Source organism: Martes martes (assembly GCF_963455335.1).
Source record: "Martes martes genome assembly, chromosome: 1".
NCBI classification, from domain to species: domain Eukaryota; kingdom Metazoa; phylum Chordata; class Mammalia; order Carnivora; family Mustelidae; genus Martes; species Martes martes.
The window spans coordinates 197766008-197902909 of record NC_137888.1 but is presented as its reverse complement, the minus strand read 5'-3'; the positions used below and the strand labels follow the sequence as shown (position 1 = coordinate 197902909).

At 57.7% G+C, this 136902-nt stretch overlaps 5 protein-coding genes across 7 annotated transcripts in view; all 5 read left to right on the top strand.

The window, feature by feature from the left end:
• Positions 1-14870, top strand: part of RBM5 (RNA binding motif protein 5) — a 24815-nt gene extending 9945 nt beyond the window's left edge. The window contains exons 7-25 of one of the 2 annotated variants that reach the window (XM_080797456.1): positions 668-751; positions 2359-2419; positions 3088-3153; positions 3414-3574; positions 4009-4106; positions 4705-4792; positions 4967-5044; positions 5128-5200; positions 6017-6102; positions 6494-6578; positions 6797-6885; positions 9561-9722; positions 10155-10304; positions 10387-10458; positions 11046-11225; positions 11530-11604; positions 12585-12682; positions 12761-12890; positions 14231-14870. In XM_080797456.1, coding sequence (XP_080653582.1) covers positions 668-751; positions 2359-2419; positions 3088-3153; positions 3414-3574; positions 4009-4106; positions 4705-4792; positions 4967-5044; positions 5128-5200; positions 6017-6102; positions 6494-6578; positions 6797-6885; positions 9561-9722; positions 10155-10304; positions 10387-10458; positions 11046-11225; positions 11530-11604; positions 12585-12682; positions 12761-12890; positions 14231-14356 — 1962 coding nt within the window. In that variant the 3' untranslated portion in view covers positions 14357-14870. Of the gene's footprint in view, positions 1-667; positions 752-2358; positions 2420-3087; positions 3154-3413; positions 3575-4008; positions 4107-4704; positions 4793-4966; positions 5045-5127; positions 5201-6016; positions 6103-6493; positions 6579-6793; positions 6886-9560; positions 9723-10154; positions 10305-10386; positions 10459-11045; positions 11226-11529; positions 11605-12584; positions 12683-12760; positions 12891-14230 lie in introns of both variants that reach the window. The other variant, XM_080797455.1, reaches the window with a different exon arrangement.
• A 31931-nt stretch (positions 14871-46801) lies between these two features.
• Positions 46802-75305, top strand: SEMA3F (semaphorin 3F). 2 transcript variants are annotated; one of them, XM_080798124.1, is made up of 19 exons: positions 46802-46973; positions 50888-51047; positions 65162-65322; positions 65428-65490; positions 65620-65739; positions 66381-66473; positions 68035-68128; positions 69507-69626; positions 69849-69988; positions 70137-70251; positions 70406-70475; positions 70637-70781; positions 72084-72306; positions 72878-72966; positions 73105-73146; positions 73325-73482; positions 73678-73745; positions 74061-74194; positions 74856-75305. In XM_080798124.1, exons 2-19 carry the CDS (start codon positions 50936-50938, stop codon positions 75264-75266), a joined length of 2358 nt encoding a protein of 785 aa, XP_080654250.1. In that variant the 5' UTR covers positions 46802-46973; positions 50888-50935; the 3' UTR covers positions 75267-75305. The 2 variants fall into 2 exon arrangements, with proteins under 2 accessions (XP_080654250.1, XP_080654251.1); XM_080798125.1 differs by lacking the exon at positions 66381-66473.
• A 3357-nt stretch (positions 75306-78662) lies between these two features.
• GNAT1 (G protein subunit alpha transducin 1) lies at positions 78663-82064 on the top strand (the record flags this gene model as incomplete). The annotated part of the gene is made up of 8 exons (XM_080798147.1): positions 78663-78768; positions 79996-80038; positions 80144-80285; positions 80386-80543; positions 80632-80760; positions 80990-81119; positions 81396-81549; positions 81674-82064. The coding sequence occupies 8 exons, from the start codon at positions 78663-78665 to the stop codon at positions 81862-81864; spliced, it is 1053 nt and encodes a 350-aa protein (XP_080654273.1). The 3' UTR covers positions 81865-82064.
• Positions 82065-89082: 7018 nt separating this feature from the next.
• On the top strand, positions 89083-103363 carry SLC38A3 (solute carrier family 38 member 3). Its single transcript, XM_080815196.1, has 16 exons — positions 89083-89156; positions 96834-96983; positions 97078-97159; positions 97338-97453; positions 98025-98098; positions 98181-98273; positions 98377-98458; positions 99594-99676; positions 99768-99826; positions 100026-100190; positions 100272-100351; positions 100629-100729; positions 100964-101088; positions 101173-101317; positions 102244-102347; positions 102436-103363. The coding sequence occupies exons 2-16, from the start codon at positions 96883-96885 to the stop codon at positions 102538-102540; spliced, it is 1515 nt and encodes a 504-aa protein (XP_080671322.1). The 5' UTR covers positions 89083-89156; positions 96834-96882; the 3' UTR covers positions 102541-103363.
• A 12367-nt stretch (positions 103364-115730) lies between these two features.
• On the top strand, positions 115731-135758 carry GNAI2 (G protein subunit alpha i2). The gene is made up of 9 exons (XM_080829960.1): positions 115731-115909; positions 129634-129676; positions 129939-130080; positions 130257-130417; positions 132783-132911; positions 133279-133408; positions 133490-133643; positions 133966-134180; positions 134761-135758. The coding sequence occupies exons 1-8, from the start codon at positions 115792-115794 to the stop codon at positions 134154-134156; spliced, it is 1068 nt and encodes a 355-aa protein (XP_080686086.1). The 5' UTR covers positions 115731-115791; the 3' UTR covers positions 134157-134180; positions 134761-135758.
• The last annotated feature ends 1144 nt before the right edge of the window (positions 135759-136902 follow it).

Genomic DNA, 136902 nt, shown 5'->3' with positions numbered 1-136902 from the left:
TATTTCAGGGAAAAACACATCCGTCACCTAGGACATAACATGGTTTCAGTTGGCAGGAAGAAATCTCATTTAGCTGCTTTAGAGTCGATGGCATTCAGAATAGGCCCTCCAAAGAAAGAGTTGTAACCAGATTCCCTTTAAAGCTGAGCTCCCCTCCCCTCGTCCCCCAGAGGACACATCCTGACGCAGGAGTTGGGGAAAGGGAAAGTAGAAAAGCTTTTACTTTGCATAAAGACGGGGGACTGGGGGAAAAGTGAAGCGAAGCCCGAGGACACCATGCTGAGGCTAATAAAGTAGGAGGCAATCTCAGAACTGGGAGAGTTGTGTCTTCTGCTTTTTGAAATAGACTGTCACTCTCAGGCAGCCTGGCAATGCTGAATGTTAGGACTTCTGTCTCTGCTGGAGACACGGCCTGGTGCATGTCAGCGGTTAGAGTTTGGCAGCTTTCTCAGCACTCCCTGACTCCGTTTACCTTTACTCCGCATCCCATTCTCTTACTGCCTATCTGAAGGATTGGATGGGCAGAGTATAGGTGGCGGTGGTTGGTCTTCCCCGTATGTTGTCCATTTAATTCCAGAGCACTGATTTTTCCGAAGTGTGCTCTGCCCTGGGAAAATGGACACATGTTCCTCACAATGGGAATAACTAATTACTTCTTTTTTTACAGAAAAAGTTGGTGATTCAAGGAAAGCACATTGCGATGCATTATAGCAATCCCAGACCTAAGTTTGAAGATTGGCTTTGTAACAAGGTAAGCGTGTATTCTTAGCAAATAGACAAAAGTCCTTTGGGTTTTGTTGTTTTTTTCTTTGTCTGAACAAGGAAACTAGAAAGTATACAATAGCCAACTTTTATCATAGGGATATTTTCCTGTTTTGTGACTTTATTTGGGTCCTCCTATGTAGATACTGGAGATACTAGAGTCCCTAGAACACCAATAATTTTATTTATTCAGATCCAGGTTCTAAGCTCAGTATTTCAATTAGGATTTTAGGTTTCTTCCACTTTACTGTTTATTTGATTTCTAGAGGTCTCAACTTGTGGCATAGTCTCTTAATTACATTAACCAAGTCCTTCTGACCCTGCTCAAGTTATGAAAGATCTGTTGTAGTTAGTCATGTCAGGAACCTGGCTGGCTGAGTCGGTAGAGCATGCAACTCCTGACCACAGGGTTATGAGTTCTAGCCCCATGTTCAGCATAGAGCTTACTTTAAAAAGTAACAGAAATTTGGGGCACCTGGGTTCCTCGGTGGGTTAGACCTCTGCCTTCGGCTTGGGTCATGATCTCAGGGTCCTGGGATCGAGCGCCGCACCCGCCTCTCTGCTCAGCGGGGGTCTGCTTCCCCCCCCTTCTCTGCCTGCCTCTCTGCCTACTTGTGATCTCTCTCTGTCAAATAAGTAAAATCTTTAAAAAAAAAAAAAAAAGTAACAAATAAATAACATTATGGTCCTGTCACCAGTGCACTTTTTTTTTTTTCTTGGTAAAGGTTGATCACTAAGGGCACTTTGGTGGCTCAGTCAGTTGGGTGTCTGCCTTTGGCTCAGGTCTTGATCCCAGGGTCCTAGAATCGAGCCCCGCATTGGGCTCCCTGCTTCTCCCTCCCACTCTGCTGGTCCCCCTGCTTGTGCTCACTGTCTGTCAAATAAATAAATGATATAAAAAATAAAACACCAAGAAAATACATTTAAAAAAAAGATCGATTGATTTGAGAGACCACGTGTGTAAGTAGTAAGTGAGCGGGTGGGGCAGAATCTTAAGCAGACTCTGCACCAACTGGGGAGTCTGACATAGGGCTTGATCCCACAGCCCTGAGATCACAACCTGAGCAGAAACGGAGAGTCAAACGCTTAACCACCTGAGCCACCCACGCGCCGCACCAGTGCACCATTTTGAGCTTGGGTGTTGCCATTGACATTCTGAGAGTACTTGGATTCTTTGTCCTACATGTGGCGTGTGTCCCGGAGGGGACTAGACAGTACTCCATTTATGTCATGTCTGTGCATATAGAGTGGTCCATATAGTGATTGCTTTTCTGATACAAGAACAAGAACTTTGCCACTATAGGGTTTGCTGTAAGGTCTTGGGGTGAACTGAAGCTTTTCCCCAACTTGATAAAAATAGAATTGTACTTCAGAATCTGTCCAAATTTGTTTTTCTTGAGAGATTTCACAGTGAAACATTTTAAATTTTAAATTTTTAGGTGAATGCCCCTTTGTCTTGGTTACACGGTATCACTCTCTGCTTTTTTATTTGCTTACTGGGACTTGTCCATGGCCCTATTGCTCTGACCCACTTAATTAATAGTAAGCCTGGCGTACTATGAGAAATAATTACAGAGAAAACTTTTTTTCTTCCAGTGCTGCCTTAACAATTTCAGGAAAAGACTAAAATGCTTCCGATGTGGAGCGGACAAGTTTGGTAAGCCCAAAGTCAGCTGTTTGGAATAAGCATTAAAAACCTGACTAGTTGATGGGGCACCTGGGTGGCTCAGTGGGTTAAAGCCTCTGTCTTCGGCTCAGGTCATGGTCCCGGGGTTCTGGGATCGAGCCCCATATCGGGCTCTCTGCTCCGCGGGTAGCCTGCTTCCTCCTCTCTCTCTGCCTGCTTGTGATCTGTCGAATAAATAAATCTTTAAAAAAAAAAAAAAACAAAAAAAAACCTGACTAGTTGAAATGTCCGCGAACCTGAAGAAAAGTATAGATTGTAGGGCATTTCAACAAGTAATTCATTTATTTTCCTCACACTTTCTTACCTTACATTGGGTAGATGCTTCTGATGATTGTGGGTGCAGAGACTTCTTCTGTTTTCCAAATTTAAGCCTGCTCACCTGGTTTGCATTCTGCGTCTGCTTTTCTTTAGTACTGAGGTATTCTCAGTCCTCCACTGGCCCAGTTTCTGCATTCCACATTTATCATGTCAAAACTAATCATGTTTTATTATAGCCACAGATGGTTTTTTAAAAAATGAGTGCTACATTTACTTACAATTGGAACTTGGGGTTTGAATGTATTTCTTTACTAAAAATACACTGGTTTATTTTTTGTTCGTCTTAAGTTACTGAGTCTCCCTGTCTCCTTCCCTTATAGACTCTGAACAGGAAGTGCCCCCTGGAACCACAGAATCTGTTCAGTCTGTGGATTACTACTGTGATAGTAAGTCCCACTATGCCCTTTTGGCCTCTGTGGTAGAAGCTGACCTCAGTTGGAAGTTTTTGTTCTCTTACCCTTTTTTAATGAATAGCGATGGCTTCAGTTTGTCCCGTAAAAGATTGGTTTTTAGAGTCTTCTCCATGTCGAAGTGCAAAATATACTAGGAATCTCCCAAAATGAATTTGTGTTTGTCCTTGAGCCTGTCTTGGAAAGCACTGGTGGTGGGAATGCACATACATGCCATTTGTCTCTTTCACCACCAGCAATCATACTTCGAAACATAGCCCCGCACACTGTGGTGGATTCCATCATGACAGCACTGTCACCCTACGCGTCGTTAGCTGTCAATAACATTCGCCTCATAAAAGACAAACAGACCCAGCAGAACAGAGGCTTCGCGTTTGTGCAGCTGTCTTCTGCAATGGTGAGGTGCTCACTGAATCTTTCCTTTTAAAAGAAACTGGGCTTTCAGAGGCAGATGTGGTTCATCTAATTGTAATACTGTGTGGAAGGCTCCTGGAGCCCAGAGTTCAAGGCTGCATATGATAAGTGGTAAAAATAATAGCGTATACCTGTAGATAATTGGCAGAAGTGAAGTTTGAGCCACAGCTTTATTTTTTCTTCTTGCTTTGTTTTAGATTGGTTTAGCATTTACTACTTTAATAATACGGGGTACCTTCATGTGCTGGAAGAAAGAGGGCTATTTTTTTATTTCTTTAAGGTTTTATATGCATTAAAATAATTACTGTGTGGAGTTGTTTTTTTTTAATAGAAACCTGCACTACTTTGAATGGGGTAGGTGATAGGGAGAGATTTTTAATTACATGACACAACTGTCTTTGTTGACATTCTCCTCAGGATGCCTCTCAGCTGCTTCAGATACTGCAGAGTCTCCATCCGCCTTTGAAAATTGACGGCAAAACTATTGGGGTTGATTTTGCAAAAAGTGCCAGAAAGTGAGTGGCTTTATTGTCCTTATTTAAACTGCTGTACTTGCACACTTGCCCAGGGATGTTTTGCAGACCGAACCCTAAGCCCATGTTCTCGACCCTGAAGCACGATCCTCCCTGGTTGCTGAGGTCGGGAGGGAGACAGTTGTCTGTCTTTTCTTACAGCATATGCCCTCCTGTCCTGAAAAAACAGTTGCCAGAAAACTTCAGAGCAGGACAGAGGCATACATGGCAGATGGGTTGAGAATATGTGCTGTGCAAACAGCTTCAGGATAGTGCAAACCCATCTGGAAATAATCCTTTCCAGAACAGCGTGCTAACAGCTTTGTATAGAGTGAGCTTCGGTCTAGAGATGTAAATTTCCTGTTCGTAGTATGATTACTCATCCCACAGACACCTTACTAGATGGCAGGATACAGACTACAGCAGTGATGTTACAGAGGCATTTACCCAGTGAGGCATTGCCTGTGGGGACCACTTCTGCTCTGAAATGAGGCCTTTCTGGCACTTGAGAGCTCCCAACAAAGGCTAGAGTGAATTGCTCATCCCTAGCAGTGTCGGGGGACAGATTGGGAGCCACATGCTTGGGTTTTTGTGGTTTCAGAGACTTGGTGCTGCCAGATGGTAACCGGGTCAGCGCCTTCTCTGTGGCTAGTACAGCCATTGCTGCTGCTCAGTGGTCATCCACCCAGGTAAGGTGGAGGATTTTTTTTTTCCAAGTAGTGTGGTGGTGCCCAAAGTTGCAGAAGGGATCTTTCCTGTGGTGTCTTAGGAGCTCTCCAAGGGCAGTTTTAGGGAGCGCTTCCTGGCTTCTTTCTTTGATGTCCACTAACCTCACCTGTGTGTCCTCTTTCAACATTTTGTAGTCTCAGAGCGGCGAAGGAGGCGCTGTTGACTATGGTTACCTGCAGCCAGGCCAGGATGGCTACGCCCAGTATGCTCAGGTAGGCAGACTGAACCAGCCTCCAACGTCTGCTGTCCAGAGCATGTCTGAGAATAGCAGCTTTAACAGTGGACTTTTCTTCAGTACTCACAGGATTACCAACAGTTTTATCAGCAGCAAGCTGGAGGATTGGAATCTGATGCATCATCTGCATCAGGTAGTAAACTTCATCTCTGTTATAGCTTTTGTTTAAGTGGCTATGGTTTAGGAGATAGGGCGCGTCCGAGGGTACACATTCAGGGTTGTCACCATGTGCCGAATTTCTGGGCAAGATCAGGAATGGATAATAGCCTTTTAGAGACTGTGCTGTGATGAGTGTTTATTCTTAGAATTCAACTTGTATCTCCCTTGGCTGTGGCGTTTGGAATCGTGGGTGCCCACATAGGTTTATGTGAGCAGAGGTTATGGTCCTATAGTGTGGTACCCAGACATCAATCAGATGGCTCATTGTAAGAAGACTTTGCTTTGGTTTTTGTTTTAGAATTATTAAAGACTTATAGTTAAATCTTTTCTGAACCCCAGACCAGTTATGGATTCTTCTCTTCTTTCCATCATGCAGAATATTTAACTTTGTGTGTAGCATTCTAGTAGGATTATAAAAATGATAATGTTGTAAGTTCCAGGATGTTTAGTAGGAATTAGGTTACTAAGAACCAACTCATACATGGGGCGTCTGGGTGGCACAGTTAAGTGACTGGCTCTTGGTTTTGGCTCAGGTTATGATCTCAATCTCGTGAGATTGAGCCTGCTTCGGGCTCCACACATAGCTGGGCATATGCTTGAAACTCCTCCTCCCTCCCCTCCGCTCCTCCCCACCAAGTTCTCCCTCTCAAAATCAGTAAATCTTTTAAAAAAAACAAAACAAAACAAAAAAACTGACAAAGATGAAAGGCTAGGTTGGGCAGTACAGATAAAAATGTGTGGCTTGGAGTTCAGTGCCCTGGCCCTTGCTAACCCCTGTGTTTATCATCAGGCACAGCAGTGACCACCACCTCATCGGCCGTAGTGTCCCAGAGTCCCCAGCTGTACAATCAGACCTCCAATCCACCCAGCTCTCCGGTAATCCTGTCGTCCTAAATACAGAACTGGTGACTGTGGGGAAAACTTTGTTTTGCTGTCCAAGTATTATCCTTTCCTGCTGTGTGAGCCAGGATCGAATAGTACACAGACATTCCAACCGTACTTCTCTCTGTCTGGTATTATTAGATAATAAAATAATTTGGGGTATGTATTTAAAGCATAAGATTCCGAACAGGGTGTATGCTTTCTGCATGCTTCGACTTGACCTTCAGGAAGAAAGTTGTCAGCATGTGTTTTGTTCAAGGATTGCCTTAGATCATTGCTGCAGTGTGTCTGTCCGGGGAGCCCTTCCACCTGGATGATTGCAGTGATTTAGTTCTCTTAAGAGGCTTTACAGTTGAAATTATATTGAAGCTGCTGTTCTTTCCAGACTGAGGAAGCGCAGCCTAGCACTAGCACAAGTACACAGGCCCCAGCCGCTTCCCCCACTGGTGTAGTTCCTGGTACCAAATATGGTAAGCCAAACCTCATGGGGCTGTTGACAGTTGGAAGGTCCTAGTTGTTGTCTGTGTCTAGTAAGAGTTCCTCTCCCTTTGTGGGGGTCAAGAGGGACACTTGGGGATATGAGAGAAGACAACCATTAAGGCCTGCCACATCTCAGTGGCTTAGAGGTTGAAGGAAAGCGCGTTCCTCACCTGGAATGACCACGCACTGGGTTTTGTTTTTGCAGCAGTGCCTGACACATCCACCTACCAGTATGACGAGTCTTCAGGATATTACTACGATCCAACAACAGGGCTGTACTATGACCCCAACTCACAGGTAAGCGCATGCTCTCCTCCCCCATTTCACTAGAAATATCTTCGTTTCGCTCGGTCCATTTATGAGGCATGACAGGAAGTGTCTCCTGCAAAGGAGCAAGTGACCCACATTAGTTTTAAGTTCTTCAGAACCACCAAGATGTAATTTCTATTTTAGGATTTTAATGTTTAACTTTAAGGTTAAAAATGTACAGCGATCATGTAGAAAAATACACAAAGCTGAGGTTTGCATTTGTTTGAATGTTTCCGTGTAGGCACATTCATGTGTATACCAGCCCTGAGGTGAGCACTTGCTGGTCAGTACCAGCCCTCTTCAGTAACCTCTAGTCTGACTTCTGGTACCATTATTTTGTCAAGTTAAAATTTATGGGTGGTTGGGGCACCTGGGTGGCTCAGTGGGTTAAGCCGCTGCCTTGGGCTCAGGTCATGATTTCAGGGTCCTGGGATCGAGTCCCGCATTGGGCTCTCTGCTCAGCAGGGAGCCTGCTTCCCTCTCTCTCTCTCTGCCTGTCTCTCTGTCTACTTGTGCGCTCTCTCTCTCTCTCTCTGTCAAATAAATAAATAAAATCTTTAAAAAAAAAAAAATTTATGGGTGGCTGTTAGTGTTTATGTCAGGACCTAGATAGGAGTGTGAAAATGTGATTTCTCTTCTTGTGTATTTTTTTTTAATTGAGATAAAATTCACTGTTTGCTTGGTTGTTTGTTTTTGCCGGGGGGGGGGGTGTTTAAGTAGGCTCCACACCCAATGTGGACCCCAACACAGGGCTTGAACTCATGACCCTGAGATCAAGACCTGAGCTGAGATCAAGAGTCAGATGCCTAACCAACTGAGCCACCCAGGCACCCCCTTAAGATTTTTTTTTTTTTTAAGATATATTTATTTCAGTAAGAGAGTACGTGCACAAACACACACACGCACAGCAGGGAGGGACAGAGGGAGAGGAAGAGAGAAACCCAGGCCAACTCCCCACTGAGCATGGAGTCAAACATGGGGCTCAGTCCCACGACCCCAAGATCAGACCTGAGACGAAACTAAGAATTGGATGCCTAACTAACTGCACCACCCAGGCACCCTTAGGTTTTATTTTTAAGTAATTTCTACACCCAGCCTGGGGCTTGAACTTACAACCCTGAGATCAGGATCATGCTCTACCAACTGAGCCAGCCAGGCACCCCTTGCTGTTTGTTTGTAATCCAGAACATTTCATCACCCCAGAAAGAAACCCTGTACCATTAGCAGTCACTCCTTAGTCCCTCTTTACCCCAGCAACCACTGTTTCCTTTCTGTCTCTACAAATTTGCCTCTTCTGAGCATTTCATGTAAATAGAGTCAGATAACATGTGACCTCTGGTGTCCAGCCTTTTTTACTTAGCATCCTGATATATTCATGAGGGTAGAAATTAGCAGATCTCTGGGGTGATGTTTTATTTTGGGTAGTGGTACATTATTTTAAAGAGGAAAGGCAGCTTTAACACTCCATAAATAAACAATTACCTATGACCAGAAGCTATATATATAGAATAATAAAATAAGTGCTTTTAACAGGAACTTGGCATTGAGAGCTTGTGGTTTCTGAGAGTGAGGTGTGAAGCGGAGAGGGACCCACCTGAGCAAGCTAACCTTGCATGGTTCTGCCTCTCTTGTTTGTGAAGGCTGACCATTACCCAGGCATTTCTTAGTGGCCATAGCCATTATGACTCCCATGTCTGACCCATGCCACCTTCCCCAGAAGAGACATAACAGACCATCTCCCATGGGTCCCTGCCGAGCAGGTAGAGCAAATGACTAGGGAACAAGGAAGACGAGAGATAGGAGCTACCTATCCGCCATTGCAGTTCCGCCTACATATATCAGATTCGGTTCCTTCACTTACCACCTTTCAGGCTCCCGAGCTGGCTCTTTACAACCCTGTGTTTGGTTGCCTGGGTTTGAGTTTGGGGCGGTTGAACCCAGTGAAGAGCTATTAACAGGTGGTCATGGAGGATGTGTGATTAAAAGCTCCTGAACAAGGGGCACCTGGCTGGTCCAGTCAAAGGAGCATGGACTCTTGATCTCAGGGTTGTGAGTTCAAGTCCCATGCTGGATGTAGAGATTACTGAAAATAATAATTAAAAAAAAAAACTTTAAGAAATCCGAACCACCTGTTTTGGCCACCTATTTTGTATCAATGGTCTGTCATTGAAGAGGAGTCAGACACGTGGCTCTTTGGGTGCCCTTTAGGCCCAGGGATTAGATTAATGGAACTACACTCTTGAGAAACCATATTCTGCTTTTGCCCAAGAAGTTTCACACCTCTTCCGTGGCTGGTTCTCCATCCTTACCATACCAACACATACAGCAGCTTCTCTGGGCAGGAAAGACTACTGCTCTGCAACATGTTTTGTGTTTAAGTTTTTTTTGACAAAACAATCTTGACATAACCTTTTTTTTTTTTTTTTTTTTATTTATTTCTTTGACAGAGATCACAAGTAGGCAGAGAGGGAAAAGCATGCTCCCTGCTGAGCAGAGGGCCCTATGCAGGGCTCGATCCCAGGACCCTGGGATCATGACCTGAGCCGAATGCAGAGGCTTTAACCCACTGAGCCACCCAGGCACCCCTTGACATACCTTTTTAACAAAATAATCCTTTAATGGTACAAAGCAGAAAGTCTGTATTAATTGTGCTTTGTTTCTAGTACTACTACAATTCCTTGACCCAGCAGTACCTTTACTGGGATGGAGAGAAGGAGACGTATGTGCCAGCCGCAGACTCCAGCTCCCATCAGCAGACAGGTTTACCTCCTGCAAAAGAGGGGAAGGAAAAGAAGGAGAAACCCAAGAGCAAAACAGCCCAACAGGTGAAAGACCATGACCCCGTGACCTCAGTTCTCTCTGGGCGGTTGGGCTTAATTTTTGTTTTAGTTTTGGTTTGGTTTGGTTTTTTTGAGTTGCGGCATCTGTGTCGGTTTTATTTGGATGTTTTAAAAATGGGGCCACGCATCTTATTTATATTAAGTTCGCAGAGCATTTTGTAATTTGTTAATGTTACCATACGTTGTCAATTGCCTGTGTACATACTTAGAGGGAAGAATACCCTAGAAGATTCACAGGCTTTTGCTTAATATTCATTCATGACTGTGGTCATATGAAGAAATTTGTGGGTGGAAGTAAGGGCGCAGGGGGTTGGTTGCAGAGCATGTGATTGAGGTGAGACTCTTACTGGCTGCTCACTGTGGCACCAGACGCCATTCTCTAAAGTCCTGTATCGTTTTCTCCTGGTTCGGCATTAGATCGCCAAAGACATGGAACGCTGGGCTAAGAGTTTAAACAAGCAGAAAGAAAATTTTAAAAACAGCTTTCAACCTGTTAATTCCTTGAGGGAAGAAGAAAGGAGAGAGTCTGCTGCAGCAGATGCTGGCTTTGCTCTGTTTGAGAAAAAGGTAACAGTAGCAAGAATGGCTGCACTTCGAGCTGGGAACTGAAGTAAAACTTGAGGCTTATGACCGATTCTGTATTTCCCAGGGAGCCTTGGCCGAAAGGCAGCAGCTCATCCCAGAACTGGTGCGGAATGGAGATGAGGAGAATCCTCTCAAGGTAAGAGAGGACCGCCGGTGTGTTTGTGCTGTTTGTGCTCCGTGTCTCACTGGGAATCTCGGCTTCATCTGGGCTGTGATTCCTCCTCAGAACTGGATATGCTCCTGTCAGTGGTTATTGAGAGCAGCTCCTGCACATACAATCCGTGTCCAGGGCTTTGTTTTCTGGGTGAGAGCTGGTGAGCTGGAGCATTGAATGAAACCTGAATTCCTAAGTTGAGTTTTATTGCATTTGTAAATAGAGCATCTTAACGATCTGGAAAGAGAAAATTAAGACAATAAAACGTGTTACTTGATAGGTAGTGGTCTGTGTGGGCCATTACTCTGATCTGTTCTATTTGGGGTTCTCATTCATAGTTGTTTGGAAGCAACCATCCAAGAACTTTTCCTGGGTCCCAGGAGGCTGGCAGGCCCCGCCCTTAAGGACCTGACTGTTGTGCCCAATTGAATGAAATGCAGTTCACTGTTGAAGCATGGCAAGGGGCAGTGGGAGTTCTTGCACATCTGGAATTACACTGTTAATCTGTCTAGATATGTAGTCCTGGCTCCTCACTGTGTGTGTCTAATGACCCACCCTCTTGTCCCCAGAGGGGTCTGGTTGCTGCTTACAGTGGTGACAGTGACAATGAAGAGGAGCTGGTGGAGAGACTCGAGAGCGAGGAGGAGAAGCTGGCCGACTGGAAGAAGATGGCCTGCCTGCTCTGCCGGCGCCAGTTCCCCAACAGAGACGCCCTGGTCAGGCACCAGCAGCTCTCAGACCTTCACAAGGTGGCCGTGCTTCTCTGAGCCGATTGGAGGCAGGGAGGGGAGGTGACATGGGTGCTTGACTGTGGTGAAGGTTCAGCAGGTCCTGCCTGGAGTGATTGCCTTTAAAAGGCTGTTCTTACTATGGTCTGTTCCAGATCAAAGGGTGGCAAGGAGCATGGCGGGTCCATATACACCAGGCTCTGGTTTTCCTGCCATGGTATACTGAATGGGCTTTGACTCTCAGAATAAATATAGATATTGATAGAAATAGACATTGCAGATCAGTATGGTCTGAATTACTATGTCTGTCAAATCTCTTGTACAGCAAAACATGGATATCTACCGACGATCCCGGTTGAGTGAGCAGGAGCTGGAAGCCTTGGAGCTGAGGGAGAGAGAGGTGAATGAGCGTCACTGTGCCACTGGAAAGGAGTGTCTTGTATCTCCCTTTAGCTTTTATTTGTAGCACATAGTTCCAGGTCCCAGGGGCAAGATAGGATTTGTCACATATTGTCACCTGGCCATTGTGGCTCATTGTAGCCTGTACCTGGGGGCTCTGTGTAGGTTGTGAGCTCTGCTCACAGCTCTGCTCAAGTCCTGAATGCCGGGTACTTGCCGGTGAGGTAGACTGGGTTTTAGTAAGGAGAACGCAATCTCATTTGGCCTGCAGTGAGGGAGGCTTCACATTAGGCCCAGGAGACATCAAGGCATAAGACTGCTGGAGGGATATGGAAGGAAGCAGCGGGCAGGGCAGGGTTTGGGGTGAAGGCAGCAAAAGTGAGGCCAATAATGGAAAGGCATTGGATCGTTTATGAGGCAGGTTGAGGGCCAGCTGGGTTTAAAATACAAATAGAGGCCAATGGGTTAGAAATGAGCCAGTGGGCAGAGTTACTTGAAATTTCTCACCCCACAGTCATTCTGTAATTCACACTATCAGTAGTTAGGGCTTCAGTTTTCCTGTTCTTTTCCACTGTTTATGGTGCCAGCTCCCCAGGGGCTGATGAGCAGGTCTCTGGACGCCTCCTTGGTGCCGTCTGTCCCTGGAGATCGGCCTGTCCCAAGTGGGGAGAGGAACGGCAGCTCTGCCCTCTTCTAGGCTGCAGTCATGGCCCAGCAGCCGTGTCCAAGGGCTTGACAAATGGTGGCTTATTAAGTAAAACTGCTTGGTGCAGGTGTAGCTCTGCCCCCAGGCCCCACACACAGTTGATCTGACTGAGTGCAGTGAGGGAAACAAGCGTGTTTGGTATCTCAGACGATCTTAAGAGGCCAAACTCCAGATGAGGAAAGTCCTTGAGGGTGGTGATCATGAAGTCCGAGTGCATTAGGCTGTTACAGATTCCAGTCTGAATGTCTCTAGCATCAGTTTTTTCTCCCACACAGATGAAATACCGAGATAGAGCTGCAGAAAGACGGGAGAAGTACGGCATTCCGGAACCTCCAGAGCCCAAGCGCAAGAAGCAGTTTGATGCTGGCACTGTGTACGTGTTGTGCACCTTTTCCACTTCATTAGCTGGGGCTCTGGCTGTTGTAAGTAACTGTGTGTTTGCCACTGGCAGGAATTACGAGCAGCCCACCAAAGATGGCATTGACCACAGTAACATTGGCAACAAGATGCTGCAGGCCATGGGTTGGCGGGAAGGCTCTGGTTTGGGACGAAAGTGTCAAGGCATCACAGCCCCCATCGAGGTAAGCAGTGAGAGTGGGCTTCATCGGTTTGCTGGCTTATTCTAGTGAGGAGACAGCTGGAAGCACCCAGATAGCCCAGGGCCCAGGGGAGGGTTCATGTCTCCTCGGGCCGCACCACCAGCCAGTGGGAGTCTTGCTCCCTGCAGGTTACCCTTAGGTCACCACCCCCCCTTTACGATGTCAGTTGAGAGGAATGGGAGTCGTACCCTACTTGATTTTTCTGGTCTTTTGGTATCTTTGGGTAAAAGCCATCTTCTGAGAAGTGTATGTCCTTTGTCAGAAATAGTCTCTCTTTTTTTTTTAAAGATTTTATTTATTTATTTGACAGACAAAGATCACAAGTAGGCAGAGAAGCAGGCAGAGAGAGAGGAAGGGAAGCACGCTCCCTGCCGAGCAGAGAGCCCGATGCGGGACTCGATACCAGGACCCTGGGATCATGACCTGAGCCAAAGGCAGAGGCTTTAACCCACTGAGCCACCCAGCTGCCCCCAGAAATAGTCTCTTAACACCAACTCAGATCCACGTAGCTTAGATTGGATTTTTTTAAAAGGTGTGCTGTGCTTTAATTTCTAAGTGATCTTGGTCATGTATAAAATAAACTATGAGGGAACGCCTGGGTGGCTCAGTTGGTTAAGTGGCTGCCTTCGGCTCAGGTCATGATCCCAGCTTCCTGGGATCGAGTCCCACATTGGGCTCCTTGCTCGGCGGGGAGCCTGCTTCTCCCTCTGCCTCTGCCTACCACTCTGCCTGTGCTCGCTTGCTCTCTAACAAATAAATAAATTAGAAAAAAAAATTTAAAAAAAAAACTATGATTTAGTAGGATTTTTATCCATGATAAGAAATTCTTTAGTTGGTCGGAGCTCAGATTGAGATACAGTCGCAGGGTCAGAGGTCCCCACCCACTGGGCTTCTAGACCAGAGCACCACCAGTGATCGATCCCTCTCGGACCTGGCAGCACAGCTTAGGTCAGACTGTTACAGCCAGAACATGTTGGTCTCGTGCAAGCAAGTTCTGACATCGGGCTGTCCTGCTATGATCTGTGCCCGTAATTACCAGGCCTTTCTAGGCTTCTGTGGAGTGCTCTGGGGCCCTCACTAGGCACAAAAGCTTGCTGAGGAGGCACTGGGAGACAAGGTTGGGGGATGCATCTCTCTCTCTGCCTGTCTTCCTTAGTGCATTTTTATTTCTTCAGTCCTTAAACCTACCCTGGGTCTCCCAAGCTTCCTTCCTCCTGTCCCTGGTGGGTGGTTCTGTTTGGTTGGGAGTCACCCGGATGAGCAGGTGTTAGAGCAGTCCACACCCTCCCTGCCAGCTGCTGACAGAAATTTTGTTCCCCTAGGCTCAAGTCCGGCTAAAAGGAGCTGGCCTGGGAGCCAAAGGCAGCGCATACGGACTGTCGGGTGCGGATTCCTACAAAGATGCTGTCCGGAAGGCCATGTTTGCTCGGTTCACTGAGATGGAGTGAGGCTCAGAGAAAGAGGGAGGGAGGGAAAGATGACAAGGAGCTCCTCGGAGCACAAGGAGTAGTCCATCCCCTGAATTCACTCTTAACACCTGTCTCTTTAAGGGCATGCCTTGTGCTGTTAATAGTTTTTAGGGCGAACCACTCCATTCCACAAGGTTCTCCCACTTACAGGAGTTCTCCTTATATGGACTGTCTGGCGAATGGCCTTCCTTCCTGCCAGAGGGCTTGTGAGCTGGCCAAGGGGACAGTGGGTCTTTTATACTTCAGTGTACATAGTGTAATGTAGTGTGTTTTATGTGTAGCCCATGTCATGGTCTGTCAGCCCCTCACACTCCAAGGGGGTGTTGAGATGCCCTAGGTGGTATGTGACACCAAAGCCCCCTCTGTCATTTGTTGTGCTGTCTTTTCTTGGCAAAAGCCTTGTGTATATTTGTATATTACACATTTGTACAGAATTTTGGAAGATTTTCAGTCTAGTTGCCAAATCTGGCTCCTTTACAAAAGAAATACCTTGAAAAATGAGTGTCTGTGTTTCTTTATTCTCGGGTGACCAGGTGTGCAGAGCATGTCTGAGCTAGTCAAGCCTGATGGTGAGATAAGTGTGTTAAAAGTTATTTATAAATAGTATTTTATGCTATTTTTCTTACCCCAGTCATGTTCAGATTCTTAAGTTCAAGAGTGTGTTAACATGTTTTAAAATTCTTCATGAAAACTCAGTCATAACTGAGTCAGCTTTTCCACTTCCATTTTCTAAAGAGCGAAGAGAGTGTGCGCACTTGTGAGCCTCCAGTTTCCACAGACTGTTCCAGCATGCAGCATCAGGCCGTTACAGCGCTGCTGAAGCACAGGGCCTGAGAGGGTCCCATCGCCCTCCGTGGCACTCCACTCACTTAATGTCTTCTCACCTCAGCTGCTGAGGAGCTGCTCCCGGGTGTTGCAGAGTTTGCCATTCTAAATGGGGTCATCCCGTCCTTGTCGTCATCTTGACAAGGGCAGGAAGTGTGTCTGAGGCTGCTCTGAGGCCTGGTGTGTTGGGGTGTCCATGGTGCCAATCTGACTGAACTGAGTGCTTGGGCTTCATGTTTGGCATATAGTCAGGGAGGGAGCTTACTCAGAAAGCTGGAATCCCACAGCTTTTTTGGGTGGTTACGTTTTCTTATCTTCAGGCACGCCTGGCCCTTCTAAAAGGATGGAAAGTACTCAGGAGGCACTTGCAAAGTGAGTGCTCTTGGGCTCTCACCCCAGCCTCCCAGGGGGGCCTTGGAAAATGAGGAGGTAAGTGCAGAAGCCCCACACCTGGGCTTCTATGGGGTAACTCCTCACAAGTAAGGATCCTGCTGACAGATTTCCTGCCTTCCAGGGTCAGCCCTGGGACGAGGAGACCACCCTGGTCTCCAGAGCTGTCATGCATCTCGGACATGCTGCTGTCTTCGAGCTTGCGCAGCAGTCACAACCTAGTTAAGTGGATCTGACAGCCAGCCTGGAAGGTTCTTCCAGGTAGAGACACATCCTGAGACCTGGGAAGCTCTTAATTACATGCAACCAGCTCATCAAAGCCTGACTAGAAGCCTCTGGGGGCCGAGGAGGGAAGCCCAGCTGAGCCCAGGCAGGGAGCCAGGCCCCCTTCAGCCATCTTGAGCCCCAGATGGGCTGCCCCACACCAGGAAGGGCACTTGGATCTGTCCTGTACTGCTTGGTGTGGACACCCACCGTTTTCAGCTGTTCAGGACTCCCACAAAGACTGCTTGGGGCCAAAGCATCTCAGAGGCTGGCATGGGCTTCCCTGTAAGCATGAAGTTTGTGTGTAGCCACTCAGAGAAGCTGGAGGGCCCCATCTCCCACTTCTAGGCTGCTGCACAGCCACTGCTGTCACCAGTATACCAAACCAGGTGACTACAGCCTTCACCTTGCATCTGAACCTATGAGCCCATTTCTTGAAGTTTGACAAGCTGTACCATTGGCTCTTGTCTCACGCAAGACCAAATTTGGGGCTTCTGGGTACTGGATGGCTGAAGCCCCAAGGGCCTGGCATCCCCTGCTCCAACCCCAAGCCTAGCAATGAGTGTCCTGTGTCCTGTGTCCTGCCTTGCCTCACCACAGAGCTGCCAGTCCTCCTCCCCATGCCTGATGGGGTGTTGTGAGGGCAGTGCAATCGCCCTAATCAGGGAAACCCGAATGCCAAATTTGGAAGGGACTCTGGCTGAACTGGAGGGATCTCCAGGGATCCCAAGTCCAGTCTGCCCTTGGCTGGGACAACTGCTGCAATATTCAGGCTTTGAGGGTGATCCAGGAACAGCTGTCATGGCCAAGCATCAAACAAGTTTCAAAACCCAGATGAGCAGCCAGGCCTGAGCTAAGCTTCCCAGGCATGCGGTCTGGCTGGGGGGTCTCAAGGGCACCCGGAGCCCAGCCACTAGACAACCTGATTCCCGAGGGATGAGTGTCCTCAGGGACAGGTGGGGTGTGAGGGGGAGATCACCCCGGAGAAGGAATTTGTGCTGCTGGTGGCCACCAGGTGGCAGCACGGCATCGACTATCGGGCCAGGCTGGTTTAGTGGGTGGGGAGTGGGGGTTCTCTGGCAAGTTCTGATGTGCTGGAGGGTCCCAGGGCCTCTTCCAGGTCTCTTGAGATTCAGGAGCACATGACTGGAACTCCGGCCTTGCTCTGTGTGGAGCCAGGCAAGCAACAAATTGGCAGAGCCTGCAGGTACCTGACGGGACCCTAACCAACCAGCCCCCAGCCCAGAATTCCCTCTGCTGGAAGGGGAATTGTTACCCTCTGTGAGGCATGAGCCAGGCTGGCCCCAGGCACAGTGAGTGCTTCAGTCTCTTAGCATTTCTTTCCAAAGCAGGTAAATAGTTTCTGTGGTCGATAAAATGCATTTCTGCCTCTCACACTCCCTTAACCCACCCGCCTGATTATTGACTCACAGAAATACTCTCTTGGCAGAGCCCACAACGGATCCACAGCCAGTCTCTGCAGTCAGGGGAGTTGGGCCAGGCTCACCCAGGGCTCTCAGCTGGAGGCAGGGGATGCCCACGTACCCTCACCCCACTTCCCAAAGATGGAAGGCAGAAGGGGAGCTTTCCACCTGGAGACACAAACCAGATGCAGGGCCCCCCTATCAGGCTTAGTCCCTGCACTGCTCTCATCTGGTTTAAAGAGGAAACTGAGGCTCAAAGCAGAACAGTTGCTAGAGGTTACCAAGCTGGCAAGTGAATTCAACGTAAGGGTTCCTGTCTAGCTGGCCCCTGAGCAGAAGGAACTCAGTGGAGAAGGGAGACCTTAGCTGCAGGCACAAGGTCAGGCTCAGGTTTGGGCAGTTTCAGCCCAAACTAGCTCCAGTTTCAGCTGAGGAGCTGGGGGTGGAGCGAGCTGGGCCTTGGGACGCACCCCCGCCCCCCACCACCATAATGCCCTGGGGAGAGAGAGAAGACAGACAGGGAGAGGCAGAGAAAAAAGACAACTGCAGACAAAGCAAGGCCTAGAGGATGCTGGGAAGAGGAGCAGGAAAGGTCCGTGGTGCTGCAAGGGGCGGGAGGAGGATGCGGGGGCAAGATAACGGAGATAGGGGCGGCTGGGTCTGGGGGAGTCAGTTCCGCTCCACCCCCTGGCCTCAGCCGCCCAGATAAGACAACTGAGCAGCAGTGGCGCAGATGGGGGAGGTGAAGCCACAGTAGGAGGGGAAGGGGGAGGGGCCAGGAGGCCTGGCCCAGACCCCCAGTCGCCCGCCTGCCAGACTGAAAGGGCCCCAAGAGCCTGGTGCACCCAGGCCAGCTCCCAGCTCCAGCTCCAGGCTCCCAGCCCCGAGCAGGCACCACCAACCCCTGAGACTGGCTGGACAGGAGCTATTTGAGAATGATTCATGGATGTAATTAAGTGTCCCCCCACTATCCTCTTGCGCCGGCCCTGGCGGGGGTGGGGCAGATGTGGGAGCCCGGCGCCTGCTGTGTGGGTGTTGGGTTCAGTGCCGAGTGCCCCAAGATGCCCATCTGTGGGGCATGGAGGAAGGCAGGGCTGGACACAAATCCTGGGGGCACCAGCTGGAGGGCTTCCTCCCCTTTTGCTTTCTGCCCAACTCCCCAGTCAAGGGTCAGCCCCCTGTACTCACAAGCACTCAGCAGGAGCATGCACACCCCGGATCCTCAACCAGCAGCAGCGGGCAGACTTTCCCAGGCCCCCATCCTCACCGTGAGGACACACAGATGCCTGCAGACCCCAACAGCCCCCTACACACGCGAGAAGCATACCAGCTCGCACATACCTCTCCCTGACCACCTGGACGCGGCAGGCCAGGTCCAGTCAGGGAAGCTCACCTCCGTGTGCATTTGCAGGCTGCTCTGGCCCAAGGGGGCGGAAGTCAGGCTCTCCTTATCACCTACCCAAGGAAGGAAGTCTGGCCTGGAGGCAGGTGGGAGCTGGGAAGGGGGAGGCCAGGCACAGCCTTGCACACGCATGTGCTCTCTCTGTGGCTCCCTCTTCCCCAGGTAAGAGGATTTGGGGGGCTTCCACCCTGCCTAGGCTCTTGAACTCACTTGACAGAGTCTGCCGCTCAGCCCTAGGGTTGAGAGAGCTGAAGGAGAAGGGGAGGCTATGGAAGGTGGCACAGTGCGCCTGAAATAGATCTGCTCAGGGCTTAGAACCTTCCCTTCTAGTACCTGCAGCCACACCTAGCTGGGAGGGGAGGAAGCAGCCTTCTCAAACTGATCCACTGAGGCTCAGAGATGGGGAGCAGCAACCCCTCATGGAAACAGCTCGTGGAAACCCAGGGCTCCTGCCCTTGCCCCTCGTCATTCCCATGGGTTGGTGTCTTAACCCACCCAAGACTGGGTTCTGTCATCTCCCCTCAGACTGGGAGAGCCTAGAGCCTGGTTGGCTCGGCTACCCCCACCCCCACCGCCCAGGCTTGGGGTCCCCAGAATCTGCAGGGCTCTGCCTCCTCCCTCAGACAGGAATCTCCTAAGGCTGGATGGACTCTGCCCACTCACCTTGGACTAGGCACCCCAGCACTAGCTCGACGGGGCCTCTCCTCTAAAACTTGGAGCCCCAGCCTGAGCCCCTTGGGCTCTACCAGACTCAGATGTAAAACGTGAGCAGCTACCACACGCCGTTGTGGCCCCCCCACCCAGATTTTTCTGGTTCTTATTAATGTAAATGAAATCTGCTCCGAGCAAGCGTCCTTAATGGAAAGCGTTCCTGGAATTTGTGCACACGTGGTGGGGGGGGGGGCACCGTGAGATTAACTCTTGTGCAGCCAGACCAGGACTCATTGGGCTGCCGTGACCCGGCGGCCTCAGGCTGGGGTGGGGCTTCGGGAAATGGGGACAGTCACTTAGCTCTTCCCAGGACTGTGTCCCTGCAAGAGCAGGGTGGCAGAGCACCTTACATATTCTGCCCTCCCCCCGGGGACGAGCTGGGCAGGTCCAGAGGTCTCAGAGCCTGAGGAAGGTGGCCTTGCCAGGAAATGGGGAGCCCCAGAGGGCATTTGATCAGGGAGGGACCCAGCCAAAAAGACTGGAGGGGCCAGGAGGCTGAGGAGGTGGGCAGCTGACACTTCCACTGTCTATCCTGCTCTCATCTGGCTCTCTGCTGAGTTGGGAAACTGGACCCAGGCAGCAGACACCTTCTCTTTGAACTGCCCTCCTTGTAGGGAGAAGACTTTCCCTCTGTGATGCACCCCCCCCCCAACCCTTCTTTGCCTCTTACTCCTGAGATAGATACGCCAAGACCATCGTCTTCCCGACCGGGGGTGGGGGACACAAGGGAGCTGGAGAGCTCAGAATGGGCCCCCAGAGACAATGGTCTGTGAGGCGGTGGGGGGGCGGGGGGGCACAGAGAAGGCCTGGCCTGGAGCCCACAGCAAGCCCTGCCTGACTCCCGCCCCCCAATCTGGATGCTTGTTCTGGCCCAGCCCTCAGCATGCCCCAGCGGAGCTGTGCTTTCCTGCCTTTAGGGCCAGGACAGGGATGTCTGCTTCATTGGCGGGGGTAGGGAAGAGTCTAAGATTTCAATTTCTCCCAGGTGTGGCTCAGTCTGAAGGATGCCTTGGGGAGGCTGGCTGAGGGGCCGGCACCTGGGGGAGGGGGTGGTAGGGGAGGGAGGGGAGGGGCTCAGGAGGGGTTTCAGGAAGGGGAGGAAGCCACAGAGAGAAGGGGTGTCAGAGAGGGAAAGGAAGGCTGGGGCTTCTTTGGGGAGGAGGGATTCAGAGGGGGACCCACTTTAACGGGGGACAATAGGCTGGCAGTCCTCCCTCCCACCCACACCTGTCAGGCGGGCTGGGGGAGGGAGACTGACCCACTTAGCTGCCTCCCCTCCCAGGCTTCCACTAATGAGCGCTCTGGGCTTTGGGAGGCAGCCTTCCCCCCCAAGGCTGTGCCTGAGGCTGTCCCTTCCCCCCAGCCCCTCATTATCTACTGGGGGTGCTCACTGGCTCAGGCTGCCCCCCTTATCTGCAGCTGTGCCTGCCTGCAGCAGCAGCAGTGAGAAGACTCTGGGCCCCAGAACGTGCCCTCTCTGCCCCGGGCTCCCTACACCCCCAGGGCTGGGGAGACAAAGGCTCCCAGCTCCCTGCTGTGCAGCTCGGGCGGGCTCAGGCTCCAGCTCCGAGCTGAGGGCTTTGATTCCACCTGTGGGTCCCACTAGCATGCCAATGAGGGAGGCGGGGGTTGGGGGGGGGAGGCTGGCTGCTAGACTCACAGGCAAGCTGGGACCTCCACCCCTGGGATGGCAAGTCTGCTCCACTCACCAGGTCCCCTGTGGTCAGAGTCCCACTTGGCCAGGAGAGAGGCTCATGATGGGGGCAGGGGGGGGGTTCCTGAATGTGTGAAGAGCACAGCTCTGGAGGGCAGAGGGGAGTAACCCCTTTTGGGGTCCCAGCTCTGCGAAGACTCTGTTCTAGGAGGTAGGCATGGGGTCAGAGGAGATGGTCAGGAGAGGTTTGTGTGGGGCATAGCTCCTTGGAGATGGGCAGTTCAGGCAGCACAGCTCTGGGAGCACAAATCTGGGAGGAGGATATTGGTGGGAGCACAGCTTCGAAGGATGCGATGTGGGAAGCACAGCTCTGGGAGGATTGTGGGTAGGATTGTGAGAGCAAGAGCACGCAGTCTGGGGGCTGATTGTGGGGAGCACGGTTCCCAAGAACATTCTGTGAGAGGACAGTCCAGGGAGCAGCCTCCCATGTCTTCCCTAGCTTTGGCCTCTTCTGACTCCTCCTCCCCAACATTCCTGGGGTGCATGGGGAGGTCTGGTTTCTGGAGCATGCCCAAGTCTCCCCAGGCTCCCCCTGACTCTGTCCCGCTGTCCATCTGTCCTCCCCCTCCCCAAGGATTCCAAGGCCCAGGTGGCACACTCCCCTCATGGTACCCTCATTAGGAAAGCTTTGAGATCCTTCTGAAGCATCTGCCCCCCCCGCCTCCCCCCTTTCCCCAGCCAGCTGCAGGCTCTGGCCCCTAGAGCCTGATAAATATTTATGACAAGATAAGCAGTATCTGCCAGGTCCCAGCCCAAACCTTTGTCCTAGGAACCACAGGGGGAGGCAGGGTCAAAACTTGAGTTTCTGGGGGCAGAGCTGGGCCTCCAGGCTCAGGGTAGGGGCAAGCCTGAACGGTAGGCCTCCTAGGCCAGTGAGGGGACTGGGATGGGACCTCGCCCAGGATTCAGAAGTGAGTGAGGAAGCTTCCTCCAGGTGCCACACTAGCCAAGACGATCCCCCCCAATCCCGCCAGGTCTCCTACAGGGACATGGGTACACGCTGTCCTTGAGACACATTGATTTCCTGCTCTAGTCTGGACAGGATGCTACCCTGTCCACCACTGTACCCAGGGGCCAGGAGATGCCACATTAGGGGTCAATCCTTAGTTCAGGTATCCAAAGCAGCCCCGAAATTAAAAAGAACATCGGTAATGGTGAGGCCAGTGAGACCCTGAGCATTCCTGACCCAGAGGGTGGGGCCCAGGTGATCCATGGGGTCACGCGTGGATTCTAAACCGGCCCGTAGAGCGCGATCCCTGAAGGCGGCCTACTTGGTTCTGCCAAGCTGGGTGAAACCCTGATGATGAAGTGAGAGAGGGAGTATGGGCTGCCTGAGGAGGCCTGGGGGAGGAGTCCCCACCTTTCTCAGTGTCTGGGTCCTGCCTAACGGGCCCCAGATCTGTGTCCTTCTGGCTTACTGTTGCTGGGAGTGGGTGTCACCCGGTGAGCCCCCTGAGGGAAAGGTCAGGCTCCTTTGGCTGGGAGCCAGAGGCCGAGGTGGACTAGCCCAGGCTGGGGTCCTCAGCTCCTGGCTTGGCCTCTTATGCGTGGCCCCAGGTGCTCCAGGCCTCAAATACCAGCCTGGGGCAGTGGCGGCTGTGCCCTACTTGGCATGGCGTGGACAGGGGGTTGGGGGGTGGAGGATGGAGACTGATGCAGGATGGAGACTGATGCAGGCTCAGCCTGGGGCAGCGTGAGGGTCCCCGCTCTGAAGAGGGCTCAGCCACCTTGAGGCAAGTGTCTGGAGGCTGGTGGTCCTGAGTCCCCACAGGCCGGCTCCACTGGGCCATCTGTCCCTGTGTGTACCCAGGGGTGTGCGTGAGAGGCGTGGCCTGGGTGCACCCCCACCCCATCAGCCATAACTCCAGCCACGCTTCAGACCTACCTTTGCCCCCAGTGATAAATGCTCCCTCTGAGCCAAACCTGGCCAAGCTGGGGTACATGAGGCCTTCACCAGGAGGTTTTTCTGTGCTGAGCAGAATTGCTATTGCCATACAAGTGAAATTTGTTAACCTAGAGCAAGTTGGACCAGTGGGGAAGGCAGGACCCCAAGGGGGCCACGCTGGGCTGGATCTCCCCTCCCAGAGCTCCGGGGAAGAGCTCTCTTCTCACCACTGCTAACCAGCCTCCTGGAAGAGCCAGCCAAGGCCACTGAGGGAGGGCAGGAGGCCTCAGAGTGGGTTCTTCCCTACTTCTCCAGAGTCAGGAGACATCTCTAACCTGCCCAAGGGCTGCTTTTCCCCTCCATTCTCTACCCACCCCAGATCTTCGGAGTGGGGGTGTTCCTAGCCTCCCTGATGCTCCCGTGTCTCCTCAACACTCTCATGCCCAGGGCACACTCTCTGTGGAAGGGTCTGGGAATCTAGATTGGAAAAATCCTGTTTGAGGCTAGCAGACTGGAAAGGTAAACCACCCCGCCCCCGCCCCCGCCCCCGCCCCTGCCCCCGCCGCCTTTGCAGACCGGCTGCTCACAGGGCCACGCCTGCGCATGGAGCCACATCTCCAAGGCCACGGGCAGCCCACATCATCTCTGAACCTTGGCTACACTAATGCATTAATGGAAAAGCCTGAGACTCCAGGAGCTCCCAGGTGAGCCTAACAAGCATCTTCTGGAGTCACTGGGATCCCCAGAGATGGCCTTGGCGGTAGGCTGTCGGGCCTTGGGGCCAGTGAGCCTGAATGCCCAGCCCCTTGCGTGGAGCCTGTGGGTGTGAGAGGGTCAGCCCTGGGGTTGGGGGGAGTGGTCAGTGGCTGCCCAAGTCAGCCCTGAGTCTCCACCAGGACCTGTTGAATGTGACCTGTGCTTCTGGCTCCCAGGCTGTCCTGGGCTTCCGAGAGTGTCCCCAGTAGTGATGGAACAGGAGCCTTTCTGCCTGTCCCTGGACCTTCGCACTCAACCAGGGTCCCAGAGACGTGGCTAGAGTCCCAGGGGCTGTGGCTCTTGGAGGACAGGATGGCCACCTTGAGGAGCCATCCTCCAGGGCCTGCAGACATACTCCAGGAGTGCACAGTGACAACCATCCAGGCATGCTTAACTGTCCTCAGGTGTCACACAGGGTCCTTCAAGCCTGGGAGAGCAGATTCCTGGCTGTGCGCTTCTCTTTCTCAGACCAATGATTATAATGGTGACTCCCAGACTGCCACTCCCTGAGGTCAGGAGCCGACTTGGATGGTCTCCAAACCCCAGTCTGCCCAGTTTGGAGCCCAGTTAAATGGACTCAGAGTTCCACTCAGGGCTCCTAGGGTGGAGACCTGTGAGATAGTGGTGGGCGGTGGGGGCTAGGGGATTTCTCGCAACGACCTGGTTCTCCTCTGCCCCCATACCTGGCCTTCTGGCCCCTGGAATGTTGGGACTGGGTGATCCCAGGCTGGATAGTAACCCCCTCTGCTCTAGCTCAAACCCAGCCTCCTCCATCCACCCCCTCCGGCCACATCCCAAATCCCCAATCCCAGCAGCAGACCTCGGTGTTTGCCTGTTGCCATGGCAATGGGATGCACCTTTCTGTTACCATGGCAACCAGCCAGGGGTTTTTAAAATTCAGTTGAGGTAATTTCCACCCCTCAATCCTCATCCTCAGACACCTCATTCTTCTTTTTTCTTCTCTGGATCTTAGAAGGTCGGGTTGGGGGGTGGTGCTACAGCCAGGAGCCAGAGGCAGAGGGTCAGAGGGGCTGGTGGGAAGACTCAGGCCTCATTCCTCCCCGACTGCTCCACCCAGACTAGACCCTGGAGAATAGGGCAGCCTCTTCCCCATTCCTTCCCCAGGCCCAGGTCTGTGGTGAGAAGAAGAAGGCTGTGCATGGCTGGGCAGGCCTGTGTGAGGGGGCAGCCCTTCAGCAGAGACCCTCTCAGACCCCTGTCTCTGAGGATCTCAGGGCCCCAGGGCCCAGACCCCAGGACAATAGGGGACAGATTTTGTTTATGCTGTATCCTGGTGCTAAGGAGCTTAGCTTAGTGGAACCCTGGGCCAGATTTGGGCAGAGGGTGTTCTAGAAGGATGGCGAAAAGGCAATGCTGACACTGTCCAGTATCTGTCCCTCCCCCTCCCTACTAGGGAACTCTCTCCCTAGGCACCTGCCTCATTAGTCTAGTCACTGTAAATGCATGAGGCCCAACATCCCCTCCCTGCCCCCGCTTGCCTCCTGGCTAGGAGGAGAGATGCTGAGAGTCCAGGATGGACAGGTGGGTTCCCCCTGGGCAGAGTAGACTGGATCTAGGGGATAATGGGGCTCCAGTGCCAAGCACTGCCTGACTTCGTCCCATCCACAGGTAACTCTTTGACACTTTGACCTGTGTCTGTAGTAGGCTCGTGCTATCATAGGTGGGCCCCTCCAAAAGAAGAGTTTTCAAAGAAGAAGAAGTTGGGGAGAGCCCTGTAGCAGGGGTACCCCTCACATCCCCTGTTCTGTCCCTAGGCCTGTTCTCCTATGCCATCAATCAGCTTGGGGGGACCTTCCCCCCAGGATGGACACAAAGTATCCATGTGACCCCAGTGGCCGCGGGCTTGGTTCTCAAAGCCAGGGACCACAGGGCCACGGCGGGGGTGGGGGGGGGAGGTGGTGCCAAGGCAGGAGGGAAGTCACTTCCAGCTCCCCTGTCCCTTGGGACAGCAACCCCTCCTGGGGGCACAAATGGGCAGCCTGACTTTGAGGGGCTACAGAAAAAACCTAGATTGGGGCCCAGGCTGCGTGAGGCCCTGCCCACTCCCGCTTCTCCCTCACCCAAGACCGGAAACTCCCAGAGACAAGATTTTGTTTGGGTAAGAATTGCCCATCTCAATCCCCTTTGTTATTTTTTTTTTTTAAGGTTTATTTATTATTTATTTTAGAAAAAGAGAGCAAAGGAGGGAGAGGCTTAGGGAGAAGAAGAGTCTGAAGCAGACTCCCCATGAGCAGGGAGCCCAGAGCCTGCAGCCCAGTTCGAGACTCGATCTCAGGACCCTGGGACCATGACCGTAGCTGAAGGCAGAGGCTTTAACCCACTGAGCCACCCAGGCATTCCTTTTCTTTCTTTCTTTTAAAAGATTTTGTTGGGGCGCCTGGGTGGCTCAGTGGGTTGAGCCTCTGCCTTTGGCTTGGGTCATGATCTCAGTGTCCTGGGATTAGGCCCTGAATCGGGCTCTCTGCTCAGCAGCGAGTCTGCTTCCTGACCCGTTCCCCCCCACCCCGCACTACCTGACTCTCTGCCTACTTGTGATCTCTCTCTCTCTGTCAAATAAATAAATAAAATCTTAAAATTAAAAAAAAAAAGATTTTGTTTATTTGATAAAGAGAAAATGAGAGAGAGCGAGAGAGCATGAGAAGGTGGGGGGTCAGAGGGAGAAGCAGACTCCCCACCGAGCAAGGAGCTGGATGTAGGGCTCTCGATCCCAGGTCTCCAGATCATGACCTGAGCCAAAGACGGTTGCTTAACCAACTGAGCGACCCAGGCACCCCCTCAATCTTCTTTATCAAACAGCAGTCCCAGGAATGCCTGGCTACCTCAGTCTGTAGAGCACATGACTCTTGATCTTGGGGCTGTGGGTTTGAGCCCCATGTTGGGTGTAGAGATCACTTAAAAATAAAGTTAAAGGGGCGCCTGGGTGGCTCAGTGGGTTAAAGCCTCTGCCTTCGGTTCAGGTCATGATCCCAGGGTCCTGGGATCGAGCCCCGCATCGCATCAGGGGGTCTCTGCTCAACAGGGAGCCTACTTCCTCCTCTCTCTCTGCCTGCCTCTCTGCCTACTTGTGATGTCTGTCTGTCAAATAAATAAATAAAATCTTTTTAAAAATAAATAAATAAAGTTTAAAAATCTTAAAGAAAAAAAAAAAGCCAGGGGCACCTGGGTGGCTCAGTGAGTTAAGCCTCTGCCTTCAGCTCAGGTCATGGTCTCAGGGTTCTGGGTTCGAGCTCCGCATCGGGCTCTCTGCTCAGCAGGGAGTCTGCTTCCCTCCCCACTGCCTGCCTCTCTGCCTACTTGTGATCTCTGTCTATCAAATAAATAAATAAAATCTTTTTTTTTTAAGATTTTATTTATTTATTTATTTATTTGTCTATTTATTTATTTGACAGATTTGACAGACAGAGATCACAATTAGGCAGAGAGGCAGACAGAGAGAGGAGGAAGCAGGCTCCCCGCCAAGGAGAGAGCCCGATGCGGGGCTCGATCCCAGGACCCTGGGATCATGACCTGAGCCGAAGGCAGAGGCTTAACCCACTGAGCCACCTAGGTGCCCCTAAAGATTTTATTTATTTATTTGACAGACAGAGATCACAAGTAGGCAGAAAGGCAGGCAGAGAGAGGAAGGGAAGCAGGCTCCCCGCTGAGCAGAGAGCCAGATGCGGGCCTGGATCCCAGGACCTTGGGATCATGACCTGAGCCGAAGGCAGAGGCCCCAACCCACTGAGCCACCCAGGCAGGCGTCCCAAATAAATTATATCTTAAAAAAAAAACAGGGGCCCCTGGGTGGCTCAGAGGGTTGGGGCCTCTGCCTTCGGCTCAGGTCGTGATCCCAGGGTCCTGGAATCGAGCCCCGCATCGGGCTCTCTCCTTGGCGGGGAGCCTGCTTCCTCCTCTCTCTGTCTGCCTCTCTGCCTACCTGTGATCTCTCTCTGTTGAAAAAATGAATAAAATCTTAAAAAAAAAAAAAAAGAAAAGAAACCGAGGTGGTTTAAAAAAAACAAAAAAACAAAAAACAGGGGCGCCTGGGTGGCTCAGTGGGTTAAAGCCTCTGCCTTCAGCTCAGGTCATGATCCCAGGATCCTGGGATCGAGTCCCGCATCGGGCTCTGCTCAGCAGGGAGCCTGCTTCCTCCCCTCTCTCTGTCTACCTCTCTGCCTACTTGCGATCTGTCTGTCAAATAAAAAATAAAGTCTTTAAAAAACAAAAACAAAAAAAAAACTTCTTTGAAAAAAAAAAGCTCCAGCCAGAGTCCACTCCACCTGAGGGAGGGGCTCCTGCTGCCCTTCCCACCGAGGACCCACAAGACCCTCATAGGATCCACCAGTGTCCAAACACCTGGGTCTGTGGCCCACATGTGCAGGACAATGAAGTCTGTATTTGACACGTTCCATTAGTTATTATTCCCACCAGCCCTGGAGGCTCCGCTGGCCCAGACAAAGCCACGGGGCTCACCGTGGCAGGCATGGTTACCTCTTTTCTGTTCTCCTGCCAGCTGGGAGGAGAGCTGGGAAGGAGTAAACCAGAGACCTCAGGGAAGAAGGTGATGGGGCCTGGGGCGGGGTTGGGGAGGAGAGGTTGGAAGAAGGTTGTGCCCACCCACAGCCCCCTCCTCCACCTGCCCAAAGTTTCTTTAACCCTTGCTCCTCCCAGGCTCCCAGACCGGGGAGGCCCCAGGCTAGGCTGGTGGGGAAGGAGTCCAGACCAAGCCCTAGGTGAGCATGGGGATGTGAAAGGTGGGAACACCCTGGTCCCTGAGCCTTTCTCCAGGCACCCTCGAGTCTCCCTGCAAATCTCCTATTCACCTCTTCTCAAGGGCCACAAACTTTCCCGGGGTTCTGGAACCCAGGGAAGGACAGACCTCTTCTCTCCCGCCTGCACTCTGTGGCTCTGAACCAGACTCTGGCTCCGCCAGGGGTGTCCTGGGTCTCCAAACTTGAGAGCCCAAGGCTGAAGCACTGGGAAGCAGGACTGCTCATGGGAGCAGCAGGTGGCAGGTGGGCGGGCCTCACTGATGGGGGGTTGACATTGGTTGGAGTACTGCCCAGCTGGGCAGACCCTCCAGGGAGGTCTGCTGGCCCTGGCAGACTCATACAGCACTGGAGGCCCACCCAGGTGGGGTCAGAGGGTGCAGGAGAAGGGGGCACCAGCAGGGCAAGACAAGGCTGATGCGAGCCTTCTGCTGGGGCAGGACAAGTGTCAGTCGGATGGGAACAGAGACCACCTCATCCTGGGACGCCCGATGGCTTAGATTCTGGGTGCCATGGAGACTCTTGGCACCTTCTCTCCTCTGGGGTCAGAGCCAGCACCCCGTCTCCCACACCCCATGAGCACACGTCCTGCAGGGAGCAGGCCTCACATTGTGCTGCTGGGATCCCTGGACCAGCCTGATCCCCGGACACCAAGAAATCCCAAATTCTTCCGCCTCAGTGGAGAGGGGTCCCTGGGGCTCCAGGACCAGGAATCAGGTCCCAGAAGCTGGCCTCCCCAGAGGGCATTTAAAAGATATGCTGGGGAAATGCCAGCAACTATCTATAGCTTGGGGGGTATGCTAGCCCAAACCCAGAACACATGCCCTCGTTCTCCTACAGGCCACCTGCCAGCCAAGGGGGAGGCGTCCTGCTCTAGAGCCAGGAGAGCCCAAAGATCCAGAGAGAGCCAGAGACTTGTCTGGAATCCCACAGCTCCTGAGCCGCAGAGCCCTGGGAGCCAGATGATGGCAGAAGGGACAATGGCTCCTACCCAAGGGCACAGTGTGGAGGGGCAGGGACACTGGGACAGGGACACTTCCTCAGATTGCCAGGACAGGGTGGGCAGAACTGGTCAGTGGGACAGTGTGCTTGAACAGGCCTCGTGGCTGGGCAGGGAAGAGTCCAGTTTGCCTGCTGGGAGCTGTCTGTCTCTAGGAGGGGATGGAAGGCTGGTTGCTAAGGAATGGAGGAAACAAATTGTCTTGTCAGCTGTTTGGTGACCCAGCCATGGAGCAGGGTGCAGATCAGAGCTGGCAGCATGGGGAGCACTGGGTATCATTGAGGCTCGACCCCACAGCTGGAGAAGCAAACTAGAGATCAGAAGCTTAGGAAGCCCTCCCTTCTCACCCACCTGACCACAGTGCCACCCATGAAGTCCCTGCAGGAAGCACCCTTGACCCCTGACCCTGACAGCCCACCCTCTCCCGGAGACTCTGACAGCCCATCCTTGGCTTCTCTGGGGTCCAAGGGCATGACACTTATTTCCTTTGTCCCAGGCCCTTCCTCCAGGAAAATTCTGAGCTCTGGGCAAGCAGAAGACATTCTGGGCTAATGCCCACACTCCTCCCACACACTCCCCACCCCCCACCCCAGGGGCTGACAAAGAGAGGGCCATGCAGGCTGTTCCTATTCCAGGCAATAAATGACTTTTGCCTTAAAGTCTCAGAAATCCACTGTATCTGTGGCCAGTCCATCAGCTGACTGAGCTGTTAACGAGTGCTGCCAGGACCCAGGGACAATGTATGACTGAGACCGACGTGGTCTCCATCCTTCCAGAGCTCGAAGTCCCACCGGCAACAGGGACAAAGCAGATACAGAGCGGTTTGCCCTGTGATGAGGCCCCTGGGAGCCGTGGGAAGCCAAGGCAGGGGACTAGGGGGTCTTTTTTGAGGAGAGGTGCCTGAGCTGAGCTGGCCTGCCAGAGGGTCTCCGGTCTGTAGCCCAGAGCGGGAGGCGTGTCAGATCCCAGGCAATAACCCTCAGGGCTGGAGCTGCCTTGATGGGCCTTCCCTGAGAGAGGTCTCGGGGGAGGGGGATAGGAGGGAGGTGGCGAGGGGAGGGTGGAGGGCACCGAGTGTCCACAGCGGATAGCTTGAGGACACGGAGCCGGAGCCTGGACAAGGCAGTGACAGGGCCTTGGGGCACTGCCTGTCAGTTACCTGACGGACAGGCCCCCTCTGATCTCACTGGCAGTTGACTCCCCTGATCTGACTGGGGACTGAGGACCCAGCCAGGAAGAAGCCCAGGGACACTGGGGAGCAGACTGTGGGAGGTACTGGCCACCCTGGCTTGATCTGGACTCAGTTGTGTTCCTTCCCAGCAGGCCCAGCATGGGGCCTGCCAGGGTGACCCTTGACGCCCTCACCAGGCACATACTCATCCCCCTCCGTGGACACAGAGTGGGCTGTACTACATCTGGACAGGTGAAGTCTATTTCCACCAGCAGCCAGAACAGAGCCAGCCTCCCTCCGGGGAAACCATTTGTCCAGCTCAGGTTGCCTGAAATGGGCACCAACATCTGAACAAACAGCCCTGGGAGCAGGGGCAGGGGTGGTGGGAGGGACACAGCCCACCGAGCTCAGCTCCAGAGCTCAGACGAGTTCCTGCCACTGCCCACGGCACAGGCTTGCCCCATACCCGCATGGACCTCCAGCCCCTCAGTCCCATGGCTGACACACTGCCTGCCCGTGTTCAGCCAGGCCGAGCTCTCTCAGGCCCTCCTCAGGTGACCTGAATTCTCTGCCTGGCACAGAGTGACCTCTCCTTCCCTCCTGGAGGACTCGTCCCATAGCCCTCCACTCCAGGCCTCGGTGCCAATAGAGCGGGCAGGCCTTTGCAGTGCGCACCACGGCCCCGGGGTAAAGGACAGGCTAACACACAGAGGATGCTTGGTAAGCACTGTTGCCTGGGGTCCAGCCTCTGGCAGGTTGCTCCCAGGGATCATACCTGGTTTGGACACCCTGTTCTTCCTGCTCCTTCAGTGCACGTGGACTTGCCAGGCTCTGAAGGGGTGACCCAGACTCAGAGGGCTGGGCCCCGGGGCAGGAACGGCCCCTCTGAGGTCCACACTCAGCGCAGCTGTCCCTGTCCCTGCCCACCTGGGAAATGGAGAGGCTGGTATCACCCCTCCCCCATTCCCCTTACATCTGGCTGGGGCCTGCAGGCAGCCCTGTGGCCTGGGGAGAAGGAGCAGCATCTGGGGGCCTCAGAGTGGGGCGGGCAGATGATAATCCCCCCAACTATGGGTAATGGGGCCTGCTGTGCCGGCTGCCTGGGGCTGGGGTGTTGGGGTGTAATGACCTTTAATGCATCTTTGCCCAGGAGGGACTGTCCTGCTGTCTCCTGGTGGGGTCTTCCACATGGTGCAGGGGTGGGGGCTCTGGGTAACCCGGGCTGGGCAAGGGCCCAAGGGCACACAGGGATTCTCACCCACCTGACTGCGCCCTTGCCAGGAGACCTCGGGCCAGTGGGGAGTGTGACGTGTGCCACCCCCTTCCTCTAGGGACTCCAAAAAAGCAGTCCATGCAACCCCCAAAGTTCATTTCCCATTTCCTGTAGGTCGGCTCTCAATCTGACAGGCGTCCGCTCTCACCTCCCAATCACCGTTCCTCCCACCCCTTCCCCTCCCCTCTCCCCACTTTTTACTCCCCACCCCTCCCCCCTACCTAATCAGAATACCCCCACCCCCACAGGGTGGCTTCCTCTCCCTGTGTCTCATTCCAGGCCCTCGGAGAGGGGGAGGCCAACCCTCCTGCCCCCTGCCTCCCCACAGTCTCCGCCCTCTCCCCTCCGCCCCTGAGGAAACCCCCACCCCATCCAGAAATACCCCACCCTTCTGGAACCCTCCTCCCCAACCTGGGATTCGGTGTCCCAGGCCCGCCCCCCCCTCAGCAAACTTGGCTCCTTTCAGCTCCCCTCCCTTGCGGGCAGAGGCAGGGCGTTCAAGTCCATTTAATCTTGGCAGAATGCAATTTCCTGCTTCAGGGAGCTGGCGGGTTTAGGAGGCTTAATGAGGGGGGAGGGGGGAGACGGGGAAGAAGGAGGTTGAACTGGGCTAGGAGATGGAGAGAGAGTCCCTGAGAGGGGTGGTCCAGGAAGTTCGGGGATGTGTGCGTCTGGGGGTTGCCTGGGTGGGGGGTGGGATCACACAGGGGTCAGCTCAACAGCTTTGGGCTCCCACTGGTAGGTCAGGGGCCACATGGCCTACCTCCCCACCCCCAGCTAGATGGGGTGGAAACGAGGGGAGGGGAGGGGCCTCAGAGTGGCCCACTGTCAACAAAGTGGGGAGGGTCCGAGGGGGTTATGTGTGCACGCGCGCGCGCGCCTGGGGCTCTGTTTGTGAGGCACGAGTCTGCTTGGCCAACAGAGCGGTGGGGGTTCAGGTCCAACTGTACAGGCGGGAGAGGGAGTCCCAGGGAAAATGTGCAGCTGGAGGGGATTCTAAGTGGGTTGGAGACTCTGGGTGGGTCCTGGGGAAAGTGCAGCTGGCAGGTCCCAGACCCCCAGGTGGAGGACAGGGCAGCCAGGCTGGAATTTCAGTCCCTGGTAGGATGCTTATCTGGATACAGCCACCTAGGCAGAGAAGATAAGGGACAAAGGGACCTCTCAGCAGCCGGAAGCCCCACACCTGGTGGGGGCAGGGGGGCCAGGAGCCTCACCGGACACCCAGAACGGGACACCCAGAACGCAGATAAGCCCTGGGCAGACAAGCGGAGCATCTTCTGGGGGCCCCTGCCCTGAAGTCCCGTTTGGTCCCCTCTTCCCAGCCCTTTCTGTCTCTCCCTGACCTAGTTCAGCAGGTCATCCTGGAGAAGCCCTCAGAGGAGCCCCAACCCCAGAGACAGGGAGTCCCCAGGCGGGGCTGGTGGAGAGGGGTGGTCAGGGACTGGTGTTGAGCCCTTCCTTAGCTCATGGGAAGCAGGTGGGGGGATCTTCACAGGGAAAAGCAGGCAGCACCCCAGCGGCATGAAGAAGCTCAGCTAAGCCAAAGCCTGGGCGGGGTGGAGGTTCAGAGCAAGTAGGACGGAGTGGTTTCCGGGCTCTGGAAGGCAGGGCCGAGACTGCTGGAGGCACCTCCCAGCCACCGTGTGGTCTGAGCCCACTCTTTGTACCAGGGTTTCTCATTTCTGGGGGCCACGGAGGAAGGCCCATGGAGACGACAGAGGGCTGAAGCTAGGTAAGGCCCTCTCCTTCTGGGCCTCAGTTTTCACCATTTGGGAACAACGGTGCTGGGATAGGGTCTCTGAGGAGTAGCCCAGGGGGCCCTAGAAGCAGGTGGGCCCCACCCCAGCCAGAGGGTCATCGCGGGGGGGCTTGGATGGCAGGCAGGTGTGTAGAGGAGGACACTAGGGGGCTGGGGGAGAGGAGAGGTATGTGAGGGATACATCCTACTGCCTTGTGCCCTCCTAGATGTCCCAAGACCTTCCCAAGACCTCACACTCAGGAAAGCAACTGGTTCTCCAGAAGAAGTGACCTATCCCTCTGGCGAAGATGACATAGTCTGGCAGATATGAAGATAGAAGATGACATAGACTGTGTTCAGAGGCACCAAAGGTGCTGCAGGCTGGAGGTCTCCAGGAGCCCCTTCCCCCAGCCTGTGCATTAGGATGGCCTTGTCCCTGTGCTTCGCCTTGTTCCTCTGCTTCCCCTTCTGACTACTTTGCCAGTTCCCTGGGGCCAGCTGTCCTCTCACTTGGCCTCTTCATCTGGCTGGGGCTTCCCCAAGGACTGCTCCAGGGCCCACATCACCCCTCCCTCTGCATCTTTGCTGAACTCAGCCCCAGTCTCCTCCTGGCTCTTGCAAGCGTTGGTCAAAATGGAGCTCATGGGCCACTGCTGCAGCCCCTGACCCCCAGCCCTGCTCCATGCCCATCTCTAGTAGATTCTGCCTGTGAAGTCCCTTCCAGACAGCTCCTCTATCAGACCTCTACAACATACCTGGACGGGTCACACCTCCAGGCTCTTGCCCACATTGTTCCTTCATCCTCCAAGTTGTGAGATTTCTTTCTTTCTTTTTAAAATTTATTTATTTATTTATTTGACAGAGAGAGAGATCACAAGTAGGCAGAGAGGCAGGCAGAGAGAGGGGGGAAGCAGGCTGCCCACTGAGCGAAGAGCCCAACGCGGGGCTTGATCCCAGCACCCTGAGATCATGACCTGAGCCAAAGGCAGAGGCTTTAACCCACTGAGCCACCCAGGCGCCCCAAGTTGTGAGATTTCTAATTGGTTCTTTTTTTTTTTTTTTTAAGATTTTATGTATTTATTTGAGAGAGAGAGAGAGAGCGCACGCGTGTGTGCGCACCAGAGCTTGAGCAGGGGGAGGGGCAGAGAGAGAGAGAGAAGCAGGCTCCTTGCTGAGCCTGGAGCTGGACATGGGACTCGATCCCAGGACACCCCCTCCTCTGAGCTGAAGGCAAACACTTGACCGACTGAGCTGCCCAGGCGCCCCTTTCATTGATTCTTAGAAGGTCAGTGGCTGTGTCTTTTCTTCCCCACAACCTTCCCGGAGTCACCTTCCTAGCCCTCGAGAGACCTTCCACAGTCTCCACCAGGAGACCCCCTCTGACCTTGCCCAACTCCCACAGCTCCTGGTCCGTAAATGTTTGGAGGAACTGTGGGCTGGACGCTGGGGTTGAGGCAAAGCTGGTGCAGGCCTGTTTGAGGAGGGAGGCAGGTGTGGGGCCTGGGAGTTCCAGGTGGCTGCTCAGCCAGCCCTGCACTCCCATGACAACCTGCACGCAGGTCCTCTCCCCGGGAGGAAGGTGAGGTCACCTTTGTGGTGAAGCCTCCAGTGGGGGGTAGTGTGGGAACTCCCAGGCGGGTCCCAGATGCCTGACAAGCAGGGGTGGGGGCAGGACTCGGGGTTAAGGTGTCCTTAGCAGACACTTCTGCTGGATGAAAAGGCAAACACCTCCCCACTCTCCCGTGCAGAGCCATTTGGTTAGCCCTCATGCCCCTGGTGATGGCCCCTGGCTCTCTCTATTACCCACTATCACCCACTGGGGAGATACAGTGAGTCACAACAAAGATGACACAAGCAGAGTGTGTCCTACATATTAGATGTTGTTGCCAGCAATCTGCTCTTGGTAGCTGGTTTCCCCCTCTCCCCCTCCCAGCACCTGGGTAGACAGGGTGGCAGGGGGAGGTGGCAGGGGGAGGGACTTGCTCTCCTGTCCCAGAGAAAGGGTGAGTAAGTGCATGGGGGCCATTGAGAGCCACAGGCATACAGCAGGGCTTGGAGCTCAGGGGTTCTTGTGGGGGGAGGGGGCAGTGGCCATCTTCCCATGCATGCGGGTGTGTGCACACATATTACACCCCAGGCTTGTTGGCCCTGATATTTGGGCAAGTCGGATGAGGCAGAGTGAAATCAGAGCCTGGGAGTCCTGACCACATCTGCCTGCCGTGTTCCAACCTCCCCAGAAACTCTTGGGGCTGCACGCACTGCGAGGCCACAGCCCAGGCAGCACACCGGTCTCCATACTTCTGGGGGACCCAGGCTGCCCTCGATGCCAGGCCTTCCCTGCCTGGAGCCCATCTCCCTGCCCTCCTGGGGCCTTTCCAAGGTGTAGGGTCTGGGTGGGGCCTGGGCCTTGCAGGAACTTGAATCCCCAACATGGTGCTGTCAAGGTCTCCTGAGGTAACCTCCACCCCTCAGCCCCAGGCCTATAAGCCTCGCTTACCAGTCCTTGGAGGCAATTTTGTTGAAATTTCAGGCCAAATTGGAGTAGAGAATCAGCGGTAGGGGACGGGAATTTAGTGACTTCCTCACCTGGTGAGTGGAAGCTCAGTAGCCATTCGGCCCCCCAGAACCAGCTCCACATCCTTAGGATCCTTAGGATCCTACCAGACCCTCTGGAGAGTTCATGGCCCAGAATGCAGGTGAGATGTGTGGAGACATCAGGCTCTGTGGCCTCGTACTTGGCACAGGCTTGGGCACACATGATGTCTGCAGAATGAATGAATGAATGACATTTGACCAAGGCACAAGCAGAGAGAGAAAGGCTCTCCCCTAGAAGCTCAGAAGACAGAGCAGCTGGGCAAACAGGGAAGCTTTTTTGGCAAGACATATTTGAACCAGGCCAGAAGGATTAGGACAACCTCTCCAGGGAGACAAAAAAGACATTGCCAGTGGAAGAGTGGGCTGGGCAAGGCCTTGAGAACAACACAGTACGAGGTGTGCTGAGGGGTCCTGCAGTGACCTAAGGACCTGCCTGGCCAGGCTGTTGGGACCTTCCAGACACTAAGAGGAAGACCCCTCTGACTGAGTCCTCTGGCAGACAAACCAGGCTCTGTTGGTTCTGCCCTTGACTTTCCATGAGACAGTTCCAGGGCCCTGTTCTCCCCATGTGCCAAGTGGTATCTCTGCCCCAGGTCTGGCCTGGTCGAGGGTGAGGGGTCCCTGGCATGGTAAGATATGAAAGCATCCCCCTGGAATCCTGTGGGGAGAACATCAGGGTACAGGTGAGTCCTCTAGAGCCCTGAACCCACAGGATATGCAGTCCCATCTGGCCGTTGGGGGGCGGGGGGCGGTGCTCTTGATCGATAAGGGACTGAGGGAGTGGGCACTGGTGCCTCCCAGGAGTGCTGGGAGTCCCTAGGTATCCCCACAACAAGCCCCATTGTGAGAAAGTACTAGGTGCAGGGGAGCAGATGAGGAGAAGTGTGCTCAGGAGAATTCAGCAATCAGAATTTCTTATTTATTAAAAAGAAAGAGAAAAATTGCTTATTTATTTAAGTAAACTGTACCCCCAATGTGGGACTTGAACTCATGACCCTGAGTTGTGTGCTCTACTGACTGAGCCAGCCAGGTACCCCAACAATCAGAATTTCTTCCAACTCTGGCTGGGGGGGGGCTCTCATGCCTTGGGCCCCCAACACCTCAGCCCTTATTTCCTCCTCCAGGCCCCCTTCCCCAACTGAAAGCTCCAGGAAAATGGGGGCTCAGCCTGGACCACCTTGTGTCCACAAGGCTACAGAGCATAAGACCCGAGGAAGCCAATAGTCCAGGCCCCTCTCAGGGTGAGTAAAATTGCAACAAGAAACACCGATGTTACCCAGAGAATGGGCCCCAGAGGGCCCTGCTTGACCCTGTCGAAGGGATGGGGCCCCCAAAGCCTAGCCTGGGCCCAACGAGACCCCTGGCTGGGAGATGGGGACTTTCTAGGCTCTGTGTTGACCCAGAGTGCTGGGTTGTTGCCCAAGATCTCATCTTTGGGCTACCCTAAGCGGTGAGACCCCTCTCAAGCTGGGGTACAGATGTCCTTGGCTGAGAAGCATTGATTTGGGGGGTACTCAGAGAGGCAGCTGCAGAAAGGCTGGGGATACTTGAGATAGCCTAGTGTCAGGGAGGGAAGTGGAGATGAGTGGTCTGGGACATGGCTCCCAGGGGAATCAGATGCAGATTAGGTCTGGCAGCTATAGCCCAGCCCTTCCCACAAACCCAGCTCTGCCCTCAGAATGGGGGCCCTGAGATGGGGTGGGGGGCCGCTAGCAAAGAGGGCTTGGAGTTTCCTCCTGGTTCCAACTACCCAGCTCTCCAGGTACCTCCTCTCCTCTGGGCAGGAGTGGGGTGCACCTAGGAAAGAGTGGAGAAAACGTAGCCTGTGGTTAAGGATGGTGTGGGAGGACCACAGTGAAGGGCAGGTAGAAGAAGCTGGGATACCCGGGACTAGAGGACAGGAATGAGGGTATGTCAGGAAAGGACAAGGATATGGGCATGCTATGGGCCTCAGTTTCCCCTCAGTGATTGTGAGGAGCCTGGCAATCCGTGGGGAGGGGGAGGGCAATTGCCCTCTGGGCCCCTGACCAAGGTCCTCAGGAATCAGAACCTGTTGGGGCTAGGCTGACTGGGGGTGTGGCTTCAGTCCCAGAGACTTCCCTGTGAGCCCTGCAGCCATGACTGAGACAGAGGAGGCACACAGTAGGTGCTCCGGTGGGCTGTGGACGCACGAACCATCCCTCTGGGTGATAAGGACAAGGTCCCTGGGGTGCCTGGGTGGCTCAGTTATTAAGTGTTTGCTTTCAGATCAAGTCATGATCCCAGGGTTCTGGGATTGAGCCCCGCATCAGGCTCCCTGCTCAGCGCCAAGCCTGCTTCTCCCTCTCCCACTCCCCTTGCTTGTGTTCCCTCTCTCGCTGTGTCCCTGTCAAATAAATAAATAAATAAAATCTTAAACAAAAAAACAAGCAAACAAACAAAAAAGAATAAGGTCCCTGAAGTGAGTCTGGAGGGGGTGGCGACAGGCAGGGCAGAGGGAGGAGTGTGGAGTTCTGCTCTCTCCCTACACATGCCGGGCCCTCTCCCTTCCTCCATATACGGGGTCTCTTTATCCCTTCATCTTGGCTGCTGCTGTTCCTTCCAGCAGCAAACATGAGCTTTGCAGAGACTTGTCCTCGGATTAAAGCTTCAACCACGGTCTCGGGAGGGTGGGGGGCAGGGAGGCTGGCCAGCCAGGCCCCAGGTGGAGAGGGCATGGGGCAGGGAATGAGGCCCCTGTTCCCATCCCAAAATTCCAGGTCATACCCTATGGATGAGCTCCAAGGGAAACATGAGGGGAGCCTGGCTAAGTTTGAGGATAGCCCGCAGCACCCCCCAGTGATCCAGCCAGGTCCCCGTGGTCCTCCCTCTTCTGGAGGCCCATAGCTTGTTTTTTGGGCCCCCAGGAACCAAAGGAATACTTTAAAAATTTAAATCAGACTGTGCCATGCCTCACAACCTGGTCCTACTCTTTTCTCAATCTGAAACTGCACCTCAACATTCAAGGGGGCTCTAGTCTGGAATCCACAGACAAGGTTGCCCAGGCCCCAGTTCCTCAAAGTCTCAGTATTCCCTTCCATTCAATGGGTACACAATGCTGTTCTGGCCACGGTGAGTCAGGGGCCTGATCCTCCCTAGGTCTCCACAGGTAGCACAGACAGAGCTCCCCGTTTCTTTATCTTTGATTTTTTTTTTTTTTTTTTTACTAACTAAGTGACTTAGGGAGAGCCAAGATTACAACGGACTTAAGGGTTGGCATGGGGCCCCTGTTCTTGCCAAAGGTGGGCACAGCACTGACAAAGCATTGGTTGTCCGCACCTACCGCTTGGCTCGGCCTGTCTTCTTTTTCTCCGGTTTGGCCACCTTGGGAGTCTGCCCTCTTGCTTTCCCAGCAGGGGCCAGGGGAGCGTGGCCTTTACCTCCAAGCATGCGGCCGGTTACTTCCGGTGGGGGTCAGAGCCTCCACTCCACCCTGACCCAGGGGAGCCTCAGCCTCGAGGGCCAGGCCTGCCGGGGGCACCACCTGATCTCCTGGAGAGATCAGCACCACCTGATCTCCAGCGAAGCTCCATGGGCCTTCATCTGGGACACGGGTTTCCCGCAGTCACCTGGAGGGTGCGTAGCTCCCGGGTGTGGACAAAGAGCTACAGGTCAGCGAGTGATGGAGCTACCTCGAAGATGGAGTGGAAAAGGAGTGGAGCCCCCAGTTTTCTAGGTACAGGTCCAGAGGCCTGGTACAGCCCAGGTGTCCACTCTGTCCAGTTATGTTTGGAAATCAAACCCTCCGGGACAGGAAGGCACCCTATCCCGGGGTAGGGAGCATGGGTTCAGCTTTGCCGCCCCGCCAGGCCCACCTGGGAGCCACGAAGCTCGTCACTGTGGATGCCGTGCTTAGCAAGCCGGTGGTCTGGGGAAGACCCAGCTCCCCACCACCTACATTGGCCCTGCTGCCCAGCCCTCGTCCAGTGCACTGAGGCTGTGCTCTGTGAAGGGAGATTATCCACAAGGAGTACTTCTTCTTGGCTGGTCCTAACGCCTCTGTGCCACAGACACCTTGCAGTGCAGAACAGGCAAGCACTGCTGGTCAAGGTCCTCCATTTCCTGGCTCACGGGGGATGGAGCCTGAGAGGGGGTGTTCTGGCCTGAGATCTCTGGTCTGAAGGTAGAGACAGTGACCTCATATTGCAGCACTTCCTCAGGGAAAACCTCAAGCCAGGCTTAGGGAAGAAGGCCAGGATGGCAGGGTGCCCAACGTCTACCCACCAGCCCCTCCCCCTTCCGGGGGGGGCTGCCTTCATCTGGGCCCCACTTCCCTGCAGGGATTGAGGGACCAGGGGAGGCCACACGGCGACTGTCACGGAAGGGACATTCCCCAGTCATTTGGAACTAAGTAAGTCCAGATCTCAGCTTGCAGGCCTGGCTGCAGGACCCTCCTTGGGCCCCCCTCCCCCAGGACTGTGGCCACACAGACACATGGACAGGGTGTGTGCAGCAGATGTGAGCCTGAGAGGCGGCCAGAAACCCCATGGATCAGAGCCTGTCAACATCAGCTTTGTTGGGGGCTGCCCAGGTCTCCCCCAGCCCCAAGGCACAGCTCTGCCTAAGGGACCGTAGCTTCTCCCCAGGGTGGGCTGGGGGGCTCACAGCTGCAGTATCACTGACTTTTAAGTCAAGACAGAGTCTACCCTGAGTCCTTGCTGCTGCAGCCTGGGCCACGATCTCCACAGCTCTTACATAGAGGAGGAAACAGCAAACGGGCGCCATCTCTGTCCCATCCTCTGCACAGGGGAGTGTGAGCAGAGGGCCCAGAAGGAGGGTAGAAAGCAGATCCCAGTTTCTGATCAGAGCACCCTGGCTTCGGCCCCCTTCTGTTCCGGGGTGGTGGTGGTCAGACATTATCTGAGCAGAGACCTAAAGGAGGCCATGGAAGCATCTGTTGGAAGGGCACCCAGGCTAAGGGAATAGTCACTGCCAGGCCCGGAGGCCGGAGAGGTGTGGGTGGAGGAGTGTGGAGGCTGTGATCCAGAGCAGGGATAGGAGAGTCAGAGGTGGGGAAGGGGGCTGCGGGTCTGCCACTGCAAGGACATGGCCTTGACTCTTGACAAAGTAGGAGCCTTTGAGAGCTTCGGGCAAGAAAGGGACCTGACCTGGCTTCCATTTTAACAGGGTCTCCGTGGATCCTGGTTGACTAGATTGTAGGAAACTAGCACAGACACTGGGAACCCAATAAGGAGGCTTGGGGGCTTGTCAGGAACAAGACGAGATTGCCCATGGGGGCGGTGGCTGCAGAGGCCACGACTGCAGAGGCCAAGGCTGCAGAGCTGGTGACCAGAGAGAAGGTGGGAAGGGGTCATTTGATATTTTGCACATGTTAAGGTGAAGTTGCAAGTATTTGCTTTTGGTTTGAATGTAGATGTGAGAGAGAGCGCAAGCTGGTTTTTTGGTTTCTTGGCCTGAGCAGCTGGAAAGACGGAGCTGCCCCAACTGAGTTGGGCAAAGCCAAGGAGTGGCTGGAGGCTGCTCCCAGGTGGGCTCCAGATCCAAGGTCTTTTCTATGCAGACCCTGTCTCTTAAGGCAGGCTCCATACCCTCATCCCCACCCAGTGGCTGGGGCAGCCCAAACATTACTGCACCAAGGTTCAGCACCCAGAGTAAAGGCCTCTGCTATGAGGGCATAGGAAACACAGAATTCCTATCCCAATTCTTCGTGAGGAGGCCTCTCTGGAGCCAGATAAGGACTGAGTTCTAGGCCTAAGACTTGGGCTCTCCAGCAGGAGCTGGGTAGGCCCAAGTGGGTGAGGGATGGCTGTCTGGCTTCTGTCTAAACAGGATATGCTCAGGCTGGCCGACGGTCATGGGTCACTTGGCAGCCAGCCGAGCCTGGGCCCACCCAACCCCCACCTCCCTCACCACACACGCACGCACACACACACACACACACACACATACACACGCACACTGCATGAGGGGTGTGGGGTAACATGTGCGGATCTCAGAGGCTGTGTCCCCCCATCTCTTGTTCACTCTGAACTCAGGGAGACCTGGGTCCCAGGCAGCATCTTGTGGGGACTCACTGGGAGGGCAGGACCTGCAGCAGCCCAAGGAAACTCCTGACTCAGCCATTAGCATTGGCTTCCTGGGAGGTAGTGTCTTCCCAGAGGCCTGAAGGATCTAGAAGGAAATGGGAAAGGAATTCCAGGTACAGGGGAGCAGCATGTGCAAAGACCAGGAGATGAGACAGTGCGGAGCTCCTGCCTGAGAGGAAAGGGGGGAGGAGGTGGCCTCCAGAAGGGAGGCTTGGCCCTTGTGCAGAAGGGGACGGTGTTTGAGGGTAAAGGGGGAAGCCAAGGGCTTGGAGCTAGAGGAAACTCGGCTGACACTGGGGCCAAAGTCTGGGAAGAACATTCCTGGTTGAGGGGACAGCAGCAGAAAAGGCCTGGAAGAGGCTTTGGGAAGCAGCGAGGGAGGTGGCTTGTTCCAGCTTTTGATGGGCTCTGAGCCAGCTCCTGGGGCTGGCAGGGCAGGAGGAGGCTGAGCTGAACCCCATTCTGAGCCTGGACTGTGGGGACTTCTCATTGCCCCACTCCCGGTGCTGCCGGAGCAACGCCCTACACCCCCTCCCAGGGCCCCCTTTGTAATGCTCCCCCCACTCTCTGGGATCCAGTTCCGGGAGGCGGGTGAGGGCTGCGCCTGGGGCAGGGGAGATGAGAAAACCAGAAAGTGGGGAAACCTGAGCCAGCAACGCTGGGGCGGGCGGGCCAGGGCTTGCTGAGCCTGCTAGGCCCGGGAAACAGGTTCCCCCTGGAGACTTGGGCCAGAGGAAGGGGGGGTTGGTTTAGTTACCACCTTCATCCTGGGGGCATGGCGGGTCTCTGAGGCCTAGGCCTCCAAGTCTCGCCTTCTAGATGCTGAGGATGGAAGGGCAGAGCCTCTCTTGAGCAGTCTTCTCTCGCCCCACTCCAGAGAGGCTGGACAGAGGTGGATAGGATAGACAGACAGAGGATGGACAGACTGCAGGAGCCCAGGGCTGTACCTCAGTCCCCCACAGTGCAGCCTGGAAAAACCAGAAGGAAAAGAAACAGGCGTGTGTGCGGGCAGAGACAAAGGCTGAGCCAGACTGAAAGGCTGGGAGTGTTTTGGAGAACTCCAAGGTGATCCTGGGGGGCCTGGCTCACATTCAGCACCATCACCGGGGGTGAGGCCTGGGGCAAAAGGGGCCAATTCCTTCCCGGTTTAACCCTTGTTGTTGGGCTTTGTAGCATCTCAGAAGCCCTGGGAAGCTGAGTCATGAGCCCAAGACTCTACTGTCAGGATGTCACCTGAGGGCTTATCTTATAGGTACTCAGAGCCCATCTTGAAAGGGAGAGGGAACTACTCCAGGAAGGGGAACCTAGAGGCTGGGTCAGAGGAGAAACCAGATCTGGCCTAACCTTCTTTGTGTCCACCCTCACCGTGTGTATCCAGACTGGAACCAGGATGGGCCATGGGAGAGCTGGAAAAGAAGCAGGCCCAGGATCTAAGTGTCCTGCAGTAGAGGGAGGAAGGCCCAGCAGGGCCAGGGGCCAGCCTGGCCTGGCTGTCTCACTTCAGGTGACCCCACAGGGCATCCCATGGCTCTCAGGTGGAGCTAACAGCTGAGTGGCTTTTGGAGAGGAAGACACAAGGACTCTGGGTGGCAGGGAAAGGGGCTGGTGGAGGCGGCCCATCCAGAGAAGCCAGGTGGTGGGACCAGAAGTTGGCTCCTGGCCTATTGGTTCTTGGCTTGTGTTCCCTGTTGGATCTGGTGCCATGAGGATTTGCTCTCTTATTCATTCAATAAAGATTTATTGAACTCTGTAAGTGCTGCGCCAGGCTCCAGCACTCATGGCCAACCCTGAGTGCCTGTCTGGGTTGTAGGCCCTTGGCTCCATGTGGGCCCCCTGGCCTGGCCCTTCCCTCCTGGAGCCTTCCCACAACTCATGAAAAGGCCACCTTTTCCTAACACCACAGTCCAGTGCCTGCAAACCTCACCCCACTTCCCTCAGTCACCCCTTCCTCATCTGCACAGTGGGGACAGCAGGACCTGCTTCTCGGAGGAACCATCAAGTGCCTGGGAACCCATAACCACAAACTCTGGTGGCAGACAGGGCCTCCCAGCCTGGCCTCCAGGGCTGGCTTCGACACGCCCTTAAGACCCCTACACTGAAGGCAGATTGTGGGCGGGTCGACTATATTTCTCCCAAGCATGCATATTTTATATGCATAATAACATGAATAGTGACACAAAATGGCCAGCCCAGCATGGACACCGGACGGGGGTGGGGGTGCACTGTGAGTTATCTGTTGCAATAACTCTGCTTTTATTTCTATTACTCAGTCTGCTCATGTTGTTTAGGAGAGAACCGGCATTCCACTGTGTGAGGTGGGCTTGCTGAAGGTCTCTCCCCTCTCCCTGCCTCCCCCTCTTCAGAAGGCCTCCGTGCACTAGCACTAGGTCCGTTCTCTGCATCTGAGTGGAGCTCCATGGACGCATCCATCGCATCTCTTTTCTTCCCAAGCCAGCACCCTGGAGTCTTTGGTAAGTCCTAATAGTTCTGCTTCAGTGAGCATGATGGTGATCACGCTGGGGGTGGTGACATGGGTGTCCAGCCTATAAGACCAGGGAGACTGGGGGTGAAGGGGCGGTGGGTGAGGGATGGTGCTGGAAGCCATGGTGATGGCGGCGTAGGCTGCATTGGTGATGGCTGTGCAGTGGTACTGGCCTCAGCGGTGACCCTGGTACCTAGAGGAGGTGGGATGAGGAGGGACAATTATCACAGTTTTTTAAAAGAGACCTAATAGAGCAGAGGGGTGCAAGCATGGTCCCCGGAGCCACCATATGTCCAGGCTGGTTTCCTTGCTTCAGGTGGTCTCTGCTTGGAGCCTGTGGGCCAGCACTCAAAATCCGGGTCAGGAGAACCTCATCTGTGTTCTTAACCTTCCACAGTCAACCTGTCAGTAGGTCAGACGAGGGGATGGCTTCTCCAGGGGCCTTGTTAACCAGGGAGAGAAGGGGGAAGGGGAAGAAGGAGGAGAGGGAGAGAAAGAAGAGAAGGAAAAATATGGGGAGGGGAAAGAGGGTGAAGTGGAGGGGAAGGCAGAGAAAGAGACAGGAAAGAAGGGAAAGGAGGGAGGAGGGAGAGGACAGGAGAGGGGAGAAAGGGAGAAAAAAAGATAGGAGAGAGGAGGAAGGGGAGGGAATAGACAAGGGAGGAGAGAGAGGTGGAAGGAGAGGACAAAGAAGGCCCATGCCCCTTGGGACCTCAGCAAAGGGCCTGGGGCAGGGCTGAGACTGTGGTCCTGGTTGGTGAGGCCATGGCCTTGGGGTGTCAAGTCCCTTCTGGGATCAGGGGAGGCGGTTTGGCTCAGTTGCTGGGCTCTGGGGTCATCATGAGGCCATTTGAAAGCAAATGTCCCTTTTAGGAGAGGAGGCCCAGCCTAGCTGGCTTCTCTGGGGATATGGAACTATAAGGAGTGGATCCGTGGGGCTGCCGGTTTAAAATAGGACTGGAGGCTGGGGAATCACGGGTAGCCCTGGAGTGATTGGACAGAGCAGTCGGGCTGGGCTGCTGCGACCTGGCCTGGGCTGGAGCCAGCGAGCAGGTCCAGCGGTGCCAGCCGTCCCAGAGGCTGCACCGCCACCTGCTGAGCGGCTGGGGCAGTCCTGGGTCCTACGCTGCGGGACTCATGCGCCGGGCCCGACGCGGCCCGCAGCAAGTGGGAAGGAGTGACACGGCAGGGGGTGCGCAGGTGAGCGCAGGCTCGTTGCTCCCCGGCGCGCCCGCCCTTCCCGCCAGGGAGTTGAGTGCCGGGGTAAACACCAGGCGCGGTGTGCGCGGTGTATCCACGGAGAAACAAAGCCAGGGCGGGGCGGGGGCGCCGCCCGCGAAGCCGGGGCGGGGGCGCGAGGTGCAGATTAGTCTCCCCCGGCTCGGGTCGCCCCACAGCCCCGAGAGCCCCGAGCCCAGCCCGCGGACAGGTGGAGCGGGGGCGGGGCGGCGGCCGGGCGGGTCCCGCCCCGGGGGTGGGGCCGGGCGGGGCGGCCGGGGCGGGGCCGCGCTATGCAAATGTCGCCCACGGGCGGCCAATTGCCGGCGCTCCCCGCGCGGCTCCGAGCGCCCCGTCCCGCCGGCGGCCGCGAGACCAGAGCGAGCGAGCGAGCGAACGGCCGCGGTCCGGTGAGCCCCGAGCGCAGCGCAGGGCCGGGGCGCGCGGTGAGGAGCGGCGCAGCCCAGCGCGGCCGCCCGGCCTCAGTCCAGCGCGGCCGCCTGGCTCCAGTCCAACAAGCAGGCGAGCACCACCCGGCCGAGCCAAGAGCAGCGCCCCGAAGCCGAGCGCGCGCCGTCGCCCGCGCCCCGCGCCGGGGAATGCGCCCTCGGCGCGCCGGCCAGGGGGCGCCCGCAGCCCACCCGGGGGGAGGCGGCCCCGAGCGCCCCTGAGCCTTCCCATGGCCCGGGCTAGGGCCCGGGGCCTCGGCTGCTGACGCGCCCGAAGCCCGCGGACCCCGTTAAACCCGGGCCGCGGCGTCGACCCGGGCTCAGGCACAGCGGCGAGAGGGCGCGGGCAGGGCCATGGCCCCGGGGGGCCGCTAGCGCCGGCCGGCCCAACCGGGAGCCGCTCTGCCGCCGCCGCCGCCGCCGCCCCCGCCGCCCGGGAGCCCAGGCCCCGCCGCCGCGGAGGAGGTGAGTGCGGCGGGAACCGGGTGGGAGCGGGCAGGCGGCCGGGCCACCCCGCGATCCCTCTGGGACCCGCGGCACTGCAACTCTGCAGAAGTGCCCGGGGCGCGGGGCTCGGAGAGGCAGGGGGCTTCCCGGGGACGCAGGGGCTGTAGGACTTGAGTGGGCGCTGTACCTGTCCAGGCTGCCCGGAACCTTATCGGTGCGACGTGGGGATGTGTGGATGAGATGTCCTGCGGGGTCACCAGTGTGCAGAGCAACTTTTTCTCGTCAGATCCTGGGTGGGTGGGTGCTTGCACGCACCCCCACCCCCACATTCCTGGAGCGGGAGTCCGGACGCCCCTTCTCCTGGCTCAGCTCTCTCCCACTAATGCCTCGGGCAGAGCTCTTCCCCTTAGGTGCGTCTGCCCTGCCTCAGTGTCCCAGGATCGTCTGCTCTAAGGGAAGCGCTATACCCGCAGCCCCCACGTGGAGGGTCCCCCAGACCGGCAAGGCAGGAGGGCCTCCAGCCCTGAAGCTTTTCTCCCAACTCTGTGCTAGCCCCTTGACCCCTAGCTGCCAGCTGGGTTTGCTTTTCTAACAGGGAGTCTTGCTCGGCTTAGGGGCCTGGCTGTATGTGGGGTGTAGGTGAGCTGCGAGAGCCTGCAGTTAAGTCCCCCATTTGGACAGTCTGGGACCCCAGTGGTGAAATGGGCAGGGGACTCTAGGAGCTTGGTGGGCTCACCTAGAACAGGTGGGACCAGAGAGTGTCAGGGTGGCCCGGGAATGAGGCAGGCCTGGCAGGATGGGTCAGCTGAAGCTAAGGCTGAGGCCCTGGCTGCTTCAGTAACTTATAATTGTTGAGATAACTGTGTGGAGAACACTATTTCATGAACCCCCAGGGAGGGGGGCCACCTGAAGGCACTGGTGTGTCCACCCTGGAGCTGGACCAGATTGGGGGTTCCTGTCCTCCTGAATTCACCCAGATTGTCTCCCAGAAGCCTCTGTCCTAGTTGCAGAGACAGGGGTCCGGGGGTTGGGAGGTTCATCCCTGTCTGGGGGATTGGATGGAGCTGGGGTCTTTTCTGAGGCTGTGTGGGAAGTGTGCCTGGACTTACCGGCTAAGGTGTGCTGCAAGGCTGGGGCACTGGGCAAGCTTACCCCTGCTGCTGACCCCCAGTTCTGAAGGAGCCAGGCCTGGAAGTGCGGGGGTGTGAGGAGAGAAGGCCAGCAGCCTAGCCTCAGTGGCCCCCATGCTCTGGTAGACATACCTTGATGGGGAGGATGAAGCTGAGCCCAGGTGACCTTGACTGGGAAACCCTTGATCATGAAAGGGGGGTTTCAATCCCAGCTATGGGGGGGTAGCTCTGCTTCCCAGTCCATGGGGTGTTGGGGGAGGGGGAAAGCCAAGGAGCCAGAAAGGATCTCTGGCCTGTGGGGGTGGGGGTGGGTACCGTAGGGCTGGGGTGCTGTTAATAATTTCATCTCCATGTTCCCCCGCAGCCCCTGCTCCTGCCTCCCTTCCATCCAGGCAGTTCTTAGCTCAGAGGAGCTAACCTCCCTTCTCTGAGGCAGGCTCTGCACCCCCCCTCACCCCCACCCCACAAGCCTGGGAGGTCTGGATCAGGCCGGACAATTCGACCACCTAGCCCCCTGCCCTACCCCCAGGTGCCTCTAGACCCCCTTGTCTGGCCGCCCCTTCTCTGCACCCCTTGCCAGCCCCAGCTCCTCGGTTCTTTGTTCGAACGTCTCTCCTCCGTCCCTCCCTCTCTCCTCCCTCTCTCCTCCTCCCTCCCGCCTGCCTCCCTCCCTTGCTCCCTCCCGCCAGGCTTCTTTCCTTCTTTCTCTGCTCTCCTCCTGGTGGGCTCCCAGGTGGCGGTGGCTGTTCCTTCTCTGTCCACCCACCTGGCTCGCCTGACTGGGGGCTTCTCTGGGGCTGGGGCTAAGTGGAATGCATCTAGGAGCTGGCAGAGTGGAAGCGACTGTGGAAATGTCCTCCCCTTCCTTCTCTCTGTCCCTCTATTTCTCTTCTCCCCTCTCTCTTCTCTTTTCCATTCCCCCATGCTTTCCAAAGAGGGGTCCTGGACTTGGCCCCAGCAGACTTGAACATCCCCCATTCAGTCCTTTAAAGGGCCAGAGCAACTTGGGAGGTCCCTGTAGGGGCCCAGTGGGGCAAAGCCCTCCACCTTCCTGGCTACCTTGGAGAACTCTAAAGCTGTCCTTGGTGACCCTGACCTTGTTACCATGAAAATGGATGCAGGGGAAATGAGGTCAAGGGGGGTTTGAGTCATCCTGAGCCCCCTGATACATAGGATCAAAGGTCTCTGAGGGACCCAGACTGCAGCTTGCCCCCCCAAGCCAGGGCAGTGTTCCCCAGCTTCCTTGAGCCCCACCCCACTAGCAGGTCAAGTTCTTGAGCAAACACATGCTTGTAAGGACGTGTGTGGGCATGCAAGTGTGGACGTGTGTATATCTACAACTGTGCGTGAGGCCTCACGGGTACACTCGAGGGTGATGGTGGCCTCGCAGCCCTCTCTCCTACCTGCCCCTCTCACCAGAGCCTACGATTCACCCAGCACCAGCTTAGTGCCCCAGCAGCCTGGGGGAGAGGCTGGCTCTGGTTCTCTCCTCCTTCCGCTCGCCTCCCCAGGAGGGAGCATCTGTGATGGGGGATCTTTAAGGAATGGTGAGAGGGTGTTCCCACAGAGGGCACCACCTGGGGAATGGGCCAGGAGACCTGAAGCCTCACTTCCTGTCTGAAGAGCCACCAGTGTGGTTTGCCCTGGCAGGAGAGGCTAGGGCTGGGGGGAGGGGACCTGGGTCCAGGGAGGGCCTCAGTGTCTGCTGAGTGGGGCCTGACAGATGTGGAGCCTGGGCCTTGCCTCAGTCTCTGTCAGCCAGTGCCGAGGATTAGCAGCCCCTGCTGCCTCTCACCCCCACTCCAGGGTCCTAGAAATGGTCCTAGGGTCCTGCCCTAGGAAAGGGAAGTAGACAAGGCAGATCTGGAGGAGGGGGCTCACGTTGTCATTCTCTGTGCCCCCACCCCCAATGTATCCGGGTGGGGGGGTTGGGAATTGGCGCTGTTTTTTGCCGGGAGGGAGCAATATGTTCCGACAACTGGTGCTGGGCTGCGTTTACCCAACAGCCAGCCTGCCTGGGGAGACAATATTTGAAAAACATCGTATCGAAACTTGGACCTGCTGGGGGTTCTGCTGGGGACACTGAGGTTGGCTCAGACGCTGCCCCAGGCCTGCTGGCTCTCCTCGCTCCCCTCTCTTTGCCCTCTAGAGGCAGAGCTAGAACTTTACCTGGCAGGAAGTCCTTCCGTACATCTGACCTGGATCCCTCCTGCTGTGATTTCAATAAAAGTAGACCCTACTATTCTTTGCCTCTCCTTTTCTGGCCGCCGTCTCTTCCATTTTAGGCTGTCTATGTGTGTCTCACTTATCCTCCACTGTCTCCCAAGCCCCCTGCCCCAATAATCAGGTCCTAGTTTCCTTATATTGGGTGGAGAGGTTTGGCGGGAGCAGGCAGGATGGCAACCATTTCTTCCCCCATTTCTGGAGGTGGGCGAGGGAAGGAGCAGCCCATTTGGTTGGGGGTGGGCACAACGGAGAGAGCCTGCTGGGAACTGGAAGAAGCTGTAAGCTGGCCTGTTTGAGCAGGACCCTGCAAATGGAATTCAGGGTGCGGGAGGGCAGGGTAGTGTTTGAATATCCAGTGGCCACTATTAGCTCTGGTGACCCCAGGCTGCACCTGGTTGCTCGGTCTTTGGGCCTATTGGCTACACCTTCCCAGATAAAGGCAGGGACCAGAAAGTGTATAAGGTTTGCATCTGGGGCATTCATGGCCCCGGGCCGAGGGTGTGGGAAAGGAGAGTTGGTAGGGCCAGACTCCCCCCATCTGCCTTTCATATTCAGATATTGATTCCTCCTTCCCAGGTGACCAGACAGCCCAGCCAGCTTCTTGGGCCCTAGGCCCCTCCCACAATGCCTGTCGCTTGTCTCCTCCTCTGGGCTTCCCTGCTGACTGGGGCCTGGCCAGCCACCCCCACCCAGGACCACCTCTCGGCCACGCCCCGCGTCCGGCTCTCATTCAAAGGTAAGAGACTGCCTCGCTGGTCCCCAGCATCATCTTCTGTCCACAGGACGCAGCCCACTGCAGAGGCGACCAGAAGAGGCAGGGCAGAAAGAGATACTTCATGCAGCCACATGGGTTAACCTGGGTATGTGGGTGGGGAGGAGAGGGATGGCGGTAATTTGCCAGGAAAGGCTAGAGAATGGGCCATGTGGATGTTTCCGCAGTCTCCCGAGTCTGGGCCCCTTCTTGGGGCAGACTGTGGGGCCTCATTGGGTGGCCTTGGGTCCACATAGCGCCTCCCTCAGTGTGAGAGATAACTAGGGAGAGATGCCTCTTCTTCCGACTCGTGTTTGGGGAAGCCCATCCTTGCCGCTGTTCTGTGTCTGGTCCTGCCCTGGGTAGTTCCTGAGGTGGAGGGTCAGACGGTCAGGCAGAAACCGAAGCTGCAGGAAGCTGGAGCAGCAGACCCTGCTCTGCTAAGGGGTGGGTCTCCAGGTGGGAGGGGGTCCCAGGAAGCAGGGAGGGTGCTGTGGGCTTTGAGGGGAGCGTGGGCCAGTTGGCGAGTTCAGGGACAGCACGTGCTATGTGATGGGTCTCCCCATCACAGCGAGCACTTTGCTTTGGGAGTCACTGGAAGGCTTTAATGACCAGTTGGGTTCTGGAGAGTGAGAGACAGGTCCCCTGGCTCGATCGCCTTTGTACCTCACCCATTGGTGGGTGAATACACATGGCACACACTCAGGTGTCCAGATGGCTCAGTCACTAGCTCTTCCTCAAAGGTGTGTATGATCGGAAGATTCTCCCCCTGCCCCGCCTGCGGAAAGGGGATGCTGGGACCTGGGGGGCCTGGGGTCACTGCCGAGTTCTCCTCTGGCCCAAGGTCACTTTGTCCAGCCGCCTGCCCTGGGTGGGGCCGACTCAGCCCTGGCTGGCCAGATTTCCGGGCACACATATTGGGGTGAAAGGCTGGGCTGACTTTTCCTTCCTCAGGTTTGGGTGAGGTCCAGCCTCCACCTCACCATGTTCCCATGTCCCCTTGTCCCCATGTCCCCAGCAGAGCTCCTCCCCTGTCCTCATCCCACCCTGTGAGTTGATTGGGGGAGTGGGGAGTGAATTTCAGACGATGTGCCTGGAAGGAGTCCAGTGTGGGGCCTGAGGAATGGGCGGAAGTGTGATGGGTTTGGTTGTAAGGGCGCCCCTCGCCCCTGGGCCTGAGAAGGGGAGAAGTTTATTCTGCTAATCACTCCACCCTTCCCCAGTGGACTTCCTCCTAGCAGATGAATAAATCTTGAAGGGGCCTGGCCCTGCTCCCACTCCCTTCCCAGCCCAGGGTGCCAGCATGGGGAGCAGAGCGTCCCCTCCCCCAACGGGGGAAGGGAATGGGGCCTTGTCTTCATACCCCTGGGACCCTAGAACCCAGACGTCCACTCTGGGTGCTATTTTTGCCATTACCCTGGAGACCCATGAGGGGAAGCAGGCAGGATAAGACACAGGGCGGTCCTTAGTCCTCGGTATGTGCCTCTTAAACCTTCTCAGACCTTCAGAGACAAAGCGCTAAAGACTTTCATTCCTGTTTTCCGGAGAGAGAAACCGAGGCTCAGGCAAGGGCAGGGCCAAGGTCAGGCAGGAGGCAGAGGCGAGGCCAGAAATAGAACCCCAGTGTCCTGGCCTTGCTGACGCCCACATCAGTTGGGTCGATCCCTTCTCATTTAGCTCTGAGGCTGACACCCGCAGTGACTAAAAGCCCGGCTTGCTGGCAGCTATCCTGTGGTGCTGATGGCCATGGCAGCTCAGGGTGGGACTGTGGGATGCCTGGGGCCACCCCGGGCCTCCATGCCCTCGGGCACACATGCTTCTTTGCTCCGAATGACCTTTCCAGTTCCCTGCTGATCCTGCGGCCTAGTTGTGTGCTTGGATGTCACTTAATTTAGCAGATGCTTGAGTCTCTACTCTGCGCCAGGCCCCATGCCGAATACCAGGGAGTCTGCAGCGACCAAGATGGGGTTCTCACCGTCAGACTGGCTGAAAAGCTAATGGACACCTGGTGGGTTGGGAGCCCAGCACTGACGCTGCACCAGGCCCAGTCATCCCCCCATGCTGGGTGGTCTCAGACTCGTCGTGTACACAGAGTAAGGCTCAGAGAGGAGAAGGTCTTCACCAAGCATTTGTGGAGCGAGAGTGGATACCAACACCCATAGAAACCGGATTTCACAGCCAGGCCAAGGACTGGGAAAGGGCTGGGGGCTTCTTCTCCCAGATACATGTGAGGGGCACAGAGAGGGTTGTTCTTAGAAGCACTGGTGGTCCTCTTGCTCTTTGCCTCAGTTTCTCCATCTGTGCCTTGCCTGAATATAGCAGCTGGCATGCCAAGCCCCTGGGACTCAGCCTAGGCCCCTCTCCTCCCCTCCCCTCCCCTGAGCCTGCTGCTGTCAGGAGGTGCCAGTTCCGGCCTGGCTGGGCCAGACTTTGCAAGCTGGAGGTGCTGGCACGGGGGGCTACACTGTCCAGAGCAGCTAAAGGAAGAAAGGCAGGAACTGGTCCAGGCTTGGGCTTGCTGCCTATCCACCCGCCTGGGCACCCCAGCCAGGCCTAGAGCCAAAAAGGTGCAAGGGAGCAGGGCCCCAGAGTTTCGCTATAGCCCAGGTCAGAGCAGGGGGAAGGCAGGGTGGAGGGGGCTCCTATGGCCCATCCCTTCAGCTTCCAGAAGCAGCACAGCCAAAGTCAGGCAGAAGTGCGGGGTCACGTGGGGAGGATTTCCAGGAAAGGTGAGGTGTTCCCTGAGAGCTCATGCTTGGGACCAGAGAGCCTGGGCAGTAGGACCCTCTCCACCCATCCTGGCCTAGAATTCCCTTAACCCCAGAGTTCTTGGCCAAACCTGGCAGAAAAAGCTCCTCCTCCCCCCCCACTGTCCTGAGATGACCCAAGCCAGGGGGCACCACCTCCCTCGGCAGCAGGGAGGTATGAGTGCCCTGCCAGGTCTTTTGTTCAGCTTGGGGAATGTTTATTTTATCCCAGGAAGCCACCTCCACAATAAGCCGCTGCCTGCTGCCTGGGCCAGCTTCAGCCAGGACATGGGGCCAAGCTGCATTTGGTGGGGGAGAGGGGTCCTGTGATGATGCAAGTTGGCTGGGCAAGCTGGGGAAACTGAGGCAGGAGTGGGGCAATGGGGTGGAAGAGCCAGGAAGGATGAAAGTAATAGAAATAATGGTAAGGGGGTGCCTGGGTGGCTCAGTCGGTTAAGTGTCTGCCTTTGGCTCAGGTCACAATCTCAGGGTCCTTGGATCAAGTCCCATGTCAGCCTTCCTGCTCTGTTGGGGGACTACTTCCCCCTCTGCTTGTGCTCTCCCTCTCTCTAGCAAATAAATAAATAATATTTAAAAAAATAAATAACGATAGGTACCCGTGATGCTAACCACGTGGTATTCTCTCCAAGGCCTTTCCAAACCCTCTTCCAAGTGTTTCTCCCTGAGTTTCCTGTGAGGCTTCCCATCACTCAGGAGTAGGAGGAAGCTGGAGCCTGGCTCTGCCTGATGTCTGAGCCCATCCAGGGACTGAGAGAGGAAAGGGTGGGTTGAGGGAATCAGGCACAGGTCTCTCCCATGAGTTCAGGACAGGGTTCCAGGATCCTACAGTGCTGGCCTTAGCCTTCCCACCCTCATTTCCTAAGGAGAGGGCTGAGGTCACCCTGGGTGGTCTTCTTGTGCCTTCTGCTTTTGGAAGTGACAGCATTGGGGTTTGACTGTTCCTCTAAATGCATCCCTCCATCACCCCAGTCCTCCACTGCTCAGAGTCCCCTAGGAAGGTCTCTCCTTTTGGAGAAGGAAAGCCAGGGTCCACGAGAGGAAAGGCTCCTGTGTCCAGGGTGGCCCTGGGATTTGGATCTACTCTAAATCCAGGCGTGACTGGCTTGTTCTATGTGGAGGGACACTCGGCAGGTGGAGGGCGAATGGGTGGGTAGGTGCCGGTCACTGCCTGCCCACCCAGCTCAGCCCAGCCTCCGAGCCTCGGGAGATTAAAGGCCCAGGATAGTGCCACCGCTTACATCATCCACATGTGGCATCAGAGAGCCAGAGTGGCCAGACCTTCTTGTTAGGAAGTGACGACATTGGAGGTTAGGAGAGGTCGTGGCCCATTTACTTCACCCAAGGGGGATCAAGAGTGGGTGAATGTGGGTTGAAGTGAAGGTGCCTTTAGCCTGATGGTGCATTGCCCCACCCCCAGGCCTAACTGTATGGTGGGGGTGGGGTGAGGACCTGCCCTTGTTCCCCCCCTCCCAGGAGCTTGCTGGCCAGCTAATGGGGGCTGGGGGTGGGTGGTGGTGGCTAGGAGATTCAGAATAAGGAGGAAGGGGAGGGAGGGTGGGTGGAAGCCCAAAAGCTTGGAGACCAGAGGTGGCACCGGGGAGCTAGGTAGAGGTGACCTGTTTCTGACAGCTACACTGGGATTTGGAACTAGCAAACTGGGGAGGGCGGGGGGGAGGGCAGTATTCCAGATGAGCCAGGAGGAAGAAGGTAGGAAGACCCAAAGCATGAACTTGAGCCCAGAGTCCTGCATTTGGGATCTCTTCTCCTGAGAAGGGACTCCTGAGAAGGGACTGGGAAGTGGACACTTCGGGAGCTGGGAGGTCCTGGAGGTGGGCTGTCCCCTCAGCTGGCTAGCAGTTGGCATTCAGAGAGAACGGAGCAAGTCCTATTCTTGCCCAGAACCTGCCTGAGGCCCAGCCCGAGTCAGCCAGCGCGGGGCTGGGGGCCTCCGGCTGTGGTCCTTCCAGGTCCAGCCGAGCCTCCGATGGGCCTGCCGCTAGCTGGGCCTCAGCAGCCCAGGCCCTGTCTCTGGTTCCCTGGCAGGACGCCCGCCCCTCCCTCCCTGGCTCCAGCTTCCCTTGGCACTGAGCGAGGAGCTGGTGCATGCTCAAGGAGTAAATCATGTTCCTTGGCAGCCCCCGCTGCTTCGTAATCGTAAAGAATTTAAAGAGAAACCACCAAGATAAAAATCTCGTCCCTGCCCATAAAGGTATCTTTCACCCTGTGGCTTGGGAGGCAGCGGCCTCAGAGTGGGCTCCTGGCTGTCTGCACCTGCCTGTCTGCACCTCCAACCCTGTGACCCCTCCTGAGGGGGTGGACGCCCGGAGGGTGTCTTCAGAGCTGTGGGTACTCCACCCCTCCTTCCCAGGAGACCTCTTGCTCCTGCCCCAGGACTTAAATTTGGGAGATTGTGAAGGTGGTAGTGGTGTGTTTGAAAGGGCTGTCCCTGAAGGCCGACAAACCTCCATTCTGCCCCTGGGAGCTGTGTGACCTCGGGCAGGTGGCTTAGCCCCTCTAGAACCTGGTCTCCACCCCCCCCCCCAACCACCCTGTGTAAGATGGGAACAGCAGTGGCCCAGTGGGGGCGACATTCTAAGGGCTCAGGCCACTTTGCCAACACCCCGGCCACTGAAGATCTTGAGCAGTGTCCCTGGGACTCTCTGTGTCCCTTCTGTGTTGTCTGTGAAATGGGCATAAGGACAGGGCTGAACTCACCGTGCTGCGGGAGGGTTCACTCTGTGAGTGCAGTTCCAGCCCCGGGGAAGGAAGTCTCAGGAACTAGGAGCCATCCCGGTGGGGGCAGAGGGGCGGTGGGGGCAGAGGGGCGAGGGCGGTTCCTGGGGGAAGCCCAAGGAGTCCCGCACTGCCTCATCCCTCCCTCTAGATTTCTAACCATTGGTGAAGGTGACCGTTTTTGGAAAGGACTGCAGGAGGTACCCTGAGCCCTGTGCCAGGCAGAGATAGGATGCCCTTGCCGTGGGCATCCGGTCTGGCTTCCTGGAGGAGGCTGCCTTTCAGACAGGGGAAGAGAGACCATGGGAGGGAAGAGCAAGAGCAGGGAGGCATGTGTGGCATAACACCTGCGGGGAGGGCAGAATCCTGCGGGGAGTGTTTGCACTTGCTCCTTGTGGTTTTCAAGCTCTTTGTTCCTCTTGACAGAGGCACCATGTACACACTGTGAGGGAAATCCAGTGAGAGAGAGGCACTGGAGAGGGGATGCCTTGGAGGGAGCTCTCTCCACATAGATGAGCTGCCCACTCTGATGGGGCCCCGTTAGCAGCCTCAGTGACCCCTCCTGGAGTGCCATCCCGGCCTGGGCAGCCTGTGCTGGGGACCCAGACGTGGGTTGCTCACTTGGGCATCTGTATCACAGGGCTGACAGCAAGGTTTCCCGGCCTGGCCTGGTGCTGTCCTGGGAATCTGAGCCCTGTCTCAAGGGAGCCCTTGGAGTTTTGGAGAAGCAAAGATTCCTGCTGCATTTTTCTTAGAAATAGCAAGAGGGCCTTTGCCAGAGGCCTGGATGCCAGAAGGCTCGGGTCTGAATCCAAAGCTCAGCTCACGTGGGTGCCAGAGCTTGGCAGGCCTGCAGCCACCCCCCACCCCCAACATACCCTAGGCTGCTGAGCGGTCTCAGGGAGAGCGTGGAGGCCTCCTAGGCTCCAGACCCTGACCACTGGTCCTGACCCAGCGAAGAATGGGCCTGGGTGGTGGCTGCTGTCCTAGGATTTAGGAGGCCTGTCTGTGGGGGAGGGAGGCCTCAGCTAGGCTGGCTCGTGGCCTTCTCACTGGGGCTGCTGGCAAGTATGGCCCTTTGCTCCATCTCCGGGCAGGGACAGCCCCAAAGCAACAGCCCCTCCAAGGATCAGGAAGTCTTTGGGGCATGAGGCCTCAGCTCCAGACCCCCCTGCCCCCACTCATCTTCCTTCCTTCCTTCCCCTCATCACCCCTTGCCTCCACCCCCTCCCATCCTCACCCTGACCCCTCCTTGGCTTCCTACCCGGACATGCTCTTTCCTCTGAGGTCCCTGCGCCCAGCCAAGAGCCATGTTTCTTTCCACTTTGGGCTCAGGGCTGATGCTCTCATTTCCCTCCCCGGGCAGAGTCCACTGCCTGTGTGGCTGCTGCTCAGCCAGCCTGGCAGGCCCTGGAGGTTAGACTCTACGGTTGGCAAGGGAGCATCTAGAACTCGGGGGGTGGGGGATGTGGGCTCCTGCGGCACCCCAGGCAGCCTCTGCCCAGGGCTGCTGCCTGCTCCGGCACAGCCTCCTGTCCCAGCACCAGGCCCGTGTGGAGGACTCGCTGCCTTCCTAGACGGGTAACTGGCTGAGTCTTGCTTGGCCTCCGGACTCTGTCTGACCAGATCAGCCAAGGCCAACCCTGAATACACATCTGTCTGTTTGATGCCTCAGTTTCCCTGTCTGAATGTTGGGGAGGGGACTAAGACTGTCTGGGACATCCTGGGAATCTCTGGGTGGGCGATGTGAAGGCATACAGGGACCCCAGGAATCCAAGGAGGGCAGCAGAGATGGGGGCCGGTTGCTGGGCTGGGGGAGGGTCTCGACACCCACCAGCCTGTCAGTTCTGTCCTGGCCTGTCTGTCTGGTTGATTTATTGGAGTAAATGAGCCATGGAGAGTTTGTTGTCTTTTGCCGTCACGGGGAGGAGGAGGTGGTGGGGGAAGGAGTGAGGGGTTTCCGGGCTAGGTCTGGAATGTGGGAGGCGGGGTGGGTCCCCGAGGCCTGTGGAACTGGAAGCAGGATCCACTCTCCCCACCTGAGAAATGGATCAGTGTGACCCTGCCCTTAGGGCCGACTGTCTTTCCACCCCCTTCACCCTTCTTGGGGTACATTCCTTGCTTGGAATGTACTCCAAGCTTCTTGCCTGGCCCAGGCCACTGCCTCCCATCCCATTCCCAGGGGCTGCCCTGCCCCTACAGGCCAGTTTTCCCCCTGCACTGTGTCCGAACTGAGCAAGAGCTCTGAGCTTTGCCTAGCTGGTGAAGGCCCAAAGGTGTCCTCATAGACGCCAGTGTGGGCCTTGAAGGATCCACACCAGACCTCCCGGCCTCCTGAGTCACTGGGTCAGACCTAGAATGATCAGGTGCCATGGAGCCCTGGGGGGCTAACAGGGATCCCAGGAGGGACGTAGGCTGGAGAGCCCCCTACCTGCTGGGACACAGTGGTCGAAAGCCATTGGACGTCCTTGCACAAGAGAGGTGTAGAACCGTGGGTTTCTGGCTGGCACGTGTGCCATGGTGTGGCCCTGCTGCCCCTTCCCTCCTGGTTTCTTCTGGGTCAGGATGAGCTGTGCCCCCAGCCTGTCCTTTCCTGGGAGGAGCAGGCGGGCACTGGGGCAGAACGGGCGTGGGAACAGCACGGCTGAGCCTGCTGGCCCCCAGCCCCCAGGCCAAAGTCCGCAAAATGGGAAGGCTTTACAGTGGAGCTTTAGCCCAGCTGGGTGGCTCCAGCTCAGCTCTGGCTTGGTGTTTACCGAACAGCTGGGATGTTTACAGTAGCCCTTAAGAAGGGGCCCCTAGTTCCAGAGGATTTCCCAACTCTAGGGTCCCACTGGGGCTCTTCAGACATCACCACTTTTCCACACCGCTGGGACAGCACGTCAGGGAGGTAGGGACCACAGCCATCCCTACCTCCTCAGCCCAGGCTGGGCCAGTGTCACAGCACCTGCCCTTCCACACCCCGCCCCTCCCCCCCGCCCCCCCCCCCCCCGCTTGTGTCCCTCTCCCCCAGGAGCCGACATTCCCAGGAAGTGGTGCTCTAGATGGCGAAATACGGTAACCGGGTCCCCAGTTCAGACTTTTAAATTAAATTCAATCAGAGCGGTTATTGAATATAAACACGCGGAGTCATTTACATGTTAATTATGTTGAATGGACTACGAGGCCATAATTAGTTGCTAATTGGGTGAGAGCGGCTGTAATTGGTTTTGTTGGCACCGACCTGGCTCACCTGCCTGGGGGGAAGGGGGGTGCATGTGGATGGCTCCTGGGGATCTTCTGGGTCTCCAATCTGGAAAGCCTGGCCCAGGGATGGGATTGGAGGGGACAGATATTGAGGGGTTTGGGGCCGAGAAACTGGAGACTACCCCCCAGGGAGGAGGCAGCTTAAGCCTCAGGCAAAACTCTGGGTCTGGTTTCTAGGGATTCCCATCTAGAACATTTCTGGGATAGAAAAGGGACTGGGAGAGCAAGCCCCTGATCATCAGTGACAGCCTCCCCCGCCCGGCTCCATGTGGGACCTGACCCTGAACAAATGGTAAATGCCTAAGGGAGTCCGTGGGAGCACAAGTCAGATGTCTCCCTGGTACACCCTTGCAGATGCTGGGGCCATGGATTGGCCTGGCCAGTGCTGGGGTCCCGGCACTGGGGTGTGAATGAGGTGGGTGCGCTGAGCGGAGTTGGGGGAAAGGTGCCTGCAGAGGCTTCAGGGGCCGCCCTGCCCCCAGCTCGGCCTGGCTGGGGCTCCCAGGGTTGTAGGGCTGTGGCCAGGGGCTGAGGCCTTCCGGCTGGCCGCTCATTAAAAGAGGATTAGGCCAGGAGCCAGGGGGCCAGCCCAGCCCCCAGGCCTTCCTCTGGGGCCCCTCACAGCTTTGGGGGCGTGATAAGGGTCTGCCCCCACCACACTGAGTCCATGGGGACATCCAGTAAGGACTGTCTAAGCCCTGCCACTCCCACTGCCCCTTCTGCCCCCTCCTTGTCCACCTCTGTTTCCTTCCTCAGAAGGGCAGGAGGACAGAACACTGACGGAGACCCTGGCCAGCACCCCCACCTCTCACCCCCAACCTCATTTCTCTTCAGCTCAGAGATTAGGGCTGCACTAGCCTACGTGAGGTCAGAGGTCAGGGCTGGGCTGTAGGGACCTGTCTGTCACTCCCCAGTACCCAAGCACAGCACGGGGAGGTGACACTGTCAGTCAGGACCTACTGCTTTGTGGGGCTGTAACCAAGGGGGCGGGGTGCCCACCTCTGCTCCAAGACCCCTTTTTGACAGCAGTCCCTGCCTCACTGGCCACAGAGCTGGTGTCCTAGAGACGGGCAGCAGGGGTCGGCAGCAGGGGTCAGGGCCGCCCACTTGGGGTCTGCTGGTGAGGGCCATGGACACACCCCCTCAGTGAGGTCCACACCCACTATCTCCTTTAAAGTCAGGCACCCACTGCTTCCCCCAGGAGAGGAAACAGAGATTCCCCCCGCCCCCCAAGACTAAACCCCTGGGCACTGAGAATGTTCCTGCCTCTGGATCTTTGCCAGGCCATTCTGGGCCAGGACCCTGAGTGTCTAATGGCCATGGGGAAGTTCTAGAGGCTGGGAACGGCTGCGGAAATGAGGTGTCTGATGCCAGAAAAGGCTCTTCCTTCCCGATGACGGGAAAAGCCTTCCCGGATGTTGCCCCACCCAATGTGTGCCCGGCCTGGGTGAGGGTATGGGGGTGGGGAGCCCTTCCCAGGAGGCATTACTACGCACACCATCCTCTTTCCCCAAGGTCAAAGCTTATCCAGACTTGAGTTTCAATATCCACAAAACTTTTGATTGTGCCCCAGCCCCCCTCCTTGGTACTGCCATGGAGATGGGGGTGGGGTGACACTCCTGCTGTCAGAACTGGGCCTGGGACACATGGAACGGAGTAGAGAACAGCCCTGAGGACGTGGCCAGGCCAGGCCCATGTCACCTCCCCCCGCCCCCCACAGATGCCCCCTAGGCCCAAGTCTATGCTCCTCAGCGGGGCTGGAGGCCAGGAGCATCTAGCCTTGCTGACGGTGCAGGTATCCGAGCAGGAAACCCAGGACTACTCGGCTACTTCCTGCCCTGACCCAGGCTTCTTGGAGGAATGAAGGCCTCTGGCTCCTTTGCCCTATGGCAGGGTGGGGAGGGGGTGGTGACAGGACACTAGTTTCACTCCTTGCCCTGTGACTGGAGGTGAGCACCCCTCTCCCCTGGGCTTCAGTCTTCCCTGTCTGGAGTTGGGGTACAGAGCTGTCATGGAGCCCCTTGTTTTAATTCTTTCCTACAGTCTGGCAGGAGTGAGAGGAGCACTTCAGCCATGGGTTACTAAGTTCAGAGCCCTACACTCAGTTCACTCTGGGACTCTGGAAGAGCCATCCTTCTCCACCTCAGTTTCCCTTTCTGTAAGCTGGGTTTGGATGGGTGATTCAGGATTTAGCTCTGCTCCTGTGAGTTGAGGGTGGAGTGGAGATAAGCTGGAGTTAGGGGAGGGCTGGGCTGAGTCAACAGGAAGCCCTTTCCTGCCCCATTACCCCCTCTGCTCTGTACCCCAGCACTAGGTAGTGGTATAGCGGGAATAGGACTGAGGGTGGATGTCCTCCAAGAGATGGTGACACCTGGGAGCCCACTTGCAGGGGACAGAACTGGGAATCTCATCCATTCTCCTCTCCCCACCAAGACAGAGACAGCCCATGAAGGAAGGTGAGGAGAGGTCCCAAGGCGTACTCTGCTGAGTTCAGAGCAGGACCCTCACCTGCACGGATCACATTGAACTTCAGTGCTCAGAGGGCTCAGAGATGGTCTACCTAGGAAAATGAGGACAGAGTTCCCTGACTGAAGTCATGAAGCCCTCACCAGAGCCAAAGACTCCTGACCCTTGGTCCTACGCCTTTCCGACCCCACACGGCCTCATGGGGACTCCCCCTCAAAGTTTCCACAGTGACCAAAGCATCATGTCCTGTGACAACAGAGCCATTGACGCCATATCCCATGTCCACTGGCAGGGGTCCCGGGGGTCCTGAGTCATGTGTCCTGTCAATGGAGGGGGAGTCATCTTTAGGCCCTCAGCCTCCCAGTAGGCAGTCCCCCTCACCAGGACTGGCTTTGTCTAGGCTGCCTCTCCTTCAGCCCCAAAGGCCACGGACCTGGCTGGGAATCTTACCCCCATGCTCTTGGGCCTGTTCCTTCCTTTCTCTGTGCCTTGATGTCCTCATCTGTAAATTGGATGTTGTGAGCTCAATGTTTTGCACATAATAGGTGCTTGATGAGTAAGTGGGATGCTCCCTCCATGACCACTTCTACCCAAGGGATAGGGAATAGGGAGTGCATGTTTAGGAGGTAGGATGTCTGATCAAGGCTAGTCTCCTGCTCCCATGTCCCTCTGCTAAGTGTCTCTCCCCTGCCTTTTCCACAAATGGGGAATGGAGCCTGGAGTGCTGGGGCTCTGAGCTCTGGGGGGACTTGGGCTTGGGGCTTGGGCACTGCTTCCCGCAGAAGGGGAGGGTCCAGATTACAGAGGCCCAAGACTGGGCAGGGATGGAGGGTAGGGATTCTGACTGCTTGTGTCCCTGGTGCTACGTGTTTGGAGATATCCCCTACCCCAGGTGCCTATGTCTGAAGGTACCCCCTTGAGCCTCTGCCTCCCTCCCCTCCATTGTCCCCCAAATGCCTCCTAACCCAGTAGGACGGGTAAGGGGACAACCCAAGGCCATGACCCCAGCTGGGGTATAAATAACCCCTGGCGGACTGTCCGAGCCTGGGGGGGCTCCGCTGGCAGCCCCATTTCCTCTCTGGCTGCTTCCTGGCCCTGGGGGTGGAGGGAGTGTTTACTTTCCTGTTGTCACTATGGCTGGGTGGCCAGGCGGGGGACTCCAAGTGGCCCAACAACAGGTGCAGGACAGGTGCCCAGGCTGCCCTGCCCAGGACTTCAGAGGCACCGCCGGACAGGCGGGCAAAGCCGTAGCCAGGCAGGGATCGGCCCTTTGATCCCTTGGCGTCCCTGCGTCCCAGCGGTTGGCCAAGGTCATCACCTGTATTCTCTCATTGCCACATGGGGCTGGGCAGGGCAAGGCCTTTGCTTGCCTCCCAGCCACTCAGATGTAGGCTCTGGGTCTGCTGTGGGAGTCTCCTGGCTCCCAGTGCCACCCCCCTCCCAATCTTAGCACAATCCTGGAGCTCCCATCTGAAGCTGCTCTCAGGCATAGCCCCTCCAGCTCTGCTCCAGGGTCCCGAGCACACAGTCAGGGTCAGGGTCAGCCAGGCCCCTCAGAGACAGCTGCCTGAGTCCAGGTCGACCTTGACTTGACTGATGGGATGGGGCCACCTGCTGGTCCTACCTTCTGGCAGCATCTAGGGCACATGATCCCAGCTGTTCTCCCCCTCCAGGCCTACCTCCTGACTGCCCCACCCGGGAAATGGGTTCCCAGCTACTGGGCGGGGAGATGGGAGCTGTATGGTGGCCTTCATGGGCACCTCATCTGATGCCACCTGGGTATGCACATGTGCAGATATGGGCCATGTGCATACATGCGTGTGCTCCTCCATGTGCTGTAATCCCCAGCCCTGTCCCCTCCCCCTGTGCTGGTGAATATTCATCACCTTCATTACAATCTTCCCTCTTCTGCTGAGCTGAAGACAGCTGGGGGTGGGGTGAGGAGGGGCTTGCCAAGTAGACCCCTTGGCTCTCCCCACTCCCAGAGCAAAGTTCCTAAGTTTTCTGGAGTCCTGTGTTTGTCATTAGCCTGTCACTGGCCAAGTTCTTTCCTGTCCTTCATCTCCAGGAAGGAGGACTTTCCCCTAGCAATCAGGAGGCAGAAGGGTCAGGGCCGCCAGACTCATGCAGAAGAGAAACTAAGGACTCCACTGGACCCTGCCCCCCCAGCCTTGGGACACTGTAGCACTAGGGGGAAACTTTCCTGGGAAAGACTGTTCCTGACTGGTTCAAAGTGGCCTGAGAATTCCACCTTTAGCACCCCAGTGGGATCTGGGGGGAAGCCCAAGTTCTATGGGACAGTATTGCTCCAAAGAGGGCTGTCCAGTGTCCTGGCTGACCAGCTTCAGATGAGGCAGGGACCATGCTATGTGTCAGCTTTGCCCTGACTGGTGAGCAGCTGGGGTGAGGACAAAGCATCCCGGCCCTGTGCCAGCGTCTGCAGGCTGTCCTGGAGGCACCTGCCCCCTGCCCTCCTGCTCATTAACCCTTTTAGGCCCCTGTGGGAAGCAGGCCCCACCCTGAGCGTGGGAGCATTAGCCCCCACCAGAGCAAAGACTCTTTGATGCCATCACGCGCCCTGGCCCGCACCCACTGCCCTTTCATTGGGACCCAGAGACTGGCTGGGGCTGCTGATGAATCAGGGCTTTAGCTTTGGGTGTGGTCCCTTCCCTAGCCTGCCCACCTGCCCCACTTTCTCCTCCCAGCATCTCAGGGACTAAAGAGGGAGCTAAGTAGGCCCCCGGGGCCGGGTCAGTGTTGGGGCTGGGGGAGGGTAGAAGCTGGGGGTTTAAGATGATGGTGTGGTAGAGGTCCTCCCTCTGTCAAAGATGGCATGTCTGGATGGTCTCCAAGGAGCCTAACTGCTGCCCTGCCCTCCACCCACAGAGCTTAAGGCCACAGGCACTGCCCACTTCTTCAACTTCCTGCTCAACACAACGGACTACCGGATCCTGCTCAAAGACGAGGACCATGACCGCATGTATGTGGGCAGCAAGGACTATGTGCTGTCCCTGGACCTGCATGACATCAACCGTGAGCCCCTCATTGTAAGGGCCAGCCCAGGTGTGGGGTTGGAGGGGTGCGGGGTGCGGGGCCCTGGGGCTGGAAGCCCTGTCCAGCAAGCCGCCCCCTCTGACCCCCATTTCTGGCAGATCCACTGGGCAGCCTCCCCACAGCGCATTGAGGAGTGTGTGCTCTCAGGCAAGGATGGCAATGTGAGTGCTTGGGTGGGGCGGTGGGAGTCTTGGAGGAGGGATGGAGGGGGCATGAGAGGCAGGGGACCTCGGGGAGGCAGCGGGGCGGGCAGGCATCTGGGCACCTCTTTGGCTTTCCCTCTGCCCCAGGGTGAGTGCGGGAACTTCGTCAGGCTCATCCAGCCCTGGAACCGAACACACCTGTACGTGTGTGGGACCGGTGCCTACAACCCCATGTGCACCTATGTCAACCGCGGCCGCCGAGCCCAGGTGAGCCGCACCCAGCCCGGCCCCATGCCGCCCCACCAGTAGCCACATGCCAGGGCTCTGATGGGAGGCTGAGCTTAAGCCTCAGGCCTGTCACTGCCCAGCCCTGGGACCTTGGGTGAGTGACTCCTTTCACTCCCTCACCTGAAGACGGGGCTAACAGCTGCCTTTCTCACAGGTCGATGTGAGGAGGCCTCAGTGAGCGGCCGCTCCCAGACCTCTTAGCACTGTGCCTGTGGACTGTGCCCCTGCCGCCAACCTAGAGGGCCTGGCGGGGGCCTCAGCATCAGGAGGCTGGACACCGGGGTCCCCTTCTGCCACAGGGCCTGGGAGGAGAGCTGCCCCTTCCCCAGCTCCGTCCTGCCCTGCCCGCTTCCGCCCTTTCTCATTTCCATGTGGGCATGTGTATGAGCTGGTGTGACCTTGTAGGACGTGTGTGAGAGTGAGTGGACTTAGGGACATGTGTGTGCGGACACGTGCCAATCTGTGTGTATGTGTGCACATGCAGGGGCGTATGTGTGCTCTGGGGGCCCCGGGCGCTCATGTGTGCTCCTGGCGTGTGCACTGTGAGAGGCTGGCAGCCCGAGCCCGCTCCCCCAGCCCCGGCCACCCCTGGCTCTAACCCCTGTTCCTCGTCTTCTCAGGCTACGCCCTGGACCCAGACGCAGGCGGTCAGAGGCCGAGGCAGCAGAGCCACGGATGGTGCCCTCCGCCCGACGCCCACAGCCCCACGCCAGGTGGGACTCAGCCCTCCAGGCCCCTGCCAGGCAGCACTGCCTCTGAGCTGAACTGCCCCCGGGCCTGACCTGCCAGCCAGGAGCCCCCACCCCACACGAGCCTTCCGAGGGTCTTCCTCGACTCTGGGCCCCCCAACCCACTCCTTCCCCACACCGTGCCCTCAGGTGCCGAAGGCATTCCCAGCTGGCTTTGTGTCAGCCTGTGAGTCCCTGTAGGCAGGAGATCATGAAGCCACCAGGTGCAAAGAGAGCCTCGGGCCTCAGAACACGTGTGTACACAGGCATGAGCCTACAGCAACATACACATGTCGGCACATGTACTCTCCCATGCACACCTTAGTCAGCATCCTGGGTCTGAACATGGCACGTGTCTGCGGCCTGACATATTACTCTCCCCTGTCCATGCCCCTGGCCTGCACAGGTCACAGGCAGACACAGGTGTCCTGCACACTCACGTGCTGGAAACTCTTGCTCCTCTGGGGCCGAAGAGGCGGAGCTGTCTGCCCCCTAGTCAGGACCTGGGACTGGGCCGGAGGGGGGCCAGAGGGGAGCCGGAGGGGGGCTTGGGGAACTGGGGCTGGGCAGGGGCGGGCAGGGGAGCCAGGGCTGCCGGTGAGTGAGAGCAAGTGGTCACTTGAGTGTGTGTGTCTGTGGCAGGGAGTGCAGAAATGTGGGACGGCTCAGACCGCATGTGTGCGCAGGGTGTGAGCGGCGGGTTCTGTGTGCTGATGGTGGTGTGCGCTGAGCTGTGTGTGCAGCCCCATGTGTGCAGAAAGTCACGTGTGCCGAGCGTAACTGGAAGTGGGCCTGTGTACACCTTCCCATCACCATCCTTGCCCCATGCTGCCACCTCCTCCCTGCCTCTGCGCCCCTTTCTTTCCCCTCCCTTCTCCCCATGAGCTCATTCCGGTCCCAACGCCTTATCAGCCTTTCTGCTGGCATCCTCAGGGCTGGGCTGGGAGGCACGGAGGGCTTTGTGAACGCCTTGTGGTCTGGGTTGAACCTCTCAACTCCTGACTCATTGGGGAGACATGGGGAACTGGGGGCTCTGCTGAGGGGCAGGGGAAAGGCCATGGCCCTTTCGTCTGTCCTGAGGACCCCAGGTAGGACATAAAGTCGGGGCACACAGTACCCTCAGGGCCCTTTGGCAACAAAGGTCAGGGCCGCAGGCCCTTGGGAGTACCTCCTGCCCTGGTCAGATTGGCAACCCCATCCTGGCCCAGGACAGGCGGCCACAGCTTAAAGAGTTGTGCCTCTGTGGCCCCAGGGGCCCTGACCAGAGTCTCCCTGAACCAGTTGGCATGGGGGGGCTTTAGCCCCTGATTCTCAGGTCTTATCTGATACCTGGGATCAGGAATCATCTCCCTTGGAATGTGCATCATGACCCTTCCCCAGGGAGAACTGGCTGCACAGTTAAAACCCAAGAATATCTGGGGAGTGAAGGGATATGGTTTCAGGGTGTCTCCAGGGGGCTTGCGCTTACCCTGGGGACATGATGACCCTTAACCTTCCTGGCTGCGGGACCAGCTTGGACAATGCTGAGCTCCCCTCTGCCCTGCAGGATTACATCTTCTACCTGGAGCCGGAGAGACTCGAGTCAGGGAAGGGCAAGTGTCCGTACGACCCCAAGCTGGACACAGCCTCAGCCCTCATCAGTGAGTGCCACTACCCCATCCTGGTTCTACAGCTGTAGTGGGTGGCCTCTGCCTCTGGAATAGGGAGTGTGGCACCAACACTTTCCCCACGGCAGACTGTGACCGTGCCACCCCTGAACCCTCCCATGGGGCCACACCCAGCAGGGGGCGGGGTAAGGACCAGAGCCTGGTGTGAGCTGCAGAGAAGAGACTAGTGGTGTGAAAGTCTCTCTAGCCCCTCCGATGGGGGTGCTAAGGGGGCCAGATCCTACCCTGAAACGGGCCGTGCAAAGGTCCTCCCCAGGCTGTCAGAGAGAAGATGAGCTTGGTCTGTACTGGGAGCCATAGAAGGCGGGGTGGTTCCATACATGTTAGTGTGTCTGGGAGGCCGGGAGAGTCCCACAGGGGAACACAGATGGAGTCCTGACCGCTCACCAACTAGGGGGTCAGAGTTTGTTTCTGGTCTGACCAGGTGTCTAGGAGAGTTAGGGAAAAGTTCTCTGAGGAGGGGTCCTATCTGGGGCCTCAGGAGCAGCTGCTGCCCCTACCCCCAAGTTGGGGGAGCCCACCATGACCCTGGGCCCTGTTCTCTGCCTGTTTGCTGGCTGCCAGACCCAGTCTGCCCCTCAGAGCAACTCCTGGGCACTGTGCCACCTCCAAGCCTGGGAAAGACCTCCGGGCAGGGGTTAGACATTATCTTTCCCCTCTTGTCTAGCCTGATGGTAGCTCCCCGACTAGGGGTCTGATGGGGGAAAGCAGGGCCTGCCCTGGGCATGTCTAAAAGGAAGACACGGAGTGATATGTTAGAGCCTGCGTAGTTGCTAAATTTTCTTTCTTTCTTTCTTTTTTTTTTTTTTTTTTAAGATTTTATTTATTTATTTGACAGAGACACAATGAGAGAGGGAGCATGAGCAGGGGGAGTGGGAGAGGGAGAAGCAGGCTTCCCGCCAAGCAAAGAGCTCCATGCAGGGCCTGATCCCAGGACTCTGGGATCATGACCTGAGCTGAAGGCAGACGCTTAACGACTGAGCCACCCAGGCGCCCCATTATTTCACTAAATTTTATTATTATCTTTGTTCTTGAGGTTATTGACATGTGTTGTATTTGTGGGGTAGAAAGACTATATGGCGGTGTGGGCGGCTCTCCCCAGCTCCACGTGCGGTGACCCCGGGTTAGTAGCGTGAAGGCAGCCACGGTGGGAGCATTTATACCACAGAAATCGGCTCCCTCTGCGAATCAGAGCCGATCAGTGCTAACCCCAGTCCCCAGAGGCCGTTCTCCAGCACTGACCAGCACCCCACTGGTGCGACGGTCATGCCCTGGAGAGTCTGAGAGGGGAGATAGGACCCTGCCCCCAGGTCACGGCGGCACCCTCATTGCCCCACCTGCCCGCCCACAGACGAGGAGCTCTATGCTGGTGTGTACATCGACTTCATGGGCACCGACGCTGCCATCTTCCGCACGCTGGGGAAGCAGACGGCCATGCGCACGGACCAGTACAACTCTCGGTGGCTGAATGGTGAGGGCGGCCTGTGAGACCCCAGGGCGCCGCATGTCTGCGACCCCGCAGGATCCTCAGGGGGCCTTCGTTGGGGGTCTGGCCCCGCGACAGGCTGCAGCAGGGGAGGTGGCACGTCGGAGCAAGAGTGGGGGGTGTGCCTGTACCTGGCCAGGGGTTCTGTTGGGGGAGAGAGGCCTTGTTGGAGGAGTGCCTGCCTAGCTGACCCCTGCCCGCCTGCAGACCCCTCCTTCATCCACGCTGAGCTCATCCCCGACAGCGCGGAGCGCAACGACGACAAGCTCTACTTTTTCTTCCGCGAGCGGTCGGCTGAAGCACCGCAGAGCCCAGCGGTGTATGCCCGCATCGGGCGCATCTGCCTGGTACGCACCAGCAGGCCCCCTCCCTCTCCACCCCCCCCCCCCCCCCCGCCCCGCGCTGCCATTCTCCACACCCGCTGCAGGCTCTAGCAGCCCTGATCAAGCAGGGTCTCCGTGGGAGAACTGATCTGATCCCGCCCCCTTCCCGCAGAACGACGACGGTGGCCACTGCTGCCTGGTGAATAAGTGGAGCACGTTCCTGAAGGCGCGGCTGGTGTGCTCCGTGCCCGGGGAGGATGGCATCGAGACTCACTTTGATGAGCTCCGTGAGTACCCAGCAGACTGGCCGGATCCTCTGGCTGCGCTGGGAGGGGTGGGGGCTGGATGAATGGGGTCAGGGCCCCTCTGGTGGGCCACCTGGGCGGGGCCCTGGGGCTCTTGGGGAGTGCACCTTCCCAGTGTCTTCTTCCTCTCCCCCAGAGGATGTGTTTGTGCAGCAGACCCAGGATGTGAGGAACCCCGTCATTTATGCTGTCTTTACCTCCTCGGGGTAAGGCCGGGGCTGGCGGCGGCAGGGCTTGGCTGCTCTGGGGGGCTATGGCTTGTGGAGGTCCCCAGCCTGGTGGAGGCCTAGGGGCTGGGGGCAGGCTGGGAAGGGGCACTGGGTGGAGGGTCTGCCCTGCCCATGGCAGCAGCCGGCCCTGCCCGCAGCTCCGTGTTCCGAGGCTCTGCCGTGTGCGTCTACTCCATGGCTGACATCCGCATGGTCTTCAACGGGCCCTTTGCCCACAAGGAGGGCCCCAACTACCAGTGGATGCCCTTCTCGGGAAAGATGCCTTACCCACGGCCCGGCACGGTGAGGGCCCCAATCATTCCACCTTTCCCTTTCCTTTCTGTTTATGAGGCCTGCTCTGGGTTAGCCCCTTTGCAGATGTGGGCCCCACCGTCACAGAGATCACAGCCAGGCAGGGGAGGTGGGCCATATACACACAAAAACCTACCATGTATCCATTTAAAAAAAAAAAAAGATTTTATTTATTTATTTGACAGAGATCACAAGTAGGCAGAGAGGCAGGCAGAGAGAGAGAGGGAAGCAGGCTCCCTGCTGAGCAGAGAGCCCGATGCGGGGCTCGATCCTAGGACCCAGGGATCATGACCTGAGCTGAAGGCAGAGGCTTTAACCCACTGAGCCACCCAGGCACTCCCCACCTTTTTTTTAAAAAGATTTCATTTATTTATTTGACAGAGAGAGACACAGCGAGAGAGGGAACACAATCAGGGGGAGTGGGAGAGGGAGAAGCAGGCTCCCCACTCCTAGCCCAATGTGGGGCTCGATCCCAGGACCTTGGGATCATAACCTGAGCCGAAGTCAGACGCTTAACAGTTGAGCCACTGAGGCACCCCCCACCATATATCCATTTAAATAAAGCTGACATTAAAAAACAAAACACGGGCACCAGGTCAGCTCAGTTGGTTGAGCACCCAACTCTTGATCTCGGAGTTATGAGTTTGAGCCCCACGTTGGGCACAGAGGGAACTTAAAAAAATAAATAAATAAACCAAAATGAAACGAATCATCATTTGCCCAGCACCAGTCTGTGAAGAACCCAGCCAGGATCCCGGAACAAAGATAGTGGCCGGGTATGGCCGCTTGGGAGCCAGGACAAAGCTGCAGGGCAAGGTGGCGTGGGGGAGCTGGCTAGTGGTGGCCAGGGAGAGGAGAGCTGGGCAGGGGTGAAGGACAGGCAAAGGAAAAGCAGCAGGTCAGGGCAGAGCACCCTCAGAGTGTTAAGGGAACTTGGGGCTATGGTCTCTCTTGAGCAGGCGCCAGTGGGTGTGGGCGGCAGACTGGAGGAAGGAGACAATAGGACGGGGGATGAGGACCTGGGAAGGGAGTGTTCAGCTCTGCCTAATGCCACCACAAGGTCATGGCACACGAGGCCAGGAAGGTGGCTGCAGAATTTGGCCATGTAGGACTTTGGGACCTCGGCTGGAGCAGGGCCTGCAGAGAGGTTGGGTGAGGGGGGGAAAGCCCAGATGGGGTTCCTGAGGAGTGGAGCAGGTGGATGTGTTGGGGACGAACAAAGGAGAGGCCTCTTCTGAAGCTGAGGGGGTCAGCAAGCCCCCGCTGGGCCTGACGCTCATCACGTGCCTGCAGTGCCCCGGAGGAACCTTCACGCCATCCATGAAGTCCACCAAGGACTACCCTGACGAAGTGATTAACTTCATGCGCAGCCACCCGCTCATGTACCAGGCGGTGTACCCTCTGCAGAGGCGGCCCCTGGTCGTCCGCACAGGCGCCCCCTACAGGCTCACCACCGTCGCTGTGGACCAGGTGGATGCAGCCGACGGGCGCTATGAGGTGCTTTTCCTGGGCACAGGTACCCACTGCTGCTCCCAGACCCTCCCACGCTGGGCCCGTTGGGCGGAGGGTGCTGATCCGTGGGGTGGGAGACCTACCCTGCTGGGGGTTGCTCCAGGCTCGCCAAGGTCAACTCTGTTACCGCCATCCTTTGGAGCCAGGATAGCTGAGACAAGGGGTGGGGACAGCAGGGAAACTGGGTACCTGGGGACCCGTGCAGGGTTAGGAAAAAGGGAACAGGTGGCCAACACCTGCAGGACACGTGGGTCCAAATACTGCCATACATGCTCTCATGCACACGTGTGCACGTGTGCCCACCACAACTCCAGCTCCTCCACACAGGAGGACCTCCAGCATCCTTTTCTCAGCAGTGCCCAAAGTGAGGGTCTGGGGTGAGAGGGGCCAACCCCAGCCGTGACCACCCGCTCTTATCCTGGGCCCCTTCATCCGGGGGAATTTCTTCAACCTTGGTACAGAGTTCCTGCTCCACTGCCCTTGGGGGGTTGGAACCTGGTGGGGGAAGGGGCTGAGGCTAGTACCCCTTCCCCAGCGTCCTCAGCCCCACTGAGGCCCTGCCCGGCCCGTTCCAGACCGCGGGACAGTGCAGAAGGTCATTGTGCTGCCCAAGGATGACCAGGAGATGGAGGAGCTCATGCTGGAGGAGGTAGAGGTCTTCAAGGTGGGTATGGGTATGACATCCAGCCCTGTTCTTCTCACCCTGGCCCTCCTTAGTACCAGCTCCTTACCTCAGACCTCCCTCTGGGTGGGGGCAGGGAAGGGGTCCCCCGTCCCCAAGGTAATCCCTGTCTTCTTCCAGGAGCCAGCACCTGTTAAGACCATGACCATCTCTTCCAAGAGAGTAAGTTTTGCTAAGGTGGGCTGGGAGTAGGGATGGAGCCTGTTCTTCCTTGGGGTCATGCCCTTGGCATAAGGATTGGGAAACTGAGGCATTGAACGGGAAGGCAAGGAGCCCAGCTGGCTCCTGATGGGGGCTGGCTGTGGGGAGGGAACTGATACGCCCCTTCCCCTGCCCTCAGCAACAACTATACGTGGCATCTGCCGTGGGTGTCACCCACCTGAGCCTGCACCGTTGCCAGGCCTATGGGGCTGCCTGTGCTGACTGCTGCCTCGCCCGGGACCCCTACTGTGCCTGGGACGGCCAGTCCTGCTCCCGCTACACAGCATCTTCCAAGAGGTGTGGACCCCTCAGGCCCTTGGAATTTGAGCCACCAGACCCAGGGTCCTGTCCTGGGGGTTTGCTGACCGATGTGATATTACCCTGGGAGTAATGGATGAGACTCTTCCCTCCTAGAGTCTTGGGGGTATAGGGACCTGGGGCAGGGGGCACAGCTTTCTTGAAAATACTTGATCAGGAGCTATCCTCATCTAGGCGGAGCCGCCGGCAGGATGTCCGGCATGGGAACCCCATCAGGCAGTGCCGCGGGTTTAACTCTAACGGTGAGTGTGCTGTGCCTCGCCCCTGGGCGCTCCTCGTAGCATGGGGCCCTGTGCAGCCCATGGAGCTGCTCCCAGCCCCCACTCCCCCCACCGCTGGAAGGACTCTCACATGACCCAGGGGGTAAGGGGGCTTGGGATTTGGCAGATGGGCTGTCCTTAGCCACCCACTCAAGGAAGGAGTGGATGCCCAATGGTCCAGCCCTGCCTTCTTCCAGCATGGGTGCCCGTGTGTGTGCCCCTCAGTCCCTGCCCCGTGCCGGCCTGCAGGCCACCCGAGGCGATGCTGCTTTCACGCTGTGCCCTCTTGCCCTACAGCCAACAAGAATACGGTGGAGTCCGTGCAGTATGGTGTGGCAGGGAGTGCGGCCTTCCTCGAGTGCCAGCCTCGCTCACCCCAGGCCACTGTTAAGTGGCTGTTTCAGCGAGACCCCAGTGACCGGCGCCGTGAGGTGATTTCCTCCATCCCTTAGTCCTCGCTGTGGGTGCGGGAGTCCCCGCATAGTAGAAAGGCCACGTAGGTGGAAAGTGCTCTAGGAGCCCATCTGGGGCAGCCCCATTCTAAGAAAGCTCTTCCAAGTTCCCCTCCCTGTGTGGAAGTCATTTCGGTGAATCGAGTTATATGGAAGCGCTAGGATTTCTGTATTTTATGGAAACCACTTATAAGCCTGCCTCTTTACATGAAAATCCCATTCGTGTGCTCCGCTGGAGGTGTATACCCCATGGCATGGAAACGTCAATGCACTCGAGCTCTAGGATGTGGGAATTCCGTGGAGGAGCCCTCGCTTTATGGAAATGCGTTCTAGGCACCCCTCCCTATGCAAAGATTCTATAAGGATACTTCAGCTGGGTATTCCCATTAAAAAGAAATGCTATGCTCGAGGATTCTCTCATTGTACAGAATCTCCTCCCCATCCTTCCTCCCGAAATGGAAAAGCGTACGGATGCCCTGTTCAGATGTATGTGGAAACTTACTGTGGGCTTTTCTTGCTACGTGGAAATTCCACACGGGGGCCCCTTCCACGGAATGGCCACAGAGGTGGTCTGCTCTGGGGGCCAGCTGGGCGGCAGGGCAGTCACACAGCCCTGAGCCCCGGCTCCCTGCTCCTGCAGATTCGCACTGAGGACCGCTTCCTGCGCACAGAGCAAGGCTTGCTGCTCCGCGCCCTGCAGCCCGGGGACCGTGGCCTCTACTCCTGCACGGCCACCGAGAACAACTTCAAGCATGTCATCACGCGGGTGCAGCTGCATGTCCTGGGCCGGGACGCCGTCCACGCTGCTCTCTTCCCACCGCCAGCAGCAAGCGCCCCACCACCCCTTGGCGCCGGCCTCCCCACACCCCCTTACCAGGAGCTGGCCCAGCTGCTGGCCCAGCCCGAAGTGGGCCTCATCCACCAGTACTGCCAGGGCTACTGGCGCCACGTGCCCCCAAGCCCCAGGGAGGCCCCAGGCGCACCCAGGCCTCCTGAACCCCAGGACCAGAAGAAGCCCCGGAACCGCCGCCATCACCCGCCGGACACATGAGGCCAGCTGCCTGAGCCCTGCAGTGGGCCAGCCTCGGCCTCGTCCCTTTTAATATAAAAGATATATATATATATAAATATATATATATAAAATATCTATATTCTATACACACCCTGCCCCTGCAAAGACAGTATTTATTGGTGGTTTGTACATAGCCTGCCTCAGCAGCAGCACGGTTCAAAACTGAGACCCATACTGGTCAGAGACGGCAGAGAACAGCGCCCACCCAGCCAGGCCCAGCCAGTCAGCAGGGCCAGGCCAGGACCACACAGTCCCCAGCCTCAGCTGGGAGTCTACCTTCTTGGCCGCCACCGCCGCCGGGATCTACAGGACGTGGGGAGGGAGCACGCCGCCCCTGGACAGGGCACGGGACTGCTCACCTTTGCCAGCATGTGCTCTCAAGCTGTGCCACCAGTGCAGACAGACGAGGCCGGAGGCGAGGCGAGGAGAGGACTGCTTCGGAGACTGGGAGTGGGGGTGGGGGGCTCAGAGGCACTCCGAGGAGGGAAGAAGGGGCCGTCACAGGAGGCCGGCCCCTGCCTGGGAGGGGACACTCAGTCAAGGCCAGCCCCTTCCCTGGTATTTATTCTCTATTTATTGGGGACAGGAGCAAAGCAGCCCTGCCTGGGTGGGGCACACTTCCAGCCCTCCCTGCCTGGCCACTCTACCTCCTCTTCGCTTTTTCTGGGCCACTGTGACTTGGGGGCTGGGAGAATAGCAGAGGGGCAGGTGCAGGCAGGGCTGAGGGGAGAGGGGGCAATGGTGGAGGCCTGGGGCCTTCAGGGGCTCCCCCAGGGCTCCTTTCTGCCCACCACTTCAGAGGATGGGTGTAAATAGCTCTGGGGGGCTTTGGGAGTAGGTGGGTAGGGGCTCCCAGTGGCCCTCGGCTGCCCAGGCCACAGCCACCCTTGGGTTCCATCTTGCTAATAAACACTGGCTCTGGGACTGGACTTTGGCTTTTCTCCTTGGCAGGGAAGGGAGGATGGGGGTTCAGCCTATATCCAGATTCTGTCCTTCCTGCCCCCCTTCACGTGGCCTGACCACTGTTCCCACACCTCTCTCGCAAGCTCGGCTTCCGTTTGCTCACTTGTAGGTTTGATCATTGGTTTCTCACCTGGCTTTGTAGTGGGCTTTGTGGCAGGCACTAAGGACTCAGTATCGGCAAAACAGACCTACAGCCCTCAAAGTCTGGCTGCTCCCCACCCTGAAAATTGACAAAATTCCCATCCTTCTTGCTTCCTTCCAGCCAGCTCTCAGCAGAGGGTTTGGCATGAGCAAGTGTCCACAGGTGGGGAAGGCCAGGGCAAGTGGGGTGCTGCTGGACAGGAGAAAGTGCGGCTGGGGCCCTGGTCCAAATTCAATGAGTCAAGGTCTGGCAGGGGAAGCTAAGAGCTGGGGAGGCCTGTGGGTCCAGCAGGGCTTATGACCATATCTGGTGGGCAAGGGGAGCCAGAGGGGGACTGGGAGACAGTGCATGGCCCCACTTTAAATAAACCCAATAGGCAGAAACCAGATTTGCCTTGGTGTAACAGACCTGGGCTCCCGCACTGCCCCAACTCCCTAGGGGCTGCAGACCCACCCCACCCCCACCCCAGGGGCCCATTTACTACGTGGGGAGTGGAGGATGGGTGGAACCCAGAAGCTGAAGGTGGTACAGATAATCTGTTTTTCCTGGACAGACCCGACCTGCTGACCCAATAGGGCAGATGGGAAGCCACCAGCCTCTGGTAGGAGCCAGTATCCATTTCCCACAGGCTTAAGGACCATCTCCACTGCTCAGGATCTGAGGCCTTGGCACCCCCTCGTGGTCTCTTGGGTCTGCAACAGAGCTTAGGACTACAAGGCAGCCAGGTTTCCAGGAAGAGTCCAGCCAGAAGGCTCAGGGTCTCTGGAGGGAGCCTTGAAAGCCCAGGGTTTGGGTCTTTCTATTGGAGGTTGGGAACTCTAGAGCCTGGGAACTTTAGGCTTAATCGAACAACTTCCACCCAGCAGTACTCCTCGTCCCGTCTGAACCTATATGCAGACCCTAGACCCCCTCAGCTGAGACAGGCCTGCCCTACAAATGCCCTTAGGCAGCTCTTAGAGCACCCACAGGGAACAGATCAGGAGGACAGGAAGTGCATCCCTTCTCCGTGTCCCTGGGAGCACCTGCTCATTTTCCCCACCTGACAACAGGCCTGCAAAATGTTCTCTGGAAGAGCATGGCCAGCTCTGCACGTCAGAGATTTTGTTGCACATAGACACACCTGTACACATAGGCACAGGCACGCACAAGTGTACCCACATGCAGGCATACACATGCGTAAGTGCACAAGCACACATGCACAGGCGAAAACCACAGGCTTGTGCACACTAACACACGTGCTACTTGTGTGCGTGCATTTTATATCCATACACAAATACCTGCGTGGACATGTTATTCCACATCGGCATGTGTGTGCATGAGGAAAAAGGAACACATGCACACGTGTGTCTGGTGTGCACAGGCACACATGTGCCCCCCGACACAGACACACCTGCACTTGTGTACATACAAGTGCAGACATGGACAAACGTGTTGTGTCACTGCTTTGGTTGATGCCAGCAAAGGACAGACACCCATGCACACATAGCAGACATGCATGCTCCCTCCCTTAAGTCTGTTGGAGTTGTGGAGGTATGTCGAGGCCCTGCCCAGGTCAGGTCCAGCCTTTGGTACGAGGCAAATGCAATATTCTCCCTTCCTTCTTGACTCTGCAGAGCATGGAAGCCCGGTCCAGAGTCACCCAGCCCTTCCCAACCACTTCCTTCTGTGTGGCCCTCTGAGATTCCCCTTCTTTGTCAGTAAAATGGGACTGATGATGTGGGCACCCATTCACCAGGGCCCGTGTGAGCTTACAAAATAGAGAGCAGTGCTGAGTCCAGTGCTGGGCCTGGCCCAGGTGCTCCATGCTTGCTTCTCCCTCTCTTCCCTGCTCCCAGCCCCGCCTCCCAGGCCCCACCCAGGGGTTCAGGGTCCTATTCTCCCCCTTCTAAGTCTGGACCCTGTGGAACCAGTCTCCCTGCTCTGGTGCAGGGGCTGGACTGTCTCCATGGTCTCTCCTAGAGGGTTGGGGCTCATAGAGAGGGGTGCAGAGTCAGCAGCTGAGGGATTGGGGCCACACCAGCCTGATTAGAAGGGCTGGGGGCTGAGCTGGCTTCATCTGTCCTTGTCTCTCATTGGCTCTTGGGAATCCCTGGCCCCCAAATCCCACTAAGCAGCCCCACCAGGCCTGCACAGGTCTGTGGAAAGCCAGTCGATTGCCAGTCCTGGGGTCAGAAGGGTGTTGGGAGACCTGAGCCTGGGGAGCCTGGCTCTGGGGATCCCCTCCATCTAGAAGAACCAGCCAACCACCCTGTTCTCCTGCTGCTGGGACCATGGGGGCGGGGGCTAGCGCTGAGGAGAAGCACTCAAGGGAGCTGGAAAAGAAGCTCAAAGAAGATGCTGAGAAGGATGCTCGAACTGTGAAACTGCTGCTTCTGGGTATGGGTGTGGGTCCAGGTGCGGGCGCTGCCACCAGGTTGGAGGCGGGGGTGGGGGGCAGGCAGGTAGCTCTTCTGTGAAATGGGTGACTTGGGAAGCAAAATGACCCTAAGACAGGTCAGGGAACTGAGTGGGAGCCCTGGCCCTGGTGGGCAATACTCTGACTCCCCAAGGCGGGGTATCCCATGGAACCCCTCTCCAGGGGGGCCTGATTAAGGCACCCTCCCCTCTGGAGAAGCCCTGCTGGGCAGGGGTCAGAAACGAGGGGCTTCCTTGGGAGCCCTACAATAGGGCTGCTTCCTTGGAGGAAAAGGTAACAGTCCTCCTGGGAGTGGGCATCCTTTAGGACCATCCAGATCCACAGACAATGGCCCTTAGATTCCAGAGCTTTGTTGTGGGCAGACCTAAAGAGGGTGTCCCTCTTTAGAGCTACTAAGGCCCCGGGGAGAATAGATAAAGCCAAGCACTCGGTCCCATGAGAGGTGAGGAGAGGTGGGACTGAGGCAGTGCCTCCAGGTCACTACCTTCCACAAGGGGAAGAAGGAGCTGCTTTGAGAGGCAGTGCAGGTCCCACCCCAGGCTCTCCAGGACCCAGTCAGGCATCTGGATGTGGGCAGAGAGACCAAGCCAGAGCACCCCAGGGAGACAGAGGCTAAGCCAGAAATCCCATTAACTGTACCCAAAGCCCTGGTGAGAGCAGGCTCAGAAGGGCTGTCAGCTCTGTCTTCTCCCCCACTCAAAGGCTCTAATTCCCTCTGAGCCTCTGGGAGACACTCCCCTCCCTACAACCCCTGAAAAGCAGGGGTTGACCCGGCTCAAGTAATCCTCTGCATGCAGTACCAGAACCTTCCACGGTGTGGCGCTCCAGGTTCTCCTTATTTTGGTTTCAGAACAACCAAGAATGGAAATACCAGGGGTCTTGGAGGCTCCCCAACACAGCTGAGGTCGTTGATTGTCCTTGTCAGCCCCCTCGTCACTCTTGGCATTTACAAATGTTTCCTCCAAGGTGTCGGGGCCTTGCTTTGGGATGGGGGTGGGGGAAACAGGTGGAACTGGGGTTTGGACTGATACCTGCCTTGGGTCTGCCGGTCCCCATCTTCTGAGCCCGATTGCGGGGGGGGGGCGCTGGGGCATTGGGGGGTTGGGGGGGCAGAGGGTGTAGAGGGTGGGGGTAGGGTTGTAGGGAGGTGTGGCAAGCGCGGCTCTGAGGCGGAGCTTCCCTTCCAGGCGCGGGTGAGTCCGGGAAGAGCACCATTGTCAAGCAGATGAAGTGAGTGCCCTGCCCTTTCTGAGGTCCCTGAGGGTGGGCGCACAAACGGGGCCTGTCCTTCCCCACTAGTCCACTTGGCCTTGACCCGGCTCACCCTGGCCACAGGATCATCCACCAGGATGGGTACTCGTTAGAAGAGTGCCTCGAGTTCATCGCCATCATCTACGGCAACACGCTGCAGTCCATCCTCGCCATCGTGCGTGCCATGACCACACTCAACATCCAGTATGGAGACTCTGCCCGCCAGGTGTGCAGGGAGACTGGCTGAGCGGGGCCTCTGGGGACTCGAGGCACGAGACTGGGCTCAAGTCCACGGTCACCACCAACAACTCCCACCCTGCCCTCAGGACGACGCCCGGAAGCTGATGCACATGGCGGACACCATCGAAGAGGGCACGATGCCCAAGGAGATGTCGGACATCATCCAGCGGCTGTGGAAGGACTCGGGTATCCAGGCCTGCTTCGAACGCGCCTCTGAATACCAGCTCAACGACTCCGCGGGCTAGTGAGAGCGCAGGCGGGGCGCGGGGGTGCGGGCGGGGTCCTACCATGCCCCTCCACCGCACCCACCCACACCCCGCGGTCTCCCGCAGCTACCTCTCAGACCTGGAGCGCCTGGTCACCCCGGGCTACGTGCCCACTGAGCAGGACGTGCTGCGCTCCCGTGTCAAGACCACAGGCATCATTGAGACGCAGTTCTCCTTCAAGGACCTCCACTTCCGGTACAACCCCGCGCCCTAGCCGGGGCCCTCCCTCAGGGGCTGTGGTTGCAAGTGCAGCACCCCCAGGCCCTATTAGAGGCCCTGTCCCAAAGACACCCTGCCCCTCCTAAGACATCCCACAGGCCAGTCCCATCCGAGTGCCCCCTAACCAGCATTAGGAGGCAAGGGGATGCCTGTGGGCGCGTCCATGGCGTTCCAAGCGCGGGTTCAGGCCCCAAATGCTCCCCAGGATGTTCGACGTGGGCGGGCAGCGCTCGGAGCGCAAGAAGTGGATCCACTGCTTTGAGGGTGTGACCTGCATCATCTTCATCGCGGCGCTGAGCGCCTACGACATGGTGCTAGTGGAGGACGACGAAGTGGTGGGTGCCAAGCAGGGCCTGAGTGTTTCCAGGGAAAGCCGGAGACAGTACCGTGGGAGCGGGGAGCGTCTGAGAGCGGACACTCGTTCCAGAACAGTCGGAACGAGGACACAAGACAGCCAGCAGCCACGCTGAGGGGGGCCGTGGGGGAGGCTGACTTGGAGCTGCCTGTCAGCAGGATGGCCCCGGGTGCCCCGGAGCCTGTGGGCCCCGGCCCCAGGGGGATGGTTGCCCGTGACCCCCCACCCGGTGCCCGACAGCTTCTGTCCTCCTCAGAACCGCATGCACGAGAGCCTGCACCTGTTCAACAGCATCTGCAACCACCGCTACTTCGCCACCACGTCCATTGTGCTCTTCCTCAACAAGAAGGACGTTTTCTCCGAGAAGATCAAAAAGGCGCATCTCAGCATCTGCTTCCCGGATTACGACGGTGAGAACCCCCTCCCCGCGGCCTGGCCGCCAGGCGGCGCCCCAACCCCGTCATCCGGGCCTGCGCTTCTTCCGCCGCGGGACGAAGTGGGGACACCGAGGGAGAGCACCCCTTTCCCTGACAGGGCCCAACACATACGAGGACGCCGGCAACTACATCAAGGTGCAGTTCCTCGAGCTCAACATGCGCCGCGACGTGAAGGAGATCTATTCCCATATGACTTGCGCTACTGACACGCAGAACGTCAAGTTTGTCTTCGACGCGGTCACAGACATCATCATCAAAGAAAACCTCAAAGACTGCGGCCTCTTTTGAGGTAGGCTCCTCGCGGGCTGGGATGCTCCCCTGTCTTGCCCCGTGGTCTCAATACCTCAAACTCCATCCCCAGCTCTCCACCCCACCTCGCTGCTGCAGACCTCACCCTAGGTCATCAGGTCCTGCCCCAGCTCTCCAGACCCATCCCACGCGGCTGGTGGCTGGTGCCAACCCCCAATTCCCAGGCCCCACCTTGGCCCCTCAGGCTCCATGCCACTGCCCCACGGCCACCCTGCCCTCCAGGGACACAAGGCCCACTCACCTAATCCCTTCTGACCCTGCCCCATCCCTCTGGTGTCCTTGCTTACAAGCCCACCCCAACAGTGCCTCTCAGCCTATGGCCAATTATTTTGGAGCTCAGGGATGTGTTGACTTGCTTCCTTTTCTCTCTTCACAGGTGCCTGAACTCATGTGTGTCCCTGACACCCTGTAGCCCTAGCCACCTTGTAGCCCTAGCCCACAGGAGCCTATCAGCCCCCCGAATTCCTGGACCCCAGCCTGTGGTCCCACCAGCCACACACCCAAAACCCTGAGCCCCACTAGCCTTGAGGCCCTGACCCTCCCCCGTGTCTCCCAGAGCCCAGTGCCCCCAGCCCAATGCTGCCCTTCACGGCCTGGCGGCACTGGCCTCCAGGACCCACCCCAGCCAGCCCCAGCTAGGAACAGGCAGGACTTGGGACAGCTAGAGCTCACAGTGACTCAGCAGTGCCCAACCAATCTCGGGCAGGTCTCTCTCCCCAGGGGGCCCATGACTCACCTGGTGGGTCTGGGTTCAGCAAACAGCCCTCCCTCCCAGTTTCATGAAGAGCAAGGGGGCAGGCAGAGATCCCTCCTCCAAGCAGGCCTACTGCTTACCATCAGCCCGTTCCAGCCTTACTACCTCCATGTGACAAGTCGGGCACCTGTCTACCCAGTGGCCAGTGACTGTCCCTCTCAGTAGCTTCAGGGGTCCAAAGTCCAAGCCACTCGGGCCTGTGCGGCTCCCACATGAATGAATTAGTGAGTGGGGGGCACACCTGGGAGCCCCTGGGTGTCAGGAAGAGATTTAAGCTAGACCCTTCCCCACACAGCTGGCTCCGAGTAACCCCCTGTCTCCCTCCCCCACAGGCTCTGCCCCCTCCGTCCTTGGACACCAGATCCATGTCCTACCTCACCCCCACCCACCCACAGCGCTTCAGGCCAGCCAGCCAAGGGAATGGTCTGTTAAGGGAGGGTACTGTTGACACCCGCTATGGCCAATGGTCAAACTGTCCTGAGGGGTGGCTGGGGGCAGAGTCCAGCTCCATCGATCAGCTCCAGGCAGAGGATTTGGGACTTGACTGAGGCCCAGGTTGGGCCCAGAGGGGTCTACCTCCGGTGGGGTCACAAACAAACCCAGGTAATCCTCCCATCCCTGCCAGCAACTTCTCTCACCCTTTCCTTTCAGGGCCCATTCCCTGGCAGGAAAAGCTGAGGGCCATGTCCAAATTTTGTCAGGGACAGAGGCCCATGTCCCTGTACCCCTGCTCCCAGTTCCTCATCAAGCCCCAAGTCCTTGCTGGGGCCTATGAGCCAGGACTTATGCTAAGTCGAGGACAGGGGCTTCCATCTCTCAAGGCCAGAGGACAGTCCACACTCCCCTCAGGTAGATGCAGACTCAGCAATAAACCTTCGCATCAGGCCCCAGCTGTCCTTTCTTGTGGGGAAGGGAAAAGCGTTCATTGTCACGAGTCATGGGCATTTATTAAGTGCCCAGTGTTGGGCTGGACATCAATGGGAAGATGAAAACTTCCAGGGAGAAGAACCTGGCCTGGCATGGCAGGAGCGCTCCTGGGGGCATGGGACCAACCGGGGCCTCTCGAGAGAGGGCTTTAAGGGGAAAGGAGCCATGGGAAACGTTCACAGGGATAATCTTGGATCAAGACAGAGTTCTGAGGTAGAAGCTTATTATGTCAGGGAGAGTAGGGGGTAAAAGGCCCAGAAACGTGGGCTTGTGGGCCATAGCTCAATAGGGCAAGAGCAGGCAAAGGGGACATGGGGTGGGGAGACAATGGGCGGGTGCCAAGTGCCAGCCTGAGGGCCTGGGCTTCCTCCAGAAGCTAATGGGTCTTGGAGGCCCTTAAAGCTAGGACCTAATAGTAGGGCTGGGAAGAGGGTGAAGCAAAAGAGGCACTCACCTGGGGTGCAAAATGTAAGGTGGTGCCAAAAAGTTCAGTAATCAAGATAAAGAATTTATTAACGCAGTACTTTTTAAATTCAAAATTACTGCAGGGGAGTCTGGCTGGCTCAGTCTGTAGAACATGTGACTCTTGATCTCAGGGTTGTGAGTTCAAGTCCCATGACCTACTCAGAAAAAAAGAAAGAAACAAACAGATCACTGCAAAAAACCCATGATGAACAAAATATCAAAATTTTTAATAAAGACAAGATCCAAGAGAACTCTGCTGAGTTATATATTGGAGCCCAAAGCCGAAGGAAAATGTCCATTCCTATATATGTTTTTATGTATTTTTAACAGTAAATTTTTTAATAGAATATTAAATTAGTTGAAAAAAGATTTGAAAGTAGATATATTCAAACTCAACATTATTTTAAGCTTAGCTATTTTGTCTATATCTGGAACAATTTATAATCTTTTCCTGGCTTTAATGGAAATAAAATGATCAATAATACTTTACAACTCTTGTTTCTGGAAAAAAATAATCATTAAAATTTTTCATGAAAAAAATTTTTATTTTCATGAAAACAGGTATGTAGGGGCACATATTTTCCCCCCCAGGGGCCAGTGTGAAAGTGTATAAGGGCAGAGAGCAGCAGGGCTGGGGAATCCATGCTATGTCCTAGCAGAAGGAGGAGGGCAGAGCTGTGAACCGGAAGTGAGATAGAGAGAGGGGGAGTGAGGGTGCCCAGGCCTGAGCACAGTGTGGTGGTAGAGGGACCCTGGATGGGTTAGGGAACTCAGCCATGCTGGTGCTGCTCGGAGGCCAGAGAGGAGGATGGGGCTTGGGCCCGAGGGGAGGCTGGGGTTCGGACCCTCACCAGGTGGTCTTGGGCCTGGCTGAGCTAGGCTGCTCATCTCCACTAAGGACCCTCTGACAGAGCAGTTTACTAGAGTGAGAGGAGTAAGTTCAGGATTTAGTGGGGAGAGGCAAGGCGGAAGACAAGAGGCTTTTTTTTTTTTAAAAGATTTTTAAAATTTATTTATTTGACAGACAGAGATCACAGAGAGAGAGGAGGAAGCGGGCTCCCTGCTGAGCAGAGAGCCTGATGCAGGGCTCGATCCCAGAACCCTGGGATCATGACCTGAGCTGAAGGCAGAGGCTTAACCCACTGAGCCACCCAGGCGCCCCAAAGACAAGAGGCTTTGAGGAGCTGGGAGTGGTAGGCTTGGAAGGGAGGAGGCTGCAAGGACAGGTGGGTTAATGGGGTCTTCCACACAGTCATCTTGTCTTGGAAGAAAAGTAATGAGCTCCCCAGCCTTCCTGAGTCTGGGCAGAGAGAAGCCCATACACCAGACAGGGGCTGGACCCCACCCTCCAGGGAGTCCCCTCCACAGACAGTTCTGACCCCAGGGTCGGGGATTCAGGACTGGGATTCCAGGATCCCATGGGCTGGGGCTTGCCCTGCCTATGGCCACAAATATGATGGGGTCTGGGGGCGGGGCGGGGTGGGGGGGTGGGGCCGAGTCCCCCAGCTCGGAGCCTCCCCGGCTCCACTCAGGCCCCACTCATGTGTAATTACACCCTAAGGAGCAGAGTCAATGGGTGTTCAATGCCTGAGTCACCCTTGAGGGCAGGGGATCAGAGCCGGACCGAGGCAGCACAGGGGCCGCACCCTAGTCTTGTAGGTAAGGGTCATTTACTGTGAGCACCCCCACTCACCAGCATCCCTGCCTGACCTGCAACCTCAAGGTGCCCTCGAGGGCCCTCCTGGCCTTCAGCTCTGGCTCTGGCGGGACTAACCTGGCCCGGCCACAGACCAGAGATTAGACAAGCCTGGTAGACGGTTAATGCCGCTGACGTCAGGGCCTGGTCGGGTGGCCACTAGGGGCTCTGGCCCTCCCCACAGGCAGTAGCATAATCCACGTGACTTGGGCTCATTAAGCCGCTTCAGTGGCCAGAGAAGCTGGGGGCCAGATCTCGGGAGAGGGAGGGCATGCCAGAACTGTGGGAGCGGGCCTCAGCCAAGAGGTCATCAGCTCTGAGGACCCAGGCTGGGGGAGGGCTAGGTGGGACTGTCTGCCTATGGGTCCCTCACGGGGTTCCACACCCTGTATTATACCAACTAAACCCTTACTTGTCCCTGAAGAGGAGCCTCCCAGACACCAACTTGGGCAGAGTATAGTCAGGAGCTCTGGGTGTGGGTCCTCAACACTGGGGCGTGGAGGTGAGAACCCTCCTCTCCTATGAGGCCTTAAAACCCCCCACATGACTCCAAGCCACGTGTCCTGCCCCCGTGCACAGTCTTCCACCTACTGGTGCAAATTGCACGCTCATACTCACGTTTTCCTGTAGTCGGGCTGTTTCCTCGATCCGAATGCCCTTTCTCTTCCCCACCCTGGCATGTGCCTTTCTTCCCCTTGGCAGAGCCAAGCCCACAGGTTGCTTCTCCATCAGGCTTTTCCTGATTCGCACCCTCCAACCTGGCAGGAACTTTCCTGTCTAGACAACCCAGAGGGAGCTCTTGGAGACACAGGCTGCGTGGTGGGATAGCAAGAGGGGCCACGTGAGGTACAGGAAGAGCTGGCCAGGCTGTTCAGAGGCCACCTCTCTGGGGTGTGGAAGGACAAGTGAGAGCCTGATGAGGAGGTGGGACGGGGTGGGGAACTAGGAGGCCAGAGGGTCAGGGAGGGGAAGAGACTGGCATGTTCTGAGAACAACAGGAACACGTGCGGCCAGCCAGGTGGGGCGGGGGAGGCCAACTGGGACAAGAAGCCAGTTGGGAGGGTGTCCAGGAGGCCAGCTGAGTGTGAGGCAGGGCCCTGCAGAGTATCTGAGAAGTCAGTGGGCGCAGATGCTGGGCTCTGGGGACGACTGGGTTGGAGGCAAAGATGGGGCCTCACTGTCGGGGAAGGGTCGTGGGGCACCATGTGGATGATGTGCCAGGGGAGGTGAGAGGAAGCCACCTAGATGGAGGCTGACAGGACATGACTAAAGAGGGAGGAGGAGAGCAGAGGGCTGCCAGGACCCTAGAAGGAGAGTCTGAGCGATCCTGGGACCCTAAGTTCTGTTTCATGTGTCTGGCCGTGTCTTGGGCCCATGTCTTAGTTTTTGGAGATGGGGGACTAGGGGGTGGGGGTTGGGCTGAGGGCTGAGATGAAGCACCCTCCCGGCCCTCCACTCCTGGTGGCTGCCTCCACCACTGTGTTACATCAATGACATTCCCTCTGGTCCCTGGGAGAAGGCGTCCGGCAGCTCTGAGTCCCATCCTGGCTGCCAGCTGTCCTGCCACCACAGGCTGGGCTGGGAGATTCGGCAGGTGGCGGGGGAAAGGCCTCGGGGCTGTGTTTGCCCTGGCTGGGGCCCAGACCTAGCATCAACAAACAGCAGCCCCTCCCCCTCCTGGCCACAACTGGTCTGGCCCAGGGACCCCCCACATCATGCTGCCTCAGGCCACCCACAGCAGCCCAGCCCAGCTCAGCTGGCCTTTCCTCCTCCTGTCAGGACTAAGGACCCCAACATCCACATGCTGGGTGACCTTGATGCCAGGTCTGGGCCCTCAGGAACTGCCAGTGAGAGCACTCAGCCCTTTGCAAATGGCGTCAGTGAGCATCCAGGATATATGTCGCTGGGTTAAGGGGGGGGGGGTGCGGACCTGGTCAGCTCCTCGCCTACTGACTCTCCAATGGGCAGTCCTCAAGCCCCTTTGGAGACTGAGAGACTTAGGGTCCCTCATGACCAAGGTAAGCTCTGATCTGGGGATTACACTAGCCCCAGATCAGGAGGAAAAGCCAGTCCCTTCCTATTTTTCAGCCATAAGAAGGGTGGGAGCTTGAGTGGTTTCAGGAATTGATACCATCCCAGGGCCTTTCTCTTTAGCCCTCCCAGCTCCCTGATACCCCCAGCCAGATTCCCCTGCCCTCGGCTCACATCTTCCCCTTCATCCATTCCCCTCAGGCCAGGGGAGAGGACAGAACCATTTCCCTGTGACACAAGGGGAAACTGAGATAGGCTCGGGCTTGGCTCTGGTGGTGCTGTGAGTCAGTAGGAAGAGAATCCAGGAGTCCTGACTCCCAGCCCAGAGCACAGGAGAGGTTAGGCCTGTCCTCTGAGGGCATTCCCTTAGTACCAGGAGAGGGGCAGACATGACACAGAGACATCCAGCATGGCTAGGAACAGCAGAGGCCATGGGATTAATCGGATCAGAGCCAGTGGCTGAGAAGCAAGGGACACAGCTGTGCTGGGAACCCCCCCCAGCTCACCCCCAAGGTCAAGGCCTCTCCCAGCTCCCTGCTGGCTAGGCTTGGCGGGGGGGCCTTAACACCAAACACCCACCTCTGAGCTCCAAGGCCTTGGGTGGGAAGCAGGCAGGGGTGGGATAGGAGCCCCCAGCCAAGAACAAGACAGCCTAAAACCCTTCACCCCGCCCCCTAGGGCACTAAGTCCTGGGTCCCACTTCCCATGGGCAGACACAGCTGTCTCTTACTCCTTAGAAATAAGGAAAGAGGAGGGGGGGCATGGCAGGGAGAGCCCAGCAAGGCTCATCAAAAGCCAAGCGGTGCTCCCCTCCTATCTCAAAGGCCCTACCCCTATCTGTTCCAGCCTCAATCTCTTCTGAATATCTGGGGTGAAGACGGAGAATTGATGCAGTTAGCCCCCCGTCCTTACCCGATCCCACCTCTGCTTGGGAAGGGTGAGGCAGGCAGAAAAGACATTTTGTGTCGGACTGATAATCTGAAGTTCCCCACCGAGAGCACCCTTCACCGACGTTAAGCACTGCTCTGTTCTCTTCTGGCTTCGGGGAGGTGAGGGCAGAGCATTTCAGGGGTTAAGGGGCACTCAGATAGAATCTGCTCCGGACCGAAGCCTTCCTCCCACGGCACTCAGCTGAGCCCCTCTCAGAGCAGCTGCTCTTCTACCTAGGGGCTCTTTAGCGCTCGGGCTGCCCCTCTGCTCCAAGCGGGCCGGACCCCCCCCCTCCGCCTCTCCCCAGACCAGCCCCTCCTCCCGCCCGCCGCCTGGGATTGGCGGGCCGGGGGCGGGCCAGGGGCGGGGCCGGGCGCCCTTCATCCCCCGCCGCTGCGCTCAGCCGGGAGCAGAGCGGACAGCGCCAGCCAGAGCGGAGCGCCGTGCGTCCCCCACCCGCCGGGCCAGGTACCGCTGGGGGCGCCGACCCCAGCCTAGGGCACCGGGCGGGCAGAGCCCTACTGTGCACCCTCCCGTCTGTAGCCGGGCTCCGGGCAGCTCCCCTCGCCCTCCCTGCCCCGGGCAGGCGCCCCAGCCTCCAGCGAGCTGGAACCCCGCGCTCTCTGGGCTCAGGTCCGGGAACCCGCCAGTCAGGGCTCGGCTCCGAGCTGGAGCTGGTATCCCCGGAGAGGCACTTTGTCGCCTCTGGGCCTGTCGGCCGCGGCAGGCGGGACAGCAGGAGGTAGCAGCCTTCGGGGCTGGGGCCGCAGGACTCCTTGTCCCGGCTCGGGCGGTGCGCGAGGGGCTTCCCGAGTCAGGACCCGCGGGGACTAGTTGGAGAGGGTCCCGGAGGGGGCCCGAAGAGGGACCGGGAGCGGGCCCTGGAGCGCTGCCCCGACGGGCGCCTGACAGGCCAATCTGCCCGGCTGGCACGCCGGGAGTCCGGGTATATTTATCCCGGCCGCGTTGGGCAGGGGCTTGAGGGCAGATCGGGCCAGGCCGCCTAAGGGGCCGCGGGGCACATGTTGGTCCCAGAGCCGGTGCCATTTGCAGCCGGGCCAGCGGGCACGGCGGGCACAGGGCGCGTGTGGCTCTCTGGCCTGAGGGCGGGGCTCTGTGCGCGCTCCTTGCCGCCTTATTGCCCGGTGGGGGTGTGAGAGCTGGCGCCACGCACACGCGCGGAGGGAATGGACCAGGCCAGGGTTTGCAGGAGCCCGCCCCCACTCCATTAGCCCCTTCGATTGGCCACAGCGAATGCGTGCGTTTGTTTACACCCGGGGAGGGGGAGGCCAGGGGCGGGGCCTGTGGGAATCCTCCCTCTCCCCCCACAGTGACCTGATCCCTGAGCGCAGGCAGGTACAGGCTCTAGGACAAGTCTGAGAGGGACTAAGTCAAAGGTCCTTGCACCTTGCACCCTGGGGGACACCTCGACCCAGGCCCATCCTTCCTTCAGCCGGACAGTCCTGTCCTTCCTTCCGTGGCAGCCTTGGGCCACTGTTCTGTGCCTGGAAGAAGCCTTTGGACCTTCCACCCCTTCCTCTTCAAGCACACAGTCTGGCATGGGAGCTCAGTTCCCTCTAGAAAGGAAGAAAATTCCTCAGAGCTTCTCGGTCTGGACCATAGAAAGCTGGAGAGATCTGGGGACGGTTCCATTTTGGGAGGGGGAGGTTCTGCACAACCTTGGAAGTCTTCCTGCAGGAAGCACCAGAGGTGGGAGGAATCAAGGGTGGGTGAGGCCAGGCCTGGCACATCTCCAAGAGAGCTGGAATGACTGGAATCAGAAATGAGAATCTCTGACCCCTTGGGGTTGGGGACAGGGGGCCGGTTCTCTGGAGAGGTTGTGGGTCTATGTCTCAAAACTTTACTCTGCCTGGGTTCATTGAGCCCGTGTATTCACTGGCTTCTCAAACCATTCTTTCTTGGGTACTGGTTCTTTCAGCCCACATCACTACCCCCCATCCCCTACCCCACCCTAGTCCAGGGCTCCAAGTGGCCAGACCATGACAGATTACCCCTGTCCTGGTGCTTGCTGCCCTAGCAGGCGGCCTTGGAGCCTTGAGCAAATTGAGAAACGAAGGCACAAGACAGCCTGGGTGGTTCACGGTCGCTAGGTAGGGCCAGGGAAGGTTTTTGAGCTGAACTGAGGGCACCCTGAAAGCCCAGGCTGGGTGTGGAAACAGGCACTCATTCAGAGGGGAAAGCATGTTTTAGGGGAGTGGCTGACTGCAGGGGAGGGTCGGTTTGGTATCTGTGTAAATGCGGAAAGCTGCGGTGGGATGTGCAGCCTATGCTGTGGGAAGATAGGAGCCCTGCAGGCACACGGTCTAGGACAGACACGCATGGCCAGGGGCCAGGGGCCACTTAGAACTGGGCTGAGATGGGCTGGGGGCTGGCCAAGGGCCTTGAACTGGTTCTGTTCACTCAACAGTATGTACTGAGCACCTACTGTGTGCCCTGCACACCTTCAGTCTGGTGGGTGGACAGCTGGCCTTTGACTCTGGATAAGAAGACAGATGTGGGGGTGGGGGGTGCATTCTAGAGGACCAGGCGGGGCTTCTGGGGGCTAAAGGGAAGGACCAGCTGCTGGGGCAGGAGGGGCTTTCCGGTTAGCGGCCTGGGGTGGCTTGGTTTTGAATTTCCGCTCTGCGGGCCACGTCCTGTACACAGCCTCTCGGCCGGCACGTCTGCACACGTGCATGGCTGCTGAGAATGGGGGTCACTTCAATTGACTGTCACCTCTGTGTATCTTTCCCATTGTCCTGGTAGACAAGCACTGGACCGGGGAGGGGTCTTTCCAGCTGGGACTGGCCGTGCACCGGCTCAGTCCCACCGTCCGGATGTCCCTGCACCTAGCTAATAGAGGCCCAACCTGCCCTTATAGGAACCCACAAATGCCATGGCAGCCTTCCTTCAGGGCCCTCCCAGGTTCTGCCCGGCCATCCCTGTGGTGACCGCTGGGCCTGCTGCCCACTCACCTGGGCCTCTGGCTCCCTCTTCCCTTCTCACTCTTTCTGGGGTTCTCTCTGTCTTTCACTGGTTATCTCCCTGTTTTTCTGTCTCTTTCCACTTGGCTATCTCTGGCTGGCTGGCCAACTCTGTCTCTCACCTCCCTGCTTGTCTCTCTCTCTCTCTGTCTCCTTGTCTGAATGTCTGTCCACCTCTGTGTGTGTGCATTTTCCTGTTTGTGTACCTCTATATCCATCTGCATTTCTCTTTCTCCCTGTGCCTCCCTGTCTGTCTGTCTGTCTGTCTGGATCAGTGTGCGTGGACACATGTACCATACATATGTGCTTTCTGTTCTTCCTCTTTCCCAGTCCTCTCTTCCCTCCCTCTGCCTCTCTGCTTCTGCCTGACATTGGATGGTGCCTCTCCTCCAGCCCGACCTTGCCTTCAGCCGCCCCTGCCAGGGTCTCTAATGAGTCCTGAGCTGCCCCAGGCCCCTGCTCCAGCTTTCCTTGGGGCTAGAAGTCCGGCTGTCCAAATATTTGGCCGCCTCCAGGGGATTCCGGGTCAGGAGGGAGGAGGATGGGCTGGCTGGCTCGGGGTCTCCCCTGCCCCTGGGGGGCCACAGGCACGTGATGTCCTGTCCTTTGCCTCAGCTGGGCCTCGAGCTGCACGTCCCTCTCAGCAGGCTGGCCGTGGGGGGAGGGGGCTGCTCCTGGCTCTGGCCCAGTCTCAAGCCAAGAGGTTCCAGCTGCAGCGTCCACTGGGGGAGTAAGGAGGGTCCTGGGCTGGGTGGGAGGAGAGGCCTAGGTGTCTCAGGGTAGGCCCAACTCTACACAGCTGTTGAGTGTCTAGAAAATGTACCCTGTCACAGGAAAGTCCAACTTCCGGCCCCAGCTGGGCCCCTCAGATCCTCCTAGACACTTCCGGATGCCCAGAACACAGACGCACCGACCCCAGACACCAGGGCCAGGGAGCTGAGACGAGGAGGGATTGGTGTTGCCAACACATCGGCATTCTGGGCCATCTTCCTTTCTCTGGATGTGCCCCCTCCTGCACACCCCTGCCTCAGGTCCAGCCCAGCCTTGACCAGCCACTGGCTACTTACCCAATATTGTGGACAATGAAGGAGTAGTGGATGAGGGACTGGGTCTACTGAGGTCAAAATCTGGATTTGTACGCCTGGAGGAGGGGCTAGGGGTGTATAGGGCTTTAACACTCTCCCATGTTCAGAACACCTTCCTGATATGCCCTATGTCTAGTCCCTGACCTCAGCAATCATCTCCCCACCAATCCCTGGGGCCGGGCCTTGAGAACGCATGACTCAGACACGTCCATTGAATCCCGTTTCCCCGTTGACTGATAAGTTGTTCTAGGATGGTGTTCACCCTCTGAAACCTGGAGAAGCAGGTGGGCAAGGGGTGTTGGGATAGGAGGGGCACCCTGTCTTCACCGAGGAGGGAAATAAGGATGGCTGAGCTGGACCTGGGGGCAGGCCTCATCCCTGAGCCCCCAGGGATGACCACAGTGGACCCATGGGCCAGGCCAGCTGCCTCGCCCGAGATCTGGGCTGAGGTTAGGACTGCCCGTGCCCCAGAAACCTGGGGGCCACTGCAGCAAGTTCTATGGGGTCTGTGCCTTCACTAAGCATATGTGGCCACAGGACTGAGGGAAGGACAGTGTGGATGCCTTCCTGGGAATAGCCCTCTACTTCAGACCCACTGATGTCCCTGAACACTGGGGAAAAAAGCGGTGGCCCCAAAGATCATGGGACCAAGAGGTATGTGTCCCACAGCAACTGATGCAAGCAGTGGCCTGGATTCCTGGGCCTCGAAATCTTTAATTAGCCAAACTCAACACCTGTCGAGGTGTGCCTGACAAATTCTCACCCCATGATGTCCGCGTGGGCGAGCGTTACCTGCGGCACTATCCCTATTGCTCCTGGCCTCGCCTTATCTCCCAGCAGAGCAAACAGGCCCCAGGGCAGTGGCCTAGGCCATCGATTTCCTGCCCAAGTCCATGCTGCCCCCACGACAGATGCCATTCTGATGATCTGCCCAAGGTTGCAGTGATCTCGCCACCCTGGAGCCTGACCCTTCTCTGGGATCCCATGGCATGGTCTAGGACAAAGGCCTTGGAGAAGCTCCTCGCTCTGTCTCCAGCTTTGCTAAACCTCATGGGACCCTGGAGGACAGGAGGACACTGCGGTCCTGAGTGGGGATTTCTCTGCCCATGGTCACACGGTGAGGCAGGGCCAGGCCAGGACTCAGAATGTCTGCTCTGGGTTGTCCCAACAGTGGGTCAGACTTGGCTGGCAGCTTGCTTTAGGCAGAGGCTGTCCCTGAGTCTACCCTGATTCCCTGATACAAAGGAGCATGCTAGGCGATAGGCCTGAGGGCTGGGAAATGTCAGAAATGGGCTGCCAGCCTCAGGGAATGGCTGGGGGCCATTGATCTCTACCCTGGCTTCTCAGCCCTTAGCTCTGCCCTACCCTGAAGTACAGACTGCTTGACCTGGCTTTCAAGGCTTTGTCGGGTTTGTCTATGGCCGTGGAACCTTCTTCAGTCTGTCTCCTACCACACCTTTGCCCATGCTGTGCCCACTGCTTCAGGTACTTTTTCCTTTTCCATGATTTGGGACTCCTGAGATTTTAGAACTGGCCACAACACCTCCTCCTCCAGGAAGCCTTCCTTGATGCCTCTGTCTCCCCCCGCCTTTTAAAAAAGAATTTATTTATTTGTTTGACAGAGAGAGATCACAAGTAGGCAGAGAGGCAGGCAGAGACAGAGAGAGAGAGAAGGAAGCAGGCTCCCCACTGAGCAGAGAGGCCAATGCAGGACTCTATCCCAGGACCCTGAGATCATGACCGAAGGCAGAGGCTTAACCCACTGAGCCACCCAGGCGCCCGTCTCCCCTTTTTTGAGCACTATGTGGCTTACATTTAGTTACTATAGGAGCCATAGTGTCGGGGACATGTTTGGGGATTTTGTCCCTTCCAGACTGGAAGCCACTTCAGGCACGATATTCCATGTCCTCTCTGGGATCTCAAGCCAGGCCAAGACCCAGCAGTGACTGGTTGTGAGTAATAGGTTGTGAAAGTCCAGGCCTAAGTCCTACTGGGGGGATGGGGAACCTGGAGACAGGAACTCGCACTTTGGCCATGACCATGCCATGGGCTGTGGTCTCCCTGGAGGTAGTGCCTGGCTGCTAGGGAAGGATATTAAGGCAGAGAAGGGTGCTTTGTCCAAGCTGCCAACTCAGCACACTCTGAGGGCCTGTCCCAGCCTGCCCAGGGGCAACCCCAGCTGAGAGCCAGGGGGCACTCTGGAGTTACTCTGGAGATAAGGTGCTGGCATCACCACACCCAACTGGGACCCTTGGAGAGGGGCTGGTGGTGGGGCTCAGGGCAGGGGCATGAAGACAGCCTGACTTCAGGGGCTCTTGGCCAAGGCAGGAGAGCACGAGAGGAGCTGGTCACATTGTCATGGTCCTAAGTGGGCAGGGCTGGAGGTGCGACAGTTTCAGATGCCAGCATGAGAAGAAGGAGAGGAAGGTCGAGGGAGTCCAAGGATGCCAAGTGTGAGGTCCTCAGGACCGAGGTGCCTGGGATCTGAACTCTGGCCTGGGGCTGCCTAGGGCAACGGTGGACTGGTCCTCTGGTCAGTTCTCTGTGGCTGGGGCCTGAGGCCTGAACCCAGCTTCCTATCTCCACTCATAGCCCTGAGTGCTAAGACCCCCAGCGCTCTGGGTTCTAAGCAGACCTGAAACCATCAGGAACCGGGGTGGGGGGGGGCGGCATTCAGCGTTCCCAAGCAGACAGGGTGCGTGGCATCATGACGACACTCTGGTGGGGTGCCCGGCCAGCTCAGTCGGTAGAGCCTATAACTCTTGATCTTGGGGTTGTAAGTTTGAGCTCCATGTCGGGTATAGCAATTACTTAAAAATAAAGCCTTAAAAAAGACTAGGTTTTGGCAGACCTGCATGGCAGTGCTGTCCCCTCCTTGGTCTCCACTCGGCTCCTAGCTCTCCTGCTGGTCTCTCTGGCCTCCAGGACGTCCTTATAGACCTGGGGCACTGTGCCCAGGTAACTTCTGGGCATGAGGTAGGTGGCTCCCGGCCCCTGTGATGGGAGAGGGGCCAGTGAGGTGTGTGGCAGGGGGCAAGGGCAGTGGGGGAGAAAGGAGGGGAGCTGGTTCCTTGCAGACCTAGCAGAGCCATGCCCTGAGGGCAGGGAAGGGAGGACGATCCAGCGGCCCAGGCCCCTCTACAGCAGCCTCAGGCCCTGAGTTCCTGGCCTGGGGTTCCAGGAAATGGGGAATCTGCTCAAAGGGTCCACTCCTGGACGGTGACCCCCTAAGGGGTGGGGGTATTCCCTAGCAGGGGAAGAGAGGTTTGAAGGAGAACATGGCCATAAGGCCAGGGCTGTGTGGAGGGTGACGCCTGTGTGGGCCAGAGAAGTCGGCCCTGGGACACTCATTTCCTGGAAGGCCCCCTGAGGGCCCTTCGCGGCCAGGCGGGCAGGGCCCAGGTGTCCAGCCACCCAGCACCGCCTCAGGCCTCCTGGCTCCGGGGGGGTAGCCTTTGCGCCTGCCGTTCCCAGCGCCAGCTCTCAGACCACAGAAGGGCCTTTGTTCCGGCTGCCAGCAGTGCCCGCCGGGCGGCTGGGAACAGGGCCCACAGCCCTCACCCTCTCCCGAGGCCTCCAGCCGTCGGGCAGTGCCATTCTAGGTTGGCTAGGAGGCCCCTGGCACACAGGGCCAGCACAGGAAACCATCTCCCGGTATTAATGTCAGGGAGGGGGAGTCGGTCCAGGGCCCACCCCCAGAGTGGGGTCTGGATGCCTGGGACTCAGCATCCTAGGGTCCATACACCACTGGGCTCTGAACTCAGGTCATCTAGCTGATCCTCACTGGACAGATGGAGAAACTGAGGCCCCCATGGGCTTGCCTGGGCTGACATGTAGGGCAGGGGAGGCAGGGAGCGCTAGGTACAGGCCAAGGGGCGTCCCCTCAGGGTGTCCTGGAGAACTCAGGTATCTGAGCTCTACTCCCCCAAAAGCAGGGCCCAGGGAGGCAGCAGACACAGCTGCACATGCCTGTAAGTACTGAGTGAACTTCTAAAAGGTCTAGAGCCAATATGGCTCTAGACTTCTGGTGGGAATCCTGGGAGCGGGGATAAGCAGAGGGACCCATCACTTCGCAGACTTCCGCATCACTGTGAGAGCCAGCACTCCTGGCGGTGGCCCCTGACCATGGAGGCGCCTCTGCAGACAGAAATGGTGGAGCTGGTGCCCAACGGCAAACACTCGGAGGGGCTGCTCCCAGGCACCAACCCCACGGCAGGCAACCAGAGGTGAGCCGAGGAGGGACCAGGTCATGGCTTGGGACAGGGCAGGGTGCTGTGCAAAAGCTGAAGCTGAGCTGCCTGCTCTGGCCTGTGCCTGCAGGGTTGAGGGCCCCAGACGGAGCTGCGTGGAGGACGAGGGCTTCCTCCAGAAAAGCCCCAGCAAGGAGACTCACTTCACTGATGTGAGCTGGGGTGCAGCTGGGGGGGGGGCTCAGGATACGGCAGGGAGCGTGCCTGCAGCAAGGAAGGGCTCTGGGGCAGCAGCAGGAGGCTAAGGGGCAGTGAGGGGGAAATGCTGGGAGATCCTCCATGCTTTGCCGACTCCCCCCCGCAACTCCCATTTCACTCTGGTGCCTGCAGTTTGAGGGGAAGACCTCATTTGGGATGTCGGTGTTCAACCTCAGTAACGCCATCATGGGCAGCGGCATCCTGGGGCTCGCCTATGCCATGGCCAACACGGGCATCATCCTTTTCCTGTAAGTCCCCTCAGCAAACCCTCCGGAGACAGGAGCCCTAAACAGGTCACCAACAGCCATGACCTCCCAGGACCCACCAGTTTCCCATCCCAAGACCCAGGCTACAGTGAGTGGGCTTAACCCAAACCACAGCTAAAAAAAAAAAACCCTCCACAGCCAGACAAACATCTCTCATTTCCCAGCAAACCCACTGAGCTTACGACACAGGGCAAGCCTAACAGACCCGAGTCTATCCTACCACCTTCCCATGTGACAATCGAGCCTCCATGGCCAGGCCTTGTGCGGGCACACGTGTCCTTTACCTGGGAGCTCTGCCCTGCCACCCAAACGGAAAACATGTTTGTTCCAAGAACACGAGGAGGTGGTGCTCAGAGGCCCCTTCTGGGTCACGGCTCACCCTGGGTCAAACCGGGTGGTGTTCACCACTGCTGGGGCTTGTTGAACTTGCATCTAGACCTGTTGGGGGTCCAGAGACCTGGGTCGCAGACCCACACACTTTGGCCTCCCAGAGCTCCTCGCCCCTGCCAGCCCAGGAAGACCCAGGTGGCCTCCTTTCATCCATCCTCCTCAGGTTCCTGCTGACGGCCGTCGCCCTGCTCTCCAGCTACTCCATCCACCTGCTGCTTAAGTCCTCAGGGATCGTGGGTGAGCCTCTGACCCAGCCTGGAGCAAGGAGGGAGGGACTGGAGGGAGAACCCCTGACTGTTCTGACTCTTCGTGCCCACAGGCATCCGTGCCTATGAGCAGCTGGGCTACCGGGCCTTTGGGACCCCTGGGAAGCTGGCAGCAGCCCTAGCCATCACACTGCAGAATATTGGAGGTGAGGCTGGCAGGCAGACACAGGCAGGCGGCGGGCAGGTGGGCAGCCCAAAGGCTGGCTGCTTCAGCTGAGCCCAGCGCCTGCCTACCCCTCTCCCCCCCAGCCATGTCCAGCTACCTGTACATCATCAAGTCTGAGCTGCCCCTTGTCATACAGACCTTCCTGAACCTGGAGGAGCAAACCTCGTGAGCCCCAGGGTGGGCGGGGCCGGGTGAGGGCGGGAGGCCTCAGTCTACCCCTTCATGTGTACTGCCAGCCCCCAGAACACAGACTGGGCTAGTGGGAGTGATGAGACCATGCTTGCAAGTGTCTGCTGGAGGGGCAGAGAGCTGCCAGCAGAGCTAAGATTCAGTGGACACTCATTTAGGGAGCATGTAGGGGAATCCCCCAGGAGGGCCAGCTGGGATAAGGGGTGGGGCGAGGCTGAGGTAGCTGGGCCCCACCTGGGCCTGGACCCAGCCTGTGAGCACGGGAGGGCCTGAGAGCCTTGGGCTTAGCTCTAAGCACCTGCTATTCCTGACCGTGGCTTGGGTGTTAGCCACCCCCCCCCAACCAAGAAATTAAGCCCATGGTGTCCCAGTTGCCCATCGTCAGTTTAGCCAGCACTAATGGCATCAACCATGTTTTGTGGGTGGAGACAGAGAAGACAGCCAGGCCCTGCCCTTGGCCACACAGTCCAGGTAAGCAGATGGATTTGAACTTGAGAGCAGCTCTGGGAGGAACCAGCCAGGATTCTTCCCTGTCCCCCCACCTCCCCTCCACGCCCCTACCCCCAGTCCTGGGGACCTTTCCCAAGGAGTTGGCCTTTAGGCTTCCCTGGGAAGGAGGGTCTCATTCCTTATCCCTTCAGTTGTCTATGCCCCCTGTCCCTTGGTGGTGGGCGGGTGGCAGGATGATGCAAGATACAGATGCCAAGAGGGACCACAGGGGCACTGGAAGTTGGCAAGTCCCTGAGACCCCCTTGGAAAATGTCCCACCCACCCCCCCAGAGCCAGGTTCTTTTTCGGTGTCCCCCCCTACCTCCCTGGGCCCCTGGGGAAACTGGACCCAGACCTGTGTGTCCGGAGAAAAACAAGAGCAGTGACTCTACCTGTGGTGGTCACCAAGCAGGAGCCGAGTGCCTTAGTCCTCACCTCGCCCAGGAAAGTGCTGAGAGAACATCCATTTTGCAGATGGGGAAAGGGAGACTCAGAGCTCTGAAGGAGTATTTTTCAGAGGTCACTCAGTAGCACCATGGGTGGCACTGATTAGGTATGGAGACAGGCCCCCACCCCCAAGGCTGAGTAGAGTGACGTTGGCTCCCCACTTCTGTCCTTGCAGGGACTGGTACATGAACGGAAACTACCTGGTGATCCTAGTTTCTGTCACCGTCATTCTGCCTCTGGCGCTGATGCGGCAGCTTGGTGAGTGTGGCAAGGCCAAGGCCTTGGAGGGGGATGTTGGAGGGGTGCCTGGGAGGGGACCCCAGTCTCACAGCCCCTCCCCACTTTGCAGGCTACCTGGGTTACTCCAGCGGCTTCTCTCTCAGCTGCATGGTGTTCTTCCTAATCGCAGTGAGTCTCCCTCCATGCTGGAGCGGAGGAGGGCAGGTCACCCGGGGGAGGGGGCGGGGGCTCCTGTGTCAGGCCATGGGGTCAGGCCTTTCTGGGAAGCCTGGGTCAGAAGGCAACTCCTTCTGCCCTGACCTAGATGTGGCTTCATAATGATTCTATGAAGCCTGGCCCTGACCTTGCCATCCTTCCCGCAACCTAGGTCATCTACAAGAAGTTCCACGTGCCCTGCCCACTGCCCCTCAACTTCGCCAACATCACGGGCAACTTCAGCCTCGTGGAGGTCACCAAGGAGGAGGCGCCGCTGCAGGCTGAGACCCAGACCGCAGCCCTCTGCACCCCAAGCTACTTCACACTCAACTCCCAGGTCCCGACAGGCCAGGGTGGAGACAGTGCGCCCCATGAGAGTGGGGTGGGCTGCCCTGACGTGGTCCCCGTGTCTCCCCAGACGGCGTACACCATCCCCATCATGGCCTTTGCCTTCGTCTGCCATCCTGAGGTGCTGCCCATCTATACAGAGCTTAAGGAGTAGGTGTCTGTGGCGGGGGGTGGGGGGGGCCCTGGAGCTGGTTTGGGGAGAACGAATGTGGTCCCGACAGGACAGGGGGTAGGGGGTGGGGAACGACAGGGGCCAAGTCACTTTTTCAAACATCTCCATGGCTGCCCTGAGGGGAGACTGGGGGCAAGAGGGAGACATCCTCAGCTGCCAAATGGTGAGGGTGTGGTGCCAGAGAGACCCCAGGGCCCACGGGGACCTCTGGGGTAGCCCAGCTTGGCATCAGTCCCCTTTCCTGCTTCGCCACAGTCCCTCCAAGAGGAAGATGCAGCACATCTCCAACCTGTCCATCTCCGTCATGTATGTCATGTACTTCCTGGCTGCCCTCTTCGGCTACCTCACCTTCTACGGTATGGCTGGACCATGGGGGCAGAGGCAGAGGCCAGGCTGGGGGGCACGGGGCTGGCCGGCAGCCATGGCACCCTGCATACTATAGGCGCTAAGTAGGTGCGCGCTGCCTGATTGTGCCCTGCAGCTGTGGAGGTGAGTCTGTTGCCACTCCCCACAGTGTCAGGGTCAAGCCAGGCTCAGAGCCCACCCCCCTCCCCGGGCCGGCTGCTGACCACCCTCCCTGCCTGCCGCAGACGGAGTGGAGTCGGAGCTCCTGCACACCTACAGCAAGGTGGACCCGTTTGACGTGCTGATCCTCTGTGTGCGTGTGGCCGTGCTCACAGCGGTCACGCTCACCGTGCCAATCGTTCTATTTCCGGTGAGCTGGTGGGTAGGAGGACCAAGGCAGGGTGGGCGAGAGGGAGCTGACAGATTGGTGACTCTTCCCACCCCCGCCCCCCAGGTCCGCCGTGCCATCCAGCAGATGCTGTTTAAGAACCAGGAGTTCAGTTGGCTGCGGCACACGCTCATTGCCATTGGCCTGCTCACTTGCATCAACCTGCTGGTTATCTTCGCTCCTAACATCCTGGGCATCTTCGGGGTCATCGGTGAGGGTCTGGCCCAGCTGTGTGTAGAGGCAGGGCACTGGCCCAGAGAATTTCCTATCTGCACATCCTGGCAGATTCCTGAGATTATGCCTTACATTTAAGTGATGGCTGCTGGCCAGGTGCACAGCTTGGCTTCCTGTCTGAGATTTTGTCCTTAAGGCTATTCTAATCCTTTCTGAGGGCTCAAAACCAGAGACAGTTCCCCTTGCTAGGGGACGGGATGGAGCCCAGGTGCCAGGGATCTCTGCAAAGAATCTCACTGAGTCTTGTCCCCATTTCACATATAAGGAAATTAAGGTCCATCATGATTAGGGGAATAGCAGAGCCATACTGCTGGTAAGTAGGGGGCCTTGATTTAGCTCTAGGATCATGGGACTATAGGTTTGGTGTTCTGTCCACTGTCCCATCCCAGTTGGGTCTCTGAGCTAGAAGATCAGATAATTCTGAGATATCTTTGGGGTGACCCAACTCAGGAGACTCAGAGACCCAAGTCTGCAGGGACCAACACACAGGCCTGGGGGCCGAGTGTCACGGATATCATAGACAGGACTGGAGATTCTATGTATCTGAAATCTAACTCAAAATAATTTAAGCAGAAAGGAATGTATAGGCTCAAATAATGAAAAAACCTTCAGGAAGAGCTGTATCTAGGAGCCCCATATCTTCAGGGCTTTGTCTCTATCTCGTAGCTTGCCTCTTTTCTTTGCTAGCTTCATTCACTCACAGATTCCTCTACTGCCAACAGCACTAGCTTTCCATCCAGTTAGACAGAGAACAAGGGGAGGGACTGGTAGGCTCTCCAGAATCAGGCAGAGCTCTCAAGTAGAGTCTCTGGGTGAGACTGTGCCAACAAGGAACGTTTGATCTCATGGAAGGGTCCACCTCCGGACCTCAGCCAATGTGTGGACATGCCTCATTCTTTGCAGGTGCCACATCGGCCCCCTGCCTCATCTTCATCTTCCCTGCCATCTTCTACTTCCGCATCATACCCACCGAGAGGGAGCCTGCAAAGTCCACCCCCAAAATCTTGGTGCGAGGGTCCTGGAGGTTGGTGGCCTGGCGTGGGGCTGAGGGGGCTGCCCTGACCTCACCCCTGACTCTGATTCCTGACCTCACAGGCCCTTTGTTTCGCTGTGCTTGGCCTCCTGCTGATGACCATGAGCTTGAGCTTCATCATCATTGACTGGGTGTCAGGGACCGGCCAGCATGGAGGAAGCCACTAGGAGGAGACACCCATCCTGTTCTGTCTACTCATCCAAGTACCCCTGCCCAGAGTCTTCAGCCCCTGCTCCCATCCAGACAAGGGGGAGGAGAAAGACATGGTTAACACTATGGCATTGGGCCCTGACTCACGTCCTCTCCGTGGAAGGTTTTAGCTAGAGCCAGGACCAAGGCCCTTGGGCCACTACCTTGCTGGGCTCCCATGCTATAGGGGATTCATGGGCTGCGAGCAGGGTGGGGCTGTACCCTTGCTCCCTCCCTCTTGCCTCAGGTCCCCCCAAGCCTCTGTTCACCTTGCACAGATGCATTCACTGAGGCCCAGCCGCTGCCTCCTGAGGTCACACAGCCTGTAGGCACATAGAGCTGGAACCTAGACCTGCAGCCATCTCCCCACTTGCTGCTGGGCCGTGGTCTGCACCCTGGGGCCTCATCTCCCTCAGAGCACTTGCCTTTTTCCACTTCTGTCCCCGAGGCCCCTTTTAGGCACTTGGACTCAGGCCCTAGGCTACTCTTGTCTCCTTCTCCTGACCCCGTCACTAGAAGCAGCAACCCCCCCATACCTGGAGCCAGCAAGTTCTTTTGAGTGTGAGGCTGGTGTGGGCACCCCCAAGGGACCCCTACCCTGTCCCTTCACCAGTCCTGGGGAGGCTGGGACTCCCCCCACCCCCACCCCAAGCCTGGGCCATAGCTCACATTCCACTTCTGGGAGAAGAAAGAAGCTGGGGACCGGAATGTCTCTGCCCCTGGGAGCCGAACACCCAGGGGCTGCTCTGGGGCAGGAGTGGAGAGGCAGTGGGCTGCCTTTTATAAATATCATACATCAGACCAGTTCTGTTGTGTATCCGTGATCCCCATGCGCCCGGTGCTCTTGGAAAGTGGGTAAGACGTCGGGACGTGATGGTAATGGGAGCTCCTCCTGCCTCCTTCCCTGAGATGAGGGTGGGGACGGGCCCCCTTCCTCCCAAACCAGCCAGTGGCATGCTCAGATTCAGCTCTGGATCCAGGCCAGGCTCAGCACAGACCTGCTTTCTCACGGGGTGAGGTGGGGAGGAATTAATGAGGCCCCAGGAAATGGGACAGAGAGAGGCCTCCGGAAGGAGGCAACGTGAGGTGCATCCCCAGCAGCTCCAGGGAGGGTCTGAGCGGGGGGCAGCCGAGCCCTGCGGAAGCCCTGCCGAAGGGCCCCCTGCCCTCCCTGGCTGCCGCATCGGCCCTCAGTCAATGCCTTGAGTCTGGGAACAAGAGTCCAAGAATCCTGTGACCTGTCAGGCTGATCTTCTATTGAGAGTAAAACCCACTGTGAATAAAGGTGGGTTAGTCAGTTCCTGTACTGGGAGCCCCAGGTTTTGAGTAGAGGGTCCAAAGCAGGGCAGGGCTAGTCTAAGGATGCAGGGTGGCCCCAGGTGCCTTGGCCCCCGCTGGGACTGGGAAGCTGCCCATTGCCTGGGGCAGGCCTAAACCAGCTGGTATCCAGCAAGATGGAGCTGCCCAGGCCTTGGCACCAAACCCTCATTAGGAGAGACCCTGCACCCGGCTAGGCCGCTGGGGAAAGGGCAGCAGGAAAAATCCGGTTTGAACTGGCAGGGCAGTTGCCAGCTTGGGAAACCCCTGAAGAAAGAATTTCCTCAAGCTGGTGGCTGCGAGGCCCCTGGCGGTGCCAGCTGACCAGAGGGGGGCTTCCTGAATTTAGTTCCTTTTAGCCCCAGGCGCCTGACTCCAGCCTGGGGACTTACCCGGGAGGCCGGGAGGCCTGCAGCCCCAGAAAAGAACTGGACACTGGCCTAGAGGGGGCTGCAGCCTTCTGGGGGTCTCTGGCTTCCTCCTCCTCAGACTGGGTCATATCCCTGCGTGGAAACTTTGGCTCCTGGAGAGTGGGAGGCAAGGAAGGGCAGGGTCCAGCCTGCCAACAAACCCTGGGGGTCTTTTCTCATACTCCATCTGTCCAAAGAAGGCTGCAGGTCAGGGCAGTAGCAGGCCTGCCTGGATTCCTTTCAGACCCCAGGCCTGACTTTAGGCCTCCCAGACCAAGAGGATCGGCTCACGGTAACGCCACCTGCTCCTCCCCCCTCCCCACCCACACAGAGCTGGGGTAGAGGAAGAACTCTGCCCCACCCCAGAGGCCTTCTCTGCCTGCCCAGCTAGGTCTCCCTCAACCTGGCCACTGGACAGCCTTCTCTGGGGGGAGGGGGCAGATGATGCGGCCACCAGACTATATCTAAAAGCCAAGTGTCCACATGGCTGCTTGAAAATGAGTATCCCTTGTCCCTGGCTGTCAAGGTCCAGCTGCTCAGGGGCGCCTCGGCGGCTCAGTTGGTTAAGTGTCAGACTCTTGATTTCGGCTTATCATGATCTCAGGGTCGTGGGATCGAGTTCCGAGTCAGGCTCTGCCCTGGGCAAGCAGCCTACATGGGATTCTCTCTCTCCCTCTGCCTCTCCCCTCCCCCTCCCCCACTGGAGCTCTCTTTCTCCCTCTATCTAAAAAAAAAGTCCAGCCACTCAGCCCCCATAAGGATGGGTCTGCAGGCCCTGGGTCACATTTAAGCATTTTTGTATGTTTTGAAGAATTTTCTAGGTCTTCTTTCTCTTCTTTTTTCCTTTTTAAAATTTGCTCTGCTTGGGATATTAACAAGTTGAAGCAGCCAGAAAGTTCAGCACAGGGGTCTTCTGTATGTCTCTTCACTGCTTTTCTTACGATTGTTTGTAATAGCAAAGTGAGATGATACAGACCAGGAAAAGGGGCCAAAGCCCTGCCTTGGTCTTCTCTGAGCCACCTTCCTCACCTGTGTGCAGGTGCACACCTCCCCCTGCTAATGGAAAAGGAGTTCGTTCATTCAACAAGTGTCTATGAAGATTTCCCATGCTAGGCACTCTGCCAGCACCGGTACACACAGCAGTGACCAAAGTGAAGGCCCCTGCCTTCCTGGAACTTACATGCTAGGCATGGGATTGAATTCAGACCAGAAACATGAAACATAATCAGGGAGTGACATCCTTTGTTAGAAGATGGTCAGGCAGTACCTCAGGGACTGACAATGGCAAGATAAGGGCAACAAAGAGTAGGGGTTCTGGAGGTGGGTCCAAGGTGGGCCTCACTGAGAAAGAGATGTTTGACCAGAGATTTGGAGAGGGAGGAAGTCATGTGGATCCCCCAGAGGGATCAGCCTGTGCAAAGCCCTGAGGCAGAAGTTGCCCAAGAGAGGGGCAGCAGGGAAGTCATTGTGGCTGACGCTGAGGCCGTCAGACAAGTCTAGGGTGACTCTAAGGCTGTCTAGGGACCAAACTGCTACTGCATCCACTGAAGGAGGCAGTTCTTGGAAGGGAAGGAGATCAGTTTTGCCTATGAAATCTTTAAACAGGGGCGCCTGGGTGGCTCAGTGGGTTGGGCTTGAGTCACCATCCCAGGACTCTGGGATCAAGTCCCACGTTGAGCAGGGGATCTGCTCATCCCTCTCTCCTGGCCCCTCCTCCCACTTGTGCTTGCTCTCTCCCTCACTCTCGCTCTCTTTCTCTCAAATAAATAAAATCTTTTTTTAAAAGATTTTATTTATTTATTAATAAAATCTTTTTTTAAAAAGATTTTATTTATTTATTTGACAGAGAGAGATCACAGTAGACAGAGGGGCAGGCAGAGAGAGAGAGAGGGAGGCAGGCTCCCTGCTGAGCAGAGAGCCTGATGCGGGACTCGATCCCAGGACCCTGAGATCATGACCTGAGCCGAAGGCAGTGGCTTAACCCACTGAGCCACCCAGGCGCCCCAATAAAATCTTTTTTTTTTAAGATTTTATTTATTTATTTGACAGAGAGATCACAAGTAGGCACAGAGGCAGGCAGAGAGAGAGGGGAAGCAGGCTCCCGGCCGAGCAGAGAGCCTGATGCAGGACTCGATCCCAGGACCCTGAGATCATGATAGACATGATCATGACAGATCATGAGCCAAGGCAGAGGCTTAACCCACTGAGCCACCCAGGTGCCCCATAAATAAACAAAAATCTTTAAAAAAAGCTTTCAACACTGACTGGACGTCAAAGTGGAGATGCCAAGTCGGCGGCTGGATATGTGACTCAAGAGTGGCCAGTGGCCAGTGCTGGGGCTTTGGGTCTGGGAAGCAAGGGGTCCTAGATGGGAGGACAGTGGTCAGTGTGGTGGTGAGTGCAGATAGGAGGGCAGCAGGCAGGAGCTCTGGGACTCTCCTATTAGGAGGAGGAGAGAGGACGTGGGATCCAAGAAGGAGCTGAGCAGGGGGAGCCAGGAAGAGGTGGGAGAAAATGCGGGAGGAAGCAGGCTCCTGGGAGCCAGGCAGGGGTCAAATGCCTGGGAAGGTGAGCGTAGAGCTTCTGCTGGGTTCAACAATGTGTGGGGTCACTGAGGACCAGGGCTGTTTTGAGCAGGGAGGGGCAAGCCTGACTGGAGGAGGCAGAGGAGGGCGCGGTAGCACTTGGTGAGACCAGGTACAGGTGACCTGTGTGCAGTGAGAGGAACAGGGCCAACAGAGGCTTTTAGGAAGACTGGGGGGAAGCTACTGAGGGAAAGAGAGTGGACCGTGGCTTGGAGGTAAGTGAAGGCCAGGGCTCTGGAGACACTGGGTTGGAAGACAGTACCTGGAGGTTGGACAGTAGGCACCACAAGTATACAGGGCAGATCCTACTGGGCCTCGCCAAGCTTTGATAGCCAGGGACATGGGAGAGCACATGGAGGGACCCAGAGGACTCATCCAGATACCTTCCTTGACCTCTGTTTAAATTTCCTCCAGCAACTGACTTTCAAACAACTTGGAACAGTAATAATTGACTGGAAGTCACTTAGAAGGAGCAGTCCTGGAAAAAATCTGAAAGAACAAAACTGCTTTCAAAACCATAAGGTTGGGGCGCCTGGGTGGCTCAGTGGGTTAAAGCCTCTGCCTTCGGCTCAGGTCATGATCCCAGAGTCCTGGGATCGAGCCCCGCATCAGGCTCCCCGCATCAGGGAGTCTGCTTCTTCCTCTCTCTATCTCTCTCTGCCTACTTGTGATCTCTGTCTGTCAAATAAATAAATCTTTAAAAAAAAAAAAAAACCATAAGGTTGCAAACCTGCCCTCCAACGCACGGCGGGACCTGGACAGGATTAGACCGCGACGTGAGTCCCCACACCGCCCCCCACCCCAAGGTCTGTAGAAGGTGGCCTCTGCTGTCCCCTGGCGGCCAACAGCCAGAGTCCGGGCTGCGCCGTGACCCACTCGACACGTTGCAGGGCCGGGTGGCTGGGATGGATGGCCAGCTGTGGCTGTGCAGCCGGGCCTTGAGACTCTGAGGCAGTCTCCAAAGGCTTCCGGGCTGGTGCGTGGAAGGAAGGCAGGCAGGAAGACTCGGGGAGGGACAGGGGGAGGAAAGGTGGCCAAGGAAGGGCCGGGACCTTAACGGGGGACGCGGGGGGCTGCGGGGAGGGCATCCTGGGAAGGTAAGTGAGGAGCTGCCAGTCCCACACCTGGCCAGGTCCTGGGAGGGTGGGGGAGAAGGCCTGGACCTCCATAGGGTTGCCTGATCTGGAAGGAAGGAAAGGGCTGGACTCCCAGAGCCACTCTTGGGATCTAGCCTTGATCTTGCCTTCTGAGAGTCCCTCCCCGCGTGACCGAACTCCTCTCCTTATCCTACCCACGTCGACACCGGGGTCAAACTCAGAGCCCCCCACTGCGCAACCAGTCCCGGGCTGGGCGTGGGCGGTAAACAGACAGCCGCCGGGAAGTGCCTGCCGGGACGGTGCCCCAGATCGGCGCGCCTGATCTCCGCTGTGAATTTGGGGAGGCAGAAGCGGGAGAGGGTCCTGGAACGGAGGGTGTAAAGGTGCCAGGACCAGAGAGAGCTGAAGGCAGCTGTTAGGGCACGTTCTGGGGATGGGCCGAGGGAACGCTCATCCTCTATGGCTGGAAAGGCTTGGCAGGCTGGGACCAGGCGCGGGAGAAGGCCACGCCACGGAGGACTCGGAGCCAGAGGACGCTGAAGGGCTGCTGCCCTGTGGAGAGGGAACCTGGCTGGCCTCTGATGGCAGGCAGGTCTGCGGGGGCCGGGGCCAGAGCCGGAGACTAAACGAGGCGAAAAGGCAGGGATGCGACAGCCAGCAGAGCGGAAGGAGATGGGGAAGGCTGCGCGGTGGCGGAGGCGGAGGCGGAGGCGGAGGCGGAGGCGGAGGCCGGAGGCGGAGGCGGAGGCCGGAGGGCGGAGGGCGGAGGCGGAGGGCGGGGGAGCGCCGGGACGGTCTCGGCTCCGGCGCTGCGTCCGAAGCACGCCAGGGGGCGCCGCTGCCCCGCGAAGCCTTGCCGGGCCTCCTGCGGCCACCGAAGTCCCGCACTCCCGCCTAGAGAGGCCCCGGAAGAGGCGGGGCGCGCGCTCAGAGACGGCTTCCGGCTTCAGTTGGGTCAGGGAGGCGGGGGGTGGGGAGTGCCGTGGGTGGGGCCTGGGCGCGAGAATTTGGGGAGTGGGGTCAGAAATGGGGCGGAGCTACAGGGCTGCGGTGGGCTTGCGGAGGTGACGCGGGCTGGAGGCGGCAGGGCTGGAGCTAGTCGGCCCAGTGCCTGAGCTTCGGGCCATTTCTCTCATGAAATACAGTCCCGGGGCTCCGGGGGCCCTAGCGCTGCGCAAGGCCTGGGGGCAGGGCATAGAGCGCTTTGAGCAGTGAAGAAAGGGGAAGGGAACTCCAGAGGGGAGGTGGGAGGTGCACAAAGGTGGGGAAAGCAGGTATGGGACGCGGGGAAGCCTTTAGACTGATTTTCTTTAAATGTCCATTTAGAGGCACCTGGGTGGCTCGGTCGTTAAGCGTTTGCCTTCTGGGATCATGATCCCGGAGTCCTGGGATCAAGCCTCTCATTGGGCTCCCTCCTGGGGTGGGGGGAAGCCTGCTTCTCCCTGTCCCACTCCTCCTGCTTGTGTTCCCTCTTGCTGTGTCTCTGTCAAATAAATGAAATCGTTAAAAAAAAAAAAAATAATAGGGGCGCCTGGGTGGCTCAGTGGGTTAAGCGTCTGCCTTCGGCTCCGGTCATGATCTCAGGGTCCTGGGATGGAGCCCTGCATCTGGCTCTCTGTTTGGCACGGTGCCTGCTTCCCCCGGCCCCCAGCCTCCCTGCCTACTTGTTATCTTCCTCTCTGTCAAATAAAATCTTTTAAAAAATAATAATAATAAACGTCCATTTGGAGGAGAGAACAAGTCTGTGGAGAGGGATGAAAGTGCCAGCCAACCCAAACCTGCTAGAGGAAACAAGCTCAATCCAGGTATATATGCCCCCCAGTCCATGGGGGGGGGCGCTATTTTCTAGGGGATGATGGACAGCCATGTCTCCGTAGGCTTCCCTCCATTACCTTCACCCCCTGCCTTCTTTTTTGTCCAGGGGCCTGCCATACCCCTTATAGCTGCCAGAGGGAACTTTAAAATAGCAGATCATGGGGCACCTGGGTGGCTCAGTGGTTAAACGCCGGCCTTCTGCACAGGTCATGATCCCTGGGATCCTGAATGGAGCATTGGGCTCCCTGCTCTGTGGGAAGCCTGCTTCTCCCTCTCCCGCTCCCCCTGCTTGTGTTCCCTCTCTCACTATGTCTCTCTGTGTCAAATAAATAAAATCTTTTAAAAATAAAAAATAATTATAAAATAGCAGATCATGTCACCCTCCCTTAAACTCCCCCCTAGCTGTCAAACAAAACAAAACAAAAACCCTAGTTGTTTCCATCACAATTACATTTGTAATAAAATCTAAACTCTTCTTTGCCCCCATGGCCCTGACGATCTGGTCCCTGCTGACCACCCCCTGGCGCTAGCCCACAGCCTGGACTGTGCTGTGACATCCCAGCACCCCATGCCAGCCCAGGACTTTTGCCCTGTCTGGTAGCATCTTAGAAGCTTTTCTCCAGCAGCCTAACGCCGGCCCCAGGCAGGCTCATCCCTCTCACTGTGTACCTGGCTTCAGTGGCAGCATTTGTTCCCTGCAGTAGGGCAGAGCAATGTCCCACCCCCCAACCCTCAACCCCCCTACTCCCCCCCCCCCATGCTGCTTGCTCAATGACTGGCTTCCCTTCTGGAACAAGTCCCCTTTCTCATGTCCCTCTACTCCCAGCTACCATCTATAGGAGGCCCCTGAGCCCAGGTGGCTGGGCCTTGGGGGCACCTCACGGGCTGCTTGCTCTTGCATCACCTTCATTAGGGCTGTTTTTGCTCCTTCATTAAATTAAATTCCAGGAAGCATTGCTAATGAAGGCCCTAACGAGTCGCGGGAGAGGCTACCAGCCCCAGCCTTTGGACAGAGTGACAGAGAGGGCTAGGCAACAAGGTGAACGGAAGAATGGCTCCTGGGAATAGGATGATTATCATTTCCCAGGCCCTCTGAGGCCCCGGGGTTTCCTGGGGAAGGTGGCCTTTAGAATCTGTGTCTGCGGCCAGGTGTGGGTCATAGGCTGCAGGCTCAGATGTACCCCTGCCTCAGCATCTCTTGGGGCTTGGGAAACCCCTACCTGCCCTACTCCTCAAGAAAGCCTCTTGGCAGTCTTCTCTCACAGCTTTGTACCTCTTGCTCTTGCTATTCTGGTCAGGGTGGCCTCCTTTCTGTTCTAGGAACATGAAATATCTTTCTACCCCAGGGTCTTTGCACTGGTTGTCACCTCCACCTATCACTCTCTTCTCGGTTTATCACCTGGTTGGTCTCTTACCATTCAAAGGTCTTCTCAGATTGTTACTCCGGCATACACTCCCAGTGGCTTTCTCGTCACCCTGTTGATTCTCTCTGAAACCGTGGAGTTCATTTCCCTGTTTACTTGTTTGGCATGGGCTCTTAAAGGCAGGGTCCCAGCAGCCTCTCTCTCCCTAGGGTCCTCAGCACAGTGGCTCACGTGGGGTCACAGTAGTCAGTAGCTGCATAGATGACTCCTCTTCCCAGATTAACACCCCTCCACCCCCACTCCCACCCCCCACCCCACCCCCGTGTCAGGTGGAGCCCCCTAGCCCATCCACTAACTTCTGGCCTGAGTTCTCCCAGTGAAAGCCAATTATCTCTGAAGGAGGAGGATGACCAGGAAGGGGGACCCTGGACCTCAAGTCCTCCCAGGCTTGGGGCTCTTTCTCTGGGGAGTAAGAGAAGCCTGGGAAGAGAGGTTTGGAAGGAAGGGGCAGAGAGGGCAGGGTAGCTGACTCCAATCTCAGAACTGCTCCTGGCCTAAAGCAGGAAGGGGGAAGTGCAGGGGTTGTACCAGGAGGTGGAGCCTGGCTTGGGGCTGTAGGAAGGGAGCCTTCTCTGGCCACTGAGATCTACAAGCAGAAGATCCTGAGGCTCTTGTCTGCAAGGCCTGTGATTCTGGGGCCACAGAGTTTTGTTGCGGACTCCCCACCACCTGGGAGCCGTGGAAGTGGGGGTGGTCAGGATCCTGGATTCTGGGTGTCCCTGTGGGGTCCTGCCTCTTCCTGGGCTCTGGGTAAGGGCAGACACACCCACCCCGAAACTGCTTTTGAGGAAGTGCTGGTAGCTTCCCCTTCCTGGAGCCTGTGGGCTGGGGTGTCACAGCCCACTGAGAGGGTCTCCATTCCTCCCCCTGCTCAGGCTGGTGCATGGTAGGAACTCAGTTCAAGCTGACCCTGTGTGGCCTGTGGCGAGCCCCGGGGCTATTCTAGCTGTCCCAGTGACCAAGACGCTAAGCAGGCACCTGCCACTTCTCCATTCCAGCCCCAGTGCTGTCCCCACTTCTGCTGGCTGTCATTTCACTGGCTTTTATGGTCTAGTCCAGGGACAAGTCCTGCCTCCTCCAGTACCCATGAGGCCCTGGCTAGGCAGCTGTCCCCGGCCTCCAAACCAACATCTCTCAAAAGGACTCCCAGGTTCTGAAATGCGAAGGAAGCAGACACCTGTGTTGTCCCTCACTAGATGACTGTGAATGGGTCCTGGCCCCTTCTGACCCTCAGTTGCCTCAGAGGCAAAGCAAGGGGTTTCTCCAGCATGACCCTTGATTTTCTCACTGGCCCTTCCCCAAACCCACCCTCACAGTACCACCTCCAGGTTCCCTCTTGCCGCCTCATCCTTCCTCAGCGCTCCTCTCCCTGTACCACTCCCCACATCACCTCCACCAAGCAGCCTCCTTCCCCAGCACCAGCAGTTTCTCCCTTCTCGACTATGCCACTCACGACTATGACAAATATAGTGGCAGCAAGATTAGTTGCTTACAGTTTTCCCAGCTCCGGGAGGGGGGACCCCTAGAAAGGTAGGGTAGGGTTTGGGTGATTCATTCATTTAATTTGACAGATATTTATGTGCCACCCTCCAGGATTATGCTGTACGGGGTCTGGAATCAGAGACCTGGGTGGAAGAGACTTACCACCAGGACAGTGGGATCTGGGCCGGGGGTGGGGGAAGCTCCAGGATGGTGGGGTCCTAGAGGCTCAGCTCATAGCCGTGCAATGAGAAATAGTGAGGAAGAGAAAGCAGAGAGGGGTCAAGGAGAAGAGGATGGGGTGAGTGAGGTCAGTCAGATGGCTTGAGTGCTAATGTGTTAAGTGAGGGGGGAGAGGAGGTGGCCCCGGGTGGGGACAGGGCCTTGCAGAAATTGCTGTTATAACAACTCACCCCTACTTAGAGTTTTCCATGTGCCATGCATATTCTGAACACTATACCTACATTCCTCCCTTAGTGCTGATCTCAGCCAGTATAGTAGGTAGATATTACTGTTAGGCCCATTTTACTGATGAGAAAACTGAGGCACCAGGAGTTTCTGATATTTCCCCAAAGTAAGAAACCTGGCAAATTTGTAGTCTGTGCCCCAGAGTCCTTGCTGTCAACTGCTACTCTACCACTTCTGTCTCCTGCAGAGTCCAAACTGGTGTGTGTGGGTTTGATTCTCAGGACACTGGGGAGCCACAGAAGATTTGTGAGAAGAGAGTGATGTGATTTCTTTCAACAGGATCCCTTGGCTGCCATGTAGAGGATTAATTGTGGAGGAAACAAGAGAGCCAGGAATGAGGCTGGAGGCCTTCAATAAGGGACATAGGACAGGAACATATTTGAGGGGGAGTTAAGAAGGGGAAGAAACTGACGGGATGTAGGGCTGGGGACGAGGGGGTCATGACTTCGGCTGGTGAAAGGTCACAAAGTGGAGAGACCAGGAACGAGGGCCACTGGAGGTGCCTGAAGTGTGTGGGAGAGGTTTCAGACCAGTGATGGACATGGGGCTGGTGATTAGGGGAGAAGCTGGGCTAGAGATGACAGAGTGGGGTTCTGAGCCCCTGGAACGGGAGGGAGGCATGTGAATGGAGTGGCAAACAGAGGCCCAGCCATAGCCCTGGGGCTCCCATGAAGCTGGAGAGCGGGCAGCTGGGAGGGGTGGAACAGGGGTTGCTGGACACTCGGGGAAGAATGCACAATTGGAGGGAGTGACTATCTGGTGGAAGTGTGCAAGGACGGCACAGCCTGGCTTGGGGCTGGGGGAGGACATGCCTCCCCGTGGCCCTGGCTTGCCCTGCCTCCATTGATTGGGGTCTGTGTCTGCCCACCTCTGGTGAGCCTGGCCTCTAAGGGGCTGACAGGTTCTCCCCGTTGCCGGGCAACTCCAAGAGCTGTTGGCTGTTGCTAGGAGCCAGCTGGGGAGGCCCAAGGAGGGAGGATCAGCTCTCAAATGTGGGGCGGGGCTGGCGGGGGAAGAAGCCCTCCTCAAAGCTGGGTTTGTAGCCTATGCGTGGACAGGCTGTGTTTTTGGCTGGGTGCACCCATTTTATAGTGTGTTCAGTGGATTTGAGGCATGGTGGAAGCTGGGCCTCTATCTGGATGAATAGTGCATATCTCCGAGTGTCTTTGTCCCTGGATGGCCAGTATATGTTTTCATCATGTTTGCTGCATGCTTGTGGCAGGACAGGCCTGAGTTTTGGCTCCAGGCAGGAGAGGACCCTGGAGGAACCGCAGGAGGACTTACAGGCCAATGGCTGCTCAGCAAGGGGGCCATTCAGATAGGGATCTACAGACCCTTCAGGGAGAACAGACAGCCTGAAGTTTTGCAGCTGAAACAAGATGTGTGGTAGGGGCCATAAGGAGGGAGTCTATGCAGAACAGGGGGCTGTGGGTAGCCAGCTCCCTTCCTGGCTTTGTGGATGTTCCTTGTCTTTGGGCTGGGGCCTCCTCACCTCATAGCACTGGGACCACACAAGACATCTTTCTCAGTAACCCTTGGTATATCCTTTCATTGGAGGCCCACTGGAGGTCAGGGCTGTGGGCTCTTCCTGAAGAGGATCAGAAAGATTGCAGTGTTCTGCTGGAAACGCTGCTGCCTCCACTCCTCTGCCCAGGAATAGGGTTGCAGCCACTGTCCAGTGGGGACAGACCATAGCATCATGTCCACTTATGCTTCCGGAAGTCAGGTGAACCTCTACACACACTCTCACTCTCTCTCTCTCTCTCTCTCTCTCGACCTGGTTGCCACGTCCCAGGCTGGAGTCCATGATGACTACGTGTAGGAGGATGCCTCCTAGATCCGTGAAAGATGATTAAAGCCTTGGGTGACAAGGGAAGGCACCCTGGCTGAGAGAGACAGCCTGGACAAAGGTGTAGAGGTGGCAGTAGACATTTTTTTTAACTGCAACCCAAGAGAGAAGAGGCCAAACCCGCCGTAAGACAGAGAAAGCCATAGTTCAGAGAGGCTCCGGGTCTCTGTAGATCCTGAAAGAAGTTTACTGGGTTCATTAACTTTAACGAGACGAAGACACACCTCCTCCACCCTGCTGGTCCAACTTGCTTAAGCTCGAGGGTTGGTTTCTGCTCAGCCAGCGAGGTGCTCCGGATCCCCACCCTCGGGCTACAAGATCCGCCCGCCCCCGCCGTCGGGCCGGGGAGCTCCGGGCGCTCCGCATCCAATCCGAGCCCGGCCCCGCCTGCCTCTCACCCGGAGCCCAATCCCTCTGGGCTTGGCTCCACTCCGGCCCCTATTCCTCGGCGTGGCTCCGCCTCCAGCCCAAGCCCGAGCCTGGGCTGAGTCTAACTTCTACTTCGCTCCGCCCTCGAGCCAATCACCGGCCCCGGATCTCCTATGTCCCCGCCTTCGGGCCCGCCCCGGCCCAGTCCCGGGCCTGGCCTGCTTCGGCCCCACCCTCGGCCCGCCCCGCCGTCGGTGCGCCGCGGCTGGGAAGGCACCGCCCGCAGACGCTCGGAACTGCCGACCCGAGAGCTACCCGTAGAGGGCCGGCGGCGGGAGCGGAGTGGGTCGGGCGGGGCCGAGCCGGGCCGGGGGCCGTGTGGGGGCCGGGCGGCGGCCGGGCCGGCGGACGGCGGGATGGGCTGCACCGTGAGTGCCGAGGACAAGGCGGCGGCCGAGCGCTCCAAGATGATCGACAAGAACCTGCGGGAAGACGGCGAGAAGGCGGCGCGGGAGGTGAAGTTGCTGCTTTTGGGTGAGGCCGCGCCCTGCTCTGGGACCCCCGATTCCCCGCCCGAATCCCCCCAGACAAGGACTTTGGCCTCCAGACTGAGGGCCTTGAACTCCCGGACTCAGCCTGGACCCCCACACCTGGATTTGAACTCCCAGACCCCGCCTGGTCAGGACACTCAAATACTGGTTCAAAACTCTGGGTTGGCCTAGACCTCTGATCCGTAGCCCAGACTCTTGGTTAGACCCTCAACTGGCCGCAGACGCCAAACACGGAGACCCAGAACCCTGCTTGACCATCCACCTTTGCTGACCACCTCACAAACCCTCAGAGTCCCTGCCTTGTCCTTCCATCCTTCCCTAGACTTTACTCAAAGCCCCAGAACCCCACTTGGCCCCCACCCTCCGGCACCACCTGTTTCCCCCACCTGCTCCTCTGGTTCCTGTTGGGCGTGAATATTCCTGGGGCCCCCGCCAGGCCCCCACCCACTCCCTCCTTCCCGCTCTGTGCCCCATCCCTTCTCTGAACCCTGTATCCTCCACCTGGGCGCCCTGACACCAAGGTACCTCTCAAGTGGAAACTGTGATTGCTCATGAGCCCTCTCTCCAGCCAGAACCCCCAAAGCTTTAGAGATCCTTGCTCCCTCCTTCTAGCCCACCTGGTCCCTCTCCGCACACAGTACTCCTCAAACCCACTGCTCCTCCTCCCTAAGTCCTCTCCCACACTTTGGCCTACCTCAGATTCCCCCCGCCCCTCCTGCACCGGGTGGGCCCGGCCGGGATGGGAGGAGGGGGCGCAGACTGAGGATCCACTGGTTGCGCTGGGGGAGGGAGCCAGGCCTCCAGCTTCCCAGGGAGATTCCGCCGGCTGGCTCTTTCCCAGTTTCTGAGCCCCATCTGGGCCGGTGAGGGGGGCGTCTGGGGAGTAGGAGGGAGTGTGAGTGTGGAGGAGTTTGGGTTGCGGCGCCTCCAAGGCCAGGGAAGATGGTGGCTGCTTGAGGGGTGGGGGGAAGTGGAAGTGGTGAGACAGCCGACATATTGCTGTCCCGGCGGGCGGGCCGAGGAGATATGCTGACGGGTGCTGGTCTTCCCGCACCCTTTCTGGGCCCAGCAGCCAAGGACTTGGCCTCTGGGAGTGGGGGGGCCTGTCAGATTGTGAGGCCCTCTGAGGGGGAAGTGGTGGACCAGCTAGATGAGGACTTGGGGGCCAGCTGGAGTTGGGGGGCATCTGAGGTGGACTTTTGCAAAGACTGTGGCCCTGGTAGTTGTCCCCGTCCAGCCTTCCACTGGGGAGCAGGTGTGGTGCCCGGTGCCTGCCTGATTCGGAGGCTTCGGGGGTCGGGGGAGAGATGCCCTCACAGCAGCGCTGGAGGCTGGACAGTGTATGTGTGGGGGGGTGTGGCCCCTCAGCCTTAGAGCCGCCGTGGGGTCCCCAGGCTGTGAAGAGCAGAGCTTTCCTTGCTGGGGGCCTGGCCAAGGGACAGCGTGTCTTCCATCTGAGCCCATCTGTTGATTGTCCCTGGGGGCCTGGCCTCAGGGGCACAGCCCAGAGGTTTCAAAATGGCATCCGTTCCGCCGCCGCTGCGGGTAGGAAGAGAAGGGGCGGGAAGGGGCGGCGGCCCAGCCTCCTGGGCTGTTTTGCGTTGGGCGCTCGCCTCTTCCTGTCTTTACTGCGAGTGCGGCAGCCTCAGTGAGTGGGTGTCGCCAAGGTGGAGGGCCCGTTGCTGATGGCCGCTGGGCCTGGGTAGGGTGCTTCCGGTATCGCTGTCTCCTGGTGCCCACCCCAAGGCCCCTGGCCAGCCCCTTCCCAGGACGATCGGCCGAGGAGATGGGCCACTGGGCCCTAGGGCCAGGGTACAGAGGGCTTCTGGCTCTCTGTATCCCAGCCCCATGCCACTAGCCTCGCTCCTTGGAGCTCAGCTCAGGTTTTGGGCCTGGCAACCCCTCCCACACCGGGCTGGCAGCAACCAGGGGTGCAGGGTCTGGCTCAGCATTTTCCAGGCTGGGGAGTCCATCTCAGCATCCTGCTCCTCAGGCCTTTGCTTCCTCTGTTGAATGGGCTTCCTGGGTTTGGGCCAGAGGAGTGCTGGGCCCAGGATGGGGAGAACAGGGGCCTCATGGAGGTTCCTGTTGAGGGTAGGGAATGGGAGCTAAGACCCTGCAGAGGGTGTACCGCAAGGAGCTGAGAGACCCACCTCTGCCTGAAATTGAGGACCCTTGGCTGCCTGGGTAAGTGTCCTGGCTGGCCATCCCTTTCCCATCCAGGTCCAGGGAGGTGTTGGGAGCCCAGCTGGGGCAGCTTCAGAGTGCTGGGCGCCTGTCCCACATAGCGGGAAGAACTCTGTCCAGGCAACGGGACTCTTCGGTTGGGCAATTGCCAGCTTTCCCTTGCAGCCAGAACCACGCCTGCTGCCCCACCCGCATACTGGCTCCTTGCCCTCCTGGGTAGCCCTGCTGGCGGATGGGCACCGGGGGGGCAGAGGCAGAAGCGCTGCACACCAGTGAGTATGTTTTTCCTGGTAGCTTGGTTGGTTGGGGGAGAGCCCCGATACCAGCCCTACTTCAGGGACACCCCCTGCCGCCACCTAGCTCAACCGGACTGACTGACAATCCCCAGGTGGAATTTGGGGCCTTAGGCTGGGCACTTAGGGGAAAGGAAGCTAGAGTGTGTGTGTGGGGGGGATGTTTCTGATTTGGGATGGGCTTGTGTGGGCAGCCCACAGAGGAAAGAGAGACTGTCCCTGGTGGGTTCCATGCAGGCTTCAGAGTATAATACAGCCCTTCTCTCTTGCCCCTGGGACTTTGCATCTACTCTCCTAGCCTGGCATGCATTTCCCTTCTTTCCATCTAACTCACTCCTCCTTGATTGTTCTTCAAGACTCTTCTCCGGGACCACCTCCCAGGATCCTTCCTTGACAGCTCCCCTTCATGGAGGCTGCTTGATGCTCCTCCTCTTGCTCCTCCTCTGGCTCTTCTTGGTGCTGCTGCTTTCCCCATCAGCATCATATTTGCCTGGGCGACTGCTGCCTTTCCCTGAGACTACAGGGGCAGGCTGTGTCCTATTCGTTTCTAAGCCTTCTGTGCCAAGCATGGGAGCCTGGCACTTAGAGAATGCTTCTTACCTGTTTGTTGAATGAAGAAAGTGCTGCTAGTCTGAACTCAGTCTTGGGGATGGGTGGGTGATGGAGGAGTAAGATGGCGGTCACTGAACCTGACATTGTGCAGGTGACAAGGGCTCAGTGTCAGGCCAGTGACAGGGACTGGTGGGGGATAGCCAGAGAGAAGTTCTGCAGGCTCTTTCTTCCTCAACTCCCCACCTGCCCGGTCAGAGACAGCCTTCATCCTACCTCGTGCAGAACTCTTGCTGACCAGTCCGGAGCCTGTCACAGGGCAGAGCACATGGTCAGGCCTCCACTGTTCCTAGGAGAGTGGTGTGACATGCTTCCTTTCAGCTCCTGCAGTTTGGGGACTGCCGCAGACCTGCTGTCTTTGCTGCTCCAGGAGAGAGGGTCTAGCTCTCGGGGCTGGGACTGCCCCACAGCCTGGGGACTGAGGCCAGAGCAACGCCACAGGAGTTTCTGGCCTGGCCAGACCAGGGACTGCCCACACAAGGGCCCAATTAGGTTTACCAAAAGAAAAAGAAGGGAGTTTTGTGGTCTCTGTCCTGTCTGTGTGTCTAACAAATGGCCTGGCATACAGTAAGTAGGTGCCTATTAAGCATGTGTGGAAAGAATGACGCTATAGAGCACAGGGATAAGTAATTCTGGGGCTGTTGCTTGGCGCTTGATCTAGCTGGAGAAGGGATATCCTGGGGTCCTGGTTGGCTGGGTAATGGGAAGAGACGAAATGGAGTGTGCGTGCGTGTGTGTGTTTGTGTGTGGGGTGTCCTCTGGGTGACTTTGAAAAATGAGCAGCATTTGTCAAGGGTAGGTGTGGGGCAGAGGGACCAACTCAGCGAGAGCACTGAAGCTGGAAGTCCTGTCCTGGGGGAGGAGGGCTCACCTCTTTGGACTAGCTCTTGGGGTCACCCAGATGTGGGTTTCTGTCCCAGCTCCACCTAGTGCATCCGCTGAGAAACGCAGCGACAGGTGAAATCCTGTAGGCGTTCTGTTCCACATGGGGCACCTGCCTGCAGCCACAGGTGTTGTGGGGACAGTGCACCAAAGTCTGCAGGTTGCAAAACAAGTGAGAGAGCCCCTAACGGCTCCTGTGGAGTTGAGAGTTGAGAGTTGATGGGGAGGGCTCTCCCCAGCCTACAGGCTGCCTGGCCCCAGTATGGGGGATCCCCCTCCCTTCCCCTCAGGCAGCTGCTTGAAGCACGTAGGGAGGCCGAGGTGTGTAGACAGTTTGTGCCAGCTGGAGTGACAGACTGTCCTGGGGACCGTAAGCCCAAGCTCTGGGGACTGAGCGGCCTTCCTGGGGGCCCGAGGTTGGGGATGAGGCTGGGCCCTGGACACCAGGTGGGCTGGTACCCAGGCCGGCCTCCAGCCTCCCGGTCCTCCGGTCCTCCCCGGAGCCTCGAGATCCCGGCTGGAGCTCATTAGCACTTGAATGGGGGGCGGGGTAGCTTGGGGCCTCCCGTCTCTCCTTCCCACCCCTCCCCCAGGCTGGGCGAGGCTTTGTCTTCGTGAGCAGCCTCGCCTCGCCAGAGCTCCCACGCTGGGAAGTGAGCAAGGGTCTCAGCCATTTCTGAACCCCTGTGCTTTCGTCCTGCCCAGTCCCGCTGGGCCCAGCCCCTCGCCCCTAGTGTTGGTGCAGCCATCAGGAGGGACCTGTAGATAGAAGTGGGATTGGATTCTTCAGGGGATACCCTGAGCCAGGAGACTGGGTGAATCAGGGTGGCTTTGCAAAGGAAGTGACGCTGGCACTCAGCTGCGGGCATCCCAGGGGTGGCGAACCCCAGATGGGGCAGAGCAGGTGGCAAGGAGAGAGGGAATGAGAGGCCTCTGTAGCTGGAGGTGGAAGTCAAGGCAGCTGGGAAGCACAGGCTTCCATGCCAGGCCCTGAAGCAGCATCTAGCCACCCACTGTGATCAGCTGGAGCCTAGTCCGCCAGACCAGGGCTGGCGTGGTCAGGGACCCCTTCAGGCTTGGGCGGCCCATCAGGGGTTGGCCCTGTGCTAGCCTGAGCTGCAGGGTCACTGGGTGGCATCATTGGCGTCCTAGGCTTGTAAACATGGCTCAGCAAGTGACCGCAGGTCAGGGTGGGCCTGACCCCATCCCGGGGAGGTCACTAAGCCTCCAGCCCTGCAGGGGCGGCTTGGGCCACAGGTGGGCACAGCAGTGTCTCTTGGTCTTTGTCTCTAAAAGCCACCCATTCTTTAGGCAGGAACAGGATGGAAGATGCTTTGTCCACTGAGGGACCGGGGCCTTGCCCCATCAGACCCCTAGGAGAGGATGAGACGGTCTGACCTGGAGCCTGAGTGCTGCCTCCCCAAAACCACTTTGTGCTTTGTGGGGCAGCCTTGGGCAGATGGGGACAGGGAGGGCCCAGGCCAGCATCTGTCCTGTCTTCACAGTATCCTGGGGCAGGAGTCCCAATCTCAGAGCACATTGCGGGGCAGGGGTCATCGGGTTCCGACTAGACCACAGCTCATGAGCCCTACCTCAGGACGCATTTCAAGGTGCCCTGATGAGGCAGAGGACTAAGCTCTTTGATGGTGGCCCCGGTACCCCAGGCAGGGCTCTCAGCAGCCCCTCTGTCAGCCACAACCGCAGGGTGGGACCCCTCTGCCCAGCTCCATGCAGCCCTCCTCTGATCTGAAGCTCTTGCTCCTACTGAACCCCAACCCCATCTTCACCCTCACCTCAGTGCTGCTGCTTTGAGCCATGTTCATCCTGGTGGCTTGGGAGAAAGAGTCTCCGTGGAATCACCCAACAGTGGCTGGGTCGGGTTGGGTCACGGTGTTGGCCTTATGCATGCACTTCCAAGGCTTGGCAGCAAGTGCCAGGTCAGCTGGAAACAAAGCCCAAAGGTGGGATTGTCTAAAGCTCGGTGAGAAGCTTTCTTCGGGGAAGGCTTGGAGGATTCTGGGGTGCGAGGCTGCTCCGCCTCAAAATATGCGGGGGTGGGGGTGTGGATGGCAGCATCCACTGTGTCTTGGGCGGGAGGAGGGGCAGTGAAGTCTGCATGGCAGGGCTGGGCCTCTCGGGGAAGTGGTGTCCACACCGGAGGAAAAGGAGGAAGCAGCTGGAGGAGGAGGAGCCCAAAAGAGGAAGAAGCTCGAGGCCTGCTTCTGCTCTGTCCTGGGGTGGGGGTGTGAGCCCTGTCAATGGGGATGGGGGGGGTCTGGAAGGTGAGTCTCACCTGCTCAGGCTCATCTCTGTATAGCCCTAAGGGCCACTGCTGGTAGTCACAAGGTTGGCGTCATTCCAGGCAACTCTGTCCCTTGTCCCATCTCAGCAACTGCTGGGCCCAGGAGCTCAGAAAAGGTGGTGCCTTTGAGAAGGATTCCAGGCCCCTCCTTTGACCACAGGAAGTGGTGGCTGGGAGAGGGACAGCGGCAGGGTGGGGTGGGGGGGCGGGCAGCTAGCAGGAAAGCAGAGGGCTGCTCTTCTATTCCCGAGCGGCCATTGCCCTGCAAAGCCGGAAGGCCGGCTACAGGCCGAGATGAATGCCCGGAAATGGAGCAGCAGCCGTGGGATTAGCTCACTCTGGGTTTCCCCTGCCGGGCAGTGGCCAGAGGGGCCCTTAGTCCAGCCTAAGGATTCCCCTCTGCTACTACTACCTGCTGGGCCTGGGGGGTACCATCACTGGGCCTCAGTTTACCCTCAGTGATAACAGCAGCTGTCTCTGATCAAACCGTGACTCTTACATAGAACTGGTCCCTTCAGCATCTCACCGTATTTAACCCTATGACGCTGGGACGGACAGTACATCCATTTCACTGATGAGGAAATGGGCTTGGAGGTAATACATGACTTACCCAGTACACGGAGACACCAAGATAGGAGCAGATAGTGACGGAGCACCCATCCACAACTACCTTTGTCCATCAGGAGTCTGTGCCCCACTGGCAGGAACTGGTCCGTCAGGACGAGAGGCAGATTCTGTGGTCCGTGTGTTTTCTACTTATGCTTGGGGACCTGTCTCCGGGGGCCTCAATTCCTCTTCTAGGAGATTCTTTCAGTCTGCCTGCTCTGGAGGTGGGGGACCCAATCTTTTTCCTGTTCTATGCCAAAAGTCTGCTGTGTGGCCACGGGGTGACTTTATCCAAATGCAGCTGCCATCGTCCCTCCCAGCCCGTGTTCCCTCACAGAAAGCCTTGGATCCTAGTTCGGCCACTGAGTACTTCACTCGTCTCCTAACACTATGCTCATTCCTCCCCTAGCCCCTAGGGTCAGGAGGACGGAGACAAGGCCTGAGGAATGGTCAGAGGCTGTCAGAGTCCAGGGTGGGGGCCCCGAGTCCGGGAGTTGTCCAGATGAGGAGAAGGGAAGAGCTTTTCCACAGAGGGCTCCCGCTAAGAGCCGAGGCTGTGGGGGCCTGGCAACAGTATGATAGGTGAGAGGCTGGTCCTCAAACTCCTCAGCCTGTGAATCTGAGCTCTGTGGCCTTGCCTTCCCCCTCGGAGGCTCCTGGGGGTTCTGCTTTGTGTTATCAGGCCAGGCCGGAGGGGGCTGAGGAGCCTGAGGGAGATTTTAGGACGGCCACCACAGATGCTTCAAGGGCCTGCTGGGCCATGAGGCCACACGCTAAGCAGAGAACATGCATCTTCATGGCCACTCAAGCCCATGAGTCCCAGAAAGCCCCCCCCTCCTTCTTCACTGTGTGACCTCAGGCTGTCCTTTTCCCTCTCTGTGCCCCAGTGCTGGGACCTGTCATGTCCTGATTCTCAGCAAGGGCCCATGGCTTGTGGGCACAGAGACACACTGTGCGCTTGGGCTGAACCTTGGGGCAGTTTCAGGGTGAGTGTGAGGGTCCGAGGGAGGCTGCTCAGGGCAGGCCTTGAGTTTGGCACACTCCCTGGAGGGGTACATTTCACATATGGGAACTCCGAAGCCTGGGGGCTGGGCACCTCACCCAGGGCCCACAACAACGAACCCAAAGAGAAGTGGGGGGGGGCACTCAGATTCTTGGAAAACAGCAAAGGGATTCCTTCAACAAAGAAGCATCCAGGAAGAGGAGTGTGTCAAAAGGCCTGGCTCCGTGTGGTGACCTGGGCCCAGTCCAGCATCTCTTGGCTCCTGTAGAGGGTGAGACCTGTAGCATCCAGACCTCCTCCCCTCCAGGTTGGCCTGCCTTACCCAGTGCCTCAGTTTCCCTCTGTCCAGTGGACAGGGCCCCATGGCTGGGGACATAGCCCTGTCCCAGCAAGCCCTCTCCAGGTCTGAGGCCCCGAGGCCAGTCCCTTACACAGAGAGTTCTGACTCTTGAGTAGCAGGCTGGATCCTGGTTGCTGATGCTTCCTTACCTGGTGGGGGCATCATGAAGGCCTGGAAGCCACTGGAGGCTGCCCAAGTGGCAGAGACCAGAGAGAGGGAGGTTCCAGGCTTATTAGGGGCATCTGGGGGGAGGCAAGGCCATACTTGTGGGTGGGGATGTCGTGGCCCCCATCCAAGATTCATGTCCCTGCCCCCACAGTGCCAGACCCTTACTGAGCGCCTTGCCTCCGAGGGAGTGAGGGGACCAAAGAATACCACCTGGAGGAAGGAAGAGACGCCGGGGGCGGGGCTTGGAGGGCCTTTGTCTGGCGGAGCCCTCCTCCCCCCCATTTCCATTGTTTCCCGGTGTGCTGGGTCTCCGCCGGCGGAGGGCCTCCCAGGCCTGGGAGAGGGCGTTGAATAAGGGTCCAGGCACCTCCCCCAGCTGCCCCTACCCTAGGCTGCTTTTCAGAAGCAAAGGCTCCCCGGCACTGCCCCAGCCCCCATCTCCTCCACCGTCTCTGGCTGCCGGGCTCCCCCTGGCGGTGGCGTGGCCTGGGACCCTGAGGCTGCAGGGGAGGGGCCAGAGCCAAGGGGCCCGGAACCACTGGCTGGGCCAGAGACGTGGCACCTTCCTGGGATGGGAGTGGGAGGTGGCGCCCAGGCTGCCTTTGGGGTAGGCTTCCCAAGGTTCATCCCCACCTTCTCCCTGTGCCCCACTAGGTCCGGGTGGGGGGTGGCCGTGGAGGCGGGCCTGGTACTGTGGGTTGGAGCTGGACTGCAGCCCAAGTCTACCCTGTGGTCCCAGCCCTGCTGCTTCTGAGAATCTCTGCCCTCAGGCTGCCACGTCAGCTGGCCGCGCTCCCCAGCCCCATGTGTTAGAGGGGAGCCCACCAGCGCAGGAGCCTCTGCCTGGCCTTCTGAGCGCATGGAGTCTGTGAGCAGTGTCTGCGGCCAGGCTCTGGGTGGGAAGGAGGCTCCACAGCTATGCAGAACTCCTGCCTCATGTGGAGGGGGAGTGACAAACCCAGAGCCAGACGCCCAGAAAGGCCCGAGTGGCTCTGACTGCCATCCCGGGGTCCCCGAGTCCCAGCAGGGAGCGGCAGTGCTGCGCCAGCCTCTGAGCCACTGGTCCTCACCCTCCGCTGTGCCCCGTCTGAAAGCCTCAGAAACTCTCCTTCCGATGAGATGGCCGCAGCAGGCCACTTTGCAGGTTGTGGTTACAGTGAACCTATGCAGTATGGTCTTTGGAGGCTGCAGGAAATGAAAGGGTTGGGGACATCTGTGATCTTCCATAGAGTACAAACATCGTGATAACTTTTATCTGAGTGTTCACTGTGTGCTGGGCAGTATGAGAAACACTTTGTGTCGAATCCTCCCCTCCCTCTTGGAGGAGATAATGGTGGTGTCCTGTTTCATGGATGGGGTACCAGAGCAAGGGCAGGAAGGGGGTGAGGCCCTTGGAGACAGCAGGAAGGATCAGCATGGGCACCAGGGCTGTGGGAGGTCTGGACCTCCCTTTGGGAGAGGATCTGAGAGTGAGAGATAGGCAGCTGGCCACTTGAGGCTTGGCAGCCTATGCAGAAGGGAAACTGAGGCCAGAGAGGACAAGAGCAGCATGTCAGGGCCTCCCAGCAGGGCAGAGCCTTGTCTGGGATGTAGAAGGTCCAAGATTGACAGACAACCATGACCTGACGCTGGGGCTGGAAGTTGGCATCAGGCCACAGGTCCCATCGGCCTTGCTGGGGCAGGTGGAGCTGCGCCGTCTCCCTTCCCCCATCCATTCCCCCCTCCGTTGGGGCCCAGCATTCCCAGAGTGGAAGCAGATGTTCTAACGCAGCCGCTGTGGCCAGCACATCATGGCAATTACTGCCTGCCTGCAGGGGGCCCAGCAGCTGCGCCCTGGAGCGAGAGCTGCAGAGGTTTCTTCTTGGTGAGAAGAGGTATGGCCCCATGGGAACACCAAAACCATCGTAGGAAGCCTCTGTGGGGCCCTCTGATCTCTCCCAGCTGGAGAAGGGAGCGCCTGGTGGGGTCCTCTGTGGGCAGGAGACTCCTGCCACCTTCTATCAGAGGCACCTTGGCAGCTGTCCAGGGCCAGGCTGTGAAGCTCCCTCCTCTTGGGAAGGTGCAGGGCTGGGTGGGAGGAACCAGGTACCCAGGATCAGCGGGGTACAGGCAAACTCATTCCAATACTGCCTTATCGGATAGGGGAGCACTGTCAGGCCCTAATGGGATACAGTCCCAGGGGGGTGGTGGGGGGTGGGGGGGGCTGGGACCCACAGCTCATGGGGCACCTAGCCCCACCTGTTCCACCATCTCACCCACCTCTCCCCTGCTCCCTGGTCCCCACTTATTGTGGCTGCTCCCGGGCCATGCCTCTGCTTCTGTCCCTGTGTTCTCTGCAGCTTCCTGCCTGGCCACCGGCACCACACCCTCGTCCTGCCACTTGCTCCTTCCTGCTTGAGTCACAGCCGCTAGGAGGACAAAGAGACTGCCCTGAGTCCAGGGATGGGTGCTCCCTGATTTTGGTTTGTCCACCTGTCAAATGGGGGCAGAAAATGTCCTCCTAACCCTCAAAATGAGAGAGGAAGGGAGCCTGAGGCTCAAAGAGGTTAGGAAAGTGGACTCCTTGTTGGCTGGGGCAGGGAGCAGGTGTCCTGGCTCCAGCCTGGTCACCAGGTACTGCCCACCTCTGGGCCTGCCAGGCCTGCTGCTGCTAGGAAAATCACATGCAAAGCAAGAGCGTGCTGTTATCCCTATCTCTGGGCAGGGCCATGGAATGCCACAGCACTTCACCAAGAGAGTGGTCAGAAGGCCAGGCAGGGAAACTAGCGCTTCAGGTGGACACACAAGAGGGGACACCTCACCAAAATCTCAGGTCTCCTGTGGTCCGGATGGTTGCCCCTGCTCTGAGTCTGGGTTTGCCTGGCTAGGGCCAGCATGATTGAACTGACCCATCACTTCACATCCTTGGCCTCTGTTCCCCCACTGGGCCCCCAGTACTGGCTGACACCCCTGATTCCTGAGTCTTCCTCCGCCCCAGGATGTGCTTCCTTCCTCCTGTGTGGGAGCAAGTGACTAGGTGGGAAGGACAGCCAGGAGGTCACCTGCTCCCTGTGGTTCGCCCCTCCGGTGCTACCCTCCCAGGCCCTGGAGGATGGACCTCCGTGGTTGGGCATCACTGGGACAGTGAGAAGCCTAGTGATCCCTAGCAGCTGGTGGCATTTGTGAGGAGAGCCCAGGCCCTTCTGCTCAGGGAGGCCACTGGGTTGTGGATGTACCCAGTCCTGCCCCTGTGAGGGCCACAGCTGTGCCTCAGTTTCTCCAGGTAAAATGTGGATCTGGGGTGGGAGGTGGGGTAAATGGAGGTGAGCAGGGACCTTGGCGGGGCAGGGTGGGGGTGCTCTCCTACTGCCTGGAGGGCACTGCAGAGGCTTGAGCAACGTCTGCCTAGGAAGGCAGGGTGTGAACCCAGTGACAGGTGCAGTCGGGGCAGAGGATGGTGTGGCCCAGCCGCAGGACAGGGCTCCTAAGGCAGTTCTAGGAGGCCAGCAAAGTGGGCCATCCACAGAGGGAATGATGACCACGTGACAGCAGCCTCTCCCTGCTTCCTCATTTGCTAGGTGGGATTGCTGGGAGAGGAGATGATTTAGTTGACGTGGTAGGCGTCGAATAGCATCTGGCCCATAGGGGGCGATGTTTGTGGCTTTGCTTTTAGGAATCTTGCTGCTCGAGTTAGTGTATGTGTTAGCCCCTCATCCTCTGAGGTTATCCTGACCCACCCTGAGGGATGCAGGAGCCAGAGTCCCCAAGTGTACCCTCCCCACAGACCCCACTGTCTGCCCCGCTGAGCTACTCAGAGGGACCGACCTGCCATATTGCTCAAGAGGGTTGGGACACATGGAAATGGGGCATAGGACTTATGTGCCCAGCACAGGAAACTGCATGGGCAAATGCCTGGCGTTGGCAAGAAGAGGCAGGGCCTGGCAGGTGCAGGTGTGACTGGCAGTGATGGGGAAGGAGCAGAGGGAACAGTCTGGGCAAGCACTGGGAGGCAAAGCTGGCCCCACTGAGATGTGTTCTACTTGGAGTTTAGGACAGTGAAAGGAGATGAGGTCTGCCTCCACTCCCAACATCTCCCAGCCAGGGAGGCAGGGCAGCCCTCCTGGTCTTCACACTTCCCTGCAGAGTCCCTGGGGAATGTGGGTTTCTGGGCTGCACCCCTCAAGATCTGGCTTTGTGTGTCTCAGATAGGACCTGGGAATCTGCTTTTTTCGAAAACATACTCCCAGGGCTTTCTTTTTCTTTCTTTTTTTTTTTTTTTTAAGGTTTTATTTATTTATTTGACAGACAGAGATCACAAGCAGGCAGAGGCAGGCAGAGAGAGAGAGGGGGAAGCAGGCGCCCTGCAGAGCAGAGAGCCCGATGTGGGGCTCAATCCCAGGACCCCGGGATCATGACCCAAGCCGAAGGCAGAGGCTTTAACCCACTGAGCCACCCAGGCGCCCCCTCCCAGGGCTTTCTGAGCCACATTCTGAGAAAGGCTGGGCAGGCCAGGTGTCACAGTCCTGTGCATCTCCCTGCCCACCTGAATCCTGGCTGCACAGTCTTGGGCCAGGACTACTTTTCTGAGCCTCAGTGTCCTTGTCTGTGAAATGGGAACAGAAACAGTATGTTTGTGGAGCTCATATGACAGTCATGGGAAAGAGCACCAGCAGATCCCTCAGTACTGGCCAAAGAGAATACAGAATGGGCCTCTGCCAGACTTGGAAGCATATGCGTCGGTCCAGGGGTGCATGTGAGTCTGTATGTGTGTCGGTCATGCCGCGTGTCTCCCACGTCCCCGTCTCCATCTGCTAAGGGTAGACTCAGGCCATGCCTAGGAGGCAGGAGTGTGACCCTGTGCCCCAGCCCAGGCCCCTTGGTGGCTCAGAGTGTGAGGAGAAGAGGCACTACTACCCAGCTGAAGTGTGCGGGTAGCTGTGCCCAGGCACCATGTTGGCGAGCCTGCCCGCCCCTACCCCCATGAGAATGACAGGGAGACTCTTGAGGGCTGGCATTGTCTCCGACCAAAGCCCCTGAGCTCAGTCAGCATTGGGGGGGCAGGGTGTCCCATGGTGGGCACTGAAGCTTATGGGAAGCAAAGGCTTGGGGTGAGTCCCCCAGGGGTGCAGGCGGTCTGGGTTGCCTGGAGCACTATGGCCCTGCCAGCTACACCCTGGGTAGCTTTGCCACCCACCAGGCCCCACTGCCTCCATCTCCCTGTGAGGCTGATGGGGAGGGTGAGTTCTGCCTCCAGGACTGCGGGTGTCTGGGCCACTGGTGGTTTGTTCGTGTAGCCCCGCTGGGGCTGCACCCTGACTGCCTGTGCCCTCTGTTCCAGGTGCTGGGGAGTCAGGGAAGAGCACCATTGTCAAGCAGATGAAGTAAGTGCTGTGTGTGAGAGGCAGCCACCAAACCCTGATGTCCCCTCTTCTTCTCTTCTTCCTCTGAGTCTCTGCTGCCCCCGACCCCCCACCCCGAGTAATGCCCCAAGACCTTCTCAGAGGCAGCCATCCACCCTCAGGTCCCAGGGGTTGGGGAAGTTTCCTCCTCTCTGTAGTAGGTCCTGCAGGCCCCAGCAGCCCCACAAGGCCATGTGTGGTCCTTGTGCCCTCCGGGCCCTAACTCCTGACCCCTGGCTGCCAGGATCATCCACGAGGATGGCTACTCAGAGGAGGAATGCCGGCAGTACCGGGCGGTCGTCTACAGCAACACGATCCAGTCCATCATGGCCATTGTCAAAGCCATGGGCAATCTGCAGATTGACTTTGCCGACCCCTCCCGAGCGGTATGTCCTCCCCTCAACCCCCATCTGCCTCCCTGAAGGCGCCAGGGCAAATCTTGTCCTGGGAAATCTGGGACTACCCAAGCCTGGGCAGGCCCCATTCTGGAAGCCTCCCTGCCTCGGCCAGGTAGGGTGGGGTGTGCTCCTGTGATTGGCTGACCCCTCCCCACTGTGCCCAGGACGATGCCCGGCAGCTGTTTGCACTGTCCTGCACTGCTGAGGAGCAGGGTGTCCTCCCTGAGGATCTGTCCGGTGTCATCCGGAGGCTCTGGGCCGACCACGGTGTGCAGGCCTGCTTTGGCCGCTCTCGGGAGTACCAGCTCAACGACTCTGCGGCCTAGTGAGTATCCTATGGGGCTGGGTGGGATGAGGGAGTCCTAGACCGCAGGCAGGAGCAGAGGGCTTGAGAACTGTCTGGAAGACACTGCCAGTCCCTGTTTTTGAAAGCTGGTGACTGTCCACCAAGGCCTTGGTGGTTTTTGCCTTGAGGTGGGAGGAGTGGTATTGAAAGCCAGGAGGAAGGCCAGGCGGGGCTGCTGTCCCCCAGGGCCAACAAGTCTAATCTGTCCTTAGACATAATCATTCTAAAGGACATTTGCTACCACCTGTGTCAAGCCATGGGCAAGGCTGGAGGTACCCAGGGATAAGTAGAGCGGACGGATTCCCAAGCAGTGACTACCCATGGTCTCCCGTGTCATGGTGGGAGTCGTTGTTGGTCCAGAGGAGGGACCGCCTCAGCCAAGTTCGGAGCAAGAGATGGGCAAGGGAGGAACAGGACAAGCTCACACGAGGGGACACAGCGTGTGCACAGTTCTGGAGGGAGCAGTGCCGGCTACGGATGTTCAGACTGACTGGAGCGGAAGATACAAGGGGAAGAGACTGGGTGGGGCCAGATCTGTGTGCAGCTTAGAGCCCAAGACTCGGCTGGGGAATCCAGGGGGTTCTGGGAGTTTTCCAGAGGCCCAGCCCACAGGATCATGCTCCCAGCTCCTTCCCTGAGCTGCCTACCACGTGCCAGGCCCGGTGCTGGGGGCTGAACACCCATGGAGAACAGGACAGGTTGCTGGCCAGTGCTGATGGCCCCGGGGCTGTAGGGGACGTACGTGCACAGGCTTTTTGGACGAGGCCACCCAAAGAGGCAGCTGTCCCTGTGCTCTACCTGACCCCTCCCACCTCTGCTTAAGCCGGTGCCCCCTGTAGCACTTTTCCCTCCCGATGCCCATCCAGTCCTGAGCCTACCCACAGAGGGGCTGGACCAGGGCTTGGGTGGATAGGAGGCAGGCCCTGCCTGGGCCTGAGCCCTAAGCGTGCCGCAGTCCCACAGATTGACTCCTTCTCCTTGCAGTGGCCTGAATGCCCTTGTGAGAGCCCCCTACAGGAGCTGCAGAATTGCAGCCAAACACTGTGAGGACCGCCACACCTCAGCATGCCCCCACCCCCGGAGGTCAGAGGCTCCTCGCCAAGAGAGCTGATAGGTCCTAGCAGCAGGCAGGGCTAGGCCCTCCCAACCATTACCACCTCAGTGTCTGGGGCATTCAAGGAGGTGAGGATAGGACACCTTCCAGGCCACTCCCTGCTCCATCGTGCCGTTCTTCGTTCCCCGGACATTCAGCACCCTCTGTGTGCCCAGCACTGGTCTGGGTGTGGGGATTCAGTGGTGACGCAGGTCCGGCTCTCCTAGGCAGGTTTAGGCCATGATAAGCTCACCCCCCCAGGGATGGGGGGGAGACAAGAGGCAGGAGGTGGATTGCAATGTTGCAGAGGACCCCAGTCCCTCTTCATAGCAGTCTTTCAAGGCTGCTGGCAGGGCAGTGGGTCCCTGTGGTGAGCCCTGCTGGGGAGGAGGGAGAGGCTGGTGTAGAACCCACCAGGAGGCCCAGGAGGCCTCTAAGCAGGAGCCTCTCAGTAGGCGGCAGTGTGCAGTAAGCAGGTCATAGCACATGCGTCATGGGCCCTCATGGTCCTTCCTGTTTTTCTGTTCTGTCCCTGCGTCTCTGAGGTCATTTCCCGCTGGCCCCAGCAGGCCTACACCAGGAGTGAGACCTCGGCACTGGGCAGCCGCTCAGAGGACCCAGTCCCCAGGGCACAGCAAAGATATTGAGGCAGACAGCAGAGTTAGTCCCAGGGCCTAGCAGGGGCAGTGTTGATACTCCTCAGGGAGCTGGTAATGAGGAGCCCCTGGGACTCCTGCCAAACAGGTGTCCGTGCTCCCCCCCCGCCGAGGAGCCCAAATTTATTGGGCACTGGGCAAAGAGCCCATGGAGCCTGGAGGACCCCGACCCATCCAACCTTGCATCGAGGGTCATGCCGGGCTGCTCTGCAACGGCTGCCATGATTGGGCCAATTAGCACCCCGAATCCCTCCCCAAAGGACTCATTGGCCCCCTCCCGCCCTCCTCAGTTTGCAGCTCACCAGCCTGGATCCTGTCTGAGGCAGACCTGGATCAGCCCTGGGGGCTAGGGCTTGGCTTGCGGGGCACAGAGCTGTGCCTCCTGCAGGCCCATTCCCCAGGCAGGGGGTAAGGGATGCTGGTCCGGTTTTTCCTCATCTGAGCAATGACTATGATGAAGGCAAGGGTTGAAGAGGCAAGGGCTTTGTCTGAACAGTGAGGGGAGAGGAGTGATGGGGCCTGGGTCAGCTGGCCCAGGGTCCAGGTAAAGAGGCCTGATGCTGTCCCCCACTGACCCACCTGCCCCCACCTCTAGCTACCTGAATGATCTGGAGCGCATCGCACAGAGCGACTACATCCCCACGCAGCAGGATGTGCTACGGACCCGTGTGAAGACCACGGGCATCGTGGAGACGCACTTCACCTTCAAGGACCTCCACTTCAAGTGAGCCGGCATGTGGCCAGGGTGGAAGGTCAAGTCTTTGGAGGACCGATGGGAGGGGGGAGTGGGAGGATCCCCTCACTCAAAGGTCTGCTGATGGCTCTGCTGGGCAGGAGGGGCTGTCCCAGGAGTCCCGAGCCCCGCTCTGGGGTTTCCCGAGGCTGTGTGGGTGCCAGTGGCCCAGCTCCTCTGCTGCCCTGCCGGCGCACACGGGCTCTGGCCTAGAACCAGGTGGGAAGCATATAGCCAAGGAGGGGTCCATGAAGATAGCGCCCCCTTCTGAGCTGGCGTGTCCTTAGCCAACTTGCAAAACGGGGACCTTCTCTGGGAACGCGCTTTCTCTGGAGCTAAGGTGATCCCTTGTCTGCAGGATGTTCGATGTGGGCGGCCAGCGGTCTGAGCGGAAGAAGTGGATCCACTGCTTTGAGGGGGTCACTGCCATCATCTTCTGTGTAGCCTTGAGCGCCTATGACCTGGTGCTAGCCGAGGACGAGGAGATGGTGAGGGGCCCAGAGGCCGCTGGGGGGTGGTGTGGGGGCGGGGGGCAGGGGCCGGTGCTGACCGCGCTGTCCTGCCCCCAGAACCGCATGCATGAGAGCATGAAGCTGTTTGACAGTATCTGCAACAACAAGTGGTTCACAGACACGTCCATCATCCTCTTCCTCAACAAGAAGGACCTGTTTGAGGAGAAGATCACACACAGCCCCCTGACCATCTGCTTCCCCGAGTACACAGGTGTGGGGACTGGGCCTCTGGGGAGGAGCTGGTGGTGACCAGGCAGTGCGCCGGCGCCCCCCGCTGGACAGAAGGGTAACTGCAGGACACTCGCGCAGGAGCTAGGCTTAGGCTCCCGGTCTCTTGCCTGCACCGGGCCGTGCCCGGCACACGCGCACAGTCAGGAGCCCCTCTTCACATACTCTGGCGCTGCATGTACCACACGCACACCATCACCCACACGGGGACACATGTTCTGTGCTTGTGTGTCCGCGTGCACAGAACCTTGTCGCTTGTGTCCGACCTGCACGTGGCCAAGTCCTCACCACCTCATCTCCCACAGGGGCCAACAAGTACGACGAGGCAGCCAGCTACATCCAGAGTAAGTTCGAGGACCTGAACAAGCGCAAGGACACCAAGGAGATCTACACGCACTTCACGTGCGCCACCGACACCAAGAACGTGCAGTTTGTGTTTGATGCCGTCACCGACGTCATCATCAAGAACAACCTGAAGGACTGCGGCCTCTTCTGAGGGGCAGCGGGGCCTGGCAGGATGGTGAGCCGGGGGTGGAGCGGAGCGGAGCTGTGGAGCCCAGAGAAGGGAGCGGTAGGGGCTGGGGAGGGCTGCGGTGGGGGTGTGGAGCCTGGGAGTGCAGGGTGGTAGGTTGGCGGGACAACCCGAGGGACATTGGCAGTGGTTCAGACTGCAGAAGCATCCGGCCGTGCGCCGGGAGACAACGGAATGGCTGTCCTACCACCCCTGGAGAAAGCTCATTTCTGACCCCGCCAAGCCACTGGCCTGGCGTGAAGGAGGCTGGCTAACAGAGGGCCCAGCCACCTGACACTCAGTGTGACCAGCTCTGTGCTCAGCCCTGCAGTCTTTCCCTCAGACCTATCTGAGGGTCCTGGGCTGATGCCGGCCCCACCAGCCGTGGGGGAGATGGGCACGATTCTGCCAGTGCTGTAGACCCCCCTCCCTCACGTAACCCAGCAACACACATTGGCTCCGGGGCAGCCACTGTGTCCCTCATAACAGGTGGAGGAGAAAAAGGAGAGGGTCCTTGTCTAGGGAGGGGGGAGGAGAGGCACACCCTGGCCACATCCCGACCCATGCCCTGACTGTCCCCCACCTCCAGGGCCACCGGCGACTCTGCTCCCCCCAGCTCCTGAGGAAGATGGGGGCAAGAGGACCACGCTCTCTGCCTGTCCGTTCCCCCCACCCCGGCCGCTTTTCCCCTCTTTTCTTTCTCTGTTCTTGGCTCCCCTGTCCCCTCCCTCGGTTCCAGAGACTCGGGGGAGGAGCTGCCACAGGCCTCCCTGTTTGAAGCCGGCCCTTGTCCTAGGTGCCGGAAATGGCCGCAGTACCCCCCTTCCCAGGCATCTGTTCTGGTTTTAACCATTGTCTTATTCTGTGATGGGGGAGGGGAGCACATGCTAAGTCTCCCAAGGCCTGTGTCTGGAGGGGCGCTCACTTCTCCAGCCTGGGACCCCTGGCTTTGCTCAACACCAGCCCGTGACCCAGCCCAAGTCCAGATGTTTACAGGGAGCCTCCTGCCCATCCCAGCCCTCCAGCCGCTCGGAGGCCCCAAAGGAAAAAGCACAAGAAGCGTGAGACGCCACCATTCCTGGAGACTACAGTCCATCTGCTCATTCTCGTAGCTTTTTAAAAAAAATGAAAGTAAAGGAAAAAAAAAAAAGACAAAACTGCAAACCTAGAAAACTTTTTAGAGAAAAACTATTTAAAACTGTCAGATCCTGACCAGCACCCACCCAGCCCCCTTCCAGTGATTCCGTGCCTTGAGTGTGTCTGCGTGTTTACACCCTTCCCTCTGCTGGCTAACCCCCTCCCTGTGTGGGCAGCACTCCTGCCCTACCCTCCACAGAACTGGGTTCCAAGGGCTGTTCCAGACAACTGCCAACATCACCGAGGGCCCGTCCCAGTGGCCCTGGGCCCTGGCTCCATTAACCTAAATGTAGCTCTTTAGCGCGCTAACCTAGGAACCGCTGCTGCCTGCTGAGGGCCACGGCCCTCATGCCCTTGCCCCAGGCCCGGGTCCTTCAGCGTTGAACACTTCCTTGCTTTTTTCACATGTTTTATGGAATTGTTCACCTGGTTTGAAATAATAAAATGTAGAAAGAAAAAAGTGCCATGTACTGCTCGGTCCTCTTCTGTCCCCAGGCCAGAGACCCAGACAAAGCTGGGCCAAGGGGATAGTGACCTGAACCAGAATCCTCATTTATGGTAGGGCCCTGGCTGCTCCATCCTCCTCAGGCCCAGTATGCGGCCCCTCAGTTTTCCCACTTGGTAGTCATTTTATGTCCTGGGACCTGTACATGCCCCCTCTCCTCCCAGCACCTGCGAGGCCTTGGGTCAGTGGCGCTTGCCAGGCCTCACTGCAGCAGCGGGACAGATTTCTTCCAGAGCAGTTCCTCCGAGGGGTTCTCTCCTGGGAGCATCAGGTGTCCAGTGAGGGGTGCAGGAGGAGAATGTGACTCCTCACCTCCCAGGCCCAAGGCCGTGCTGAGTCCCTTGTATCCCCTCCCTTCTAATCAGAGGTGTCTTCTGCTCAGGACTGGGCTTCTCAGGGTTGACAAAGTTGGGGACAGTCGGGGCCTGAGACGTGTTCAGCAGCGTCTCTGCCCCGGAGGTCCCTCTCCAAACCCTGGGGGGCAGGGAGGGACAGGCAGGTGGCTACACATCACTGTATCCGTAGGCATAAACCAAGTGGCCCCAGAGGGCAGCAGACAAGGTGCGTTGGGACAAGGACCCTAGAAATGCGGAAGCTAACGTGAAGCTATGGGAAGTGCACGCATGTCGCTGGAGAAGACAATGGCAGATGACAAGGCGGCGGGGCGCGCGGTGGGTGGGGGTGCCTGCGGGGGGAGCTCTGAGCGCCTGGCAAGGCGCCTGGACTTTGTCCCGCGGCTGGCGGCGACAGCGGGCTGCTGAGCCTACGGAAAAGGGCTCTGCTGGGCGGGGCTCGGAGGCGAGCTCCGCCCGCGTTTGGCCGCCAGGGGGCGCCGCAGTCCGTGGCCGGCCCCGCCGGGCTGGTCACGGACGCTGACGTCAGCGGGTCCTGTGGAGGCCGCGGGGCACAAAGACAGCTTTGTGGGGCAGCGACGGCTTCGCGCCCGCGGCGGGACAAAGCGGCCTGGGCCGGGGTCGGCGCCGCGGAGGCGGGGAAGGCGGAGGGTGGGAGGGTGGGGCTGGGCACCCGGGACCCCGCCTCCGCACACCTGCCAGTCCCCGCGCGGTCTCAGGGCCCCCAAGTGTTTGG

Bases quoted from the DNA above. Each gene is read 5' to 3' on its own strand.
- GNAI2 (XM_080829960.1), top strand. From the start codon at position 115,792: ATGGGCTGCACCGTGAGTGCCGAGGACAAGGCGGCGGCCGAGCGCTCC. The intron at 130,418-132,782 runs GTGAGTATCCTA...CCCCACCTCTAG, and splicing joins CTCAACGACTCTGCGGCCTA to CTACCTGAATGATCTGGAGC. The intron at 133,409-133,489 runs GTGAGGGGCCCA...TCCTGCCCCCAG, and splicing joins TAGCCGAGGACGAGGAGATG to AACCGCATGCATGAGAGCAT.
- SEMA3F (XM_080798124.1), top strand. From the start codon at position 50,936: ATGCCTGTCGCTTGTCTCCTCCTCTGGGCTTCCCTGCTGACTGGGGCC. The intron at 68,129-69,506 runs GTGAGTGCCACT...GCCCGCCCACAG, and splicing joins CACAGCCTCAGCCCTCATCA to ACGAGGAGCTCTATGCTGGT. The intron at 72,967-73,104 runs GTGGGTATGGGT...GTCTTCTTCCAG, and splicing joins AGGAGGTAGAGGTCTTCAAG to GAGCCAGCACCTGTTAAGAC.
- SLC38A3 (XM_080815196.1), top strand. From the start codon at position 96,883: ATGGAGGCGCCTCTGCAGACAGAAATGGTGGAGCTGGTGCCCAACGGC. The intron at 96,984-97,077 runs GTGAGCCGAGGA...CTGTGCCTGCAG, and splicing joins CCCACGGCAGGCAACCAGAG to GGTTGAGGGCCCCAGACGGA. The intron at 100,352-100,628 runs GTAGGTGTCTGT...GCTTCGCCACAG, and splicing joins ATCTATACAGAGCTTAAGGA to TCCCTCCAAGAGGAAGATGC.